The 144,179-nt window shown below is 36.4% G+C and overlaps 1 protein-coding gene across 3 annotated transcripts; it reads right to left on the bottom strand.

The window, feature by feature from the left end:
- Positions 1–48,680: 48,680 nt before the first annotated feature.
- On the bottom strand, positions 48,681–135,543 carry Moxd1 (monooxygenase DBH like 1). Of its 3 annotated transcripts, none has more exons than XM_020164452.2 (12): positions 135,224–135,542; positions 114,813–114,959; positions 113,064–113,231; positions 112,841–112,924; positions 72,973–73,152; positions 72,583–72,685; positions 70,849–71,015; positions 69,719–69,910; positions 67,926–67,985; positions 62,431–62,573; positions 50,523–50,691; positions 48,681–50,045 (listed from the first exon to the last, which is right to left on the bottom strand). In XM_020164452.2, the coding sequence occupies exons 1-12, from the start codon at positions 135,485–135,487 to the stop codon at positions 49,875–49,877; spliced, it is 1,848 nt and encodes a 615-aa protein (XP_020020041.2). In that variant the 5' UTR covers positions 135,488–135,542; the 3' UTR covers positions 48,681–49,874. The 3 variants fall into 3 exon arrangements, with proteins under 3 accessions (XP_020020041.2, XP_073930572.1, XP_073930568.1); XM_074074471.1 differs by lacking the exon at positions 135,224–135,542 and adding an exon at positions 121,834–121,932; XM_074074467.1 differs by lacking the exons at positions 48,681–50,045; positions 50,523–50,691 and adding an exon at positions 61,046–61,454 and having other exon boundaries at positions 135,224–135,543.
- Positions 135,544–144,179: the final 8,636 nt, after the last annotated feature.

The following is a 144,179-nucleotide window of genomic DNA, read 5'->3' as shown; positions in this document are numbered from 1 at the left end:
TCCTAACTGATAGATGATAAGATCTACTAGGCTAGGATGGGGTGAGGAGTGTGGTAGGTTGTTCTTATGTACACAAAAGCTTGATTATGAATGGCACTGAGAATCTGAAGAATCCATAGTTTGCTAAGATTGGAGGACAGTATGCATGCTGGGGACACTGGGAGTGTGATGTAAGTAAGAATTAGGTAGAAGAGTGATTCAGGAAACCTTTGAGACCATCCCATAGAATTTGCAATTTATTCTGATAGCATCACCTCCCTGGGGAAGCCTATGCAAGATTTTTTTTATAAGGGAGAATAGTCTATAGGTTTTGCTTTAGAAATATCATTTTGGCAGCAACATCAAAGACTATTGAGAAGACAATACTTGGGAAGGTTATTAAGTAGCTACAGAAATTGAGTTTCAAAGAAAAAGGAGAACTCTAGAGCTCTGGCATGGAGTCTTGAAAGTTCTGTGCCCAACTGGGAAGACTACCTAAGTGAAGGGCAATATCCACAACTATAGCAGATAGAGACCCTATTTGCAAGTCAGCAATTTTGCTTGTCATTTCATGAATGCTGATAGCAGGTACATGTCTTCTAGGTCAGAGACAAAAGACAGTTTATGGCTCAAAGCAAACACAGTATCTGAATGTCTGCATTCTTGTGCCTCTGTGTCCACAGGGTAACAGAAAGAAGGGCCAGATGACACCTGCAACACACAGTTGATAGCATTGCAGGAAAAGAACTCTGAATTTGGGGAACCCAAAACTCACTACGGATATTAAGCATGCCTACACTTTTTTTCTGGAAAGAGACTCTATCTTTCTCTTCCGGGACTAAAAGCAAATCTGTACTTTGTTCCACAGGGAGACCTATAGTACCAATGCTTTTCACTTACAAACGTCCTTGTAGTGATAATCTAGAACAATTGGTATTCAGTGTCTTGCTTGTAAGACTTGACACACCCATGAAGAAACTGCTTCCAAAGAGGGACCACCTGAGGAAAAGACAGACTGGAATGACTCCCACTTTTGCGGCATGAGCACCTGTGATGCTTCAGTAGGAAGAGGAGGAGAGGGTTTGTTATGATTTGGATTGTACACGTCCCCAAAGGCCATGGTCCTCAGCTGATGGCACCGGTGGGAGGTAATGGAACTTTCAAGAGTGGGGCGTAGTGGAAAGAAGTTAGATTATTGGGGAGGGCAGGGCCTTAAAGGTGATGGTGGGGTCTTGGCCCTTTCCTATCTCTTGTTTTTCTTCCTAGCTGCCATGGGGTGAACTGCTTTGCTCTACCACATGTTCTCTGCCATGATGTTCTGCCTTGACACAGGCTCCAAAACAACGAAGCCAACCAACCAATCCTACCTCTGAAATGATGAGCCAAAATAAATCTTTCTTGCTCTTACATTGTCTGAGATATTTTTCCACAGCGAGACAAGCTGACTGACACAGTATTAAAGATAAAATGTGAAGAACATGAAACAAATGAATCTGCAGCATTACAAGATAGAAATTTTGAATAAGATATGACTGAGATTAACTTCTAATTTCATTCAAAGTTTAGAGTTTTCTATGCTTCTGTGATAAATCTCCTTAACTAGGATAGTCTTTTCTGCAAAAAATCTCATTTGTTGTCAAATTTGAACCAATATCCTGCTTGAATATCCTAACATAACACCTATTCTCTGGCCTTGTAACTATTGGTGAAATTATGAAAAATTCTTGCATGTGTAGAATTAGCGGGAATGCATAATTCAATGTTTGACATACTTTATGGGAATTCTAGGGACTTCTCAAGTTTTCCCAGATCCAGGAAAGGAACATTTACCATTCTGAAGATTGTGATTAGCACATTGCACCATCCAAGTTAGAAGAAAGGACACGGAGTTTAATGTGAACTAGAGTGTGATTTGTGAGACCTCTCACATCCATTCCCAGTCCTGCTATAGCACTGTTTCTTTGAATTATAACTCTTGGTTGCAACTGTTCATCTCTTCCAATAATCCAGATTTTTTCTGATACTAGGACATGTCTAATCCATGTCTAAGTTTTTTTTCTACACCTCATCTTCAGTGATTTGAAAAGTCAATTTATTTTAACTTTTGTATTTTAGGAGTTCTTTTGTCTTTGCTGGCATATATTTTGGATATCATACAATAAATCATATTTTCAGAAAATAAGTAGAATGGCTCATGGAATTTCTGCAAACAAGATTTAGAAAATCTTATTTATGTGCCATTAATATTTTGTTCTTGGATGAACAAAATTCCCCTATCACTCTAATCCAAAATATTGAATCACTCTATCCATATGTTCCACCCTTCTTAAAGTAATTACTGGCTTTGGCTGCTTTAATGGAATAATAAGTTGCTTTGTAAAGAAAATAGTGACATCAGTATATTAATTTACAGATTAAGTATAAAATTTTTGTTGCTCTGAATTTTTATAGCCCAATTAGCATTTGTCTTCCTGTTAACTATTTTAAAAGATATAATCTATTTACATATGTTAATGTTGTGCCATTGCTATAGTTTGCCTGGGCTCCAAGGCTTATGTGACAAAAAGCATTACAACATTATAAAGTCATTTTAATATTATACAGAAAACAGTCAATGGCTTGGTACCACCCCTGACTTATATCTAAAAATCCAAAATCTAGTTTTCCCATAGGATGGTATGGTAACAATAAAGACATTTGGCAGTAAAAAGGAAGACTGTTTTTTAGAGGCCCAATTAAAATGAGTGAAAGTAGTATTTTATTGAGGTTGACATGAGAAAACCCTTCGGGTAACCGGAGGGAGAAAACGTTGGGGAGCTAGGCAGCATATTTTAGTTGAAAAGGTTTACAATTTAGAGTGAGAAGAGCTCAAATTCCTACTCTATAGTTACTTGCTTTTCAACTCATTTTCTGCATTCTTATGAGATTTAGAGACAATTTACAGCAATTGCTTGGTGCATCAAAGTTCTCCACATAGTTGTGACTAGGTTACTGTTTTATTGTTCTTCATTGTTTTACATTTCCAACAAATAATATGTTTGGCACCTAGCTACTGCTCAACCAAACTCAAGTGTATTTTCGCATATAGGACTACCCCTTTTTCTATATTTTTGAATAATATTTTTAAGGGCAACCACTAGCTGGCACAAACTACCATTTTTCTATACATGATCTCATGTAACCCTCAAAACAGCCCAAGGAGGAAGGAGCTGTTATTATCCCCACTTCACACAAAAGGCACAAGGAAGAAACTTGCCCAAGGCTCATTAACTGTTAAGTAATAGGGCTAGGTTTGCAGTCCAAGTCTGTCCATTGATTCTAAAACTAGAGATCTTACTAATAAACCACCCTCCCCAATCATTGTTCTCTCCCTTCCCTTCCCACTCCCTGTCCCATGAGCTCCTTGATTTCCTGTGAACACCTGCACATGGTCCTTCCTGGCACTAATGTACCTGCACAACACTATCTATATTATTTGTTGGTTTTATGTCTGTCTCCATTAGACAATTGAGATCTGTATAACTCAGCTTTCCCTCACTGTAACAAAATACCTGAAAAAAATCAATGTAAAGGAGAAAAGGTTTGTTTGGCTCATAGCTTCAGAGACTTAAGTTCATAATCACTTAGTTCAATTGTTTATGGGCTTGTGATGAGGCAGAGCAGCAGGGTGGGGAGAACATAGTTATGCAAAGCTGCTCTCCTCATGGGAGCCAGGAAACAGAGAGCAAGAGAAGAGGCATTGAACAAGACATCCTTCAAAGGCATAACCCTACTTACTTACTTCCTCCCACTAGGCCCCACCTCCTAAAGTTTCCATCACTTCTCAATAGCTACAAATTATAGATCCACAAATAGTTAATCCACTCATGACTCAGAGTCCTCATGAACCTGTCACCTCCCAAAGGCCTCATGTCTAAACACTGCTGCACTAGGGACTAAGCTTTTAACACATGAGATTTTAGGGGTTATCTAAGATTCAAAAACATAGCAAGACCCTCCACCGTTTCTCCTTTCCTCAATCATACATTCTGTGGACAGGGTATAGCAGTGTAAGTCCTTGGAACTGTGGACATGGATCTCTTCTCCAGAGAAGAAAGGGTTTTTAATGTATTCCAGGCTTACTATTGAACTTTCCTCATATCATAAAAAATATACATTAATAAGATTTCCTTCTAATTTTTGTTTTACCATGTAAGCTTCCAGGGTTATTTATCATGTAGCTGGTGTTTATGTGTGGTTTTTTTTTCAAGCTGGATAAAATTATGGTGGGCAAAAACAGGAGAAACAGATTTTAACTGGTATTTTGATGCCATTAGCAAAGATGTGCCCGTTTTCCAAAATTGAGAGCAAGTATGTGAAATAAAACAGAATTTTAAGAACATGTTTTTCACATTATTTTGTCCATATTCTACAGCAGATGAAATACTGAAATCCTTAGTTCTATCCTAAGAAGTTTATTTTTAAAGCAATGATGGGAAAGGTGACTATATGTGTTTGCTTCTCAGGAAGGAATCTCTGGTCCATCATTAAAAACAGTCTTAATTTAATTAAAATTTCACCAGGGATTGGCAAGACAGAACTGGACTCTGAGTCTTTAACTAAAACATAACAATTTATGCACTGTTGATTACTTACATATGAATCATATGCAATTTTTAAACATCTCTGGATGGAATAGAGTACACTGAAGTTCTATAGAAAGAAACACCAAGTCCTATCAGCCCTCCCTCCTCACTAGGTCTTTTACTCTGAACCTCCTCTCCAACGCCCTTCCTGCTCACAGGCCTACCTTGTCAGATGAGATGATGTGCTCAGCAGGCATCGATGCCACCAGGCTAAGGGCATGGTACTCAGGACCTACTTTAAGAAGACCATGTCATTTTACCAACTCTAATCAATCTCAAGTAACTGCACCTTCCAGAGAATGCTGCTTTTGGATAAGTAAATGTTGGTTCTAGTAGGGTATTTAGTGCTTAGGTATTGCTTTCTAGTTTCACAAATTATTAACTAATTTGGACAGAAATTCAATCACTTTTTCAAATAGGATTTTATGTTTTCGTCTCAAAATAATAGTCAAATACAATTTGATATGCTTATTATTAAGACATGATATTTGTACATTTTTATGGGGTACATTATGGTGATTCTGTTATGTTCTTCATCACTTAGTGTCGGCAGCATAGTCGTTTCTTTATGTGCTGTGTTGCCTGACTATGATGGTTATAGGGTTTATTAATGTTAGTAAGGATTCTAGCTATTGTTGATCCTATATACATTAATACTGTATATTAGTAAAGATATTAATGATTGCAAATCTGAATTGCCATGGTTTTGGAAACCACGTCTACAGTAACAATGGGTAAGTTGTGTGTTGCAGTGATAACAGGTTGTGTACTATACATGTAGTAACAGTAACTATGGCTACACCAAGAGTCAACTATACCTCCCCAAGGACTCAATACTGCTGCTTTGGTGCCTCGATTTAGGGTACACTTTTAGCTACTGTCAAGCTAATTTTTCCTTCCTGGTTTATGTTTGTATTCATAATACATAAGATTATCTTCTTAATAGATTAGGTTCTAAAGTAGTGAGTTTGTTTATTTTACACCTGGATAATTATGTTTGTTTACAACATTTCACCCAGAACTTGTATCATGTACAGGTTAAGAGACTAGGCACTGTAACCTAGCTTTGCTGTTTGCAAATCCTGGGTCACCTCTTAGCAGCTGTATGATGTTTGGCAAGTTGCTTACCTTTTCTTTCTTGTGCCACGGTTGTTTTAACTTTAAAATAGGGGTAGTAATATTATCTAACTCATCATGGGGCTACTATGAAGATTAAAACATACATTCCACAGCCCCAGGCTTAGTAAATACTAAAGACTTAATGCATGCTGGTTTTTATTATCATTGCTATTGCAATAAACCTGGAATAGTGGATCCTATGTGTTAAATTGAGTCATTACAGATGCTCAATATCTATGATACATCTGGACCTTTTCCAAATGCAACATATCAGGAGAATATTGATCTATTTTTCTTTTGGTGGTTATGTGTGGTTGTACTAACAACTGCAATCATAGGGATACTGGCTTATCTTCACAGTAGGAGGACAGCTCTGTAGAGGGCAAAAACTACAGTGTTGGCCACCAGCACCTAAAACTATCGTACTTAATACCAATCAAATTCCAGCTTTGAATTGAGAGAGACATACTTACATACTAGTCAGTGTTTCCACTCCAAAGTTATCTGTGAATTCCTTCTTGAGGAATGTCCTTGCATGATGACAGTCTTACAGAACAGAATTTGTTCTGGGAGGGAATTATGTTTACCAGAAAAATTAAGTTTTCTAAGTGCCTTTTTGCACTTGAAATCTCAGATCTGCAAACCAGTAGAAAACCAACTTCTCCAAAGAATGTGACTCTCAGAACATCAGGGCTCTCCTTTCATGCCCAGACCTTTCTCTGGGAACAGGCAAATCAATATCCTGCAGGGGATTTTCCAGGTTGGTTTCCGCCAATGTTGCCCTGCTCTGGCAGTGTGTGTTGACAGCCCAAATGGAAAATGTTGAAACACAAGGGTGCTCTTCCAAGAAGCTGAAGACTGTGGAATATCCTGTTGATATCACCTCACTTTTCTATACTCTTCCAATTCTCTCAAGTCAAGAAGGAAGGAATGTAGATTATATGTACTGCATGGAGCAATTGCTTATTCAGCTGGATGGATCATGGGGCATAGTTTTTAGCACCTCCACAGTTCATGTTCTAAAATATTCATATATTTTTAATTCAAACATGTTTTATGGCCAAAGGAGAAAAGTTGAACTTTTGGTGTAGTACTCTGGGGTTTCTTCTAAAGACAAAAATTGTCTTTGAGGGCAGTTCCAAATGAAAAAGAAGGATTCATATCAGTTAATGGGGAGAAGAAACACTGCTGTCTTGAAGAGAGGGAGGAGCTCAGGCTCTGAAGAAAGTACAGACATGTCACAAGATTCTTCACCTGCAAACAACCCCCACTCTCCCCACCCCTAGTCTTGCTTTCTACTCCTTTTTCTTGCTTCTCACATCCCCAGGCTGAAGGTTCCTCTTCTTGCTACAACCAAGCTAAACTGGACTCTTCATGCCACCTTGTGGCAACATATGAAAATGTTTTAAAAGGATAGTTTTAGGTTTTTGTTTTGTTTTGGTTTTTGGTTTTTTTTCTGGAAAATTATCCCCTAAAGTCTTCAAGTAGCTCTTTTCTTTTCTAATTAAACAACAAATCAAGCTCTTCCTAGTCTTTTTTTCTCTAACACTAGAAATTGAACCCAGAGCCTCTTATATACTAAGCAAGCTTTTAAAAAAAGAACTATTTGTGATAAATCAAAATTTGTTTCAAACCACTAAATAGTATAACACAGTATTTTGTACATTAGTAGCCTAGATTATTGGTAAAGATACCTTATTATTCTGCATATATGTGCATTCTTAGATTTGTGTTACTGATTAAAAATGAACTTTTATATTATAAACTTCTTTTTCAGTTAAAATAACTTAGAACTATAATTGAATCAATGAAGTGATGATAATATAAAGGATGCAAATTAATAATGCTATAAAATTCTGATTTCAGGAATGATATGGAAAAAGAATTATATATAGTTGTCATCCCTTACCCACATTTTTGCTTTCCAACCATGGTCTAAAATACAGTACAGTATAATAAAATATTTTGAGAGAGGAAAAGATAAATTGCATTCATTATTGTATACTGTTATGTGTTCTATTTTATTATTAGTTATTATTAATCTTTTACCATGCTAATTTATAAATTAAACTGTATCATAAGTATGCATGCTTAGGAAAACAGTATATATATATATATATATATATATATATATATATATATATATATATATATATGATTTAGAACTATTCTTGGTTTGAGCATTAACTGAAGGTCTCAGAACATGTCCTCTGTAGGTGAGGGGGACTACTGTACCTGGCTTGCTAAACACCACTTAGGATCTCAGAACATTAATTGCACCTGTTGTTTCAGAACCTCATTCTCACACATCACCAGGAACCACAAGGAAAGTAGCTATACTTCAGCTTTCCTATGCAAAGATCTTCTCAAATAGTTTATAACAAATCTTGGTTTGTTGTTATCACCTTTCTAATAAAATCTACAAATAATTGATATCTCTCATATTCTACTTTGTTCTCAGAGATTCAGTAACTTGAAAAACAAAAAATATGTCCTAGTTGAAAGATAAAGTCTCTGTAGAGAATGGGTAAATGTGAAGCCTATTACAGCACTTGGATTAGATTTAAGATAGACAGGATGTGAACAAATAGGTAAATCAGGAAGATGCCCATAGATAAATGGAAATGCTGACTTCAAAAAATAATAAAGACAAGAGCAAAAAGTCTCTGATTTCCAGCTCATTAGATTTTCCTATAGATGAGAGAGGAAGAGATTTTTTGGTATGTTGAAATTATGGCAATGAACCAAAATAGGCCAGTGACCATAATGGTCCCATTCTAAATATAGACTTAACTGGATGCATTGCTCCAAGTTGTATGTAATATATAGAGTTCTGTGTAGAAAGAAAAGATCTTAGTGACCCAAGAGTTCTGATCATAACATATCAAACCAAATCACCTTATCCAGCACTTCCAGGTGACCCTGTGAATGAAGCAACAAGGACTACTTTAGAATTCCTTGCTAATCTTATGAGCAGGTCTCAGCAGATTGGTAACCAAATGTTAGATGTACGTGAGTTCTGAACATGTTTTACTCTTGGGCTTACAGCAGCTGCAGACTTGCTCTCCTAGTCTGCACAAGAAACCTCTGGAGAAAGCTTAGAATGAGATGGCTGATGGATAATCTTCCTCTTGGCAGACTTCAGTTCCATCAAAGCAAAGTTCCTCTGTGACTGTTATCTGTTCAAATCTCTCCGTCATGGATGTCAAAGGAAACCCCACTTATTTTGTAAATAGAAAAACATGACATCTGATTTTTATCATATCAAGCTAGGAAGATTTTCCACTTGTTAAGTAAAATTTCTCTCATTTGAAGTCTTACCATATTTTCTACAATGATTGTATCTGTCCTTGAAGGGTAATTGATGAGAAAGGCCTACTATCATCTGGAGTCAGCACACATCCCAAGCACATGGTGTTCCCTGGTCCACATTTCTCTGTTGAGCCCAACAGAGGCAAACATGCTGGGACATCTGCTGCTGTGTGTAATTTCTAAGAAGGGCTTGCAGCAGGCTTAAGCTTGCTATGCTTTGAAATATTTCCCAGATTTTTAGAAGCACGACTATAGTTTGCATGAATAATGGATCCATTTTTATACTGCCAAAACGTGACATATGGGAGAGCTATGGAAAGACACTATGCCTAGAGGATGCTAGTTCCTATAAGTTTTTAATGATGTATATATGTAAATTAGGAGCTAAGCGTAATCAGGAGAGCAGTTACCTCTTACAAACTGTATTACTGACCTACTCATATTTATATATAAGGTATGTGTAGGCACTCAAATAGTAAAAGCTGTGATAATATAAAATAGTGTCTAAGCATTTGACCTCAGTCATGTCACCCTAGTGTCTCAATATGTAAAATGGAAATATCTACCTTTTAGATTTGCTACAAGAATTAAGTTATATAGTACAAGTACACTACAGTTAATTATTGACAGAGGAGTGCTCTAAAAATATCACCTACAAGCAGCATAACCTGATGTCAATAATCTGGGATTGAAAGTAGGAATAAGACAAAAATCCAGATTGTGTTAAAAGGATTAGAGATATTAAAATATTTGAAATAATTTGATTGATTTCCTTTAATTTGGTTGAAGATGGGTTTGTCCTTCCATTGCTTTTTCTAAACACTGTATTTCACAGAGTATCCAGCACAGCTTTGTGTGTAATTAGGTGCTGAAGTATTTATTGAATAAATGACTGAATAATACAATTCTGTCCATCATATAACAAACCTCATGTGAAACTTGCATAGCAGTATATCTTTAGCCTCCATTTTCTTAAGCACATTTGGGAAATGTAGAAATGAATATTATTATTTTCTTGGCTTCATTTATATAAATGTGGTCATTCCTTGTGATAATTCCATTAGTAATAATGATAATATCTTATTGTTATAGTGCATCTCACAGATTTCAAAGTACTTTTACAGGAACACTTAATTTAGATTTCATTTAAGTGATGGTGAACATTGTCATTACTTATAGAAAAGAAAAAATATTCCGGTAGGTTGTGACTTGTCTAAGGTCATACATTTTTTAATTAGTAAATGAAAGAGAGAGAAAAGTGTCAACATATGACTGGTGCTTCATACATGATGAGTGGATGAATGGATGGATGAATGAGTAAATGGATAGATGAATTGATAGATGAATAGATAAATGGCTAGATGGATGGGGAGGGAGGTAAATGAAATAAACCAGCTATACATATTCTAATTCTATTGCTTTTTGTATTTCCTCAAAACAAAGAGATTGAAATATTGTATACTACTCTTACCTACTTCTACTTTTTGCACTTTTCCTATATATTCATGGCAGTGTGTATCATGTTTGATTACCAAATTGTTTTATACACAAATAATTACTGGTACCATACTAGGTACTAGACATTAGTAATACACAGCAGTGAGCAAGAAAGGAATTCATATTGTCTTTGGGGACTGGTGAGCATAGACAAGAAACATTGCATCAGAAAAATAAATCTGACCTTTTCAGTTATTGAGAACTTATGGAGAAGTAAAATATAGGACATTAGGATATTAATGCTTTTTGAAGGGTTATTTGTGGAGGCTTTTCTGAGGAGGTAAGAGGGAGAAAGTAGTTGTAAAGCTGTTGAGACAAAGACTTTTGCTTTCAGTGAATCTTTTAAGTGGATTTAAGGTATCTGTTAAGGTTGTATCTCCTGTGTCACCTGAGTTAGTCAGAGTGTTCATCTCTATGACAAAATATCTGAGAGAAACAATTTATGGAAGAAATTATTTATCTTAGCTGGTGGTTCATAAGTTCAATCCACAGTCCATGGCTCCATTAATTCTGGGCCCATGGTCAGAAAGAACAACATGGTGGAAGCAGTATGTGGAAAAGGCTACTCACCTCATGGTGGATAGGTAATAGAAAGCAAGAGATAGAAGGAAGAGACCATGGACAACATATGGCCTCCAAAGAGAAGCCCTATGACCTACTTTCTCCATCTAGACCCTACCTCCTAAAGTTTCCAGAACCTCCCAAAATAGAGTTACCATCTAGAGACTTACCCTTCAAGCCACAACATTCTGCTCATGGCTTCTAAAACGTTCTCGTAACACAAAATTATTCCAGCCTATCTCCAAGTGTCTCCAAAGTCTTAACAGTTCCAGCATTGTTCAAAAATCCAAGTTTAAAGTCTCTTCTGAGACTCAAGGGAAACTTTTAGTTATGAGTCCCTATAAAATGAAAAACAAGCTATATGCTTCCAAGATACAATGGCATAAAGTAAACATTCCCATTCCAAAAAAAGGGATGGGATAATAGCCATGAAGGATTGGCCAAAGTTAGACTGAAAACGAGAAGGGTAAATGTAAAATCCTATAGCTGGCATTCAGAGCACATGGTGTCATGATATGAACTCCAGTAGGAGAAGCCTAAGGCTTCTTTCTTGGGCTGGCTCAACTTGTGGTTTTCCTAAGGAGATATTCCACATTTCTAGCATCTCCAACATCCTGGGGTCTCCACTGAAGCTTAGGCTGCACACTCACAACTTCACCTATTGCCCTGTAAGGGGATGCCTGCCAGGACTCTAATCTTGCTAACACATTGCCTAGACCCCCAAGGGTTTACTGTGAAATCTGGGTGGAAGCCTCCATTACTCAGCAACTCTTGTATTTAGCATGCCTACAAAACCAACATCACATAGATAATATCAAGGTCTGTAGCCAGCTTGAGCAATAACAAGACACACTTGGACCATATTGGCTTCCAAACACCTGAGGAACTAAACATGATGAAATAAATCCTGGCAAAACAATTTCCCAAGCAGCCCTGTTGGGGAAGAGGGTATTCTCTTCTTAAAGGAAAGTCTTTCAAATCAGTTTACTTTTTCATACCCTTGAGCCTGCCATGGTTGGGGTCTGGCCAGTTCCTCAGATGCTCTCAAGGCATCTTTCCTATTGTCCTGATACACAAATGTTAGCTTCTTTTTAATGGTACTGATCTCCTCAGAAACTATGCCTGTCATCCTTAGGTCCAAATGTACACTGACTTTTCTGAACTTACTGCACAATTTTTGTCTGTCATCTCTGCTTTTTGCTCCCAATTCTTACCATAAACTTGGCTAAAAGCAGCACGTAATAGTCAAGCCACAGTCTGAATGCTGGACTGATTTGAAATTTTCTTCATCAGATTAATTAGTTTTTAATTCACTATGCCACAAAATCTTAAGACACAGACAAAATGTAAACAAATTTTTAGCCAGAAAGGCCTCTAGTCCAAAATCTCAACAGAATCCTTGCTCCCACCTAAAACCTCATGAGCATAGTCTTTACTGTCTGCATTCCTATTAGCATTCTGGTCTCCTAAACTCCCACCAGACTTGCCTATCAAGCTCTGCTTATAGCATCCTAGGCTTTCTGTAGCCCAAATATCCAAACTTTTCCAACTTCCTCCCTCAAACCAGTTCCAGAGGCTTAAGAACGACATGGATAGTTTTAATCACACTAATGACCCCATTTCTCACTACAAAATTTCTGGTAGTCAGCTTTCTCATCTCTGTGACAGAATGCCTGACAAACAACTTAAAGGGAGGAAATAGCTATATTTTATCTTTTGGTTTCACTGACTTTGATCCATCATCCTTGGCTTTGTTAATTCTGGGCCCATGATGATGCAGAGCATCAAGGTTGCAGGAACATGCAGAAGCTACTCATCCCATGGTAGACAGGAAGACTAGAGAGAGAAAACAAGGGTTAGGGACAAGATACAGCCCCAAAGGAGATGCTCCTAGTGACCTACCTTCAGCTAGTCCCTACCTCCTAATGCTTCCAAACCTTCCAAAATAGTGCCACCAGCTGGAGATAAATCCTTCAATGCATGGTGAGGAAGAGGGGGAAGAAACTTCACATCCAAAGTGTAACATCCACCAAAGGTCTGTGTGCTAAAGGCTTGGTTGCCAATCTACGGTATTCCTGAGAGATGATAAAACCTTTAGGAGGTGGGGCCTAGTGGAAGAAAAGTCATTGGGGTGTGCCTTTGAAGGGGACACTGAGAACCTGACCCTTTCCCAGCTCTGTCTTTGCTTCTCGGATGCCATGAAATGAGTGGATTGACTTCACCACGGGCTCCATGTTATGATGTCCTGCTTTCCACAGGCCCCAAAACAATGGGGCCTACTTACCATAGACTAAAACCATGAACCAAAATAAACCTTTCCTCTTTTAAGTTGATCTTTTCAGGTATTTTTTCACAGTGATGAAAACCTGACTAACAATATATTTACATTTATCTACCTACCTATTTATCTGTTTACCTGTATATTTTTAATTTTGTTAATTTTAAGTAATCTGTGTCAATTTATAGTTTTCATATCTTTATTATTATTATTTTATTGTAGGCATTCTACATAAATTTTAAAACTGATTGCTAATTCTTATTACTTTTAATGCTACTTATATTTTACAGTGAGACTATGTTGATATTTGAAAATCTATTATATCTCTTTTTATATTTTTCCAGTAAAATTTTAGAAATTAACACTTTCCTTTTGTTCTTTTAAGAAATTTCATTTGTATCAAAAGAGTCTGATGAAAATATTGGTATCAAAGATTTAAGTTTAGTGGAGTAAGACTAAAAGGTCAAGAGCAAATGAGTATTTCTTTTTTCAGAATTTTAATCAGATACCAGCTATTAGTTTTACCCAGAAAAAGATGCTTAAGAAGACATTTATGATTCAGATAGTGAAAAGCACAAATGTTCTTGAATCTTTCACCACACCGAGAGAAGATGCTGAAATAGAAGCCCAAAAAAAGTCTTGCAAAGAGCTCTGTAGCTGTAATTGTTTCGGAATATTATTACAATAAAACTATACAAGAAAAACAAACTTTAGCACCACATCAGGATCTTCTGACCAGTGCCGCTCCCTACTGATGCATCATGATACCAAGTTGGTGAACCAATTTTGTCAGGTAAGGTAGGGACTAATGAGTGCAAGTTCAACCTAGGCAACAGGTTTTCATGAGAATCTTTAAAAAACCTAGATCAGAGAGAAAATTATCTCTATATCAACCATATCAATATTTTTTAAAATATACAGATAAAAACAAATATTTCTGTCTGCTACACATAACCTTGGGTAGCCTACTGATTTATAATATCTGTACTTGACTCTGCACAGATTTTTAGGTTTTCTTATTGGAAAAAAAAAACAAAACTGTGTACTTACATATCTCTAACACCTGGATTTTCTCTGACATCTCAAAGGCCTTCAATGATTATATTGATCTTTTAGTAAAAATGGAGCAATTGTTTATGTTATCTGCCTCTCAAGAATATGATGAGAGTCAGATACATTTTATCTGGATCATTGCCTTGATTTAGGATGACAAACAGAGGGTATATTTTAATACTTGAGGTATGTTCTAGGAGCAGAGTGTCTCCCACGTATTTTTAAAAATAAGTTTCATCATTGAAACAGAGATTGGTCAAGGAAACAAATTAGCCTTTGATAGTACATGCTCATAGTTTAGATCTTTCCTAAAAGCACTTATGCTGGGAATGATGTCATGCTTTAAATTTCCACAGCTTCTTCAGCTATCACTTTGGATAGTTTATAAGTTGTCTCTTTACTCTACAAGAAGTTGTATTTTTTTTAAGTACATTATTAATCCCTGATACCCCAAGAATCTCTCACCTGGCTCCTTATTGGTGACACGTCTTGCCTGGTATTATATTTAGTACCACTTTGACAGCCTCAATTTAAATGTTATCCACAATTTAAATGTTACATGCTTTCAAAAAGTAAGTTAACTTCCAATTACTGGGCAGGTATCAGGTACTGGAGGTTTAAGAGTAGGAACAATGACTATTGAATTAATGAAAAGTGCTTCAGTCAGTGATATAGGTGAAAGGTCCATCACCAAAAGAACATGCAGTAACTTCTGAACTTCCAGGGCGAATATCATGCTCCATTTCCTTAGAGAATCAGAACCTATTTCTTATCACAGTAAAGAAAATGCAGTCTTGTGCAAACTCAGAAACAATCAACAAAGTTAGAACTGTCAATTTTGCTGCTACCATCAAAGAGAAATGTCATCCAGTGGATTAGCCTGAAGACAAATCTGGCATTTGGTGGTAGAGTTTAATCACAGTGTCAATTAAAGGTTATGAGTTTAAGTGAAAGATTTTTTTTTAAATTCTCTGGGTTCATCATTAGAACAATGATTGCAATATGTTGCTGTCCACAAAACATATAAAATATGTTAATATGTTTAATATCCAAACAGTAAGTTCCAAAGGAGCATGGTACTGGATTTAAGTGGATCATTAGCCATTTTTCAGACGGCAATTGTCACTTCCTCATTTGAAACCTTCAGGGATCTATGAAGAGAATGACATTTATGAAGTAAAAGAAATTTGGATTTTTTTAAAAAATCACAAACATAGTTAATCCATATTTGTAGTATAATGTTATAATTTTATTTTATGATTATAAAACTAGTTTAGCTATTCAACAATAATTTCTAATACTCTAAGTCAATTGAATTGATACTGAATTCTCAGAAAAATTAATGAAATATAATGGATTGTTTTATGGGAAATAAATCTTACAACATGAAAGATAGCTGCTTTTCAAATAACATTAATTAGTTTTTTAATGTAACCTATTAGGTTTTTGTTTTATTCCTTTAGAAGGTATTTTTAGAAAATTATAGGAACCAGAATCTACAGTTTGGCTCTTCTGCCTCTAGGCAGACTTAGGTTCAATTATTACTATTTTTAGTTTTATGCAGTTGTTCCAAATACATACCTTTTTCTCAAAAAGCAGTATTTTTTCTACTTTCAAAGAGAAAATTTAGGAAAAGTTCAGAAAATGCAGACTCCCTATAAATGGACTTGGCCTGTTTCTCAGAACTTAAAAACAACTAGTGTTCTTTAGTTCCGTCTAAATTTCAGACTCTAAAGGACAAAGGCAACCATAGAATTAATCGCTGTAACTACACAATTGAATGTTAAAACATAGACTACAATCCAGCAACTGCTTATGTTCCTGCTATTAATTAGTCTTATTCCATAACCACCACCCCCCTTCTCTCTGTCTCTCTTTTTCTCTCTCTCTCTCAGACAGGGTCTTGCCATGTAGGCCAGATATAGACATGCACTACTATGCCTGGCTTTGCTGTCCTTTGAAGTTGAGATTGGTGTTGATCTAGGAAACATTAGCCCCAGAGACTCAGTTACTTCTTTCATCTTTTCTGTTTAATGAAATTGGGAGCTCGGCAGTGAAACCCTAATTGAGCTGTGTCTCTACTAAGAGGTACTGGCCTGCAATGAACTGGCAGGGAGAGCAGTAATTACACTGATATTCTGTTATGGGGCTATGGTACAATGAGTTACAAGTCAACAAGAACACGTAATTCTAGTATAAAATACCTAGAATAGCATGAGGTCAGGAGTCAAGTAAAATTTGTAAGGATTCTAAATCATGAATATTATTAAAAATGAAAAATGACTGTGATGCTTTCTATAGGTGTTTGGATAATCAATAGTGAAAAAAAGAAATCTCTATTCTGTTGTACAGGGAATAGGCTGAAATTTCAAAAGCCAGTTGTATACCAAGACTCTGAGTAGATGGTTCTTTGTTGAGTGGTACAAGGACAGTTGGAGCTGAAAATCAGTCTCAAAGTTGAATGAGAGTTAACTTATAGGATACCATCAAGTCACCATTCACAAAAGGCTTTCAGAAAATGCAAGGCAGTGCCATATCCTCAACCTTCAAACACTGTGGATTTTACCATAGTGAGCAATGTAGAGTGTTTAGAAAGCAGAATTTGTTCATACTGGGGGAAAGATGTCTCATTCACAAAGTGCTTTCAGAGAACGGAAGCCACATTTTCAGTATCCTAATCCTGAGGGTCACAGAGCTACTTAATGTCATGTTTCCTTGACATTCTGTTCTGTATATAGAGTGAGGTAAGAGAGACCCTGAAAAGGGAACAGAACACTAAGTAACATGACTGAGGTTGTGAGGAAAGACCAATGACCTTAGTACAAGGATGGACAGTAATTAATTTGAGGGTGTTTGTAATCTGTAGCTGTGTTATACCTAAACTTTGGTAAAATCTGAAATAAACACAATGTCACCAGTCAATGGGGTGAACTCTTAATCATTTTCAAATATGAGCTCAAATGTCACTCCACTTTGTGACTTCAACTGACCCACCCATCCTCCGGGAAGTCCATCAGGGAAAACTCGTCTTGCTCTGTGTTCTCATCTTAGTATGTCGTACATAACTTCTAGAACTTTCCACCTGAATTATAGTGTTGCTTTGAAAATCTGTCTCATTCATAAGACCATGAGCTAATTTTAGTCAGTGGTCTTTCCTATGTATTTTTTATAATCCTCAAATCCTAGCATTGTGCCTGGCTGGCACCTAATATGTTATAAAGAGAACTTTATAAGAACAAGCAAACTTTTTGTGTGGTTTTTGTTGGGTGCTTTTTGGTACTGGAGTTTGAACTCTGGGCTAGGTGGTGCTCTACCATTGAACAACTCCTCCAGCCCAAAGAACAAGTAAACTTTTAAAAAACAGAGAAAATCTAAAAACAGTTTCAACAACTTCATTGATTAGATAGATAGATAAATGCGTAGGGAAATTAATTTATTATAATATTGACTAATGTAGGCTTTAATGCTCTGCAGGCCATCAACCACAACACATGCACTTTGTACCTGAGTCTCTTAAGGACATTTATATGATTGTGTTGCTGTTAAGTGTTTTCAGACCTCCACTGAAGACACACCTATACCAAGAGGGTTCAATATTCCTGTTTTTATGCCAAGCAGCTACCTAGTATCTGACATACATAGTAAGGGCCTAGAAAGTTCGAGAAAGAAATTAAGAATGGGAAGGAAGGAAAGAGAAGAGTTTAGAAGAGTGGGAAAAAAAATCAACGGGCAAAAATTTAAGAAATTAAAACTAGTATAAAAAACTTTGTTTTGTTTTGTTTGTGAAGTTGGGATTATCTAGGTCAAATAAGGCACTCAGACATGTGTTTCCAAGTTGACAGTGATTGGGCCAAAAGAGAATCTGAATCTTCCCGGTCTCCTCCTTGTTCTTCAGGTGCCACATATGCATTCACGTCAAAACAGAAAGCTGGAATCCTTGTACAAAAATGTCCTGGCAAGTGATCCCTGTGACCTTTAAGAATCAATCATTGCAAACGGGCATTCAAGCAAGAGGAAATGATCTTCAGCTGGTCTGTTTCTCTTCTGCATGTGCTGGCAGAGAGGCAGACATACAATTACAAGCAGCACAATTTTTGCTTTCAAACTGCCTGCCCAAACCTTCCAGTATTTTCCATAGCTTTACTGGAGAAAATAACACTAGCTTCAAATTTAGCAAGATGTGAAAATTCCCTCCATGTCTTGAGACTATTTCCCTCCTCTGCTGTTGCTCAGTGTGCTGGCTTCTTATTCAGCACAGTGTGATTTGCGTAAATTGTTTTAACAGTCAAATATCAAGAACAAATATTGGCCTTTCTTCTTCCTGTCGCCCTGAGTTGTTCCTTTAGCCAAGTATATCTGGCAGTGCACCAAAGTCCAAAGATATTGCTTAGATCGTATCCATTAGCTCACTGTGGGTAAACAGAGCTGATCAGTAGCCACCAGTGTCTGTCCTTATTCAGTCTTTCTTTCTTTTTTTTTTTTCTACCCTTTCCAAGTTTAGGGTCTAATTGCATCACCTCTAGTGGCTTATTTGGGGATAGCATGTAGAGTAGAGCCTAGATAGAAAAGATGTTTCTAGAATAATACTACTCCTTTGGCATTTCTCAAAGCTCCTACATGGGAAACTCATCAAGCTTTTCCTTCTGAATAGTTAATGAAAATGAACAGTTCCTATTTTAATGTAGACATACACATGTGTGTGCATGCATGACACACACACATGCATACACACCTTTCTTACCACAGGAAACGTATTGTTTGTGCCTGTGTTTAGGGACTAGGAAGAAGGAGGTGGGGGGAAGGAAGTTTCTCTGTTTTTAGTATATATTGTTTCAGGGTTAAAAAAATCTGGTGCGTTGCTTTTAAAAAAGTCAGACTGTCTCAGAATACTGGATATGTTGTTTTTCCTAAAAGATGAATTTCTACCAGTCGTAAAGGAGATCAATCAGAAGTGAAACTGAGCTGCTCCCTAATCAATGTTATAGTGGAATAATCAACTTTGGACATAGCATTTTGTCACGAGTTTATGATATGTAGCTACCTCACTGAAGTTTTCACAATATTCAGTAGCAAATCCAGTGTCACAGATGAAGTAATACTAATAAAAGTATTTTTTTTCCATTTTAAACAAGTCTGTAAACTATAATACTTATAGTAAGCCCACCTTATTCATGGGTTTATTGCTTTCCTTATAACCAAACATAAACAAAAATAAATTCCTGCGAGTATATCGTACAGCTCAGTTAATGGGACAAGTTTTCAGTCAGTCACTTTATTATCGTCAGTTATATTTAACGTCTGCAAATCCTGAGCATTTGTGGTTTTCCCTCAATGGTAGTATCCCATGGATACCAAGGGATTATTGTTTACTAACTACAAAAAATGTATTTATGTAAATGCTTTATGTATTTATGCAAATGCTTTATGTATTTATGCAAATGCTTCAGAATGAAATTCATACAGCACCACTTTCTTAAAAATGTATTGGTATTATCTTTTCTTTCTAATATATCATATGGGAATGAATTCCAAAGTCTCTTAATATTTGTCCTTTTCTCTTAAAATTTGCCATGGATTTGGTACAATTTACTATGTTTGCCAATGGTTCCCAGTATGAACAAGTTGGGAGGTGGTAGAACCTTAAGGAGGCGGGGCTTAAAGCAAGATAGTTATATCAACACTGCTCTCAAGAGGGATTGATGCTGGTCTCAGAGTTATTTATCCTGAAAGTAGGTTGCTATAACTTGCTCCTTCCAGCTCTCTGGAGTCCTGTTTCACCACATGAGCTCTCCTCTCACTCCCACCATGATTCCATTCATTGAGACAGGACACAGCCATGGGGACCTTCACCAGAGGCCAAACTGAGGGGGGCCAATCTTGGACTTGATTCCGACTCAAAAACTGTGAGCTAAATGAGTGCCTTTTCTTTATCTAGTACCCAGCCTTAGGTATTTTGTAATAGCAATGGAAAACACACTAATTATTACAAATTTGCTGTGAATGTCTTCCCCACCATAGAATTATTTAGGCTTTAAGGATCCATGCCCTGACTTTCAAGCTTACTTAAGTAGTGGGAAAAGCATCTTTCTGACATGTTGGTTTAAAACGAGGTTTGCTATACAACACAGTTGCCATCACACCATTGATCCCTACACCTGTACCAGATATTGCAAATTAAGCAGGCTACTCTACCCTAAGGAGTGTTCTGTCAGCAGTCGTCTTCTTGAACCCACATCAAAATTGCCTTTTCAATTCCAAAATCAGCATTCCAGGCTTTTCGAACCTACTCCTTTAGACTCTGAAATTTCTCCCTTAAATAAACCCAAGGTCTCCTTCTCACTGTCAGATATAGAACTATAATCAAAGGCCCTACTTCTTCACACTAGTCTTCTATATTAGTCAATTTTCTATCACTGTAACAAAATGCCTGAGATAATCAATTCATAAGGAGAAAATGTTTATTTGGCTTATGGTTTTAGAGGTTCCATTGAATGAGTGGGTGGACCCATTGCCCTTAGGCTTGTGGAGAGAAGATATATTGTGGGAATACATTCATAGTGGGGCAAAACCACTCATCTCACAGTAAGGAAGCAAAAAAAAGAAGGGGCTGCCCCAGTGACCAAAGACTTCCCACTGGGCCGTACCTCTCAAAGGTTAACACCACGTTCCCAAAGCATTGCCTTGTCTACAGCCATACTTTTCTGAACATGCTGGATCTTGTCTAAAAGCATCACCTTGGGGACCAACTTGGACATTCCAGATTCAAACTATAGCAATGGGACAGCTATTGCTTTTCTATAGTTTTGTATAAAAATGAAAAAAAAAAAGCCTTTACCTCTCCAGTTTTATGAGTCATAGAATTTTCCAGAAAATATACTGGAAATGACCATAGTCCTGGAACAGCTCATGCCATGGCAGGAGGGTCCAGCAGCCACGAAAGAAGCACATTCTGTTCCTGTTCTTAACAGCCAGACAGACCAGAAAAGAGTGAGGACCCCTCATCTCCAGATGCATTCCAGAGTGGACTGGAAGGGTGCCCTAGCCCAGCACAGTAGGTTTCCTACTGGGAAATGTGCTAAAATTACCCTGCAGTTCCTGAAGACCTGGCTGGGTGGACACAAAGTCGGCAAGCTCTCTGTCCCCTCCTCTGTACTCTGCTTCCCGGATGTCTCTGGAGCACACTGTGCTTGGCATTTCAAAGGATATATCATTGCTGTGGCTTAAACTTGCCAGTCGCTAAAAGTGACTGGAGTGGAAATCTCAGTGAACAGAGCTTTTTATATAACCTAATTCCAGGTGTGAGCCACACATAGAAAGATTATTTTTGTAGATTTTTCTTTTACAGGCCATCTGGTGCTTGAAGTGAGTCCTAGGGAGTCTAACGTGGAGACAGCCTCCCAGGACTCAGGTCAGCTCTCTGTTGGGTCTCCTGTCTCACCCAAACCCTCTGGACACAGCTGCATTTCTTTTAATAGACCACTTATGAGGCCAGCAGTGAAGGAGAAGGACTCTCTGAGGCCAGTGAGCAACAGCCCCCATCATTAGCCTCTCGAGGCTGTGGCCAGCAGGCAGAAGCTGTTCCATGTGATAACAGTCGTGCTTCTGCCAGCTCCCCAAGAATGTCACTTGGTCTTGTCAGAGAGGCTGCCAAGGCCACATTAGCTTGCTGAGGCATCCCTTTCACCTACCCCAGGCTGGCTCCAAGCCCACGCAAACCTCTAATTTTGTATCTACTCACCTCCCTGTCTCTCCCTACAGCTCTTTCTTCGGCCTGAAGTGACTTCCTGCCCTCTGCTCAAGGCTGGCCCTGGGCCCTCACCTAGCTTTTATTGGTCTCTCTCTGACCTATGCAAGACCTGCCTATCTGGTAACAAAATGTGCCTGTGCTCTGTGATCCTTTCCCTGTTTCTAGTGTTTTTCTAGAACTTTGAAATCAAGATTCTGCTTCCTAGAAAGCAGGACACTGGGTCAGAGCACAAAGGAATTGTGCCTGGTGGTGGGTGCTGTGGCAGAAAGGCGTGTGACACTGAAATCATACGCACAGCCTGGGGAACGCAGCAACTCGTTTGCTCTCTAATCTTATCTAAGTCTCTCACCTACTTTAAGGCCATGTTTTTTCACCTTGTAAAAGACTGGTCTAATAACTAAGAATTAATTAAATATTCTGTACAAATCATTTAACACTGGGCCACTAACATGACACTTTTCAATATTCATCTTTATGGTTACAATGGCTCTTATCAAAGCACATCCTGAAGAAACTCATCTCATGATTTGCTGTACCGAAAGGCTCAAAGTTTGAATGTGCTTGGGAAATGCTGCTTACTCAAGGTTGCACGAAGATTTTCAGTGTTCATGGGATGTTTACTCTTGGCAAGTTACTTAACTGCTCTGTTTCCATTTTGTCATTCATAAAAGGGTATTAATAATGATTTATTTCTCCAATTATTTTGTGAGTACTAAATAGGTGCCATATACTAAACATTTAGCTCCCAAGACCCCATTTCAACCAATGACTGGGTGCTATGGTATGCACCTGTCATCCCAGCTATGTAAGAAGCACAAATAAGAGGATCTCAGTCTAACCTGGGCATAAAATGAGAACCTATCTCAAAAATAACTAAGATAGAAAGGGCTGGCAGAGTGGCTCAAGTGGTACAACACCTGCTTAGTAAGCATAGGGCCCTGAGTTCAAAATCCCAGTACTGACAAAAAAAAGTAAAATAAAAAATAAAAACAAAATAAAAAGTATTTTTAAAGTTTTAGAACCAGTGCTTCTCAAACTTTTTTTTTTTTTACCATAGATCTTCTTTCTGGGGAACAGAATTAAACCCTTCAGAGATGTGTAGTTTTCAACAGGAAGCTCCTTGAGATAGTGTATCTTAACCCAAGAAATGTTCATGCTATAGAAATCCTCCTGAACTGTCCTTGGAATAGGATCATGCCCTGGGAGAAGAAATTACTGGAGAGGGAGTGTAATAGCAAAATCACAGGCTATTAAAAAGAGCTTAGAGCTAGAACATCCTAGCAGAGAGTCAAGAATATGGTCCTAAAACAGCTGGAACTGAATCTAAGTCCTGACTGTGTATTGTTTATACTTTTGGGGAGGAGGGAAATTACAGTCCTGTTTCACATAGTGTTCCCATACACATAAACAACAGTGGTCCATGAGATTATAACAGAGCTGAAAATTTCCTGTCACCTAGTGATGTCACAGCTAGCATAATGTTCTAGCCCAGCACATCACTCACGTTTGTGTTGGTGCTGGTACAGAAAAACTTACTGTGCTGCTAGTCGTACAAAGTAAGTACATACAATCATGTACAGTACGTGATACTACCAAAGATGATAAACGATGTGTACCTGGTGTATGTATTCACAATGCATTTTATCATTATTTTAAAGTGTACTCCCTCTACTTATAAAAAATGTTTACTATAACAGTCTGCTGTGTGATGCTTCATCTCACATCAAGAAGCCACACCCAGTAATTAACCTAGACTACCTAGGTTTGTGTAAGCACACTCTATAATGTTTACACAATGACAAAGATGGCCTAATGACACATTTCCTAGAACACATCATCATCCTTAAGCAGGACATAATGGTATTTAATCTCCCTAAACTTCAGTTTTCTTGTTTACAAAGTGAGAATGGTTTGCCTACTTCACACCACTGTGAATGACATACCAGTCAAACCTCGAGAAGCTGTATCATCAAGTTACTGTAGTTGTGTTACTAGAATCTTCATTATTATTACTTAAACCCTCTGCCTAACTGACATGTGCTTTTATGGCTGGAATTTTGCACAGACTTTTGCATTAAATGAAAACTGAATGTGCAAAGGTATGACATTGGAGAAGTGCTCAGCGTAACTCTGATCTTTCCCCTGGCTTATGTCCTCCTGTGACATTGATTGTATTTCACTTTCTACTGCTTCTCATTATATCTTATATTGAGACACTTTTGGACCTGACTGTGAATCTTGAAAAGAAAATTTTAGATTTTTTTATTGCTCAGTTGGTTGTTTTCTAAGTACCTAGAATGTGCTGAGCACATAAGAGAGTGTTAGGGATTCCCTCTGGAATATGGAATAATGCGAAGTGAAGCAGAAAAGTGGACTTATGTGAGAGACCATGTCTAAAAGCTTTTAAATCACAATCGAGAAAAAAACACATAAATACTCTTTCTAATTTTGTGCTCCAGAAACAGGCACCACACTCCTGTGCGAAAGAGCAGAAGTGCTGTTGGCATGCCATATTCTTCTGAATTAAAGTGCTATTATAATTGACGTACCTTTAGTTTAGTCTTGCAGATCACAAGTAAAGGAAGCAAAATCCTATGCCTGTATATCTCTGTATGTAGAGTTTAATCATCCCAGAATAAGTCTGCTAATTTCCAGGTCCTAAGTTGTTCCCAGAAGCTGTAGAACAGCCAGCAGCAGCCTCTAGGGTAGAAGCAGTGTCCCTTACTTTGTGCTGAAGACTTTGTCTTAAAGTCTGGACAAAGGAGATAGAAAAGGAAACCTTGCATTTCTGGACCTGTTATGATCTCAAATTTCTGCCTTCCAATAACTATTCAAAAGGCAGGATTGTACCATAGAAAACAGTCACCCTATGCAAGCAATTTTAGATCAAGTTAAAATTTTACTTATACTCCACTTTAGAAGGTTGAGGAAACAGGAAAATTATCCATAACATTTTATTTCCTTTGATGAAAACCTAAATTAAATATGCTTTCTTTTTAGACAAATCCACTCTATGAAAATCAGACTCATTTCACATAAATATATACATATATATTATGGTAGCAACTTCCTTCATTATTTAGTGCAGTCCTTGAAAGCAAGAAGTTTATCTTTTAATATAGTAAAATTCCTTCAAGTGCTTTTAAAACATAAGAATTAATTTATATAACTTTCATTACCTAACCTATCTAGTTCATGAGAAAGGTTTTATCTGAATCCTAGCAGACAGATAATAAAATGTTTTCTGTTCATTAAATAACATCTGGTGAAACCATTAAGTTTTTATTAGGCCAGACATCTGTTAAACAGTTCTCGTTCTCAAGATAGAAAAATTACATTTAGCAGCACTTCTCACAAATGGTTATTGACAATAAATTTGAGGAAGTTTTATTGTTTGCTTTAATTCAAAGTGAAAATACTGGATCATGCTTTTATTTTGAACTGATCCTATTAACCTACAAAGCACACTTGAAGGAAACACTGTTTGGATTCAAAACCAACACTTTATAATATATTTCTTTTAAAAAGGCTTTGGTAAGATGAAATTTCTTGTTTGTTTTAGGTAATACTAATAGAAAATAGAAAGTTCGTTAATATTGCAGTTGAGATTCCTGTACAGATCCTCAATACCCACCCAACCATAATGGCAATATTCAAGTCCTTTTCATAAAATAAATTTGAGTTGATACATAAAAATGGTCCAAAGCACTGTGGCACCATGTGATGTTTCAATATTTGCGATGCATATAGTAAATCAGGTGAAACATTGATCTTAAATATTCTCCTTTAGTGAGAACTTTTAAAATCCTTTCTTCTATCTTGTTAAGATGTACACTAAATCATCACCAGAACTTCTTACTCTTATCTAACTAAGAACCCAGCTAAATAAGTCCTTCCTTAGTCTTTGGATTTCTTCAGGAGTGAAATATGCCACTGCGTATTTCTTGCAGTGACAGACCTACCACAAGAGGACACTGTGCTTGCAGTTCACTCAAAAAGAACCTAAATTCTCACTTGCAGCAACAGGTCTCCCTGAAAGAGCGTTCCAGCAGTTGGAAAAGAAACGTATCTCTTGAATTGGGATGGAGGGGAAATAGAGAACCCATTATGAGTTCAGTAGTTCCAAAGTCAAGAAAACTAATGGGATGACTACTGATCAAAACTTGAAGTCATTTGTCATTTAGGTCACACGAGGGTGCCTCTTTCTCAAGTACAGCCGAGCTGCCAGTCAAGTTTCTTTTTTTAGTACTTGATTGGCAGTCAGCGCTGTCATTTGGAATATAGAATATTTCTTATAAGAAGATACTTTATTAAGAAACGTTGCAACTGTTACTTTAGTTTTCTTTTCCCAACTACCCACAAATGTTTATTACTTTAAGAGAATGTTTTCTTATTAGAGATGGTCAAATGTTAGACCAATGACATAGCCATTTCATTGTGTCTTTGGGATTTCTGCCAGTCTCTGAGCAGTCTCCACTCAGTTATGGACAGTGCTCATTTTCTCAGTGTTGCAAGTTTTCAGTACTAAGTTACAACTCTTAACAACAGTGATAGGAAGTCTTATTTTGAACAATCCATCAATGACAATTCAACCAAAACACATTAAAAGATAAACTAGAAGCATTCCAAGATGGCGGCTAGAGGTAGGAAGTAGAAAGCGACCCTCCTATAGTGAAATCTTGGAGAGATGCTGGAGACACACTTTGCAGGCATAATCACTGAGAAGATGCATAACTTTGACCCCTCCACATCTCCAGCCAGCACAGAGAATCTCCACTTCACGTTAAACGGAGAAATGAGGAGGGCCCCAGGGGCCCCCAGTTGCTGGCGCCCATACGGCTTGGGAAGACGTGGACCAAGTGAGCTTTGTGGTACCGCGGTAGCCCCACAGACAAGCCTGGGCCAGAGCAGCATAGCCCCCTGGACAGACTGACCTCCACCCGGGAAAAAAGAGAAACTGAATACTAAGCAATAAAAAAAGTTAAGACACGCTGGAAAAAGGGTGGGGCACCCTGAGCGCTGAAGATTGGGGGAAGGGAATTCTTCCCGGGACTATAAATAAACAAGCCGGGCGGCCGGAGAACCTCTGGCGGGAGCGGGGCACGCACCCAGCAACCAGGAGTGGGGAAGCTTGTGAGAGTGGAGGAGGGAGGAAAACTCCACAGGAGAGGAGTGAAGACCCACTTCCCAGGTGAACTGTAAACAAACATGGCGGCCTGCAGCAGCAGCACTGCCCAGTAAGCAGGAGCAGGAAAGCTTGTGAAAGTGGCAGTGGGAGGAAAACTTCAGAGGAGAGGGGGGGAAGGCCCACCTCCCACATGAACTGTAAATAAACACGCAGGCCTGACAACGCGGGGGCAGTGTCACCTTTCCCAGTGCTTGGAAAGGGGAAAGCCTGTAGCAGAGGTTCACGCACAGGAGAACTCTGAGCAAACAAAGCCTGTGGGACCAGGTGGGTGCTAAGCTCACCCCAGAGATCTGCATAAATAACGCCGCCAGCTACAGGCTGAGAGCAGGCAGGCAAGCCACAGTTGCAGATACCACTCTCAGAACTGTCTCCAGATGCTTTTTTTTCTTTTTCTCCCTACCTTTGATGAGAGAACAACCGAATTACACCTGCAAGCCAATAAACTTACTGAAACTGTATTGCATTTGAACTGGGGACACTTGGTGGGGCTTGTGTGTGTGTGTGTGTGTGTGTGTGTGTGTGTGTGTGTGTGAGTGTGTAGCTTTGTTCTACTTTATGCATCCCCTCTGATGAGACAACTACAGAACAACATCTGAGGCACCAACTCCAGGACTGGAGATTGAGATGGACACCCAAATTATTAAGACTGAAACTGCACTGCATATAAACTTGGAAGTTTTTTGGTTTTTTTTTTTTTAATTTTCTATTTTCCATTTTATTTTAATTCATTTTTATATATAGATATTTCTTTCATTTACTTATTTTTTATTTTTTTATCTTTGATTTTCAATCCTCTCTCTGTCTCTCTAATGTCTGTTCAGCTTACTGTCGATTAGTCCACTAACACTCCCTCTTTATACCTTTGAAACTCTCTTGTCTGATACCTTGTTCTGTTTTCTCCCTCTTGTCTGTATATTTGTTTTCCCCTTTTCTTTAACTTCTTGCTTTCCATCTCAGCTCACCCTTCCATTCTAAATATCACCATTGTTATTATTACAAGCTAGAAAATACTTAATTGCACACAGTACAGGGACAGTAACAACACCAAGGACAATGACGGGAAGACAGAAAAAACAGGGAAACCAGTTTCCCCACAGCAAAAAATTAGTACAGGAACCAGAGGGGAATGAAGAGAACAGAAACTCAGATCCAGACTCCAACAAAATGAAGATAAACTATGCCAAAGGACCCAATGAAGCCCACAAGAATAATTTAAAAGAAGACATACTACAAGTACTCAATGAGAATTTTATAGAGATGATACTGGATAGGGTCAACCAAAATGTACAGGAGACACTCAAGAAATTCCAAGACAACAAAAATAGAGAGTTTGAAAAAGCAAAAAAAGAAATAAAGGAAACCATAGAAGCACTGTATAAACACCAAAGTGAAAGAGAGAACACAATGAATAAACAGATAAATGAACTCAGGACAAAAATAGACAACATTAAAGAAGAAAACTGCCAGGATATGGAAAACCTCAAAAAAAAGAACGAAACAGAACTGCAAAACAAAATGGAAGGCCAATCCAGCAGAATAGAACAAACAGAAGACAGAATCTCAGAACTTGAAGATGAAATGGTAATTAAAGGAAAAAACAAAGAACTATTAGTTAAACAACTCAAGACCTGTGAAAAGAAAATGCAAGAACTCACTGACTCCATCAAAAGACCAAACTTGAGAATCATGGGCATCGAAGAAGAAGAAGAGGTGCAAGTGAAGGGAATGCATAATATATTCAACAAAATAATAACAGAAAATTTCCCAAATCTAGAGAAAGATTCCTATACAGATGCAAGAGGCCTCCAGGACACCAAACAGACCAGATCAAAATAGAACTACTCCACGACATATCATCATTAAAACAACAAGTTCAGAAACTAAGGAAAGAATAGTGAAGGCTGTAAGAGAGAAAAAACAAGTAACATACAAAGGTAAACCCATCAAAATCACAGCAGACTTCTCAACAGAAACATTAAAAGCAAGAAGAGCGTGGGGTGAGATCTTCCGGGCACTGAATGAAAATAACTTCAACCCCAGGATACTCTACCCAGCAAAGCTATCATTCAAAATAGATGGAGCAATAAAAGTCTTCCATGATAAGCAGAAACTAAAACAATATGTGACCACAAAGCCACCATTACAAAAGATTCTGCAAGGGATCCTGCAACAGAAAGTGACACCCAACTTAACCATGAAAAGGCAGGCAGCACCAAACCACAGGATAAGAAAAAGCAAGACAGTAGAGAGTAACATCAAGTTAGGTACACACAATCAAACCTTCAAACAACTAAGACAACTAAATGGCAGGAATCACCACATACCTATCAGTACTAACGCTTAATGTTAATGGACTTAATTCACCCATCAAAAGACACCGTTTGACAAAATGGATTAAAAAAGAAGATCCAACAATTTGTTGCTTACAGGAGATTCATCTCACCGACAGAAATAAGCATATGCTTAGGATGAAAGGCTGGAAGAAGATTTACCAAGCCAATGGCCCCCGAAAACAGGCAGGAGTAGCAATACTTATCTCTGACAAAGTAGACTTCAAACCTACATTGATCAAACGAGATAAAGAAGGACATTCCATACTAATAAAAGGGGAAATAGACCAAAAGGAAATAATAATCATCAATCTGTATGCACCCAATGTCAACGCACCCAATTTCATCAAACATACCCTGAAAGACCTAAAAGCATATATAAACGCCAACACAGTGGTTGTGGGAGACTTTAACACCCCATTATCATCAATAGATAGGTCATCCAAACAAAAACTCAATAAAGAAATCCAAGATCTAAAATATGCAATAGATCAAATGGACCTAGTAGATGTCTACAGAACATTTCATCCAACCTCTACACAATATACATTCTTCTCAGCAGCCCATGGAACCTTCTCAAAAATAGATCATATCCTAGGGCACAAAGCAAGCCTCAGCAAATATAAGAAAACAGAAATAATACCGTGCATACTATCTGATCACAATGCAGTAAAAGTAGAACTCAACAACAAAAGTAAAGACAAAAAACATGCAAACAGCTGGGAACTAAATAACTCATTACTTAATGAAGAATGGATCATCGATGGAAGAGGAAATTAAAAAGTTCCTGGAAGTCAATGAAAATGAAAACACAACCTACCGGAACCTATGGGACACAGCTAAGGCAGTCTTGAGAGGAAAGTTTATAGCCATGAGTGCATATATTAAAAAGATTGAAAGATCCCAAATCAGTGACCTAATGATACATCTCAAACTCCTAGAAAAACAAGAACAAGCAAATCCCAAAACAAATAGAAGGAGAGAAATAATAAAAATAAGAGCTGAAATCAACGAAATAGAAACCAAAAAAACCATACAAAGAATTAATGAAACAAAAAGTTGGTTCTTTGAAAAAATAAATAAGATCGATAGACTCCTGGCAAACCTGACTAAAATGAGGAGAGAAAAAACCCAAATTAGTAGAATTAGGAATGCAAAAGGGGAGATAACAACAAACACCATGGAAGTCCAGGAAATCATCAGAGACTGCTTTGAGAACATATATTCAAATAAATTTGAAAATCTAAAAGAAATGGACAGATTTCTAGATACATATGATCATCCAAAACTGAACCAAGAGGAAATTAATCACCTGAATAGACCTATAACACAAAATGAAATTGAAGCAGCAATCAAGAGTCTCCCCAAAAAGAAAAGTCCAGGACCTGATGGATTCTCTGCTGAATTCTATCAGACCTTTAAAGAAGAACTGATACCAACCCTCCTTAAACTGTTCCACGAAATAGAAAGGAAAGGAAAACTGCCTAACACATTTTATGAAGCCAGTATTAAACTTACCCGAAAACCAGGTAAAGACACCTCCAAAAAGGAGAACTATAGGCCAATCTCCTTAATGAACATTGATGCAAAAATCCTCAACAAAATAATGGCAAATCGAATTCAGCAACACATCAAAAAGATTATTCACCATAACCAAGTAGACTGTATCCCAGGAATGCAGGGGTGGTTCAACATACGAAAATCAATAAACATAATAAACCACATTAACAGAAGCAAAGACAAAAACCACTTGATCATCTCAATAGATGCAGAAAAAGCCTTTGATAAGATCCAACATCATTTCATGATAAAAGCTCTAAGAAAACTAGGAATAGAAGGAAAGTTCCTCGACATTATAAAAGCTATATATGACAAACCTACAGCCAGCATTATACTTAACGGAGAAAAACTGAAACCATTCCCTCTAAAATCAGGAACCAGACAAGGATGCCCACTATCTCCACTCCTATTCAACATAGTACTGGAATTCCTAGCCAGAGCAATTAGGCAAGAAGAAGGAATAAAAGGAATACAAATAGGTAAAGAAACTGTCAAAATATCCCTATTTCCAGACGACATGATCCTATACCTCAAAGACCCAAAAAACTCTACTCAGAAGCTTCTAGACATCATCAATAGCTATTACAAGGTAGCAGGATATAAAATCAACATTGAAAAATCACTAGCATTTCTATACACTAACAATGAGCAAACGGAAAAAGAATGTATGAAAACAATTCCATTTACAATAGCCTCAAAAAAAAATCAAATACCTAGGTGTAAACCTAACAAAAGATGTGAAAGACCTCTACAAGGAAAACTATACACTTCTGAAGAAAGAGACTGAGGAAGACTATAGAAAGTGAAGAGATCTCCCATGCTCATGGATTGGTAGAATCAACATAGTAAAAATGTCGATACACCCAAAAGTAATCTACATGTTTAATGCAATTCCCATCAAAATTCCAATGACATTCATTAAAGAGATTGAAAAATCTACTGTGAAATTTATATGGAAACACATGAGGCCACGAATAGCCAAGGCAATACTCAGTCAAAAGAACAATGCAGGAGGTATCACAATACCTGACTTCAAACTATATTACAAAGCAATAACAATAAAAACAGCATGGTACTGGCACAAAAACAGTCATGAAGACCAGTGGAACAGAATAGAGGACCCAGATATGAAGCCACACAACTATAAGCAACTTATCTTTGACAAAGGAGCTAAAAATATACGATGGAGAAATAGCAGCCTCTTCAACAAAAACTGCTGGGAAAACTCGTTGCAGTCTGCAAAAAACTGAAACTAGATCCATGTATATCACCCTATACCAAGATTAACTCAAAATGGATCAAGGATCTTAATATCAGACCCCAAACTCTTAAGTTGATACAAGAAAGAGTAGGAAATACTCTGGAGTTAGTAGGTATAGGTAAGAACTTTCTCAATGAAATCCCAGCAGCACAGCAACTAAGAGATAGCATAGATAAATGGGACCTCATAAAGCTAAAAAGCTTCTGTTCATCAAAAGAAATGGTCTCTAAACTGAAGAGAACACCCACAGAGTGGGAGAAAATATTTGCCAACTATACATCAGACAAAGGACTGATAACCAGAATATACAGGGAACTTAAAAAACTAAATTCTCCCAAAACTAATGAACCAATAAAGAAATGGGCACGTGAACTAAACAGAACTTTCTCAAAAGAAGAAATTCAAATGGCCAGAAAACACATGAAAAAATGCTCATCATCTCTAGCAATAAAGGAAATGCAAATTAAAACCACGCTAAGATTCCACCTCACCCCTGTTAGAATACCCATCATCAGCAACACCATCACCAACAGGTGTTGGCGAGGATGCGGGGAAAAAGGAACCCTCTTACACTGTTGGTGGGAATGTACACTTGTACAACCACTCTGGAAAAAAATTTGGAGGCTACTTAAAAAGCTGGACATCGATATGCCATTTGATCAAGCAATACCACTCTTGGGGATATACCCAAAAGACTGTTACTCCAGAGGCACCTGCACACCCATGTTTATTGCGGCACTATTTACAATAGCCAAGTTATGGAAACAGCCAAGATGCCCTACCACTGACGAATGGATTAAGAAAATGTGGTATTTATACACAATGGAATTTTATGCATCCATGAAGAAGAACGAAATGTTATCATTCACTGGTAAATGGTTGGATTTGGAGAACATCATTCTGAGTGAGGTTAGCCTGGCCCAAAAGACCAAAAATCGTATGTTCTCCCTCATATGTGGACATTAGATGAAGGGCAAACACAACAAAGGGATTGGACTATGAGCACATGATAAAAGCGAGAGCACACAAGGAGGGGGTGAGGATAGGTAGGACACCTAAAAAACTAGCTAGCATTTGTTGCCCTTAACTCAGAGAAACTAAAGCAGATACCTTAAAGCAACTGAGGCCAATAGGAAAAGGGGAACAGGTACTAGAGAAAAGGTTAGATCAAAAAGAATTAACCTAGAAGGTAACACCCACGCACAGGAAATCAATGTGAGTCAATGCCCTGTATAGCTATCCTTATCTCAACCAGCAAAAACCCTTGTTCCTTCCTATTATTGCTTATACTCTCTCTACAACAAAATTAGAAATAAAGGCAAAATAGTTTCTGCTGGGTATTGGGGGGGGAGAGAGAGGGGGTGGAGTGGGTGGTAAGGGAGGTGGTGGGGGCAGTGGGGAGAAATGAACCAAGCCTTGTATGCACATATGAATAATAAAAGAAAAATGAAAAAAAAAGATAAACTATTTTTTGAGGAATGTGATTTCTCATTATTTTATGTTTTAATTAATTAGATTTTCAGTTCTGTTGAGTTTAGCTGAGTAATTTTCTAACTCATATTACTTTTATTTTGCAATTTGAGCTTATACATTTTATTGTTAATATATCCTACCTTTAGGACTTCTGGGTTGTGTTAAATCACCATGAACTGCCATCCTCCTTTCTCCCATGAGGAAGGAGCATTCTCTTTTGAAGAAGAAAACAGCACAGGTGTCAGTGGGTTTATGGAGCAATACAGAGTGATACAATGCGACAGTAAAGAATACCAAAGATGCATAGTTTAAAAATTCACCACAGTGTTTTCAATAACCAGTTGTGAGTGCTCTAAGTCCACCCTCTCAGGTTGTGCTTCTGTGGGAATGAGGTGGGAACTAGAGTCTTTTATTTTGACGTGTCGTAGGTGATTCAGACTTATGTCCAGGTTTTGGAGCCACCTACAAGGAAACTGTGGCAAAAGACCAGATGAAAGATATTAAGAACTTGAATTAAACTCATAAACGAGTATGTCATTTCAGACACAGGGACAGACATATTGTGAAGACTGGAAAAATGAATGTAATCTAGGATGATTCCAAATTTCAGTTTAGGTGAATCAGAAAATTGTGATGTTGATTCACTTAAAAGGAAATAGATAATAACAGAATTTTTGGAACAAGATGAGTTCTATAGGGATATAAGAAATTAGAAGTGAGTAGACATCTCTAAGTTGCTGTATCTAGACCAGTTTGGAGATCAGGGATGATATGATACAATATTGAACCTTCAGGAGAAAACAGAACTCTGATACACCGACATTTAAACCTGAAACCTGCTGGATCACATGCACACATGTTGTATGGCCAGCTCAAAAATTCTTTAAACAGAGATATATTTTGAAGCCTTTAGTTAAGGCTTGCATTCTTGAACTTGGCCAAAGATCTCTTCATTCCAAAATTTATCATAATTCAGAAGATGACCATTTTAGCCATGATAGTTCCTGAATTTGGTAGCTCAGATTTAAGTAGTGGGCAGTATTTAAGAAAGGGTGGAAGAGTAAGAAAGAATAAGAGAGAGACACAGCCAAGGGAGAAATATATGCAGTAGAAAGAAGGAGGCACTTATCATTGAGTTAAATGCACAGGGATGTTTGATGAAATTGGTCTCTGAAGCAACCTGACTTTTCATCAAAAAATTCATGGAAGAAATGCATTTATTCAGCACCTTCTCTGCATCTGACAGTATGTTAGAAACAAATGAGATATAATAGATAATACAGTGTTTTTTTCTCATGGAGTTCATAGGCAAAAATCATGTACAAAAATATGTACAAAGAATATAAATTCTCCAAAAATGACCAGTGCATGGTGCTGTTGGGTAACAGATGAGGAGTAAGTAATTCCTTTCTTGAGGAAAGGAAACCTATAGCTGGCTCCTTCTGTTTGGATAGCTGGTCTTTTAGGAATAGACCCAATCTGCTTTGGCCTCTGCCTTTATGTTTTTAGGTTTTCTATTCAGTCCTCACCCTGGTGTTTTCTTTCAAGCTGGGCCCCATAAAATGGATGGAAGCTTTTCATTCCTGTCCAAGCCCCAAGGAGCAGCTAGCTACTAGCTACTCACTTATTAGAAAAAGAAAGATTCAGGCAAGAAGCAGGTAATCTTAGATACCTACCCATAAGAGGTTTGTTAGTTTGCAAATTCATTAATTTCCTAAGTATGTGCCTAGACTTCTGCCCATCAGTTGAGGAAATGAGACTGAAAAGCCACGGCTGCTAGAGTCCACATGAATTGAGACACACACACACACACACACACACAGAGTGGGCAGTCAGGAGTTGGGGGGGTAGAAAGGAAAGAAATGCAGAGACAAAACTCCAGGTACCTGCAGGAGACTCAGCTCATGCTGAAATTAGAGGGACAGCCTGCCAGAAAGGATTAGAAGGAAAAGTGTCTGGAGGTCACATAAGGCTGGGAATAATGCTAGTGCCTATTTCCAACATTTCAAGTGGAAAACCCATAATTAATGAGTGGGACATTGGTTAAAATACTAAAAAAGATCTGGTTTCAGTAGTGGGGAAGAACAAACCCTAGACTAAATGTTGTTCAATTTCCATCAACAAAGTTTAAAAGCAAGATCTTGGGATTAAACTGTTTCCAAATAACAAGAATATTCCAGGACAAAAATCCATGAATGTTTATGATAATACAAAGATATCCAGAAACCAATTAGACACATTTCAAAATGTCTGACATTTATTCAAAATCATTTTAGAAAAGTCCTGCAAGCCCAGCCATGATGGTTCATTACAGTAATCTCAACACTGAGGAGACAGAAGTAGGGGGATAGTTCTAGGCCAGTCAGAGGTATACAGTAAGACACTCTCTTAAAAAAAAATCCTGCAAGGAAGGAAGAAAATATGGTCCATAATGAGTGTGTATGTGTGTGTGTGGGTGTATTTTAGTTGAAAATGACCTAAAGATTTCAAGGTGATATAATTAATACATGAGAATATTATAAGAATTATTTTAACTATATTCTATATGTTCAAGGCAGTAGCAGAAAAATTGAGCATGTTAAATGGAGACACAAAAAATAAAAAGAATATTCACTTCAAATTTCTAAATATGCAAATTATAATATGTTTGGATGGTGATAATAGTCTAACAGAAATTGCTGAAGAAAATATTCAATTTAAAGACAAAGATAAAGCAATAGAAATTCTCCAAAGTGAAATACAGTGAGCAAAAAAAGACTACATTGAAAAAAGTGGAACCCCATGTACTATGAGACAACTTCAAGTGACCAATTATACTGGTAACTGGAGTCCCTGAAACAGGAAGGTGGAGTTAGAAAGCATATCCAAGGAGAAAATAAACAAAAATTTTCCAACTAGGATGAAATACTTTAAACCCCGTATCCAAGATCTTCAATAAATCCCAAGCACAATACCATAAAGAAAATTATACCAGAGCATATTTAATTAAATTTCTTAAAATTAATGATAAATAGAAAGCAGTCAGAGAAAAAGACTTATTATGGACAGAAAAGTGATGTATTTTCATTAGAAACAATGCAAAAGAGTAACATCTTTAAAGCACTAGAAGAAAAAGAACTCAGCCTAGAGTTTGTTACCTGACCAAAATTACTTTTCTTTAAAAGAAGGTGAAATAAAAACTTTCAGAATGCAAAGCTGAAAGAATTTGTTACTAACAGATCTGCACTATAAGAAATGTTAAAGGGAATCTGACAAGCAGATGATACCAGATGGAAACCAGCAAGTACATAGGAAAGGAAGATCACCACTGGATTGCTAATTTCGTGCATAAAATAAAAACTTTGCTTATGATTATACTTATTAGATATTTTATATTCTCCCTTGATAGCATCGAATATAAGCATAGTACAATGTCAAAAACAATAAATAAGCATTGGTTTAATACAATTAACTAAATTCAAGACTTGTATTTTATCATAATTTGCATGTACTATCTGGGGTTATGTAGTTCCATGAGTTATATTCATGTAATCAGTGTCACAGTCAAGATACAGAATTCTTCCACCATCACAAAGAAATCTCATTTTGCCCATTTATAGTGAGATCAATAGCTCAATCCTAATTCCTGGCAACCACTGACACATTGGCCATCATTTTGTATCACTGTGATCAGGTTATAAAAAAAGTGGAATCATGTTATTATGCAAACTTCTTGAGATTGAAGCTGTTGTGTGTATCAATGGTCCGTTCATTTTTATTACTGATTATTTCATTTGTTATGTATACTCCAGTTTCCTTTATTCATTCATCCACTGAAGACATTTGAGATCTTGCCAGTTCTTCCTATTAGTTTTAGATAGGTTGTTATGTGACCATAACATTTCACTTTCCCAGTATATACATCCAAAAGTGTGATGGCTGAGTTGTGCGGTAAATGGATGCTTATCTTTATAAGACACTGCAAAACTTTTCTCAAGGTGATTGAAATATTTTATATTCTCACCAGCAATGCATAAGAAATGTGTGCATTCTTTTTGCCAGAGCAGAAAACTGGGCCCTCCAACAAAGAGTATATTTCTGTGGGTACCTGGGCATCTGCCTGCACAGTGGCACTTCATGTTTTTTAAAATTAAATGAAAACTCCAATGATGTGTAAACCTTTCTGTTCTTTGGTAGGGTTGTGTCCACCACAAAGAGACAGAAGACTATTCTTATCCTTTGACCTACTATCAAATACCTTTGTCCACCTGTAGTTCAAAAGACTGAAAGAAAATGCTTCTGTTGTTTAGGGGGAAGTTAGGAGTAAAGGCATTTTGAATTTTAAATTAGAGTTTCCCCCCCATAAGCAAGCTTCTTGACACTGGAATCAATATTATGCTACTTTTATGGGTAATGGGAGAATGAATTAAGCAAATATTACCTTGAGAACTACTGGTAGTGTAGTCTATGTAGCCTCTAGTGCTGACTAAGGAAATAGGAGAGAAGATTGTCAACTCCCTTTTAATGCCATGATCTTTTGTGGATACTCTTGTTCTTTCATGTCAATACACCAACCAGTTCATCTCCTCCAACTGCATTTCATCTTTCTAAGGAAAGAATAACAAGAGTTAATGTATTGCCTTTCCTATTACCAAATTATAATGCTCTATTTTTGTAATTTGGGGTACCAGTCACCTAGGCAGTGGTTTATCATCCATCCTGTAGGTTTCTGAGTTCATGAAGCCAAATAACATCAATTTTAACAAAGTGAGTCCTGCGAAAAAACATGACCTTAAACTAGTCTTATAATTCTGTTTTCTGAGTTTTTCTTCCAACAATAAATATAGCCTGTGAAATAACTTTATATAAAAAGCTCTATTTATTTAGTTTGGCAAATATGCTCTATTTTTGCATAGGCACAAAACATTCTAAATTAATATTTTAAAGATGTTTTAAAAATGTATTCTTAAACTATTGAGTTTTTGACAATTCTTTTAAAGCATGATTGGTGATAATGTAAAATTATGTATTTCAGAGTGATAACATAACTAACATTAATAATGAAATTACTGGCAAAGCATGGTAACTCTTGCCTGTGATTCCAGCTACTTGAGAGACTGAGAGCAGAAAGATCTTGGTTTGAAGACGGACCAGGCAAAAGTTAGCATGACCCCATGTCAACTAATAGGCTGGGCAGAATAGCATGCACCTGTCATCCCAACTACTTGGAAAATGTAAACAGGAGGATTGCAGTCAAGACCAACCAGGGCAAAATGAGACCCTATTCGAAAAAAAAAAATAACCTAAAGCAACAAGGGCTGTGAGTGTGGTTCAGGTGGTAAAGTGTCTGCCTAGCAAGTGTGAGGTCCTGAGCTCAAATTCCAGTACTGCCTAATTAATTATTACTATATACTACATTAAGTTTTATAGAAATTACAAAGCAAATGCTGAAAACTTTTCATTTAATCTACTTAAGGCAGTCTAATTGACCTGAAGTTTTAAATGAATGTTATAATAGGATTCTTAAACTTTTAATATTTTATCCTGCCTTTTTCATTTTAGTCATGTGTTGCTTTATGATGGGGATACTTTTTGATGATTGCTTCATAGACAGTTTTATTGTTGGGCAAACATCCTAGTTACACAAACTGAGATCAGTAGACATCACTTGGTGATAAAATCTCTTGGAACCACCATCATACACGAACACCACTGCAGTTGGCCAGTCATTGCTATGCAGGATGTGATTGCACTTGGGTCAACTTCAAATCAACTTTCTGTTAACTACAGTGAAAGAAAGGCAAAGATTCATGTCAATTCTTTCAATCAGAATAGGTACTAAAAAGTATGGTTCCTAGAAGACTAAGCACTGTGTAATAATTTCAAGAAAATGTGTTTTCCGACAAAAGAAATGGTCTCTAAACTGAAGAGACAACCCACAGAGTGGGAGAAAATATTTGCTAGCTATACATCAGACAAAGGACTGATAACCAGAGTATACAGGGAACTTTAAAAACTAAACTCTCCCAAAATTAATGAACCAATAAAGAAATGGGCAACTGAACTAAACAGAACTTTCTCAAAAGAAGAAATTCAAATGGCTAAAAAATGCATGAAAAAATGCTCATCTTCTCTAGCCATAAAGAAAATGCAAACCAAAACCACACTAAGATTCCACCCACCTCACCCGTTAGACTAGCCATCATCAAAAACACCACTAACAACAGGCATTGGCGAGGATGTGGGGAAAAAGGAACCCTTGTACTCTGCTGGTATGCAAGCTAGTGCAACCACTCTGGAAAAAAATTTGGAGGCTTCTTAAAAATTTAAACATAGATCTGCCATATGATCCAGCAATCCTACTCCTAGGGATATACCCAAAGGATTGTGACGCAGGTTACTCCAGAGGCAACTGCACACTCATGCTTATTGCAGCACTATTCACAATAGGCAAGTTATGGAAATAGCCAAGATGCTCCACTACTGACGAATGGATTAAGAAAATGTGGTATCTATACACAATGGAATTTTATGCAGCCATGAAGAAGAACGAAATGTTATCATTCGCTGGTAAATGGATGGAATTGGAGAACATCATTCTGAGTGAGGTTAGCCTGGCTCAAAAAACCAAAAATCGTATGTTCTCCCTCATATGTGGACATTAGATCAAGGGCAAACACAACAATGGGATTGGACTATGAGCACATGATAAAAGCGAGAGCACACAAGGGAGGGGTGAGGATAGGTAAGACACCTAAAAAACTAGCTAGCATTTGTTGCCCTTAATGCAGAGAAACTAAAGCAGATACCTTAAAGCAACTGAGGCCAATAGGAAAAGGGGACCAGGTACTAGAGAAAAGGTTAGATCAAAAAGAATTAACCTAGAAGGTAACACCCACGCACAGGAAATCAATGTGAGTCAATGCCCTGTATAGCTATCTTTATCTCAACCAGCAAAACCCCTTGTTCCTTCCTATTATTGCTTATACTCTCTCTACAACAAAATTAGAGATAAGGGCAAAATAGTTTCTGCTGGGTATTGAGGGGGGGAGCGGGAGGGGGTGGAGTGGGTGGTAAGGGAGGGAGTGGGGGCAGGGGGGAGAAATAAACCAAGCCTTGTATGCACATATGAATAATAAAAGAAAAATGAAAGAAAAAAAAAAAGAAAATGTGGTATTTATATACAATGGAATTTTACTCAGCCACAAAGAAAAATGAAATCTTATCATTCGCAAGTAAATGGATGGAACTAGAGAACATCATCTTCAGCAAAGTTAGCCAGGCTCAGAAGACCAAAATTCGTATGTTCTCCCTCATATGTGGACTTTAGAGCTAGGGCAAATACAGCAATGTAGTTGGACTTGGGTCACATGATAAGAGTAGAGTACATTCAGGAGATATGGGGATAGGTAGAAAACCCAAAACAGGAAAGCATTTGATGTCCCCACTCCAGAGGAACTAATACAGAAACCTTAAAGCAACAGAGGTCAACAGGAGAAGGGGATCAGGAACCAGTGTAAAGATCAGAGATGAATCAACTTGGGTTGTAACACATTTGTACATACATGTAATATTAGGAATCTCTCTGTATAGCTATCCTTATCTCAACTAAGAAAAACGCTTTGTCTGTCTTACTATTGCTTATGTTTTCTCTTCAACAAAATTAGAGATAAGGGCAGAACAGGTTCTGCCTGGAAGCGAGGGGGGGGTGGGGAGAAGAGAGAAGGAGTGGGGAGTAGGGGGGAGAAATGGCCCAAACAATGTATGCATATGTGAATAAATGAATAAAAAAAAGAAAATGTGTTTTCCTATAAATGTGTAATATTAATTACAGTATAGAACCAAGACTGGCCTCTCCACAGGCCCTTGCTCACTCATTCCACCTCAGTTTCCTTTTCACACTTGAAGGATGAATACTCAAAAGTATGGTTTATAAATTAGATAATGTTGAGTGGATCTATACCATATAAAAATAATGTTCTTATTGGTGATGTAGACATAGCTTACTTAAAATCTTTTGAACTATTGATTTGAAATAAATTTTTCTGCAGATAAAATAGAAAATATGATGGTTCTAAAAATATCAGTAGCATTGAAAGCAAATACAATATTTACTTGCACACAACATATATGTCTAATATTATAACAATTAAAAATTATATTTTAGGTGAGAAGAAGCTATGTTCTGCAGCCATGAGAAGTAATGCTGTGCTGGCTAAGCAAAAAGAACTAAATAATAAGAGACTTTTTAAAACTCCCTGTAATCACTGTTTTCTTCAGTAGTTTTAGCTTTAATGTTCCCCAGTGTGCTCAAAGTATGTTGAAGTATCTGCTGACTCAAAGGCAAAGGATTGGTGAAAAGTTAAAATTATGAAAAGCCTGCATATGGACTTCCTACAACATTCATATGCACAAACACATACCGATTAAGGAAGGGATAGTTTGTAGGAAATTTCTATTAGCCATAAAAATAGGAGATTTAAAAGAAGGAGAGAGAAAATTTCTCCAGCTAATTAGTGGTCACCAAAATGATAGAAGAAAACTGCTAATCAGAAAACAGGTTTAATAAACCAATATTTGCTCAGTGCTCCAAGTATACTACCCATACGGGCTTCTGATTGGGGGAATGAAATTGACATTTATTACAAATCCTGAGGTTTTATAACTGTTGACCATGACGTTTAAAGAACACAGTTCTTATGTTCCATTAGAGCAACACTAAACTTGAAAATCCAACATGCATCTGAATGATGGGGCTCGTGCCCCTAGCAAGATTGGTAAGTGGCTTCAAGCAAGTGCAGTGGCAAATTATCCTTATCTGGCTTGGGAAGTCCTTCACAGGGAGCCAGTGACAGATGCAAAGAGATCCCAGGAAACAATTCTCCCATTTTTCCTTGCTTATAGAGTGCATTCTCGTCACTGTTCGTAGTCCCATTCAAGTCCTTCCTCGTGCAGTTACTAAAATAAAGAAGCATAACTTTTTAAAATAGAGAACTCATGGGCTAAGTAATAAAGAGATTAGCAAACAATAAATAAGATGGTTAGATCAGAAGTAAGACTGGGAATTAGATTTAAAAACAAACCAAAAAAAGTGAGATCAAGGAAAACAGAAAGCTAGAGATCCAAATAATCTTCAAATACAAAGTGAAGTACAAAATGCAATCTACAGTAAAGTAACAATTGGCAAACTTTAAAAAGAATTTTAGAATCATCACAGTAAAAGGTTGAGAAATTTAAGGTTGATCTTAAGAGTCAAAACTTTGAAAAGAGAATTTAACCTTAACATAATTTGAATTTAAAGTTAGTAAAAAAAAAGGCAATAGGGAATGAAGTAGGCAGAGTCAGAGCTGTGAAGAGTTAGGGCAGATTCTCAGAGGAACCCACCACCTGCAGGTGCTACTGAGGCATTGGCAGAATTTATGCCAGAGGTGCAAATCGCCCTCTAGTGGCCACAGAGGAGAAATGCTTTTTTTGCTTAACAAACACCCTCCCTTCACTCAGTTTGTACCCCATGTTTTTCCTTATTTTTATCTACTAGAATACTATTTTATTTAGATTATTTGGAAAGGCTCATTTTTTAGACATATCCTTAAGTAGAAAGCAACTTATGAAACAGTCAATATGATATAAAGGAACATTAATCAAATTGCAAGAAAAAGTCTATGAAGCCATAAAAACCAGCAAAAATTTTAAAACCGTGCTCATTTTTGAAAAAAAAAAAATCACACAGCGAAAAAAGTTCAGTTTAATGCTTAACTTTTGTTAGTTTTAATGAAAGTAGACTGTTTCCAAGAGAAAAAAGAAGAGCAAATAGAATGTCTTTCCTTTTCAAAAACATGAGATCTATGAAGTAGCCAGTCATTAAAGAATTTTTAAGAGAGATTGCCACATTTATTTGATTATGTGTAATTCACCTAGAAATTTCAATCTAGTTTATTTATATGTAGTTTTTAAAGTGATTGGAACTTAGGTCTCCCATGATCATTGTAATAGAACACAACGAATGTTTAGTTTTCCTGAATATATGTATTCATTTAAAAAGAGCAGGTTTAAGTATTACATGACAAATATTGTGGAGTCCCTTTGCAAATTTTAAAATGTTGTGTAAATGTATGACAATATTTTGATGGCAATATTTAATGAGTTGCCAGGGAAAGTGATTCAGTTCAGACTTATGTAGTACATTTGTATTCACTTCAATAGTCAATATTTTCAAATTACATAAATTTCACCTAAAATATTAAAGAAACTGGGAGTAATGTTTTCATTAAGTAAACCTTAGATTGGGTCATGTAGTACTTGTGCTTTTTTTAATCAAAAGTAATGGATGGGACACTAACAAAACAACTTTCATTAACAGTTGTCCATATGGTAAAATAATTCTAACATGTGATGATGACCAAACAAAGCACTGGGAAATATTTTGCTATTGGTGATGGAAGACCAATAGAAGCTTGAAACATTAAGACTGGTGAAAGAGTCATTTAAACACATCTCATGAGTTTTGTTTCCTAATTTTTTCTCCTTCCAGTTTTGGTAAATACAGTATGATTTTAAGATGCAGCCTTTTCTTGAGGACTAAAATCACTTATTAAATAAAAGTGTCATGTATTTATAAGACTGAAAAATTTCAAAGATATTTAGCCTTATTCTTCAACATTTCTTAACACCTTATTCATGTAATATAATTTAGTTTTAGAATATCCTTTTTAAAATGTAAATTCTTTTCTTTCTGTCTGTAAATTGTACCACTCTAGTTTAATAAATAATAGATTATTTATTTGTTGGCAAAATAGAAAATATCAAATAAACCACTCAACCCAAGAGGAAGTTTGATGTCTGTTGGACTATGATTTGTAGTTGGTCATAAACATCTTGGAAGCTTCCAAAAACTTGTTCCAGAAATATAATCTGCTTAAAAAGTCGTATGCCTCAGAGTTGTTCCTTGACAAACATTGCTCCACTGCAACATGGTACAGTGATCAATGAATCTGGGAAATGCTGCATACTGTGCAAGTTCTCTTGGACTTTCAAATGCACACCCATACACCAGAGACTCTGATAATTTCTGCAGCCAGCCTATTTAACTTTTAACAATTTTTCATGATTTCATATTTTTAATGAAACATCAGGACAGTAAAGGATGCTGTCAGAAGTCTATTCAATAGACCATTTTCTGCTCAGGAAATGCCAGTTTGATGCCATAGGACTTGGAGATAACTGTCATCAAGGTCTTACAGGGCTAAGATGATCAAAAAGATATTAACTAGGTTTACAGTACAAAAGGCTACGGTACAGTAATGACCCCTGAAGATGGCTTTTCAGGAATCTATATTTATTCAACTTAAAATACTGGCATTTGTTCTGAATCCTTCCATTTTTTAAAGATGAAATGTTGATAACAGATTTTAGTTTACTCAGTTTTGAGCTGCATCATGGGACTCTAGTCTCTATCATGGCAGAAACAATATTTGATTTTGCTCACACTCATAAGCCCAACACTAGTTCAGAGCCTGATTCCAAGTAAGCTTTCAATAAAATTCATTAATGAACTAGATAGTATTCTATTTATGTCCTATTTTGAATACTAGTTAAAATAGATAATTTTCTCTAAACCTCAAAAATCTTGAAATCACTGAATGAAATGAAAGTCAATTTTGCTAAAAATATATATCGCAGACAGAGTTGGCTTCCCATCTGCGGCATTGCCTAGGTACCCAACAAAGATTACATTCCAGCTCCTCTTGCATTTTATGAGGCCACGTGACTAATTTTAACCAACAGAGCAAGGGGGTGGGAACGATTTATGTCACTTTTAGGTCCAGCCTTATTCCAGCAGCAGGCTAAATGCAGAGTATCCCTAGACTCTAAGGATGATGGGGCCACAGGATTCTGGGTTCTTGACTTACCAGAAGAAGGAAAGGAAATCATTAAATGAAACACACATATTGAACTACTTACTGAATTCAGAAGTATGGAATTAAACCATGATATCTTGGAATTTGTTTCAGCAGGTAGGATTACCTAACATCTCTGTTCGTGTCTACAAATGGGTACACACAAAATTACATCTTCATATTAGAAGCATGTGCACCAGAAAGTTGAAAGTGGTATTCTCTGGAAAATAAAACTTAATCAGTTTTATTTTTGCCAAATCACCATATATTCTAAATTTTCTTCAGCATATAGGCATCACTGTGCATTTGGTTTATAATCAAATGGAAAACAAAATAAATGTTATATGTATTTTAATGATTACCAGGTTCAAAGCCTCTGTCATTTTTGTTTCGGAGAGTCTTCCTCACTTCCCAGACCCACATGTTTTTTTTTAATTTTTATTTTATTTATGTGCATACAGTGTTTGGGTCATTTCCCCCCTTCCCCTCGCCCCCTCCCTCTCCCTTCTACTCCCTCGCTACCTGGCAGAAACTATTTTGCCCTTATCTCTAATTTTGTTGAAGACAGAGTATAAGCAAATAGGAAGGAACAAGGGGTTTTGCTAGTTGAGATAAGGATAGCTATACAGGGAGTTGACTCACATTAATTTCCTGTGCATGTGTGTTCCTTCTAGGTTAATTCTTCTTGATCTAACCTTTTCTCTAGTTTCTGGTCCCCTTCTCCTATTGGCCTCAGTTGCTTTAAAGTATCTGCTTTAGTTTCTCTGCATTGAGGGCAACAAATGCTAGCTAATTTTTTAGGTGTCTTACCTATCCTCACCCCTCCCTTGTGTGCTCTTGCTTTATCATGTGATCAAAGTCCAATCCCCTTGTTGTGTTTGCCCTTGATCTAATGTCCGCATATGAGGGAGAACATATGATTTTTGGTCTTTTGGGCAAGCTAACCTCACTCAGAATGTTCTCCAATTCCATCCATTTACCTGCAAATGATGCATAAAATTCTTCATGGCTGCATAAAATTCCATTGTGTATAAATACCACATTTTCTTAATCCATTCATCAGTGGGACCCACCTGTTTTTGACCTTGCATTTAATTACTACAGCAAACTGCCGGTCATTGCTCTCCTCGCCCACAAGCATTGGAGGAGTAACCGATCCAATTCATGCTTTGCCTACTCAAATAGAGGAGTGCAGGATAAGGGAAAAGAGACCCCTGGATCAATTTATTTCATATAACTGGGTTCCTCACTCTATTGTTTCATATTTGTAACTTTTTATTCTGAAATAATTTTATTATTTTTTTATTGTTGTACTGGGGATACACTGTGACATTTACAAAAGTTCTCACAACATATCATAGTTGAATTCACCCCATCATTCTCTTTTATCCTCCTCCTCCTATTCCTGGAATAGTTTCAACAGGTCTAATTTTTCCATTTACATACATGAGTACATAATATTCACCCTCCTACATCTTAAACTTACAAAAATTGCAAAAATATACAATGAACTCCTTTGAATGTAAACCTTCCATCTAAACTCCTCACTTGAAGTTTTTACCACTCTCTCTATAGATAGAAGATAGATAAACAGATAGATGTCTGAACCACTGGAGGATAAGTTAAAGAGGAGCATTCAATAATTTGTTAAAATTATTGAAAACATACATTATTTCTGGAATTCCTCTTGTAGTAACTTAGCTGTAAGGAAATGCTTAGAGATATGAGAAGGTTTTCATCATAAGACTGTTAATCAGTGGTACTTATCATATGGAAAAACGAGAAATGGCCTTGATGCACAATAATAAGTTTGAGCACAGGATGCAGTGCAATTATATTCTTTCCAAATGTTCCTTTGTTTGCCTCTATAGCCATTTGAATAAAGGCCAATGCTCTTATTCTGCCTGGCCCTGTGGTCTGCATCACTCGTACCATTGCTAGCACCCCTTCAGAAAAAATCATCATCCAAGGTATCCTCAACTTTGATAAATATTGATTCTATCTGACATGTCTGCCTCACCCTCCCTGCCTCTCATGATCAAACCAGGGACCATGAGACATGGAGGCTCCATTCTCTTTCAGGTCTCAGGATTTTCTGCCTGATAACCTTATAAAGCAGGTAAGGTTATCTTAATCTAAGTCAGCAACACAAAGCTTCTATGAAAAAGGATCTATAAGAAGCCTGGGCTATTTAAGAAGGTCTATGCAGCATAAGGGCAAAGAGCTTAGAATTATATTCTTATATTATATTCTTAGCTTAGAATATAATCAGAATTCCACAGAATTCTTAGAATTAGGGTTCTAGTCTATCTTAATTTCAAATAAAGAGTTAATTCCTCAAAATCAGATCTATTCATGAGAATTCCTAGGAGAATACAATGCCAACTTTCTTCTTAGTGACATCAATGGAAAAAGATTACTTTGGCTGCTTCCACAAATGCAAGCTTCCAAAGCTTTTAATTTTCTGGTCAGTGCATTCACCTTCCTTACCAAGAACAATGGAAACAAATATAATGTTATTCAATTTCCAATGGAAATCATTTGACTTTCATACCTCAGATTCAGATTTTTTTGGAAGTACTAGGGTTTGAACTCAGGGCTTCATGCTTATTAGGCAGGCACTCTACCACTTGAGCCACATCTCTAGACCCAGACATTTTGAAATAAAAATAAATATGAACTTTCAAACAGGTAATGGCTGAGAAAATCACAGAATCTGATACAGCATTCATGAAATAAAAAAGAATATAACTATAAAACACATCTATAAATATTTCAAGCATTTCATCAAATAGATGAATTCTAATAATCAAGAAGAAAGCACTCCAAAACATAATATTTATTTAAAAGATAATGTAGTTTATCTTGAAATCATTGTTTCAGGGACAGAAAGGATTTAAACATAGAATAGAAAAATGAAACATTCTTAACTGATTTTTATTGACAACAATAGAATCTTCACTCAAGGAATGTATAAGATACTACACCAATTTTAATTTCATTTAGTTCATTAATATGATACAAGCATATGAAGATAGGACATAAAACAAGATTTAGCTAGCCTAACTACACAAAGAGAACAGAAAGAATGACCAGTTTTCAGTTGGTAACAATTTTATATTGAAAGTTAGTTTATTAACTAATATAAAAATAACTCTGCAGTAGCAACCGTGACTCAAATTGAGTCAGTGTGCAGCACGTGTGAAACACAAATGCAGCTGGTGAGGTACAACACAGGCCTCAAACCCGGCAGCACCAGGTCACATTGTCCAATTGAGCTGGAATCTTAAGGACTCCTCACAGCACAGGGTGTGTAGCCAGTGACATTTCTCCTCAGACTCCAACCAGCTACTACTATTTTTCAAAATCTCCTTCTTTTGAGATAGTGACATGGCTTAAGAAAAAACTCAACTGCCACTACTGAGCAAAGAAGGGGAAATATACCTTGGAATGGGTTTGGAATGCTAACAGACTCAGAAACGTGAGAAGACTAGAGCAGACGTCATCAGAAAGCATGGAAATAAGGGGCCCTTGGGCAATTTAATGCTAAGGACAGATGGACTGTTGTTACACTCGGAAGGTGACACCAAAGAACACTAAAAAGAAAACTGGAATGAAGAGTCTTTCCTTTTATATGGTTATGGTAAAAGCATTTTTTAGAAGAAATACGGATGCCAAGTTGAACAATGAGTATTTAAATAAAATAGAATGTAGAAGGAATTAATTCTTTTCTGTCAGGCTGACTGCCCAATTTTTAAAAGTGGTTCTGTTAAGTCAGGCCAGTTTTATTTTATTAGCCAACTGTACAGAGCATTAGACATTTCTGAGGAAAAGCAGGGAAGCAGTGATATCTGTCAGGTAGACTGGGGAGGAGGGAGAGGTGAGAGAGTGTATGCAGTTAAGCTCTTCATGCTTGTCACACCCATCTCTTCATGCCCAAAGTGGACAGTCTTTAACCTGTACCTTAAACGTCAGGTTCAGATCACAGATGCTATGGTCATCAAGTGCAACAGAATTAGGATCCCAAGTACCCAGTGCTCAGCGTGCTGCCAAGCATCATAAACCACATGAGCAACTTGAGAGAGAAGTTTCTGTGCAGAGGAGAGGAAGATGATACTCCACACAGCAAAGGTTCTGCTTTATACGGTCTTTCTATATCCGGAGGTAATGCTGTCATTCCCTGAATCTGAAAAAGGAAAGAGCAGACAATGAAAAGATAGCATATGGTTTAAGAGCAGGATCGTGGCCAAGCTTGCCCAGTCACCTACATTTTTGCAGAGAATAAAGGGGACAAACCATGGTGGTCAAAGGAACAAAACATCAGGTAATCAGAAACTTAGGGTTTAAGAAGGAGGCGGAAAAGAGGACCAGACACTCCTCTGGAAAAGAAGAGCCAGAAAGCAAGCTCCCATTCTTTTCGAGTCTCTCATCCCATCCTATTTTCACTTTCTTTCAACTTTAGTTTTAGGTGACTTGTCCTCTTCAAAGGGACCTTTAAGGAATCAGGTACTTTCAGTCAACCCAAATAATCATTGAACAAATAAACTCAGACATGTCAAAGGGCAATCTGACCATTTGATTTATGGATGTGTCTCAACCTTAATTTTTTTCAGGTCAAATGTAACATCAAAGTTCTCAGAGAATAAAACAAAGCAGGGCTTACCGACCACTCTGCATTGTCTGTCTTGGAGCATCTCACGTTCACTGGCAGACTGAGGACAAGCTTGTTGAAGGACAGACCTTCCTTCTTAGTCCATTTAAACTTATTCATTGCATCCATGAAAGAAAGGTTTTTATACTGCTTGGGGCTTTTGATAATGAAAGGCCATGTCCTAAAATTAAATAATCACCAATTACATTCAGAAAAAATGTACATATTTCCCACAATTTTCAATATCCTAAACATAGACTTCATACTTGTTCCTTACATGCCCTCTCTATAGCATTTATGAACTTATTACCAGTTATTAAATTAAATAAGGAATATTTTTAAAGAATGATATTTCTTGTTTTAATAGTAAATGTGTATTACTTTTAGAAAGATAGTTTTGCTCCAAAACTGAGAGCTTCCTCATAGTCTTACAATTCTAGTTAACAATACAATATAGCTGGTAAGTATTCATTTTGGAAGAGTGAGATGCTAATGATCAAGAAACCCCAGGTTCTTGAAAGATACTGTAACAGGGACAAAATTCATATAGTGGAAAAGCCTGACCCCTGCTGGTTGTTCTGTTTTGGCTAGTTAGAGTGAGAAGATAAATATAACTGATTTGAATTTGAATCAGTGGTTTAAAAATTTGACTGAGAAAAAATACACTGTGCTCAATATACTCAGCTTTCATTTGCCACTCTAAAAAATGCTAAATATCCAAGAAAGGAAGAAGAAATCATAGTAAAATGACACAACAAGCTTGAAATGATACCCTTCACATTATGTCTTTCATTAAATATTTTATAGATTGACTTCTGGTAAAAGGAAGTGTTAAATGTTGGCACACCAAAAAAATTTACATGAACTAATGTATGGATGTTACAGATTATCATGGGTGACCAACAGGTATTTGGCTCCAAGATAGCCCAAGAAGATGTCCCAGGGATTTCTAGTAATTATCAAATAATTAGCCACCCATCAGTTAAGGTGGCTTAAAATATTAGATCATCACATTACTTTCACTTTTACATACATAACCTACTCAGGCACACTGAATATTATCTTTTTAAATAAGTTAGACAATCTTTAATAATTGTTTGGAGTTATGAAAATAAAATTTGAATGTTAAAAATGGAAATTATTTCTACACTCTTACAAGTGAGAAAATGAGAAAGACAATGGGTAATAAATGAAGACCTCTATATTCTTCAGGCCTAATTTTCTTTTCCCTCAATATGTATTTGTTGAGTTTTAAATGCATTATTTTAAACAAAGATCTTAGTTAAGTGCCATAAGTTAGGAACTACAAGGTCACATGACATCAAATACAAATAGCAATTACCTAAAATCTATGGCATTTTCTAATTACATTGTGGTGAAACATAGAGATATAATCTAGAATTAGAATAAAACAAATATTTGACTTGAAAGGAGCTATTAAATTTGCACACAATGTCCTTTTAAATATACTGCTAGATTTTATTAAATATAAAGTCAAACACTAAGATAAAATTTATTTTTCAAAAAGATAAGGTGCCTATTTTGAAAAGCAGAAATCAACTTTATAACTAGAGAAATGACAAGAGTCTGAAGGAGAAAATCATCAGTCTGCAACAACCTAAAACACCACAAGGTGGCACTGATTTTTACTAAGGTACTAAAATATAGATTGGAATTTTTGGCAGCCCTGATGATAAGAGTGAACACTGCAACCATATATGGAAATGAAATAAGTTTAAAAAAAAAACAAGAAATAAAAAAGCAGCGTTTATTGAAATTGAACATCATGAAGTGACATATGTAACCACATTTGCTAATTAGTGTATAGACAGGCAGAAAAAGGGCAAAACTCAATGGTTCATTGGAGACAATGCATGAGGATGGAGAACCTCTCAGAGATGGCCTCCTTGTCTCATATTTTTGTCCCTTTTCCACCCCTACTAATAAATTTCACATTTTCCATCTCTAACTTTCCAAGCTACTCTAACACCACACTTCAGATTAACTCCTGAAGAACAGGAGACAGAAATAGGAGATAGCTCAAATGAATATACTAATTAAAAAGCTCAAAAATACTGAGCTTTAAACAGAAACAGGAAGCCTTAATGTAGCAATTACTTCTGCTATTAGAAATATCAGGAATGTTATAGAAATGAAAGCAGTACATTTCTGCACATTCTGGGTACTGTGCAAATACCAACCTAGACACACCTATAAATAAAAAAGTATTATTTACACATAATGGTAGTTGATAAAAATTCTGTTAATGTTATGATTTAATATTGACAGGCAATTTTCCTTTGTAAATCCAGTCTAAATTCTCAGATGTTTTTCTTAGAAGGTAGCAACATTTATTGCAACACATAGCAGTACAGAGTAAGTTTTCATTTTGAGGCAAAACCAAAGCTTATTTATATTTGTAAATTCAAACCAATCAAGGAAAATTTTAATGGTTTTTACACCTTACTGTCCTGCTCTGAGTAAATTAAAAGCAAATGAAAATAATTTGAGACGAATTTCTCAAATTCCATTTCTGTTTTAAAATTTTTATTGCTAGAATCTTTCTTGAGAGTAGAGAGGCAGGAGGAAGGGAGAGCAAGATGGCAAATCTTACCAAGAAGCAGTGTCCACGTGCATGTAGTTGAATGAATAGCCTCATAAGTCTCCCTCCATCAAGCAAATATGATTAAAAATTAGTAAAATATACAAAAACTTATTAACAGACTTCTACTTCTGGCCATTTGTAGTAACTATCACCAACTTACTGTAAAAAACAACAACAAAAACCCTCAAAACTGATAAAACTACAGAATAGCTGGTGTTGGAGACTGGCAAACAGGCAGCAGAAAACTATGACCCCAAAAGGAAGGAAATAAATAAGATGTTCAAACATTATTTTCATTCTAGCTTTCTGCTTGGAAGCACTTTCTGGACCATTATGCAAGAAAGGGTATTTCCAAGAAATAAAATGACAATTTTAATAAATTAAGGAGATAAAAGTCAGAATTAAGAGAGTTTAAAGCACTAGAATTTTCAAAGTAGAGTACTGAGAGGAAAAAAACAAACCACACTGATAGCACCTTAAAAACCTGAGTAAGGGGCCAGAGGTGTGGCTTAAGTGGTAGAGAGCATGCCTAGCAAGCACAAGACCGTGAGTTCACATCCAGTAGCACAAAATAATGAATAAATAAAAATAATGTGACACCTATATTTAGGATAATATTCCACAAGGCTGGGGAAGGAATACCAATTTCCCAGAGCTCACAGATAGCTGGCAGACATTCAAGCTCCAGCTAGTCAGAGTGAAGCATCTTTGCAATTGACACAGTACAGACCTGAGAATGCGTCAGGCCCTAGTTGTAAAGCTAAGTAAGCCCTAAACATTTATTCTAACAAGGCTTTCAAAGAAGTAAAATAATCTAGTGCTAGTCAACATAAAATTCATTTTCTATATCTAATAAAAAATACTAAAAACATAAGGACACAATTGTGGGCCATAACCAAAAGGATTCTTCAAGATACAGAAACGACAGAGGCTACAGAATTAACAGACAAGAATATTAAAACATAAAAATATTGAAAAAATATGCAAAATGTCTACACTGAAAAATATAAAACAGTGCTGAGAGGAATGAAAGAGGACTGAGCGGGGAATCACACCATGTTCAAAGGAGAATATTTAATATTGCTAAGATGTCATTTCTTTACAGTTGATCTAGAGACTCAACATTATCTCATTCAAATCCCAGAAGTTTAAAAAAAAGAAAAGAAAGGAATTGGCAATGAAATGAACCTAGACTATCAAAATAACTTTGGTAAAAGAAAACAAATGACAAAAATTTAGAGACTTACATTCTCTTATTTCAAGACATCCTTGAAAACTGCAATAATCACATTATAACCGTAAGGCTACTCGTATATACAATCATGAAACAGAACAGAGTCCACAAAGAGTCAACAGATGGTCAACAGATTATCCAACAAATATCTAAAGTAATTCAATAGCAAAAAGAGAATTTTCTTTCTTCAAATAGTTCTTGGACAACTTGATATTCATATGAAAAATAACAAACTGAATTTACACACCACACAAAAAAATTTATTCAAAATGAATCATTCACCTAAAGGTAAAAGTTAAAAGGGGGAAAACACAAAGAAAATATTCACAATGTTGTGCAAAGATTTCTTAGAAAGGATATCAACAGCACAAAACAAAACAAACAATGATAGAATGAACTTTAATAAATACAGTTAAAATGAACACCAAGCTATAGATTGGGAGAAATCATCTATAAACCAATATCTGATAAAAGACTAATAGCCAAAGTAAAAATGAACTCTTACAATTCAATAATAAGGGAACAAACAATATTTAAAATTACAAAAACAATTTGACAAAAAATGTAAACACACATACACACAAACACAAACGCATGACTGCCGTAGAGTTTTACAGATAACCAAGTTCTCTCTCTTGCTGTGGTTGTGAAGAATAACTGTAGGATGTGCTGGGAATGCAAGATCCTGAGATAGAATGCGATTGGTTGGAACAGTACGGCCTCTGTCCCAGTAACTCCATTATGATCTGAATGTCTGCATGGCTTCAGAAGTCAAGGTGAAACCTAATCCCCACAGTGGTGGTATTAGGAGGTAGTTAGGTCATCAGAGCTCCACCTACATGAATGGCTCCATCCTGAGGAATGGGACTAGTTCCCTTATAAATGTTGCTTGAGTGAAACTTCCACCCCTTTCACAATCTTGGAAGCAGAGAACAGTCCTCATCAGCCACTAAGTCTGCTCGCTCCTTAACTTTGGACTTTCCATCCTCCACTATGATAAGCAAACACATTTCTGCTGTTTGTAAATTGTCAATCTAAATGTATCTTCTTGTAGTAGTTCATAAGGACTAAGACAGTGTTCTAGTAACAGGATATCCTTCAATGCTTTAGCCCAGAAAACCACATTTCTCTGGAGTAAAAAAATCCAGAACTGGCTTGTTTTTCAGGGTCCCTCAACTGCAGTGCAACTGAGGCATGTGTGGTCAACACTCCATCCACAAGCCATGCTCCTGAGCCTCAGGACACTGGCTTCCGTGAGTCCCAGGCTTCTGTTGTCCCTTGCTTGTCTGTAAGCAATAGTTGATTTCATGTAGCTTTTTGATTATGAGTCTATTATGTGTAACCAGATTTTGACAAGTTGGTCGCCAGTGAACCTGTGTTACAATGACCAATAAGCTTGTGAAAAGAGGCTCTATGTCATTAGTCATAAGGGAAATGGAAAGCAAAACCACAATAGGTTATGACTACAAATACATTAAAGTGGGCAAAAATTAAGCCAAGCACGGCGGCACATGCCTGCATTTAGGGAGGCTGAGGCAGGAGGATCATGAGTTAGAAGTCAGCCTAGGTTACATAGTGAGACCAAGCCTCAAGAAAAGGAAGGGGTAAAAATTAAAAGATTGAAAATTTAAAATCAGCAATAATATTTAGCAATAGGATTTCTTAGACATTACTGGTGCCAATATGAAAAGGTGTAATTTTGGAGAACATTTTGAGAATCTTATGAAGTAAGTGTAAACTTAGTTTGTAGCCCAGTGACTCCATGCTAGATAGTAACTCAGAAAAGTGAAAATGCATATCTATGAAAAAACTAACATAATCATGTTAATAACAGCTTTCTCATAACAACTGGAAACTCCAAACGATCCATATGAGGTATATCCACATGAGGGAACATTATTCAGCAATAAAATGAATTAACTGCATCCACCAGTATAGATGAATTTCAGAAGCATTCTAAGTAAAAAAGTCAGACAGACACAAAAGATTGCATAATATACAGTGACATAAGAAGATTTGCAGCTTCCTGCACCATTGTGAGAGAGGTAGGACTGACTCCACTTAGGTATGACCGAACTTTTGAGGGTGAAAGAAATGCTTTACATCCAGTTTGTATGGGATCAAATAGATGTGCACTGGTTGGAGGGGGGAGGTGGAGGGGAAAGGCATAGGAGGATGAATGTGGTGCAAATAATGTATAAACATGTATGTAAATGCAAAAATGATACCTGTTGAAACTGTTTCAGGAATCAGAGAAGGGAGGGATGAAAGAGAGCAGTGGAGGGGGTGAATTCAAGTGTTATATATTTGACACATTGTAAGGACTTTGTAAAGACTACACTGTACCTCCAGCCAGCACAACAATAATAAAAAAAATAAAAACTTTATAACAATATATTTAAAATAGATATGTTTTATTATCTATGTTATACCTCAAGCAGTTTAACTATATAACATAATTTGAAAACATAAAACCTTATCATCAACATGCAGACAAAAAAAACTAGACACACATAATGCCATAAACTTTACAATCTAATTGTTAAAGAAGGAAACTGAGAAATCTAACTCAACAAGGCAAAAAAAACTCCTAACCCTCCTTCACTAGTGAATGTTGGAAAGAACACAGCAAAATGGGAGTCTTCATGATAGAGGAGAACCTAAGGGCTGCAACAGACTGGACAGCCTGATACAAAGTCTGGCTCATCTCTCCATGGAATGTGATTCAACCTTAACCAGCTAGAAAAATTCAATGAACAGATTTTTAATAAAGTCTGAGGATGAAACAATTCATGCATTCTTTTTTATTTTTAAATTTTACTTTATTATTTTTACATTTACTTACATGTATGTACATTATTTGGGCCACCTCTCCCTGCCCACCCCAACAGAACCTGTTCCACCCTCTTGTTCTCCGATTTTGTTGAAGAAAAAAACATAGGGTTTTTGCTAGTTTGAAATAAAGATAGCTATATAGGGAGATTCCTTGTGTTGTTTCCATGTGTTTGCATACAATAAATCACCCAGATCTCACCTTTCTCCTGGTCTGGAAAGAAAGAAAACTAGGCTAAGGTATGTCTGAAGAAGTTTTGGACAGAAGTGTCTCAGCATAAGCAAGAAATGAGACAACAATACAAACACGGGGTGAAAAGAAAATTATATAATATTGCTTGTAATGAATGATACAGGAAAAACTAAATCTAGAAGAAAATATAAACAAATTATAGTGGAAATAATTCTAAAAATTATTTCATGTGTTCAGCTTATTTAATAACATGAATTTAATGGAATAGAAGCTCAAATACAAGATAATAAAACAACAGAATGAGATGAAAAAGGAGATTGTGAAGGAAATACATTTAAGACAAAATAAATATTGCTTCAAATATATTAGAAAAAATAAGATACAGAAGAGAACCCCTTGGAAAATTTTTATATTCTAGAAAAATGCAAAAATGTTAGAAAAAATTGTAAATATAATACAAGAAATTTTTTCTGAAATGAAAAAAACCAAATGAATATATGCTTTGAATGAACACTCATGTTTCAGAAAAATTTGATTCAGGTGCTCAACACTTATATATATATATTCAATGAGTAGTAGTTCATGAGTCCTATGGGTAAAGGAAGAATTCCCCCATTCATACAAAGAGATGTCCCAAGGGAAAGAAAGTACGTATCCAGACAAAACAATATCTAAATAAAAGTGCAGAAATTCTCAAGCATGAAAGAACTGGGAGCATACCACACCCAGAAGCCCTTCCTGATTCAACAACTTGAGAATAAAACACTGACAAATTACACTAAAAACTTAGAAATTTAGGAATTGTATAAAGATTAAAGAGCATCACTGACTCTATTTAAATATGTATATTACATTAAATATTATGGGAATTACAGCTTCAAAGTTAGATGTAAAAGTTAAAAATCATGAAAATGCAAAAATTTGTAATATAAGTAGTAAGTATTTGGTGTTGTGGAAAAGAAATGTGGGAAGAATATGAAAGTGTTAATGTTCTCATCTTTCATAATCTAAAACTGAAAGTTGTAAAAAAAAGCAGTAAGTACAATATCTTAATGTCTCTTATGATCTATTTCCTCATCATTTGAGATCCCCTTTATAAAATATTATCTCTTGTGCTTGAAACAACAGCAAAATTTATTTGAAATTCCACAAATGTTTAGTTGTACTTCAGTTTCTCTTTCTTCAGATAAATGAAAAGCAAAATTAAAGTTGATTGATTTTGCTTAAATTTGTGTACAAGGTATAATCTTTCTGATGACATTCAATTTATTCATCTTCATATCAATGTGTACATCTAAAGATGTCTGTAGTAAACATTCTACTTATGTCAGCAATGTTTATTTCCTACAGAACTTGTGGTGAATGTTTTTGCATGGTTTTAAAAGATTTGCTCTGTACTACCTAGACTCTATATAATATGCTAGTGTGATTTTTAAATTATAAAGCATAAAGCAATTTTCCTGGAAACTCAAAGAGAAATGACTCCTGACCTTGTTTTAAAATGAGAAGCAATTACATAGGAATTTTCCATCACATAAACCTCACTGGAGTGGCATATTCAGTGCTGATGTGTCACACAACAGAAAATACAGAACTTCCCTAAACTCATCATCCACTCTTTTACCTCTTTGTAAGTTTTTTTGTTTGTTTTTACTTATACCTTGCTAGATCTGCGGGAGGCAGAATAAAATTGCATCCCCCAGAACAGACAATAAAAATGAGACAAGATGTCATTATCTGTATTTTTCTATCAACTCCCTATCTAAATACTAAGATCGCTACAGAACGCTTAAAATAAAATGCAACATCTAATTAACTATTAAAAGTACAGAACAGAGTCTTTGGAATCAAATGTTATATGATGTTCCTTTCAGACCTGTACAATAGTAATACTATTTTAAGCAAAGTAGAAAGAAGAACACCTCACCATTTCTCTTTCTGGTCTTTAGACATACCTGATTGGTTTGGCCTCTACTATCATTCATGTCACTGTGATGATGAACTAGATTTGAAAGTCTAATTTAAAACCTAAACATGCTATTTTAAAATAGAGGCTCTTTATTTCTCATGTCTTTGAAGAATAAATTTAACCACAAAGTTAAATGTTTTGGGCAATGACCGCTCAAAACTGGCCTTGTTCTATGAAGCAGTTCTCCTTGCTTTTCCAGGTGATGAAAACCCAACTTCAGTGTCTCCTGAATGAGGTCAGAGTTAGGGACACTAGCAAAGCCTGCCAGGAAAGGGGAGCTGAGTATTTTTAGAGGAATCCTACAAGTTGAACAGAAAATGGGTGGTAGAATATTCATCTTGTAAGCACACAGCTTTGAATGAGCATTTGTTTTTAACATTCTCTCCCAAAAATATGATTAGGAAATTTTCCTACTTAATATATAAAAAACAGTATTCAAGGGAACAAAAGTGAGTTAAATCTAGGGAAGGAACAATATGAGATCAGAATGTTGGAGGCTGGAGGTACATCTCAGTAGCACTGCAATGCCAGGCTCTGGGTCTGATCCCTAGCACTAGAACACAAACAGCAAACAAATCAAAATAACCCCAAATTTTTAAAAACAAGATTATATACTAGTAGTTTTTAAATGGCATTTTATTTGCTGTTTTAATTTCTATTAATATTTGGTTTATAATATGTGTATATTTTCATATACTTACATAAGTGCCTTTCATGTTGAAAACTTCTAATTATTAGAAACGTCTTCCATAGGAGAGAAAATTATACAAATCCTAACTTTCCCAATTGTTATATACTATGCAATGTTGAACAGTTTCTTAGTCTCTTAACTTCAATTTTCTCTGCTATAAATCTGGGATTGCATGTCCTGCTTGCATGTCTATCTTGGAATTACGTTGAAGCAGATTAAATGAAATTTGCATGTGAAAACACTTAGTAACTACAAGCCAATTTACCCAAACATTTTCTTATTTGTATTTTACTAGCTACAGATTTCCATTCTGTTAGTCACAGGGTTGCTTAGAAATGAACTCAGTAAAATATATCTAATAAGGATTAATTTAAATTTTAAAAAACAGTCCTTAGCTCATAAATTATAATCCCTGTAATACACAGGAACAAAACGGAGACCCTCTTTATAGTCTCCTTGACTATCTGCATTTTACCATGTCCTCCATTCTTAAAAGCAGCCTCTCATAACCTATGTGTGTATGTTTGTATAATTTATATCAGTCCCTTTAATTTTGAAAAGCTCTAATTGTTAGAAAGTTCTGTATATTAAAACAGATTATAACATCCCAAATTTTCCACCAGTCTAATTCTTCTTGCTGATATTGATAAGAACAGATGAAATCCTTTCTCAACATCTACTTTAATGTGTGTACAACATAATTCTCTATGTGTTCTTTCTTTAACATCTCTCATTGAGCTTTTTTTTTTTTTTTTGTTTTGCTTTCTTTCTCTCACTGCCTCCCTAATAGCAATCAGCCAACAAGTCCCTGGGTGCTATCTTTCAAAGGGTGACCTTAATGTAAGCACCTCTCATCAACTCTAGTGTCACCATCTTGGCCCAAGGCATCCTCGCCTCTCACCTGGACATTCACAGTAGTTCTCTGATTGGTAGCAGTATTTCCTATGTTGCCCTCCTACAGTCCTTTCCCAACACAGTGGCCAATTTGACTTTTTTCATATCCTTGAGAGCTTGTTTGGAGGTTCTAGCAGGGGAGCGCAGCTACTCGTATACCCTTGACCGAAGAACGGTCCTCCTCTATCGGGGATGGTCGTCCTCTTCGACCGAGCGCGCAGCTTCGGGAGGGACGCACATGGAGCGGTGAGGGAGGAAGGGGACACCCGCCTAGCCAGCCAGATCAGCCGAATCAACCCTGGCGATCAATGGGGTGACAGATGTCGCAGCCAGATCGCCCTCACATCCAACTTTTTTCATATCCTATGATACTTTCTCTTCACGTTTCCCATAAAATCCTCCATGATCTGGTTTCACTTGCTCTGGCCCCACCTCACTTATTCTCTTCTGCACTTCACTCTGCTCCGGTCAAATGGACCCACTTGATCCTCGAACATGGTAGGTTCACAGCCACTGACTCTTCTTTCTGTGTAGAATACATTGTGTAACTTGCTATTGCTGGCTCCTCAGCACGTATATTTCTGCTCAAGTATCACTCCCTAGAAAAGCTTTCCTCATCCTATTGACAACAGGTCAATTCTTTTACTCCTTTGATTATTCTATAACATCTACTATTTATAATTTCATATTCATTTATTTATTACTTCTTCCCCACTCTATAATATAATATCAAGAGGAAAAAACAATGTATATCTTATTTATTATTTTATTTTAAGTAGTTTCTACGATATACAATTGTGTAGAGTTTACACAGCAGGCCTAAGACTACTGTCTTGAGAAAGGCCTGCTTCTTTTAAGGTTGACCCATGGCTGGTGTCTTGGAATTAAGAGTCAACAATTTCCTGTATTGATACAAAACTTCCTCTAAATGATCGCAGTGGCTCAGTATGACTAGTTTCCTTACACAATCAATGTGATTTTGCTGAGCACCTGCTTTCTTTTTAGGAATTTGGAATTTTGGCACACATTAGTCAAAAAGCATCTATATGACCAGTTCCCAATTAAGACTTTGGGCATGGAGATGCTGATGAGCTCCCCAGTAGACGATACTTCATCTAATCACAATTCCATGCTGGAGGGATTAAGCATATTCTGTGTGACTCTACTTGGAGATGCTTGTGGAAGCTTGAACCTGGTTTACTCTAGATAGGCCTTTTTCTTTGTTCATTTTGCTTTATATCCTTTTCCTGCAATAAATATTATCCAAGAGTAAAACTAAATGTTGAGTCTTTTAGGTTCTCCTAGCAAATCACTGATCCTGTAGGTAGTTTGGGGGGACCCTGAGTGTAGCAATCAAGAACCTTACTTGCTCTTGCCAGTTACAAGTAATCAAATAGAACAGCATGTAAAATAATTGCAAAACATGACATTGACCTCACTATGAAATAAGGCCCACCCTTGTTTCAAGTGTGAGCTCCCTAAAAAATCCATTTGCCACTTACGTGACTGGCCTGTAGATCTCCTTGACACCAATGAATTGCAGTTGTTCCATGATGTCTGGAATACTGGCACATCGGGTAAGGTTAATTCTTGGGTAATAAAGAAGGTATGAGAGACACATTTCGTTCCTGGTGCTTAGTCCTCCCTAAAAACAGAGATATTTTACTTAGCAAAATGCATGTTCCACCAGTTCTGGCACATAAAACACAAAAGATACCAATGCTTTTCAATTTGGAAATGTTCTAAGGCTGAAAAGTAATCATTTAAATGATCTTTAGCTTTCAAAAACCTGGGTATACATTCAAAACTTAATACTTAATACAATTATTTCTATCTCTTCAAATGTTGCCTGTCTTAAATATCACTAACAATCTCCTTAAAGACCTCCTAGTGATAGAATGCAAACTTCTCATCACAGTGAACATTTCGGAGGATTATCAGCATAATTTGTTAGTGTTATGCCAGTCTGTCAGTTTGATGAAAAAATTTCCTGACTGAACTTAATTTTCTATAATCTTGTCTTCATGTTTAGAAATATCAATAGCTGCGTATCACACAGGAGACAGATACTACCTTTGTAACTAAATAGTTAAGAATATATTAACTTCAAAAATCAAAGATCCTCACACAAAATCCAGAGTTGCTACAATATATTATCTTCTATATACAGTTTGCAAGCAAAAATTATTAGACATGAAACAAGAAATTATGATCTGTGCTAAAGGGGGAAAAGTCAGTAGAAACTGAATGTGAGATGATATAGCTGCTAGATTTAGCAAAGTTTTAAAGACAGATGTAGGGTTGGAGGCATGGCCCAAGTGGTAGAATGCCTGCTTAGCAAGCAGGAAGCCCTTAGTTCAAACCTCAGTACTGCCCAAGAAAAGATATAAATATGTTTAAAGTGTTAAACAAAAATATATTCAAATAACTAAATGGAAATAAGATAAAAAAGAGTAAGCAAATAGAGAATGAAACCAGAGACAGGACATATTAAAAAAAAGAAAGTAAAAACCCAAACAAATAGAAGCTCTAGAGCTGGCAGTTACCAAAACTGAGTAAAAAACCCACAAGATGATCTCAATAGCAGAGTTGAGATGATCAAGGAAAGAATCAGTGAATGTGAAAATTAATAAATAGAAATTGTCTCATCCAAAGCACAGATAGGAGGAAAAGAGACTAAAGAAAAGTAAAAACACCTCAGAGATCTGTATGGCAATATTTATTGTTACAACATACATGTAATTAGAGTTCCAAAATGAAAGGGAAGAAGCTGGGTGCCAGTGGTTCATGCCTATAATCCTAGTTTCTTGAGAGGCTAAGATTAAGAGGATCATAGTTCGAGTCCAGATTAACAGAAAAAAGCTGGGTGTGGTGGTGCATTGAGAAGGAAGCATAAAAAGAAGGGTCATGGTCCAAGCCAGCCTGGGCAAAAAGTAAGACCCTATCTCAAAAATAACCACAGCAAAAAGGGTTGGAGGCATGGCTCAAGTGCAAAACCCTCAGTTCAAAACAGAGTACTACCCAAAAGGGTGTGTGGGGGGGTAAGAATATGGTAGAAAACTTTCTGAAGAAATAATGGCTGAAATCATCTCAAATTTAGTGAAAAACATGAACTTACAAACCTAAAAACTGGACAAATGCCAAAGATAAAGAGCCATACCTAGACACATCATGGTCCTACTTCTCAAAGCCAAAGACAAGAGAAAATCTTGAAAGCAACAATAGAAGAATGACACACAGGCAGCCTAACTGATACACATTTCATCAGAAATGATGGAAGTAACACAAAGATAATGGAATTATATATTAACCTGTTATAGGGAAAAACTCTCAACCATCTGTACTCACAAACCTATCCTTCAAAAATGAACGTGAGAAATATTTAGTAGTATAGTTCATGGTTATAAATTAATGTAGAAGTTAATCTGCTTTGATTTTGTTAATTGCAGACACATGGTATCTCACAATGGATGAGTGAGGCAGGACTGGGCCATAGAAAGAGCTGATCTACAAGTGAAATTATAGCTGATGCTACAATCATGGCATGTTTCAGCAATCCTGGAGCTGAGGTGGCCATGGGATGACTGTTGGCTGCCTCACTGGAGAGAGTATAGCTTTAAGTGAGTTGCTCCCTGATACCAAGGGCAATTTCCAATAAAGGACAAAACTGAGTTATCACCCTATCATCTGACAATTCCAGTAGGTGGGGTTTGGCTGTGTTGGCCTTGAGCAAGGTATCAAGGCTTGCACCAAGCTCCCACTGCGATAAATCAATTGCTATATGTCATCAGCAAAATGTTTCATATAAACAGAATTATATACAAGGCATGAGAAGAAATAAAACCAATAGCAGTATATGGACTACCCTGCATGCCCAGCTTCAATCCCTCTTCTTTCTATACCAACCAAAGATGACCATTAGCTCATCATTTTCCTTATCTTTCTTGGCTTTTCACTACATTTTGCATTTGGTTTATTGAAGTGTGTATCTCTAAATGATACATGTTCATGAACTTTACAAATATACCACACTAGATATGCTCTGTTGCAAACTTGCATTTTCAATCAACACTGTGCTCTTCAGATGGATTCACATTAATATATGAGGTTTTATCTTCATGACTATATGCTATTAAGTATATTGTATTTATTTATTCTCCTTTCATGGATATTCAAGGTGTTCCTTGTTTTTTGTTCCTGGGTTATTTAACTACATATATTTACATATTACATTCCTGGATCACACCCAGAAAGTGTAATTCCAAAGTTAAATGTACGTAGGAGCATTGTGAAACTCCAGTGTTATGTTTTTCCCCATAGTGGTTTTTCAAACTTACATTTCTATTAAGGTATATGAATATTTCAATCTTAGTACATTGAAAATGCAACTTTAAATATTGCCAAAATGGTACATATAAAATATCTCATTCTTGTTTAGATTTGTATAACCCTAGTTTTAAGCAAAATTTTCATGTTTATTAGTTTTTTGGGATTATATTTCTATTAAATTTTTTCCTTTATTGAATATTTGTCTTCTGCTATTGATTTATGGAATTTCTTTTATATTGTGAATATTTTTCAGTTTTAAAATTTGTCTTTTCATTTTCTTAATAGTATGTTTGGGTAAAGAAAACCTTAAAGAAGTCAAAATCACTAATCTCCTATTTATAGTTTATGCCTATTTTTCTTTTGTTAAAAAATTCTTAACTATTCAATACTCAAACATCACGAAAATATAGTCAAGCAATTTTCTTCCAATGGTTTTAAATTTTTACTTTTTAGATTTAAATATTTAATCTATCTGGAACTGATTTTTATGTATTGTGCGAGAAGAAGACCCAATTTTATTTTCTCATATGTATACCCAATTGTGCCAGCATCCTTCAATGAGAAGCCCATACTTTCCCATTTATCTGAATTCTCTGCCCATCATAAGCTACAATTCCAGACACAAGATTTGTGAGTGTGTTTCTAAGATCCCAAGTATGTCCTGCTAGTTGAAATCTAAACCTCAACTGCATTGTACTATTCAACCCAGACTTAAAATATGCCTTCACACTTTGTAGTGTATTTCCCGTCTTGTTTTGTTTTATCTTCTTGCCTATTCTTAACCCTTTGCCCTTCCAAGTAGACTTTACAATCAACTTTTCCTGTGTAAAAGCTAAACTGTAAACAAAGAATAGGAGAAAATCGTTGCAATTATTACTAGGTAAAGATTTCTTAGAGTACCAAAACTGTCAATCATAAAATTGCTGTAAATTTCTTTGGATGGAATTATATTACATTTATGGATCAACTTGAGGAAATGTTTATTTTACTGAGCTTTTTTCTTCACGAACACAGGATCGCTTAATTCCTTTAGCTGTTCTTTAATGTCTCACAATAAGGATTTATATTTTTCAACAGAGATTAAAACATCTGGTGTTAGATTTTATTTTTGTATCACTTAAAACTTTAAATTACATTTTTCAAGATAGTTTATTAAAAATTAAAATACAATTAATTTAAAATGTCGTTTTGGAGTTTGTTTGATGTACAAAATACAATACCTGTGAACAATTGTTTCACTTGTTTACTTTTTCCTTTCTGATCCTTACATCAAATTAATTTTTCTTATCTAATAGAGTACAATGCAATTCCAGGACAATGTTGAATAGAAGCAATGATCACAAATACCCTTGTACTCGTCATAATTTTAAAGAAAAATTTTTACTAGTATTTAATTTAATTTAGTATCAGTTATAGATTTTTATCATAGCTAACTTTTATTTAGTTAAAGCAATTCCCTCCTATTCCTTGTTTGCTAAGTGTCTTCCTCTCCATCTCTCCTCCATGATGGATTTAAATTTTGTAATTGTTTCTGTTTCTGTTGGGGTGATTATAAATTTTTCCTTCAATAATTTCTCTGTCTCTCTCTGTCTCTGTTTCTCTCTCTCTGTTTCTCTCTCTCTGTCTCTCAGCAGTACTGGAGTTGGAACTCAGGCCTTCACTCTTGCTAGGCAGGCACTCTAGCCCTTGAGCCACTCCACCAGTGTTTTTTGTGTTGGCTGTTTTTGAGATAGGGTCTCGTAAACTATTTGCCAGGGCTGGCTTCAAACCATGATCCTCCTGATTTCTGCTTCCCGAGTAGCTAGGATTACAGGTGTGAGCCACTGGTGCCTGGCTCCTTCAAATCTCTTAATGTGGAATGCTATTGAATATTTTCTAATTGAAGTGAACCACACATTTCTTACTAAACCTAAATAGGTTATAACATTAGATTTGTAGATAATAATAGGATTTGGTTTATCAATATTTTGTCAAAGACATTTCATTTTTGTTGTTTCTTATTTTTTGTTTGTTTGACTGTTCTGGGGTTTTTTAGCTCAGGGCCTTGCACTGCTAGATGGGTACTCTCCCCCTTGAACCACACCCCTGGCCCTCAAAGATAGGTACATCTTATTGGCCTCTTTCATGCTGCCCTTATGAAGTTTTAGTACTAAGATTGTGTTAACTTCATAAAATGAGTTAGCAGGAGGTATTCTGTCTTTTGTGTTCTCTAGAAGGCATGAATAAGGCATGAATTTTCTATTGCTTGAATGTTTAGCAGAACTCTCCAATAAATGTGTTGAGACCAGACTTCTCTTTGGGTCAGAGGTTCTGAGAACATGTAGTTCATTCTTCTTTTGAAGTCTAAATTTACCAAAATTCAGATTTAAGTAGGCAGCCAGCTAATGACCACATGTCTTATTACATTTGGTAAGAAAAAACTAAAAGATAAAGATAGATTTCATGAAAGTCAATAAATTACATGGTAATTATTGACATAGTACCATTAATTATTTTGAAGTCTGATAAAATGCCAAAACAACTCTGATTTTACCTTTATGATGTTTCATGCTGAAGACTTTCAGGAATTTTTCCAAATGTCAATGGGTTTTGCCTTTTTTCCCTTCAAAATCAAAGGTTCTTTCTTTCTCTCCATAAATTAACTTTATTAAATATAAAATTTTCTTACCCAAGTCATCCCGACTCTATCCTTTGTGTTGTAGCGACACTCAGTAATTAAGTTATCTCCCTAAAACATAAAAGTAAAAACTATTAGGTTGAATTTTTGTGCTGTATTATTTATATAACCCATTTATAGATCAACAAGTAATATTTGCCATGGGAATGTAGGCATCAAGTAACTTGATCCAGGAGAAGACCTTTGATCTGTTTAACTCTAGTTTTGCTATGTAATCAGTAAGCAAGCTAACGAATGTTGCTCTCCATGTTTAGTCCAGACTCCATAACATTCCAGCTGGATAACCTAGTTATGGAACTGAATAGCCTAGATGAAATTTGTTCATCTAAAATATGATAACACTTATTTTACATAGCTAATATAAGGAGGTTGAATGACACAATGCATATTCAGTCACTAATGGACATTAAATCTTAATGAAATGTTAGTCATGGATGCTAGTTAGTATAGTGATTACTCATTCATTTACATATTTTCTTTAAAGTTCTTTAGTCATGTCGCCATTTCCTTAAGACAGAGTTATGAGGTCAATTAACAGTAACTCATTGTTCTAGCGCTTTCCAGCCTTCTGATCATTATAATGTTCATGAAGAATGAGGGTATGTTTATGGCTCCCCATGCATGCAGCAATTGTTCATGGACCCATGCAGCCATCTCTGGACACCAGCCTCTAGATTTTCCTTCTCTGCCCTGCTTCTCAGAGTACACAGAGATCTCACACTTATGTCTTAATGGCATACCAGCTAGGAAGTGCTGAGACAATATAGTAAAACTGGCTGGAAAGCCCTAAGACCAACATAATAAAAGAAAGTACAACCCTTAAGAACCTTAATAAATTACTGTTTCTCAAACTTCATCTTTCTGCTCTTAGGAGGTATCAAAGAACTTCTAGAAGGAATGTAGATTCAGAAATGTGAATCGAAGGGATAATCACTGGGGAAAAGTAGGTTCTTCTCTTCAGAGTTTTCTTCTGATTTTTCACATATTTCCTTACATCCTCTTGTACTCTCTTCTTGACAGTCCACTCCATTTAAAAACCCTGCCTCAACTTCATGTAGAGAAAATATTGTTATTGCCCTTTCATAAACTAACTTTTGTTATTGTCATTTCATCTGACTTTTAAGAACTGATTAAGGGTAAGAAATTGCATGACTATTGAGCTCAATGGCCATGGAATAAAATATTTGAGAACAGAAGGCATCATAAAATTAAAGGGAAAAAAAAGCTTTCCTATTGTTAAGACATAAGATCCTCTTCTTCCACCATAACCCCAAGTATTCTGGCAAACTAGATCACACAGCCGAGAGAAATTAAATATATCTGAATGGCTTTTTTTAATGAAAACAAAACTGTCTTTACGTCCTTTTGTACTGAATGAAACTGCTAGTGTATATCCTCTTTTCAAGATGGCATGAAGAAACCTCTGATTTTACCATTATCACAACTGCAAGCCAAATGATTGCTTCCCGGTGAAGAGGTTTTTTAAAAAGTGTAATACAGAAACATTTTGTGATTAGAACCTGAGGTTTGTTTTGTTTTGTTTTTCTTTTTTTCTTTTGATCAAGAACTTGCATTGCCCCTGGGAATAGTAAGAAAGGTGAGTTTCAATTTTGGAAACAGATCAAGCACATTCCCTTTGAGTTGTGCAACACCCATGGTGGGTGGCTTTAAGAATATGGATACAAGGAGCAATTTATTGCTCTGGTAAAAACTGGGCTACATCTTGGCAGATATGCCTCCTGACTTTCATAACTTTTGGTGAAAAAGAATAAATGCACACATACTGGTAAGATTGCCTGCTCTTCCTTTAGATACTGAAACTCCTGGAAATTAAAGTCAAAGTCATCATCATAAGCAAGTGATTCCATTTCCTCCCCCTTGCGAAAATGTCGCAGCCTGATGCCTCTGCCAGCCAGGTGAGCATGGAGAAGAACAGCAAAGACATGAATTCCACTTGGCTTTTCGGCTTCCAGAGCCTGCGGGGACAGTGAGGAAGACCCAGTCAGCCCAAACCAGTGCGTGTTCAGACAGTTCACCTTCAAACAAACTTGGAGGGACAACTTAAAAGAAAAGTTAAAGTGGTTCAAGTAAACGGTTGAACTGAGCTGCCAAACACATGGAATTTGGACTGTTCAATGTTCTCTTTGCAAAGCAACATTTGCCAGGAGACAGGAAAGGGAACTTACCAGACCACTCCTAAATTTGTTTTTCTTTTGACTTCTTTTAGGAGGGAAAGAGGCAGTCAACATTCTAGCATGTTAGTTAACTGAAAATGCAAACTTTAGAAAGCTTTTTTTCCTACTTTTTCAGATAAAAAAGCCAGACAATTTGAACTATGATCTAAATAACTCAGCAGACCACAGTCTTTCCACTTCATATCTTATAAATCACAAAGAATATGATCCATGTTGAAATATTTGATTCAAAATAAAAACTAACAATAGTTAGTTTTAAATACTTATTATTAAATGCTTACACATGGTTTTCTCTTATGAAAAATATACTTTACATTAGTTATTCTTGCTCTTTGGTGAAGGGAAAAAAACTATAATGCATTGGAAAAGAGAAAAATGAAAAAATAGAAGTGGTTAAATGTAAAACAGAGAAAGGAGAGACTACAAAAACAAAGATAGAAGTTGTAAAAGATGAAATAAAGTGTCCAGCATGAAACAAAGGAGGCAGGAGATAGAAGGAAAGCACCCTTCAGTTATTCTTGCCCCCAGAGTTCTATGCCTGTAGACTTCAAGACTTAAAAAAAGCAGTCATAGGTCTTGATGAAATTGTAATAATGGCTTTGTAAGGTGCCAACAAGCAAAGGACACATAATAAACATACAAGTAAAATTTTACATCATATTTTCTAAGTGCATGGGTTCATCTGTAGACAGCAGCTCATACACTTGGATGCTGCCTACCTCCTCTAGGCATTCCAGAGTGCAGTGACCCTCAGAGCGGAACTCAGGCATCCCTGGAGGGATGGTATGGAAGAGGCTCACCCAGAGGCCAGCCTCAATCACCCCAGCATCGTACTTCCTTATATCCATCGTATGAAATAACCTCAGTCCAGAACTATCTATTAAGCCTGGAATAGGAGCACATAGTTAAAAAGAGTTAGAGTTCTTAGGGAAAAAATTCTCATAGTCAGCTGAAATGGATTCATTCATTTCACTTAAAATCTCACATGGAAAGGGAGACAAACAGAGATTGGTAGAAGACAACAATCTGCTTTATGAACATAAAGTAAAACAACTTTCCATACTGTCTACAACCATTGCAGACTCCCAGGGCATGCTCTGGGAGAATATTCAAGTTATCTAGCTGATATATTTCACTGTTAGAACACCAAAGGTATCAATAGAATACAGTGTAACCCCCAAAAGTTTTATTTGATATTTTTTAGGTGAAGTTCACAAACATTCACTTAAAAGTACAAATTCTTCAGCCTAGAAACCATTTACTGATAGAGAAAACTACCAAAGGTTAACTTTCTTTATAGTCTATTCTATGTTCTTATTCATTCAAAAACAGTCATGTAATCAACAAACAGTTATTAAGAATCTATTATTTGTACAGTTCTGCATTTGGCATTGTGGGGACAAAAGATGCACAAAACAGCAAGACAGACTCCTTGCTATGGCATAGATATTATAGGGAGGGAGAATATGTGACCAAAACACTTTACAGATCTATTGCACCAGCATTGCAATGAATTAATTGCTTCCCAGTGGGAACTGAAAGTAAGTGTGTGCCATGGCCTTGAAGAGTTTACTTTTTCAAGGAAGACTTTCTAGGCCACCTGCCACATACCGGTTACCATAGGTCACAATGAAATACTCTCTCGGTTTCAGGTATCTCCCTTTTGCATCAATTGACTAATATAATATCATTTAATGTAATTTAATATAATACTATTATAGTTTGTATATTATAATCTTATGTCACATATTAATTTTTTATTTTTGGTATTATTATTTGACTATTTTACTGTCCCACTGCATTGTAACTTCCACAGACGGAGGACCAGTGTGTTCTTTACTCACATTAATTCTTCAAGCACTCAGCCAGAACATAGTGAGTGCTCAGTATTTGCTGAATAATTACACAAACCAAAGTAAAAATAATTACTTGGAATTGCTTCTGTTGAAATTTCATATCAAATCTACTGATTTTTGGTTTGGGAATATTACATAAGTAAATTCAGAAATTAAATGCATATCTTTACACCTACCTTTTCACCTCAATATCATCTTACGTAGTTTCACTGCATAAATATTTTCAGTATTCATGGCTTGCTAAAACAAAATGCTTAATAGTTTTTTGGGTGATAAATGGTAGCTTTTTCACAGTGCAGTTAGAAAGAAAATGTTTTTTTTAACAACCATCTATTTGGAACTAATTTATATCACAAAGGGAAAAAGTCTATTATTGTGCTTCCTGGTAGGTAGCATGGACATGGTTTTTAAAACAGTGATGCATGTGACCATGTGCTGGTTAATGCCCACTCTCTTTTGCTCTGAAATGTATCCTGCTTTGGATGGCAGATGTAAGCGTTACCTCTTTCTATTTTTGGTTGCTGTTTTATTTCAACTCTTACAGACAAGTTACACTTTCTATAAATTACAGGTGAAATTTATAAAGAATGAACTCACCTTTCTTATGCGTTGGATTATCATAATGGACTTCTAGAAGCACGTAATGAGGATCTAATGGAGTGCCAAGGGATAACCCAACATGAGGTGGATAAGAAAATCCCTAAATACGGAAAATTCCATGAGACAGTGTCCTATGAAAATCCCTGAAGGCCCTACTCCATTCAAACTGCAAACATTCCCCAAAATATTTCAACCTTCTGGAACACCACTAATCAACCATTTATCAAATACAACCACTTAAGGGAAGAATCCTTTCAAATGAAAACAGAAACATACCTCTCTCATATCAAAAACATGTAGATCTTTATTTATTAAGTGTTAGAACCAAAGTTTTTTGGGGACACACGATCAATTAATTATTCTATATCTCAGTAATCATTAACCCACCTCTCCTCCAATGGCCCAGGCAAATATCACCGTCTCACAGGTAAGGAAGGCATCAGGCATGTTTGGGTGGTAGCACTCGTGGCCATAGTCCAGAACACTGTCATTAAAGTTGCTACTGCACTGATAGAGGAGGATGTGGTGGACCATGTTCTCATGGCCTCTTTGTATCACTGGCTCAACCTACAAAACACAAATGAGAGTCAGGATGCCAAAAAAGAGAACATCCTACAATGAGCATGAAACTAGTATCAATGCTAACCTATTCTTCAATGGAATATTCTTAATTAGAAGTAAAATATGATTTAGAGACCATGATGGTGCTCATGGTGATGACGATTGAATAACAGAGATGAAATGACCATTTACTCCGAGACTTATACGACTGCTCTCTCTGTTTTTAGCTTACCTCTGTTTTCCTTCCCATTCTGCATAGCAACTATTTAAAAACTTGCTTGCTTTCTTCCAGGCTTCATCTTGCATTGTTCCTCCTCTCTTGTAGTTAATTTACAACATAGAAAAGGAAAACAAGTCTACAGGTACAAACACTCTCAGTTTCCCTCTCTACCACAAAGTTTATCTCCACCCTTCTCCACAGAGGTTACAGACGATGTCTTACCCATCTTTTCATATACTTGGGTTAGTATGAAGTAGGGCTCAATAATGGATATTTTTATTTTAGTAATAAAGGTCCCATATTAATAGAAATTTTATTATAAGAATTTTGGAGAGAAAACAGTGTTAGTTATATACTCCTAAAATACTGCTGGAATTAGGAGAAGGGAACAAGAAACCAGTTAGTATAGAATAGGAAATGCAGTTGCACCCACGTTCAAAGCAAGATCCCTGTGCATATGCTCTTTTTTGATGCCCCCTCCGTAATTTTCTTTCATAGTACTTGTCTACTTCTATCAGAATGAGCTAAGCAAGCCAAAGTGCCAAAGCTAACACCAAAGGGTCTGTGCTAGGCAGAGGTCTGATATAGGCAGCCAAGGAATTCGAGATTTTAAATTCAGTTTTGCTTGGTGTCAAATAGTAAATCTTATCTAACCCACAAGGAAATGTGTGACAACACATTCATAAAAATGACATTGTGCATGACTCTGTGTCTCTAAAATATCATGATCTCTGAAGAAAGAAACTATTTTTTATTTTGTTTGAAAATGACAAACATTAGTGCAAAATAAGCAATGATTGCACAGAAGTGTAATGTGGAATTTACTTTCCACATTATTGTGAGGTGCCCTGTGAGATTAGACTTATTTAGGTGCCACAATACTCCAAAGGGGGACAGAACACAGCTCATATGTCAATAGTCAAATATTCAGACCTATATGAGATTTCTACCTAGCGCCTTAGAAGTTTAGGCAGAACCTGAAGATTGTAGAAAGTTCCACGTTGTGTCCTGGGGAGGTGTTATGGGTGCAAATGAGAGTTGACTTCTGCCTCAGAAGTCAGAAGTAAATAAGTCCTCATGAAGGCTCAGCAAGCTCTGGAGCTAAAAGTGTGGCTAGGGAGTGTACGATGCTGGGTTTTGTCTACATTTAGGAAGCTTCAAATAAACTTTTAAAAATGCTGAAGGACAAGTGCTTTTTTGTTATAGAAGTGCTGAAACTAACTCCAAGCTGCTAGGCTATAGGTGTATCTTGTAATAAGAACAAAATCTGTCCTTTATCTAGCACCTACTATCTGCCAGCCACCATACATGCCTTCTGCATATTTCATTTAATATTTACTCTGTATAAATATATACACTAAATGTCACTGGTGACTGTCTCCATCTTACAGATGAGAAAACTGAGACTGAAAAATCAGGCAGCAATCCCAAGTTACCACAGCTAAGAAGCAGTAGGTGGGAATTTGAAACCATGTTGGCCTGACTCCAAAGTCCCTTCTAACTGCAATACATTATGGCAGGAAAGACCTTGGCAATCACTGCCAGGAGAAGGGAAGATGAAAGGCTTCAATAGGACAAGGAGCTGCCATCACAGAGGCACAGTCCCAACTGGAGCTTGTGCTAGGGATTGCTGGTCTCCTTGCCCCCACTGCTATTCCAGTCCCTTGGACTGTTAATGTGCTCTTTTCTAAAGAAATCAGAAGACAGGTCTCTCCTTGATACCTGGCAAAAGTTTCAAGAATTAAATTGTAATCTGACATTCAGATTACACTTTGAGGATAAAACAAAAAAATGAGGATTTCCTGAGGGGAAAAAATACTACTCAGAAAGCAACAAGGAAATTTTCTGCAAACCTGGTTGCTGATTGCAGGAGAAGATAAAAAGTCTTGGAAGAAGCAAAGTCCTTGGTAATGTAGTAAGGATGTGAGAGATGAGACAGAGAAAGAAAAAGAAGTGCTCCCCTGCTATGCAGCAGAGGGTAGGCAAGGATACTCTGCACCTCTGGGTTATCTGTTAGGCACGGTTCATGGTAAAGGGACAGAACAGTCCAGGATCTACAACAAAGATGCAAAGGAGGGGAAGACATCAACTTGAGGATTCTTCTAAAAAGTTAACTTAGTTTGATAAAGTAACCAGAGCTTTGGGACATACTGGAGAAGTATCAGCAATTAAAAATAAAAAAAAAGAGAATGTGCACGGGAGGAATAGGGAAAAGGAAGGAAACCTAAAACTTGAATGTGGTTGATGTGCTCACTGTAGAGGAGCAAATATAATAATCTTACACTGGCTGAGACCACAATGGGAAGAGGACTAGGAAGTAGTGAAGAGGTCTGGTAGAGACGAACCAATGTGGGTTACAATACACAAGTGTATGGAAGCAATGCTAGGAATCTCTCTGTATAGTTATATTTATCTCAAACTAGCAAAAAATACTATGTCTTTCTTATTATCTCTTATGTTTTCAACAAAATCAGAGAACAAGAGGGTGGGTTGGGTACTGGGGGGAGGGAGGGGGTGGGTACTGGGGGGAGGGAGGGGGTGGTCACAGGAGGAGTGGGGAGGTGGCCCAAATAATGTATACACATATAAGTAAATGTAAAAATGATAAAATAAAAGAAAGAAAAAACAAGAATTCCACCTGGAAAAAAAAAAAGGTCCTAAAAAATGGCCAAGTCCAAGATGGAAATTAGCATTAAGCAAAAACCTGAACCTATAAAGCTCCAAATATTTGCACTGTCTTTCCTGACCTCATCACATTCTCTTCATCCAGCTGAGATATGCCTAATACCACCCCTGCAGTGTACAGAGTGTTTAATAACTATTTATTGAAATGAAGCAAAATGAAGCCAACATCAACAAAATGAAACATTTCAGTTTCCTAATGACCTCTACTTCAGTACCTTCCTTGCCTCCCACCTCAGCCACAAAATCCTACAGTCACATCATTGTGCCTGCCCAGGACTGACCTGCCATGACCTGACCTTCCTGATCTTCGGCTTTTTTACACCTTTGCAGTCACTCACTCACCCCTCATCTTCTCCTAGGAGGACACATACATGGCTCACTCACCAGCCATCTCACAATTGACCCAGATACTCACAGCTTGTGGATCAATCCTATATTCTGCCTCCCTCACCCTCTACCTAGGTACTGAAGAGACACTTGCACAACCATTCGTGCAACACCTCAAATTCTATAACTCATTCTATAACTCGTAATTCCTCTGGATTCTATTCCTTTCCCTGAAGTGGCTATCCCAAACTGGAAATCCACACAGTCTTCCTAATCTGCTCTCAGCAAATGACTCCATTATTTTGGTGAGACAGAAAAGTTTCCATACACTCTGCAGCTACATGAGGGCAGATCTGCAAGTAAAATTTGATGCAAAGGACACAATATGGTTAAAAATCTTAAATGTCAGCAACCCATCCTAAAAATTTGTTTTTATATGTATAAAGTAATAAAATGACTCAAAGAATATACACTAAGAACCAAGTGACTGAGTAGTGGGTTAAGACAAAAGGAATTCTAAATGTTTCAGAATTCACAGAACTTAAACCAAAGGATGACTTCAGAGCAGGAGGTAGGAAAATCTTAGGGGAAATGTGTTACCTTTCTGTCTTTGAAGGAAGGAGGTCTATGAAAAGCTGTGTCCGTTTGCTGGTCTCTTTGTACCAGCACCTACCGTGAAAACAGTTCAGAGAAGACTTCTTTTAAAAGACACAGAGCATCAGCTAACCATTTTTTTAAAACTTAATTCCCTATATTAGTGAACAGTGTCTCTTCAGAATTTATATCCATTTAGAATCTAAGAATATGGTCTCATTTGGAAATAAGTGTTCTGCAGATGTAATTAGTTAAGATGAGGTCATACCAGATAAGGGTATGACCAAGGACAGGTGTCTTTACAAAAGAAAGAAGAGGGAAATTTGGCCATGGGCCAATGGAAGCAAAGGTCACAATCATGCTACCACAAGACAAAAAATGTCAGGAGCCACCAGAAGCTGAAAAAGGCAAGAAGGAATCTCCTCTGGAGCTTTGGGAAGGAGCCTGGCCCTGCCCTTACTCAGCCTGATTTCTGACCTCTAGGCTCCAGAACTGGGAGAGAAGAAATTTCTGCTGTTTCAAAATGTCTAGCTTGTAGCCATTTATTATAGCAGTCCTAGGAGGCTGATATATTCCCCATCCTCAATTTTATACCATAAACTATTTTCAGATCTGTACATTTACCCTTAGGTCATGATTGTCCCTGTGATTGCTTGTAACACAGACTTATCACAAATATACATATGTCCCCTAAAGACACAAGCATTAGCTATAGCTAAATATCTGTGTATCTTGTTTTAGTTTTTAATTGGGGAAGAGGGGGAAAAAAATCTAATCCAAGTACTCTAAGCTCTATGTGAGAACCACAGGAGGTGACTAGAGCTCTTTTCCTATCTTCATTCTTCCAAGTCTATCCATTTAAAATGTGGTTCCTTGCTTGTTGAAACACGATGGAGGAGTGGAACATAGCTCTCCAAAAACAACTTGCAATTCAATAGATTAAAAATTAAAACACGAGGGGAGAGGTAATGGGAGGAATTTGTAATGAGCTGGAAATTGTGTAAATCCTTATCACTTTTCTTCTTGCCTTTTCTTGTTCCTGGCACCCTGCTTTACATACCCCCTTGAGGCCCAGGTTGTTGTCCACATAAAAGGCCATAAACTCTCTCCCTGACAAAGGGCATCCAGAGGTTAGCTGGCTCATGAACTGGTGCTGCCTATGAGAAAACTCCATATGATCCTGCCCACATGCTCGTGTGAAGAGAGTTAAGCAGAAATATCTGCCCTCACGCCTGTGTTATTCTCATCCAAACAGAGAAAGATCTTAGTACAGTAATATTTCCAAGTTCTGAAAGTCAATAAAATTAAGCAAGGGAATGGAATCTTCATCCCACAGGTATTCCACCCTGAAAAAAAATCAGAGAGCAAAGCAAAGCCCGACTTGCTAGTGTGGTGTGAAGGGTCCCAGCATGAATGGACTTGGTAGCTGAAGCCCAGGAGGTGACAGCCAGTAGAGGTCAAACTGGGGTAGAAACAAAGAAAATGAAGCAGCAAGGAAGAACAGGGAAAGGGGGCTTCTGGAAAATAATTCACATCCTACTTCAGTCCTGTAGCTGACACTGGCTGCATGTTGTCTACACAGTCATAGCCACGTGAATTCCCAAAGGGATCTCTCCCCTGTACACACCACATTCATTCTTACCACCCTGATCTCATTCATGCTGGTGCACCAGCCAATAATTTCTCTTTTTTCAACTTTGCTTAATCCAATTCAGTACCGTAGCCTAGGTTTTGTTTTCCCTGGATGCCTGCTCTGATTATTTTGGATCACGTTTCTCTTGTTTGAGTTTCTTTCATGAGGCAGTGCTGTGCGGTGGCCTGATGACAAAAACTTGATTTGGAATCCAAAATCTGCCACTTGCTAGCATTGTGGCCTAAGGCAAATTGCTTAACATTACTAAAACTCAGTTTCCTTATTTATGAAATGGAAATACAAACCAGTGTTTAATCCATTATAAAAATTAGAGATATGTTTCTACCACAGAATTTATAGCAAACATTTGAAAACTGTATGAATTTTGTACAGCATAGTACATTTATAATATTTTAATCTTAAATGCAATTATTTCATACACACACAATTTTCCCTTCAGTAGCAACTCAGTGTTTTACCATTTGCTGCTAATTCATCATGTGAAACAGACATTTGCAAAGCCTTTATTATTTGTGTGTGTGTGTATGATTAAGAAAATATAATAAGACAAGATTTTGATATTTTTTGACATGCTATTTTTATATCTTTAGGAGTGTGAGCTGTTTTAGTTAAATTGTATTTCAAATTCTGTCAATTCATAGACAAAAGTTCATATAGTTCATATGAAGCAGACATATATAATTTTTTGTTTCATACTGCAGAAAAATGGTTCAGAGGACTTTTCTAACAGACGCCCTAGAGGTGTGCTTTATAAATCTCTTAGACAGCTTTCAATCCAATCAAGTTGACTAACAAGATTAATTAGGGTCTAAAAATAAAAACAAATGTATATGTATGTATATTTATATATGCATGTAAATACACACATACACATATATACACAGAGAGAGAAAAAGATGGATAAAAATGTAAACAGACAAGTGTGTGGTTTCATATGTATAGAAAATTTCAGAAAAAATATACGAAATTATTAAGGGCTTTTGCTTTTCACTTTACAAGTTTCTATGTTTGAATTTTTATAGTGAAAAATATAGTTTTATGGCATATACATTTTATTGTTTTTACATTTATTTATATGTGTATACATTGTTTGGGCCACCTCTCCCTCCTGACCCCTACCCCAATTCCCCCCTGCTTCCAGGCAGAACCTGTTCCCACCCTCTTGTTCTCTGATTTTGTTGATGAGAAAACATGAGAGACAATAAGAAAGAAATAGCATTTTTGCTAGCTTGAGATATATAGCTATACAGAGAGATTCCTAGCATTGCCTCCATGCACGTGTGCATTACAACCTACATTGGTTCATCTCTACCAGACCTCTGCACTACTTCTTGGTCACCTTCCCTTAGTGGCCTCTGTCGGTTTAAGATTACTATATTCACTCCTATATTTTTTTAATTCTGGTTTTGTGGCTTATTAACCGAATGGCTGATGACAAGCTAACAGTACGAGTCTCCGTTTTCTCCCTCACAAGATAATCCTGGCAATTAGTGGGAAATTAGAAACACCATACAGTACAAGGTGTGCACAAAGCATTAGTCAAATGGTAGTTCTCACATTCCCATCGGTAATTTACCTTTGTTATTTCCTTGAAAATTACATTTGTACTATATTTATTTTCAGCTATCATATTTAGTTATGTAACAGTCTCCAAAAACCTTCAAGAGTTTTATTTCCTGTGGCTCAACCTCCCTAGCAAAGTTATAGTTAGATAAGAACAAGAAGTCCTGGTGTGCTATTGTACATCTGGTATACTACTGTACAACAGGATATCAATAGATAATGATAATGTACTATTTATTTCAAAAAGCTAGAAGAATTTTCAATGTTTTCACCCTAAAAAGATGATAAATGTTTAACTTGACTTAAACACTACACAATGCATGCAAGCACTGAATCATCACACAGTATCCACTAATATAATTTAAAATTAAAAATATTTATTTCCCTAATATTGAGTCAACACAGCATAATTTATGTCATTTTATAATTTTTTTGGTTTAAAATTTACATTTAGACTAATAATTAGCTAGGATGGATTTGGAGACAGGTTTGTTGAGCAACGTATGTTCGCTCTGCAAATCCAAATATATCCTCTGAGATTTTTAGGCCCTTAAAATAACAAAGTTTTCTTTCCCAAACTCACTATCAAGATTTCCCAGCCCAAATGGTAGATGGTGGTCCAAATGATTTTCCCCTGACCAGTCACTTTCTCCAGGGAAGATCACAGCAAACACACCAAAATCTCTCCTTGATTCTGTACTAAACATTTCCCGTTTCTCTGGATTGTTTTTCTGCTTGTTGGGTCTCCTTTGAAGATGTAGTTGTTGGGCTGTTTCTTGTGTTGTTATTGAGGAGTGTATTTATTTAATTTTATGACTTCAAGGCCTAATAATCCTATTCATGAAAGGATGGAACTTAATTACCAACAGCTGATTCTCATGATAAAATGTTACAGCCCCAAATTAAGAGAAAGAAAAAAATTAGTTTTTCATTTATTCCAATACAGCTTACTTACAAAAACAAGTTAAACATGCCAATTTAATTCTGCATGTTTTAAAACTAACTTCCTTTGTTAAAAACTGTTTTCACATCCTGAAACTCCTAGTACCTATGTTTATATATAATTTGTCATGATAATGTTGGCAGTTTTAAATAAAGTATATTATTTTAGCACTCATCATAATTTAAGGGTTTAATTTCCTGGAGAAATTTAATAAATGAGGCATCTTTTCTTTCTTCGAGGAGCAGGAAAATAAAATGATGACATTTTTTATTCCTTTGGGCACAGTCTAAAGATGAGATCAGAGTGATGGCAACACGAATCAATAACATTGCGTCATTAAGAATTCTCAGTTGGCTTTTATTCAAAGGCTCAGAGTTCATTGCTCTTTTCCATGCCTGCAAGGTAAATTTCATTCAGTAATAAAAGTAAGAGAAACTTATGTTAAGTGTTTTCCTCCAAGGTAGAAAACAAAGCTGTGCTGTTAAAACTGATAAGTGTACAATCTTTGAATTATAAAATTCAAAATTTACTCCATTTAATTTTAGCCTCTTCTATGACGTTTTCTTCTTTCTTTTTTTAACTTTTTGATGCTAGGTGTTGAATTCAGGGCCTCATGCTCGCTAGGCATGCACTCTATCATTTAAGTCACACCCCAGCCCTTTTCACATTGGTTGTTTTTGAAATAGGGTCTGGGCTGCGATCCTCCTGTTTGTGCTTCCCTCAATAGCTGGGATGGCAGGTGTGCACAGCAGCAACCAGTCATTGGTTGAGATGGAGTATCATGAACTTTTTGCCAAGCCTGGCCTCGAACCATGATCCTCCTGATCTCTCCCTCCCAAGTAGCTAGGATTATAGGCATGAGCCACTGGCTCCAGGCTAAGTAGCACAGCAGAACTGCTTAGCTCAGCCCTTAAATTAGATGCATAATCTACAGTGTCACTGACTCAAAGTTCATTTGTCTTGGAGATAAAATAAGTTTTTTGCACATTATTGTAATTCCTCATCACTGACTGGAATCTAGGTTTGAATCATTCATTCACAAACACTGAGGAAATGATATATATTATCACGTTTCATTTCATTTATTTTTTTCTTTATTTATTTATTCATATGTACGTACATTATTGGGGCCATTTCTCCCCCGGCCCCCTTGAGGTGGGTAGTACTGCCTTCAGTACTATAGTATAAACAAAGACACGGAGGCTAGGTTAAGTAACTTGAACAAATTCACACAGCTTCTGAGTAGCCTGCCTGAATTCACAGTCAGAGCATACTGGCTTAAGTCCCATTCTCAAAGTGACTATGCTTGTTACCTTTTTTATCTGTTCTGGCGTGCAAGGGAGAAAGCTATCATCAGAAAAGGAATTCAAATTAATTTTATACTTTAGTATTGTAATACTGTTTCGAGAAGTCATTTGACTCATTTTATGGAGTATTGCCCTCTTGTTGGGAAAGGAATAATTTTTAAAACAGAAAAGTGGAAGTGCTGTCTCAATGTGTTTTGTGGATTTGTGATTAACCATTACTGCAATTAAGACATGCAGTCTTTTATAGTTCATGAGGTTAAACTAGTAAATGAATAGGATGACTTCTGTTGTTCTAACTCTTTATTTTGTTTTTCTCTTATTTTTTGTGTGTTTAAACATAAGGCCTCCCTCTGCCCAAAAAAACCAAAACACCAAAAACAAACGAAAAACAACCGCAGTACTTGTTTATAGAACAATTCCTTGAAAAAGATAAAATAACAAACTGAACTACCTCTCAGGGTATGGCTGAGCTAAATAAACACTGGTCATCAAGTCTGAGGGAGAATCTCCACTCTCACTACTCCTACTCTGCCGAATCTGTTTTTCTTAGTAAACAAGTCCACACTGAATTTACCCTTTCAAAGTCTTTAAGGCTCCGCTGCCTTCCAGCTATCTGAATACATAATTCATCTCCCATAGATGTCAGTTTTCTTTGGGATTATTTGGTTGTTTGCATTTGAATTTCTAAGTTAGTGCATAGAGAAAGTAATATAATATTGTTCATATTATGACTACCCAGGATTAATTAACATTTTGTCATGTTTACCTTGCTATTCATCTTTGCTCTCACTTAATCTTGCGCATTTTGGTGTTCCCACCAGGTACTCAAATGATAAACTGAATCATCAAACTCATGCATTGAGGTGAGCCTCAAGGACAACTCAGGTCATCAGTCTTAACAGACCATCTCCTTCCAATTAAGAATAAAGTAACGTGCAATGTTTTGTGAATTTAAATATTCTTAGGTATTCATCATACAAATTACACTTAAAATGGATCTATTTATGAAAGAAACATAAGAAACATGGGTAATTTATTCCTTATTTTGTCAATCACATGAAAGCCACAGTCCATCTACTCTTCATAATATGCAATCTGCATAGGCACTGACAGAAAAGGTGTACAGTGTCAGAGATGTGGCTAATCTCTTTTCCTGGCAGATGAAAGATGAGGTCTAAAGAAGATCTGATAAATCAAGTTGTGATCATGGTTCTAAAATAGAGCTCATTATCTCCTTTCTCGCATGAATCATCATTTCTTTTTGAATTTTTGTTAAAAGTCCTAACTCTTAGCATCAAACGAGTAAGAAGTCTCTCAGCTTCTCTCTCTACAACACCCTTCAGGGCATTCTCTCTGTATTCCCAAGGCCACTTTTCCAGCTGAGACAGTCTTTACTCTTACCTAACCCATCCCCATATGTAAAACTAAACTCCTGACTCTAATGATTTGCAAACTGAAATCTCCACAACCCATCAATCCATTCCCCTAGTCAAAAACTCAGTAGCTCTACTTCACATGTACTAAAGAAAAATTCATTTCTTGGCCCACTACTCATGCTCTTTGTGATCTCTCCCCAAGACCTTCAAACATTACCAGAACTATCTTTTCTCTGTACCTTTGGTCATGGCACGCCAGCCTTGCTAAAAATGATGTTGTACCCATTAGAATTTGAGCTACTAGCAGAATGATAATTATATGTTCTGAACACTTCTCACTTTGAAAACACACAGATTCTCAGAAAGCACAGCAAACACAGTTTTAAAATATTGCTAAGCCAGATGTGGTAAGACACACCTGTAATCACAGCATGTGGGAGGCTAAGGAAGGAAGATCATCCATTCAAGAATAGTCTGGGCTACATAGTGAGATCCTGTCTCAAAAAGCAAACAAACAAAAAAACACATATTGCTAAGGTTAGCAAGAAATTAAGAGAAACTGCCCAGAGGTAAAAGAAAAAGGAATATAATGTTGAAATGATATGCAAAACTGAAGTTAAGACTTCTGTGAGAACATTTGCCCTCTTACGATCCTATAGTCTCTAGAAATAATGATCACAGGGATAGGTTAATTGTACAATAGGAGAAGACTGGACTTATACATCTTTTCCCTCTTATGTTCTTCATTTAAACATAAAAACTGAACCCTTCAAGTTGATACACCTCCAGTTGAAATGGTAGACTAGAAAAGTCTGACAGTAAAAGGAGCCAATGAAAGCACCAGTCTTTTTTGTAACAATTCTGGTTGTTATGAGCTCAATGTTTGTGTCTCCCAAAATTTATTTATGTCCCCAGTATAATGGCATGATGGGGCTTTGGACAGGTAATTAGGGTTAGATGGGATAATGAATAGGAGTCCTCAAAATGTGATTAGTGTGTGTCTTATTCAATTTGTCATGCTATAAGCAAATACCTGAGACTGGAAAATTTATCATGAACTATATTTTCTCTAAGTTGAGAGACTGGGAAATCTAAGATCAAAGTAATGACCATCTGGTGATGGCCCTCTTGCTCCATCATTACATGGCATAAGGCAGAAAGACAAGGGAGAGCAACATTAAGCCCTCTGTAGCATCATTAGTTCATTCATGAGGACAAAGTCCTATGACCTAAATACCTCCCAACAGGGCCCACCTTTCAGTACTTTAAAATTGAGGAATATTAATGTATCCCCCTGTACAACTATTATATGCTAATAAAATCATTTAAAAAAGAATTCATCATGGTTTGTATCCTGGATTCTGAGGAAAGCAAATACAATGCTGGGAAAACTAGATATCCACCTGCAGAAGACTGAAACTACATTCCAGTTCCACACCTGTATAAGCATCAATTCAAAATTGATTAAAGGTCTTAATGTAGAAACTAAAATAGTGAAATTAATCCATGAAAAAATAGGGAACACATTGAACTACAGAGACATAGGTAATAACTCTATGAACGGAACTCTAATAGGTCAGCAGTTAAGAGAAAGTATTGACAAATGGCACTTCATGAAACTAAAACACTTGTGCACAGCAGTCACTAGACTGAAGAGGCAGCCTACAGAATGGGAGAAAATCTTTGCCAGCTATACATATGATAAGGGATTAATAACAAGAATATACAGGAAATTCAAAACACTAACCTCTCAAAGAATCAACAGCCCACTGAATAAATGGGCAAATGAACTGAATAGACAGTTCTCAAAAGAAGTACAAATGGCCAATAAATACATGAAGAAATGCTCAACAATCTTGGCTATATAGGAAATGCAAATCAAAATGACATTGAGATTCCACCTGACCACCAGAATGGCTATCATCAATAACACAAACAACAACAAATGCTGGTGAGGATAAGGGAAAGAACACTTCTACCCTGTTGGTAGAAATGTAAATTGGTGCAACCACTATGGAAAGCAATATGGAGGTCCCTCAAAAACCTAAAAATGGAACTACCATATGATCCAGTGATACCACTCCTGGTCATATACCCAAAACAATGTACTCCAGGATATGATAGGGCAACTTGCACATCCATGTTTATTGTAGCACTATTTACATTAGCCAAGCTTTGGAAGCAGCCCAGATACCACACAGTTGATGAATGAATGAAGAAAATGTGATATATACACACAATGGAATTTTATTCAGCCAGAAAGAAGAGTGAAGTGATGTTGTTTTTAGGTAAATGGATGGAACCGAAGAACTTCATGTTAAGCAAACTAAGCCAAGCTCAAAAAAAAAAAAAAAGGTCACATGTTTTCTGTCATATATGGAAGCTAGACCTATAAGTTAAATATACATGTAGAAACATATATATACATAGTGACAAAGAGAACAAAATTGTATTAGTGAGTATGTCTTGTGGGAGCTATGGGAGGTTGGAGAGAGAAAGAAAAAGTTAGAGAATGAAAAATATTGAAATAACTCATGTATATATGAATATAATATAATGCACAGTATAACAAGCTGTGAATATTAGGGGAGTATGGTGATAGAGAATGAGTAGGTAATGGAAGGGAGGGGGGTAATTTGATAAATGTGTGATACATACAGACCTGAAGTGCCAAGGCAAAACCCCCTTGGACTATCAATATACACTTAATTTTAATAAGTGAAGGACAGGAGAGAAAAATAAATCTTTTCCCAGGGGTGAGTACCAGTGGGAGGGGAGTGGGCACAGGAAAGGGGAAATGAGGGTGTATATGGTGGATGTGTTTTGTATCCATATGCGAAAACAGAAGAATGAAAACTGATGAAATTGTTCAAAGAAGAGGGGGAAAAGGAGGAAGAGGGAGAATGACGGAGGGAGTAAATGTAATTAAGATATATTGCAAGAACATATGTAAATATCACAATGTATCCCCCTGTACAACCACTATATGCTAATAAAATCATTTTTTTAAAAAAGAATTCATCATGGTTTGTATCCCTGGATTCTGAGGAAAGCAAATACAATGCAATACTTGCTGGAAGAAAGTATCCCCAGTACAGCATTTTGGAATTCTCCTCAGTTAAGTTCACTTGGCAAATTTAACAAGTAGTTACTGAAACAAGAGAGTATACACAGCATGCTTAGATCCCCAAGGATTTGGATTATAGGGATTATAATACATAAAAACAAAAATGGTGTTAATATTTTCTCTATTATATATTATTCTTAGTTAAAAGATAAAAAAGATAGGTTTTTAAAAGATGACCAAGAAATACCAATGTTAACTTATAGATCAAAAAAAATTCTAGAGTGGCTCAACTGGTAGAGCATCTGCCTAGCAAGTGTGAGGCATTGAGTTCAAACCCTAGTACCAACTCCCAAAAAATTCTAGAAATAAAAATAATGTAATTGAAATTTAAAACTCAGTGGATAAGTCAAATGATCCAATAAAGAAAATTTATGGAAGACTTACTGAATGTGACAATATTCTGACCACAAACGTCCCCAAGACAGCATTTTTACACACTAATTAAGGTACAATTGACACACAATAAATTGCACATATTTAAAACTAATTTTAAATTTTGATGATTTTTGACATATGTAAACACTCCTAAAACCATCACGACATCAAGATAATGAACACATCCATCATCCTCAAAAGATTCCTTATGCCCCTTAGCAATCTCTCATTGTCTTCTCTTCCTGCTCTATCCTCCTCTCCAGAAACCTGCTGAAAGGCTTTGTGTCTCCATAGATAACTTATACTTTCTAGAATTTCATTTAAGAAAGGAATTGTATTATAAGTTTTATCTGACTTATATCCATTTTATCTGATTTATTTCATCCAGCATAACTGTTTTCAGTTTAATGCATAGTGGTTGTGCAAATTAACTGTTCATTCTTTTAAGTCACTAGGTAATATTCCACTGTATGATTATTACAAGATTTGTTTATCTGTTCAGTTATATATGGATATTTGTATTGTTTCCATTTCTTGACTGTGAACACTCTTGTACAAATCTTTGTATGCACACAAACTTTCATTACCTTTGGATAAATATCTACTAGTGGAATAGCTAGAATACATGGTAAGTGTATATATAATTATTTACCAAACTGCCAAAGAGTTTTTCCTAGTGCTTTATCATTTTATATGTCTACCAGTAGTGTTTCAGGTATCTATTATTCCACTTCTTGTCAATTCTTTACTTCCTGGAGTTTCCAGGCTGTTGCATAAGAGAGAAAACCCAGGCAGAACTTGAATTTGGGAGATAGATCCGGGAGTCAGGGAGATCTAGTAAGCTACAGTTCACAGAGTGAGATACGGGAGAGGAGACTGATGCACAGAGAGGACACCAAGCATCTTCGGAGATACTTTTAAAGTACACTATTGAGTATTAATCCTCCGATGCACAGAAGGGAACCACTCAAGTCCAGGTACAATCACTAAAAGATTAAAGATAACTGCCACAAAACTATCACTGCACAGAGGATGGAGTCTTTCCCAATGGTCATAGTGGGAAACATCACAAATCACAGAGCGTTAGACAGATAAGGAGAAGGTCTGCCTCATAGTGAGTAAATTAGAACCCAATACAAAACAGAATAAAACCCAAAAAGTTTGTTTGTAATAACCACATCTCAGAACAAAGCTCACAAATATTTATAGGAACACAAACTCCAGCATCCAGCAAGGTAAAGTAAAAAATGTTTTCCAATTCAACAATGCATTAGAAAAATAAAGCCCATAATAGAAAACTTAGTTAAATCAAACTAACACCAAAATCATGCAAATGATTATTAGAAAATATATTATAATTAATTCACTATGCTACAGAAGATAGAGAAAAGATTAAACAAGCTAAGAAGAGACATGGAAGATGTTAAAATACTCAGATTTAATTTTTAGAGATTAAAACTATGGTGTCCAAAATGAGAAATGCAATGCATGGCATGAGAATCTGATCAGACAGTCAGGAAAGAAAAACTGGTGAACTTAACATGGAGCAATAAAAAAACTCAAAATGAGGACTGAAAAACACAGATTTTCAATGAGTTATGAGACAAGCAGGCAAGTAAAACAATTAGACTAATATATAAATAATTAGAATCACCATATGAGTGAAGTGATGGAAAACCAACAACAGCATATATCTAATAGTAAGATTACTACATATTTTTTTCCTCAGATAGGGAGCAAGCAAAAATCCACTTTTATCATTCCTATGCAGTATTATTCTGGAGGTTCTGCACAACAGAACAATAAGGAAAAGAGAAAAAGAAAGGAAGGAGGGAGGGAGAGAGGGAGGATGGAAGGAGAAGGAAAGGAGCAAGAGAGGGAGGGGGAAGGAAGAAAGAGAGAGAGTGGGAGTAATAAAAAGGGAGGGAGGAAGGAAAAGGAAGGGAGAGAGGGAGGAAGGCAAAGGAAGGGACAGAGGGAAAGAGAGAAGGAGGGAAGGAGGAAGGAAGGTAGGAGGGAAATAGAAGGTAGAAAGGGAGGAAGGCAAAGGAAAGGGAGGAAGAAAGGAAAGCAGAAAGGAAGGTGGGAGGGAGGGAGAGAGGGAAGGAAGGGAGCGAGGGAGGGAGGAGAGACAGGAGAAGGGAAGAAAAAAGGGAGGGAGGGAAGGAGGAAAGAAGAGAGGAAAAGGAAAGAAGGAAAGAAAAGAGGAAAAGGAAGGAAGGAAAGAAAAGAGGAAAAAGAAGGAAGGAAAGAAGAGAGAAAAGGCAGGAGGGAGGGAAAGAAGAAAGGAAGAGAGGAGAGAGAGGAGACAGGAGGAAGGAAGGAAGGAAGAGTGGGAGGGAGGGAGGAAAGAGGGAAGAAGGAAGGAGATAAGAGGAAGGAAGGAAGGGAGGAAGAAAGGAGAAGGGAGGAAGGAAGGGAGGAAGGGAGGGAGGGAGGAGATGGGAGGAAGAAGGAAGGAAGGAAGGAAAGGAAAGGAAAGAAGGAAGAGAGGGCTAGGGAGGGAAGGAATAAGGAAGAGATGCATATGGCCTACTAAAATTGAGCCAAGAAGATATAAGCCACTTAAACAGATCTATAGCATGCAATGAGATTGAAGCACTGACAGATTCTTCCAACAAAGAAAAGTTCAGGACTATTAGAGCTTCGAAGAAGAATTAACACATCAAATGCTCCTTAAACTATTCCATAAAATATAAAAGGAAGGAACACTATCAAACTTGTTCTATGAAGCCAGTACTACCTTGATACCAAAACTGGGTAAGGACACACAAAAAAAGAACATTATAGGCCAATTTTCCTAATGAACATAGATGCAAAAATTCTTTTTTTTTTTTATTATTCATATGTGCATACAAGGCTTTGGTCATTTCTCCCCCCTGCCCCCACCCCCTCCCTTACCACCCACTCCATCCCCTCCCTCTCCCCCCCACCCCCTCAATACCCAGCAGAAACTATTTTGCCCTTATTTCTAATTTTGTTGTAGAGAGAGTATAAGCAATAATAGGAAGGAACAAGGGTTTTTGCTGGTTGAGATAAGGATAGCTATACAGGGCATTGACTCACATTGATTTCCTGTGTGTGTGTGTGTTACCTTCTAGGTTAATTCTTTTTGATCTAACCTTTTCTCTAGTTCCTGGTCCCCTTTTCCTATTGGCCTCAGTTACTTTTAAGGTATCTGCTTTAGTTTCTCTGAGTTAAGGGCAACAAATGCTAGCTAATTTCTTAATAAAATACTTACAAACTGAATTCCACAACACATTAAAAAGAACATACACCATGACCAAGCTGAATTCAGAGATACAAGGATGGTTCAAAATACACAAGTCAATAATCTTAATACAGCATAGGACAAAACCCACATGATCATCTCAATAGATGCAAAAAAGTCATAAGAAAATTCAACAGCCTCTCATGATAAAAAGCTCTGAAGAAACTAGGAATAGAAGGAATATACCTCATATATATAAAGGCCGTATATGGAAAGCCTAAAGCCAACATCATACTAAATGGGGAGAGGAATTGGAACCATTTCCTTTCATGTCAGGGATAGACAAAGGTGTCCCTTCTTCCTACTCCTATACAATATAATGCTTTAAATCCTAGTAGGATCAAAAAAGTAAGAGAAAGAAATGAAAAGGATACAAATGGGAAAGGAAAAAGTCAAATTATTCCTGTTTGCAGATGATATGATCCTATACCTAAAAGACTCTAAAGACTACATCAAAAAACTTACAGATCTGAAAAACACATTCAGCAACATAGCAGGATACAAAATCAGTAACTTTCCTATATACCAACAATAAACAGGTTAACAAAGAAATCAGGAAGGTTATTCCAATCAAACAGCCTCAAAAAATGTCTACATATAAACTTAGTCAAGAAGGTGAAAGAAGTTTACAATGAACACTTATGAAACCTTGGAGGAAGAAATTGAGGAAGACACCAGAAGATGGAAGCTGTTCATAGATTGGAATAATTAATATCGTGAAAATGGCTCTGTTAAAGAAAGCAATCTACAGATTCAACTTAATTCCCATCAAAATTTCATTCTTCACAGAAATAGAAAAGTCAGTCGTAAAATTCATAGGGAAACATGTAAGACCCCAAATAGCAAAAATGAGCCTGAGCAAAAACAGCAATGCTGGAGGTATCACAATATCTGACTTCAATTTGTACTACAAAAAAAAAAATGCACAGTACTGGCACAAAAACAGACACAGAGACAAAATGAATAGAAGATCTAAAAATAAATCCACATAGCTAAAACTATCTGATTTATGATGAAAGAACCAAAAAACATATAATGGGAAAAAGACTGCCTCATCAACAAATGGTGCTAGGAAAACTGAGTATTTACATGTAGAAGACTAAAACTAGACTCTCCTATCTCACTCTATACAAAATCAATTCAAGATAGTTATACAGGGAATTTCCTTCCGAATGGGGAAGGAGGAATAAAGGAGAATGATGGAAGGGGTCAATTCAACTATGATATATTTGATATATTGAAAGAACTTTTGTAAATGCCACAATGTAACCCCAGCACAACAATAAAAAAATCAATTCAAAATGGATCAAAGATCTTAATAAAATACCTGGAACTCTGAAACTACAAGAGAAAACACATGAATATACAGGTATAGACAACTATTTTCTGAATAGGACCCCAATTGCTTAGGAAATAAGATTAAGAATTGACAAATTGGACTGCATCAAATTTAAAAGCTTCCATACAGCAGAGGATTAATTATGAAAATGAAGAGATAATCCACAGAATAAAACATGTTTGCAAGCTATTCATCAGACAAAGGATTAGTACCCAGAATATACAAAGAGCTAAAAAATGAAACCTTCAAATAACAAATATTCCAACTAATAAATGGGCAAATGAACTGAACAGACAATTCTCAGAAGAATAAATGGCTAATAAAAACATGAAGAAATGTTCAACATCCTTAGTCATAAAAGATATGCAAATCAAAACAACACTGAGATTATATCTCACCCTAGTGAGAATGGGTTATCATCAATAAAACAAACAACAAATCCTGGGTAGGTAAGATGGCGGGGGGAAGGAACAACATACACTGTGGTGGGAATGTAAATTACTGCAACCACTATGGAAATCAGTATGGAGTTTTCTCAAAAAACTTAACTAGAAAACTAAAACCACTCTACTCTTGGGCATAAGTCTGAAGACCTATGAATCAACATGCAAGAAAGAAACCTGCATTCCGTATTTATTAGAACACTATTCAGTATATGGAATAGCCAAACTATGGAATCGCCAGGGTGTTCATGAGTTGAAGAATGTTTTTTAACTCATTCTTCAACTCATGAACACACACACACACACACACACACACACACACACACACACGTTCCATGGTATATATAAAGAATGAAATTATGTGATTTGCAGAAAATGGAGTTGAAAATCATGATGTTGAGATAGATAAGTCAAGTTCAAAAAGCCAAATATTTCCAGAAAATCATTAAGGAGTACTTTGAAATCTTATACTCAAATAAACTGGAAAAACTAGAAGAAATGGACAAAGTTCTAGATGCATTTGACCAAAATTGAATGAAGAGGATATATACCACCTAAATAGACCTATAACAAATAATAAAATTGTAGCAGCAATAAAGCTTCTCCCAAAAAGAAAAAGTTTAGGACACAATGTATTTACAACTGAATTTTACCAGACTTTTAAAGAACTAATACCAATACTCCTCAAACTTTTCATGAAATAGAAAGGAAAGGAATACTACCATATTCATTCTATAAAATCAGTATTATACACTTCCCAAAATCAGACAAGGACACAACAACAACAAAGTTGTGTCTCTTTAGCACACATAGGTACAAAAAATTCTAAATAAAATACTGGCAAGCCAAATTCAACAGCATATAAAAAAGATTATGTATCATGATCAACTAAGTTTCATTCCAAAGATGCAGGAATGGTCTGACATATCCAAATCAGTAAATGTAATACAGCATATAAACAGAAGCAAGAACAAAAATCAAATGATCATCTCAATAGATGCAAAGAAAGCCTTTGATAAAATTCAACAGCTTTTCTTGATAAAAGTTTCTCTGATGAAACTAAAAGCTTCTGATGAAATAATAAAGACTATATTATGACAAACCTATAGCCAATATCATACTTAATGGGGAAAAACTGAAACCATTTCTTCTAAAGTTAGGAATGAGACTAGGGTGTTCACTTTCCCCACTATTGTTCAATATAGTTCTGGAATTCCTAGCCAGAGCAATAAGAAAGGAAGAAGAGATAAAAGGAATTCAAATAGAAAAGGAAGAAGTCAAATAGTCTCTATCTGCAGATTACATGATCTCATATGTTAAAAAAAAAAAACCCTAAAAAAACTCCTAGTCACCATAAGCATCTTCAGCAAAGTAGCAGGATATAAATCAATATAAAGAAATCAGTAGCTTTTCTATATGCCAACAATGATCAGTTTGAGAAAGAATTTAGGAAAACAGCTCCATTTACAACAGCCTCAAAAAATTAAAACACTTAGGAATAAATTTAATAAAGAAAGTGAGAGACCTTCTACAATGAAAACTGTAAATCACTAAGAAATTGAAGAAGACATTAGAAGATGGAAAGACTTCCCATGTTCGTGGGTTGGCAGAATTAGAATTGTGAAAACGGCTACACTACCAAAAACAATCTACATGTTCAATGCAATTCCCATCAAAATTCCAATGACATTCCTCACAGAGATTGAAAAATCAACCTAAAGTTCAGATGGAAGCACAAAAGACTGCGAATCACCAAGGTAATGCAGAGCAGAAATGAGCAATGCTGGAGGTATCACAATACCTGACTTCAAACTATACTACACAGCCACAGCAATACAAACAGCATAGTAGTGGCACGAAAACAGACACAAAGATCAAAGGAACAGACTAGAAGACTCAGAAATAAATTCACCCAGCTACAGCCACCTGGTTTGTGACAAAGGAGCCCAAACCATAGGATGGAGAAAAGACAGTCTCTTCAACAAATATTGCAAGGAATACTGGATATCTACATGCAGAAGACTCAAACTAGATCCCTGTCTTTCACTCTGTACAAATATCAATTAGAGGTAGATCAAAGACTTTATTGTAAAGCCTGAAATTGTGAAATAACTGTGGGAAAGAATAGGGAATCCACTGGAACATGTAGACATAGGTAACAATTACCCAAATAGAACTCCAGTAACTCCGAAATTAAGAGAAAGGATTGACAAACAGGGCTACATCAAACTAAAAAAGTTACTGCACAGCAAATGTTCACCAGACAGAAGAGGTAGGCCACAGAATGGGTGAAAAGTCTTTGCCAGTTATATATCTGACAAGGGATTAATTAGCCAGAATTTATAGGGAGTTCATCAAACTCCCCGTAAGTTGATGACTCAATGAAGAAATAGGCAAATGAACTGAACATGAATTTTTCAAAGGAAGAAGTATAATGGCCAAGAAAAACATAACATAAAGAAATACTCAACATGCTGTCCATAAGGCAAATGCAAATCAAAACCACGTTAAGATTTCACCTCATTCACATCAGAGTGGTTATCAGCAAGAACACAACAACAAATGTTGGCAAAGATGCAGGAAAAGAGGAACCCTTACACACTGTTGGTAGTACAACCACTATGAAAAGCAATATGGAGGTTCCTCAAAAAACTAAAAACAGAATTACCATATGATCCAATATTTCCATTTCTGGGTGTATGTCTAAAGGAATGTACATCAGGATACAATAAAGATACTTGCAAATCCATGTTTATTGCAGCATTATTCACCATAGCTAAGCTATAGAAACAGCCAAGATGCCATACAACAGATGACTGGATTAAGAAAATGTGATATATATAAATAATAGAATATTATTCAGCCATAAAGAAGAAAGAAATTATGTTGTTTGCAGGTAAGTGGATGGAATTGGAAAACATCATGTTAAATGAAGTGAATCAGGTTCAGAAAGACAAAACTCACATGTTTTCTCTCATATGTGGATGGTAGATCCAAACACAAATGTAAGCATTACCATATATACAGATATATAAATATATATATGTACATATATATATATATATATATATATATATATATATATATATACAGAACATGTTTCTAATAGTGGGACTGTTAGAGCAGGCTAGGAGAGGAGGGAAAGAAGAGAATGATAGAGAGTGAATAATACTGAAATACATCTCAACAGTAAGGGACAAGACCCAGTGAAATCCACTGAAAACTTAAACAATACAGAGTAGGGCAAAAGAGTAAAGAAGAGTAACAGAGAGGGTTAGACTGATTAAAGTACAATATACTTAAAGGAAAAATGCCAAGTCAAAATCCCACTACCAATAAACAGACACTTAAACAATGAAAGACAGGAATTTAAATCTGGGCATGTTAGGGTGAGGGTGGTCGTGGAGGGGAGGTAAATGAAGAGGTTAAAGGAGGGTAAATATGGCCAAGGCACTTACTATACAAGTAGGAATATGGAAAGCTGAAACAGTTGAAGTCATTTTAAAAAGGGAGAGAGGGAAGTGGGAGAACAACGCAGCAGTGAACCAAACTGGAGTACATTGCATGCATGCATGGAAATGTCACGATGAAGGTCCCGACACAATTATTACATATAAAAAACAGTTAAAAATTTTGAAAAAGGCAAATATTGTACTTTTTGCTTGTATGCTGATGTTCTATTATAAATATAATAGCATGGCATTTTTATTATATTATAATGGGTAAAATGGGTACTGTCCAGCAGGGAGTACCAGAGGTGGGGTGAAGGGAAAGGAAAGGGTGCTGGGAGTTAACATGACAGAAGTCCATTATGTGTAAGCTATCTTCAAACATACATAAAGCCAGCACTAAAAAACTCACTAAATACTGTTTGAAAAGGTTTCTAGGCTCTAATAAAGGGGGGCATGAAGCAAATGTGTGCATCTATGGAAAAATCACAATGAAATCTCTTTGAATAATTGATTCATGTAATAAAAAACAAACCATAGTGAGGCAGGAAGTGAGCAGGAGAGGCTGAAGAACACACCTCCCTTATGTGTTCACACAGCATTAATCAGTTTGTACATCTCGGGAGATGGTACTGGAATCTGAGCCAATCCTCTAATGCAGATGCTGTCAACTGCCAGGTCAGCTCTAGTTCGTAACGCTTCTTCACACAGCTTGATAAAATGCAAAACTTAGAAGAGAGACTTCAAGAAAGACTTCATATACTACAGGACACAAATATTTTGGAGGATGATCTTTATGCAAGTTTGGGTTTTACACAGTGAAGTAACTCTGATTTTTCTTGAGGCCTTGGATGATGTATTTAATAAATTTTATCTCTCAATTTAAAATAGGAACTTCTGAACCCTGTGTCCTCTCACTGTTAAGTAAATGAAAGTCCAGACCACAGATTAAGACAAAGTACTTGCCAACTACCTTTGTGAACTTGTACTCGAAATATTAAAGAACACTCAAGAGTCAACAAGAAAAATCCAATTTAACAAATGGACAAAGATTTAAAGAGATGCTTCACTAAAGATATATGAATGGCAAATAAGATCTTCAATCTCATTTGTCACAAGGGAAATGAAAATTAAAGCCACAGTAGATACAACTGTTAGGATGGCTAAGATATTTTAAAAAATTATTAGCATAAATTCATTTTAAAATGGGTTCTCATTGTGATATTTACATATGTGATATTTACATACAAAGTACATCTAATATACTTTGATCAAATTCACTACCTGCATTACTCTTTTTCAATCCTCTCCCCTTCCCTTTTTAAGTTTTAGTGGGTTTCATCACGTTATTTTCATATATATATACTGTACTTCTATCACATTCACCCTTCCCATCAGCTTCTCCTTTCCCCCTCGACCTTCCTGTTGGTTCTCTCCCCAAACAGTCCTTCTTTCACAATCATGCCGTATTACTAGTGAAAACATGCAACATTTATCTTTCTAAGCTTGGCTTATTTCACTTAACATGATGATCTCCATTTTCTTGCAAATGGAATAATTTCATTCTTTATTGTTCAATAATACTCCATTGTATGTATGTACCACATTTTCTTTATTCAATCATAGGCTAGCTAAAGTGACTGATTATTTCAAATGTTGGTAAGAGTGTGGAGCACCTGTAACACAAATACATTGCTACTGGGAGTGTAAAGCGGCATCACTACTTTGGAAAACAGTTTAGCAGTAGCTTTCTAAAATGTTAAATATACTACCTACCATATGACCCAGGCATTGTCCACCCGTAGGTATATATCCAAGAGAAAAGCAACATGTCACTGCAACTTCCTTTACAATAGTCCCTCACTAGAGACAACGCAAATACCACTGACAAGGACAAACAAATGGTGCTGTGTCTGTACAATGGAATACTATCAACAATTTAAAATGAGCTATTTGAACATGTTACAATGTGAATAAATCTTGAAAAATTATGGTAAGTTTTAAAAAGGGCCCCAAAGTGTGCATGTGTGTATGGATACGTGTAGGATTCCAGTATATAAAATTGCAAAACATGTAATCTACAGTTTCATAATCTAAACTAAACTAATGTAAACTGTAGTGATAGAAAGCAGATATTCAGTTGCCAGGGAAATGGGAGGAGGAAAAGAATGGGAGAGACAGGAAAGGGAAGTTTATAAAAGCCAGGATGAAATTTGGATGATGTGCTCATTATCTTTATTGGGCTGATGATTTCAGTTATACCCTTAGATAAAAACCTGCCAAATTGTAGAATTTAAATACATGCAATTTACAATCAACTATACCTCAAACAAGCTATTTAAAACAAAACAAAAACAAGCAAAAGAAACACTAACAGGGCATGGTGGCATCTGCCTGTGACCCCAGCACTTGGGAGACTGAGGCAGGGAGACCACAATTCAGGGCCAGTCCTGGCTACACAGTGAGACCCTGTCTCAAAAGCAAACACACCCATCATGGAATTCCATACTCCATCTAGAATGGCCACAATGAAAAATACTGGTAAGAGCTAATATTAAGGAGGTAGAGCCACTAGAACCGAAAAGATACTTGGTATCTGCAAAGCTTAATATCTAGCTTTATGACCCAGGGACTCCACAAAAATACATACATGTGTTCACAAAAGACACAAGCATGTTCATAGTAACATGCAGTAATTGAAAGAGTCAAAAAATGGAAATGGTCCAAATATCCATCAACAGTAGAATGAGGTGTAGACTGATTGAGTGTAAAAATTTCCCTTCCTACATTTTTACCCATTTCATTGTGATCTGCAGTTTCTCTATCAAGCGGTAGAGCCTATTCACTCAGCTCTTACATGGGGTTCTACCTGTTTCTTGTGGCAACAGGTAGAACCCCATGTAAGAGCTACATGGGGCTCTTAAGTATCTTTACAGTTTCTACTCTTTTTGCCACCACTGTTTAAACAAGCCTGGTATAGATTTCTAGAGAACAAGACACTATAGAAATGAAACATAAGAAGCATTGCTTATATAGTAGCAAAAAACTTAAGTCATTTTGAATGTGCACCAATAGTAAATGGCTAGAGAAGGCACGGTTTATACAAAATAGAGGATTAAGTTATATAAATTTGAAAATAAATATGCTACTATATCTTTACCTGCAATAATAAGGATGGTAATTTGAAAAAAACAAATTTCAAAGCAACATACATAATGGCCCTAAATCTGTTTTTATAAAAGAAGGGAGATTAATCCAATCAAACCCTTTGTAGGACTGTCAATATTTTCTAGAGCATACAGAAGGGTACAAGTAAATATGCTAACATTGGTTACCTCAGTGAAGTGCAATTTGGAGGAAGGAAGCCATCAGTAATTTTTTTAAAATATTTTTCCCTCTGGTACTTATTTTCACATGTCTGTGTTACATGGAAAATGAAACAAGCACACACAGAAAGTATTTTCACGTTAGAAAATAAAGTGTTCTCTTGAAAAACAGAGTTCCAAACAATGAGGGGTAAAAATGCAACAATTGTGATCTTTTCTCATGATTGTTAAAGGCAAGTCCAAGTGTGACATCATATCACATATGAATTTAATAGGATTATTAAGTCAGACTGATGAAGAAATAAATTATTACTTAAGATAACTTTTGGAATAAATACAGTTTGAGATAATGTGAAAGAACCAGCAATCTGATGGAAATTTTTAATTGCAAGCTGAGTGGACAATGTTACTCAGAGTACTGACATTTCCTGTTTATCATGAAGAATGAGAACTTAGTTCTCTAACCTTGTGATTTTAATTTGTAAATTTTAGAGAGCTTGCCTTACATAACAAATAAACTGCACTTGGCAATCTAGTTCTTCAAAGAGCTAAGCTTTACCTTAAAACTGAATACAGAAATGAAAATCAAAGATGGTGGAAGTAGTGAATTCCAAGATATAAATGAATTGATATACTGTATAAAATCCAATTATATATAAACAAATATATTTCAATTTTCTCCCTCTTAAATGTCAATGAACTCAAAGTGAACTTCCAACTGCTCTAAATTACATCCAAATAATTTAGAGCTTTTACAAAAGCTCCTAAAAGTTTTCCATTCATAGATCATTAAAGGATGACAGTATAAAAGTATATAAATCTTCAGGTGCATTTCTAGTTTCATATTTCATATGTGAAAAGAGAAACACAGATAAGAAACAGTAATTTATGACCTAAATTTAAATCTGAGCTTCAATTAATTAAAGGTTTTCTCCCCCCACTGAACTTCATTTTCAGCAACTATGAAATAAAATATTGACAAGAGCTAATAGGCACTTCAGACTCAGGGGAATAATGGTCACAATAAAATGACAGTGTTATATCATACCTTGGGTGCTTTCTACACATTTTCAAATAATTTTCACAGTAATCTTTGAAGAGGTAGTGTCTCTATTTTGCCAAGAGGAAACTAAGATTCAGACAAGTTCTATAAGCTACTTAACACAAGTATTTGAAACCAGGTCTATGTAATCTGAGACAGAGCCCTCTGAACCTAAGCTCCTACAAATTAACTGTTCAAGTTCATAACACCTATGTGTGCGCAGTGATGAAGAGCCCCAGCACTGGAGTCTGACAAGACTAGATTCCTGTCCCACATTTGCCATCTTCTACCTCTGTGACATTAGAGGAGGCATCTGATTCTTTCTGAACCTCAGCTTACACATCTGAAAAATGTTATAAATCATAAGTAAAGTACAGTGTCTGGTACACAATGAGCAGTCAGTAAATATTGGTTTTCTAAAACCTAACATTTTAAAGCAGTTTCAGAGTAATCTTAAGACAAGTATCATTTCTATTTTACATATAAGTATGTAGCAACACCAAGATCTTTAACAGTTTAAGGGAAAAAGAAAAGGGGGAAGATTCACTAATGGGCTGTGATAGGATGATTGTGACAAAAACCCTGTGCTTGGTTTCCATCCAAAAAGACTAATTTTACGCTGAAGTCATGAGGTAAGAATCAACTATTATGGAGAAAATACTCCATTTCATTAATAAAAGTGATTTTAGAAAACCTATGGAAGAATTTAGAGATTAAGAGAAGCAAATGTACATCTTGGAGGATGACTTTAAGGCAGGATTTTTTGGGGGGCAAATGTTGGGTAATAAATTAAATAAATAAATAAATGTAAGGGTATTTTTTAGGCCTATTTTTCAACAAAATAAGAGCTATGACTGGAGGGGCATGCCTCAAGTGTTAGAGTACCTGCCTAGCAAGCATGAGGCCCTGAGTTCAAACATCTATTAAAAAAATAAAAGCCAACACACATCACATACATGTACACATACATTTAAACTACTACGAAAGTATGACTGACTTTGACAGTGAGAATGGACATTATTGCAACAAACTCAAGTCACCAGCTCTAGGTAAGATCCCTTCAGATCCCTTCATTTCCACAAGAACAGAAAGTCTGTCGCCCTCTTCTTAGGCACTGCCTGCAGCTTTGCTGTGAAGGACTAAGTGGTTTCATTCATGTGTGTGCAGTTAGGAGGGAGTCTTGATTTCTGTTTGGAGAGTATGATGCAATTTGCCAGAATTTTAACACTAAGCAAAACTTGATAAAGCCACACACACAATGATATCATTCAAGACAAAGTCAGTGACCCCATTTAGGTATTAAAAGCCACAGTCTACAGTCCCGTTCAATATTTCACACTAGAGGCTTTGGTGTGGTTAAGGCACTCTCTGATCAAAAAAAATGCAGTTACCCTGACAACAAATACCTGCAAGGATTCTGCATTCTAATTTGATATTAGACTATGGATTTCAAGTTGAGCCAGCAGCTGCTCGTTGGCTCTCGTACAAGCAGATGCAGGTTGAAGCATCAAGTATCCTGGCCACATGTGGAACCAAATGGAGCTTCCTCCAGACTGATGTGTAATGCTTCAGAATGCTAAAGATGAAGCAAGGGCCCTAGTTTTTAGTCAATAAGTGCTGTTTGCCACAAATCTAAAAGTCATACTTTGAGGCTAAAATATCAAAAGAGCTATAAATGTTCATTTTTTAAATAGACTGTCTTTCTTAGGGAATAGAATGCCAACAAGAGAATTGTCCTCAGTGGACAAGTTACATAGTCTTACTGGGCTACAGTTTCCCCATGTATAAAATGAAGAAACTAACATTGCCTCCTTCATAGGTTTTGTTTTATTGTGTTTTTGAATTAGTGCATATTAATAATATGAGGGGATTTCGTGTAATAATTCCATACATGCATGCAGTGTACTTAGAGTGGACAGTGTTCTTGATAAATGCTGGTTCTTGTCTAATTTTATTTTGATGTTTAAATCCACTAACACAGAGGCTGCCTCCTAGCAGTCCTTACTAAACCACCACTTTCTGTTACCTACAATCCCTCTACTTTGCACTTTCACCAAATAATACTTTGCATAAGGCATGGAACTGTGCACACTCAGACTATTACTATTCTCCCATTTCTCCTAGTTATTTCTGTCTCTATCACGTAATTTGGCACAAATGTTCACTCTTCTTTGGGGATTCCCTGTTACTTGCATGGGCATCCTTTTCTCACCGTGCAGTTTGTGGGTCCTTGAGGTGAAAGACTGTTTTATACTGCCTTTCTGTGACAAGACATCGCGAGTGCTGTCTAAAACAGACACTCACTAGACATTTGTTGGTTCATGGTGATTTAGAGGTGTAGGGGGAAAGGGCATTTCCACTAATTAAGATAGATAGTGAGCACATTAAGTACATTTTTAAATCACATCATAAATTAAAGTGCTTCTTCTGTATTTTCAGGACTTCTTCAGGCCACCTTAAAGGCTGAGATGCTATGGGTAGCAGGTAAACACTAACAAAAGGTTATTTACTTGGCCTTGTCTTTACATACTATTTATAATTCTAGACACAGAAATTCAGTGAGATTTCAGTGATGGGAAGAGTTCTCTTTATTGATAATAAAATTTACTATAAAGACAAGGTTGCCTGTAGAGCACATTTTCTAAAGTGAGTCCACCCCATTGGAAACATCACTGTATAGACTTAACTTCAATTCATGTATTTCACTAGAACATAATTCTTTCCCTTCATAGGAGAAAATATCCCTTATATCTGACTTGGTTCAAATTTTTTAATGAAAGTCAGCTGTGGTTTCAGGAAACAGCTGGTGTTTGGCCTCTCTACTTCTGCAGAGAAATATGGAGTGTACCAAAGAATAAATGTTGTCAAAAACCATAAACTGCTTAATTCTTCATGTGCAGACAATAACCTAGTACTTTTGACATATATTCAATAAATATTTAATCTTTCCAATTTTGGTTGACTAAAATAATTTGTGAGTATAAAAATATGGTATTAATGCTACCTAATGTGATAGGCACTTTACTGAGTGCTATAAAATATAACTTAACAAATGTAGTCTCCTGGACATTTTTAATAAATAGAAAACAGTGGTTCTCAAACAAGGGACTTATATCAGTGTCACTTGGAAACTGTTTCAAATGACAGCTATGACCACCTCTATCACAAAAACCTTGACTTCAAGATTACATGGTAGCATATGAATCAAGAAAAATACCATGATTCAACAAAGCAAGATTCAACCACAATACTTTTAATATATTAGTGCAATTTTTTCTTTATAACATAGATGTATTATTAAACTTTTACATATAATCTGTATTTTTGATGCAGAAATATCTTCATAGTAAATCTATAAAGGGAGTCTGTAAGTTTAAAGATACAGCTTTCTATAAATTGACGAATTGTGAAAAACTGTCCTTTGATTTGAGTTTTAGAAACTGAATTTCAAGTGATTTATTTATTGAAGGTGAGTTTCCACTGCATATATAGTTTTTCCTACTGATTACTAAAAGCTCCATCCATAAAAACTACAACAATTCATTGTTACAGCCATGGGATAATGAATGTCATCCTGTTTTGATTTACACTAAAATATTATAACCCACGGGAACACCCAAGAATTACCTGTATTCTTTTTACAATTTTAAGACTACTTTGCATTACAGTTTATTTTATAAATTTGTAAGTATATAAGCATTTATATATTTATGTTATAAATTTCCAGCTTTGTCAGTTCCCATATTTAGTGATAGAAGTCACAGAGTTTTAAAGATTATCACTTGGAACAAGCTCTCGGTTATAGCAAGGCACAGTCTTTGAATGGTGTTGCTAACATGAATTTAATCTCCAGAGAGTTGCCATGATATAATCACATTCATTTTCAGGCAACTAATAGTTGAAGTAAGATTAGAACCTGGGCTCTCAATCTGGTTATTGGCAACTTCAAGATGCCAACACCTTCAGTCTTCTCCACGACAACATGTCTCTTCTTGTTTTAGGGAATGTTAGTCACTTCAGCACCAAATGAAAATGTTAGTATTGCTTCTCAGGAGTAGTTTTTTATAGACCATTACAGTGAAGGGGAATAAAACAGTTCATTACCACTGTTTTCATTTCCAGGAGGATTTTAACTCAGCTTAACCAGAAGTCTGTTGGCTTTTTCCAATGATCCTTATGCCACAAGAAGTGCCCAATAAAATTAACAGACTCATTACCTTCTTTCCACTGAAATTATCGCTAATTCCTTTCTCCCTAACATCAGCTCAGAGAGTTCACATTCTGCCCCTTTTTGTAGCCATATGTATAATCTTTAGCCTAATCATCTTAACTCTAATCTTAATTTAAGTGATTTCCTAAGTCACAAATGAAACTGCATATGTGTCATCCATTAATAAGTGAAATAGCTTTCAACTCCTAGAGCTAAAAACACCAGACCTCTGGGTACTCTGTTAGATCCTAAATTTGTCAATTCCCAGGACCTTGAAACTGATACCTTTGATGGTTCTAGTGGGATATGCTAATGTAGCCCAAAGAATATGCACAGATCCTATAGGACTCAAAAAACAGCCTTGCACAATATGGTGTTATGCACATCAGTACTTTGTTAAGAAGGTGGAACTTCTCTTAAGTGTTCTGACAAAACAAAAGGAAAAAAATGGACACAAGGAAACTCTGGGAAGTGATGAATATGCCCATTACCTTGGTTTTGGTGTTTGGATGTGTCCAAATTCATCAAATTGTACAAATCAAATGTGTGCAGTTTGATAAATAACAATTATGTCTCCATAAAGCTGTTCAAAAATAAGAAGTAGCATGGACTCAGTTTACTTGAAAAGACTCAAGGCTGGATATAAGATTTCTCAAACAAATTATTTTTCATTGCAACATACACATTTTCAGAAAATCATAAGGCTTGAGTTAGTAAAGGTATACAGAGAAAGGTCCACTACTTTTGCTAGGAAGATTAGTGTTCAAGTCTGGGTACAACTTCATACAATTTACACAATGTTGAGCAAGTTACTTAAGCTTGCTGTGCCCCAGTATATGGTAGGAACTCACCTTGAAAGAGACTGAAATTCTAATGATATATTTAAAGTAGCAAAACAGTAAATGTTTTACCTGACTACTTCCCTATGTGTCAGTAAAAGTCATCCATATCTTAATGTTCCATACCTCTTAATCCTACTAAGCCATCACCATCTACAACTTAATATAAACATTTTAGCATTTATTCAATAAATGCTAATTTATTGCTAAATTAAATGCTAATTTAATTAATTGTTAATTAAATTAACAATTTTATAGCAAATAATTCCCATTAAATATGCTAGTGCTTTTTGCTTTGTGACCTAACCTTTTGCACCACTTGAAAAAAATATACTAGATTGAGGGAAGAGTTGATAGAAAAAAAACTAAGGAAAATAAATATCTTTTACCATTGAAAATGGCATTATTTAAGGTCACAGAATGGAAGACTAATGGGTGACCTAAGAATGTGAAAGAATATTTCCCAGAGGATAGTTGCCAGTTGGTTTTTATCCTTACTTAGACAAGAACAGGAGGAAATTAGCTTAAATTTCATTTGGTTTAGAGTAATGGAAGCAAGCTATGAAATCTAATTCCCAAGGAATCTTTTCTTCAAAATAAAACCGACTCGCTGCCTGCCATGGGTTCACTGCAGACCTGCCTCTAAGTATGAGAAAATACTAGATGAAGTTTTAATCATTCATCTCTATAACCCCCTTCCAGGGAAGAAAACAAGCAATTACCGGATGATTGTGCAACAGGTGTTTTCACTTGTATTCATTTAATCTTCACTGAAAATTATTTTTCCTACTTTGTAAGTGAAGATACAAGCTCCGAGAGTTTGTTTGCCCATGGGCATTACGCTAATGAAAAGCAGAGTTAAAAGACATCACTGAGAACTGTACCAACCTATTTCAGTAAAGTCTTAATTGCCTAGTACTCCTTTATCTTAATTTTTAGATAACATTATCTTCAAGATTTAAGAGGTTGGAAAGCAAAAGTAAATTGATAATATGGCTAGCACTTACTGAGCTAATAAATGCCAAACATACAAGCATTCTACCATATCTTATTTGGTAATGATAGATAATATTTCAGATAAGTACTTTTATTAGCCCTATTTACACATGGAAACCTAAGATTCAAGGAAGCTAAATCGCTCTCCAGGGATCACAGACTGATAGGTTGTGGAGCCAAGATTTAAACCATGTGGTCTGACCCTATAGACCATGCCACAGCCACTAGATAATATGGATATTGTAAAGATTTGTGGTTTTATACTTTGATTTGATTTGGATTCTTTTTATATTTGTATTATCTTCATGTGTCTACAAGCAGTTGTTACAGAAACTTAATAGTCATAAAATAATGTCAGTAACAAGTTCAGTTAAGTGCATGGGTATTTAAAGATTAACAATGAGTTGTTTCTAGTCCAGAAATAAGAAAGTCTCTGAGCCTCTTTCAGAAGGAAAAAAAAAAGTCAAGTATGTTTTGTGAATAGACCAAACAACCACAGATTCTTCTGGGGTTCTGAACATTTTTGGCATGCTCTGGAAATATTGGGATGCATCATAATATATGCTAAGAGAGCCCATGCCCAAGGGGCTAAGAAAAGCCTTTTAACTTCAAGGGAGGCATTTTTAACCCTGGCCTGACGAGGGACCATGAGAAGCAAGCACATCAGAAACTCAGACCACATGGCATCCAATCCCCACCACAAACTTCATTTTGTGTTTTCATCAAGTCATAGATATTTAGAAACAGAAAGAGCCAATTGAGATCATCTGGTCCAATCCCCTTATCTGACAGGCAAGGAATTTGAAGAGCAAGTGAGGTTAAGTACTTTCTCTAGGGTCAGAAAGCTAATTAGTGACAGAGTTAGCAATAAATCACTTCCATGAACAGACATGCTTTCAAAGTGAATTCAATTACCTTGTACTCTATGCAACTGTTAAGAACACCCAGGTAGCTAGCCAATGTCTGATGTTTCTGTGAAATAAAGGTAACCCAAGAGGATCTTGAATGAACTTTTCAACACTGGGCACCCTAAGTCAGCAACCTTTAAAAATAGGCTACATTCAGTCAAATCATGACAATTAGGACTAGTATTCCAACTTTTGTTCTTTTTGAAGTTACAGTTTCAGCCACAGTAAATGCCCAAGCATTTCACCCCTTGTTTAGTAAACAAAAGATATGTAAAATTTCAGATATCCTTGGATATAAGGGGTAAAATTATTTAACATTTGTAAACTTTGCAGCACAAATTCCCAAAATGCAAATTTTTTGATTTTATAGTATAATTTTATTCTAGAACCCAGATCAAGGATCATCCCTGTCTTCAACTGATGAAAAAGTTCATAGGCTATAAAGGTAATCCATTGGTATTAAGAATTTAATAGCTAAATACAGTGTTGCAAAGTATTTAAAAGACAAGAGAATTTTCACATGAGGCATACTGTGAAAGTTAATTTGTCTCAACATGTTAAACAGCTCTATCTAGAGAGCCAAAGTTTTGCCTTTAGGGAATATGGTTAAATTAGTAAAGGATAAAAGGGAAACATCAGTTAGCAGCTATATATATACATATACATGTACATATACATATACATATACATATACAAGGTTGGAATGGATTTGGGGAAAACACAAGCAATCACTAAGTCTACAGTTAATAGTGAACACCTACTAGTCTCCCAAGTGATAAAATGAGGCAAAAGGTGAACATGTGATAAAAGAATGAAAAGTAACTTATGGAGTCTATATAAATGCATCCTGAGAACAAACCAAAATGCTGTCTCCATCAGAAGGAGACATCAATTAAACATATTTTGAAATATCATTTTAGGGGAAAGAAAGGAAGGAGCTATAACTGTTAGAGAACAGTTAATTTTGATAGTTGTAAAATCATGTAGTTTGACACAGAGAATGCTCAAATTCCCACAATTTACTAAAATTAACCCAGGAGGCTAACACATTTTCAGAAATAGAAACTCTCAAACACACTTGACATTTATGAAATATGCTAATGATAAAGTTCTCCATTCAGCAGTCTTTTTGTTTTTATAAAGGAGCCAACACAATAAGGAAGGTGGTCTTCAGTATCTATTTAACACAGCATATAAAGTCAAATGTTCATGCTATGCGTCTACTGTAGGAAATCAATATTCCAGTAACTATTTCATGGCTATGCAGCATTCAGGCTTCAAGGAAAATCTATGGTTATTTAATGCTAATTATTCTTAGATTTTCTTGTCCAAGGAAACATTTCCCAAAGTAAATCATTGAGATTTATGAGTGCCACCAATAGAAGCACACTGCAGTGTGTCTAATTTCATGGAAAGAAAGATGCTCTGTTCAGTAGCAAGTAGTAAAGCATCTGTTGATGCTAGTGTCTGGTTTTACCTCCAACTTCATAGTCTTTAAAAAAGAAATTTTAAGGTGATCTCCCTAAATGAAATGATTGACAATCTAGGTTTTATTTAATACTCTGTCTAGAAAAGATTCCAACATGGAATCCTTCAGCAACCCAGAAATTTAACAAAATGATCAACAGATCAGCAATTGTATTATGGAAATTACCTATGAATTTTATTTACTTTATTTGATAGACACTGTTGCCAGACACAGTTCAAAATACTTTACAAATATTAAACTCATTTTGATTCACTTAGAACTTTGTTAGGTAAGAACTATTATTCCCCAATTTCCAGATGAGGAAACTAAAGCACACACAGGTAAATATTTATTGCTAGTGAAAGTTATCCTACCTTAGAAGTCAGCAATAGTCAACCTTTTAGAACCTCTTTAACATAGTAGGACATCAGCAAGTACTTACTAAATTGAAAGACACATCATGTTTAAACTCATAAGCTAGGGATGTGACTTGTCTATGAAGAGGACTCCTTGTGACTAAAAGCCTCTAGAAGAAATTGTGTAAAACCAATTAATAACTCCAACTTCTGGCAGTGCATATTCAGGTATTATTATTAGTCATGATAATGATGCTACTGTAGATCTAAGAGAATAGAAAGAACCAGCACTTATTAAAAATCCACAATTGAGGGCAAAGTCACATCTATGACAAAGCTAAACAGGATCAGGATGAAATAAGGAGAGACAGACTAGAAAGTGAGTCTCAACGTGTGACCTCAGGTGAGAAGAGTGGTTTTAATAAAAATTATCAAGAATTTTCTAAAATGTCCATATCTACCTATAAGTATGACATGACTTCATCTGATGATACACACACCTTCAAGTCACAATTTTAAACACTTTTCTCAAGAATCGAAACACAAATCAATAAATTGGAACCACAGGTAAATTTGAAACACAACAACTTTTATTATAATCCCATCTTCCCCACAGATAAATTATTTTATTTTGTAATTTTAATAATTTTTAAATGATATACTTTATTTCATAATTTTCCAGGTAACTAATCTTGACATGATTAAAACTAAATTAAAAATGTAATTAGTATTTTTAGATTTAGTTATTCCCATTAAATACATTCATGATTTGAACCACTGATATATTTTGTCTGCTTAGTTTTATAGTTATTACAGCTACAAAATGTAGGAGTATCAACATTTAAGCTGAAAATAGGAATTATATATAATTTCTTTGAATTATAGTCCAGACGGTGAATCCAGTTTCTCACAAAAATCAATTTGTAATCAATATTCTTAAAACTCACTGCAAATGATGCAGCACATGAAACAATACAAATGAAATATTCTGTAAAAGTACTTTTCTTTGTATCAAAGAAAGACCAAGAGTCTGATATAGCAATTTGGGGGACATAAAAAAAGTGAATAAGGTGAAGCACTCACTGGTTAGCTTGTTAAAACATAGGCGTCTTTGATTCTTGGAAAAGAATACATATTTTCTTAAGTCATTAGAAAGCACTTCTGCTAGAAAAAAGAGACTAGAAATTAGACTATTTCTTAAGGCAAGTTGTAGGCCTGTAAATTCCACTGGAAATTTTTTCAAAAATTTTATGTAACCTGGCATAAGCTGCAAATCAAAACACTCTTGAGAGACTGCCCCAAAACAATTTATAAACCATAAATATTTTGAATATTTTCTCGGTAGAACTTTCTCCTTTTTTATGTTATTTGAATTCATTTTTGAGGACAATGTTTCATAATACTCAATGGATTTTAAAATATTTTAGGGCTTAAAATATTGCAAGCAGTATTTTAAAGTAATAATCCAATATTTAAATTCTAGCCACCAAAACCTCTCTGCAATGACAAAAGTTGATACCAGTACTCCTCTTGACCTGTTGACCTCTCTTAAATTCCTGCTTGTTCAAAGTGAAAATTTCTTGGGGTTTTGATAGACCTACAAACACTGCAAAAAAAAAAAAAATGCTCCAACACCACTAAGATTTCTCTTGATATAAAAGTCTAGGGAAGACAGAAATGTGATTCCCAATGTGCTTACTGGTAGTCCACTTAATGGATCATTATTGTTATATGCTTGTGATAGAAAAGCTAGCTAAGAATTCTTAGACAAGAAAATACACTACATATAAGGCTGAAATTGATACTGATGATACATAAATGTAGAAAATTATTTCAATTTCATTCAACTCATTCATTAGCATTAATAGTAAAAATAAAACTCATGAATGTAAGTGGTCAATGAATGTTAAATTAAAAAAGAATAAAAGAGCCAGGAGATGGTGGCTGACACCTGTAATCCTAGCTACCCAGGAGGCAGAGATCAGAAAGATCGTGATTCAAAGCCAGCCTAGGCAAATAGTTCATGAGACCCTATCTCAAAAAATCCATCACAAAAATGGTCTGGCAGAGTGACTCAAGATGTAAAAGCGCATATATAGCAAGTGTGAGGCCCTGGGTTCGAATCCCAGTGCCATAAAAAAATGAATAAAAGACCTATTTAGTGAAACATTTGTTTTTATTTATGAAGCTACAAGTTTACATTTGTCCCTATGCCAAGAACCAATTAAATTGACTATGAATGACACATGATCTACGTATATACAATATTATCTTTTCTGAGAGACTTCACCTATGTAAGAAAAGGACTTTGGCACTGTATTAAGTACATGAGATTGCTATATGCATTCCCCTTTAACATGCACGAAATACAAAATAACTTCTTACACAGAGGTAAATGACTCATCTGCAGTCACATTGTTGCTAAGTCTTCTGCTGGCAAAAATATCCTATGAATAGCTAGGGCCACACGTTAACTCAAACATTCCCTCAACTCTTGCCTTTTGCCTCTCTGTGTAGTTGTGAGTCATTCTGTGAACAAAGGCAGATCTGTGCAACTGGGTAGATTAGAAATTAACAAATTTAAGTCACTTACAACTGCCCACCTTTTACAGAGGAGGAAAACAAGGCCTTACGCAAGGTGACTTACCTGAGAGAACATAATTAATGAAAAGGTGGACCAGCGATCCTAAGCCACATGTCCTCTACATTCCAGAATCTAGACATTTGCTTCTTTCTCACATGCACACGGCTTCATTACATAGTGTGGGGGCCTGACAAGATGGTGGAAGTGTCTGGCTTTCCCAGTGTTAACAGTATTCTGTATGCTTATTTAATTCTATCTTCTTTCTTGTGCCTTGGCCATTTCTCCCATAATCTTTGAGAGCAGACCCAATAATCTCCAGCTTCTATGGAAATGCCAATAATTACAAATACAAAGCCAAGAGGCCTCTAACTTTTTAAAAAAATACTTGTTCCTTCAGTAACCAGATGCAAAAATTTTGGGAGACCCATTCCAGGGGTCTGGCAGGGAATAGTGTGGTACAGGCAAATTGAGTTTATTTATTATCCAATTCTGTGATTTAAAAAAAAAAATTCTATAGAAATTCACTGACTTTTTTCCTATTTGCATAGATATACTATGACAAAAATTTTTTAAGACAATATCAAATATTTTCAATGAAGTAGATATTCTCAAAAATGTTGATAGGAAATGTAATTTTCTTGTATATAATTTATCAGTATGTAATCTATTAAATAATAGGATTCTTGGCTGGGCACAGTGGTCATGCCTATAATCCTAGCTACTCAGGAAGCAGACAGAGATTGGGAGGGTCAAGGTTTGAGGCCAATCTGACAAAAAGTTAGAGACCACATCTCAATCTATGATCTTGGAATGGTGGTACATTCCCAGCTATGCGAGAGGTCGGGAGGGGGGCATAAATAAGAGAATTGATGTCCAGGCCAGCCCTGGAAAATATACAAGGCCCTATCTGAAAAATAACTAAAGCAAATATGCTGGGGGTATGACTCTAGCGACACAGCACATGTCTAGGAAGTTCGAGCCTTGAGTTCAAACCCCAATGCCACCACCACCGTCACCAACAACAATAATAATAGTGCAAAGAAGACGCTTAAGATGGTGTGTAAATCAGGCAAGACAGCTATTTCTTATATGTCTTTTATTGGGTTTTTTTGGTGGAACTCAGGGCTTCATGCTTACAAACCAAATACTCTACTTCTTGAGACACAACTCCAGTCCTTATTTCTTCTCTAAATAACTTCCATATAATTAAAAATCATTTCTATATATTTTTACTATTTTCATTTAAGAACAGCAATTTCTTTTTCATTCCTACCTGTGAATGAGTCACATACCTTTATTACGTGATGCTTTTCCTGGAACACAGGAATCTTAAACATTTGGCACCAATATGTTGTACCTTTGTTTGGGATGGGGACCTGTCTTAATAAAAAAGGGGAGGAGGATACAAAGTCACATTCTGTTGACCCAGTATTAAATACAATAACATAATCAAAAACTCTCTTATACACTTTCAGTGAACAGATCCTTATAATCACAAAACCAAAAGAAACTTACGTCCTGGTTTACCAGGTCAAAGTATGGTAAGGCTGTGGACAACACACTGGTTTTCTCAGGATTCAATAACCGCAGACTCTTGGTGCCCCGGTTGGAGTCGTGGTACTTGGGACCAGCCTCTCCAGCATCTTCCTGGTGGTAGGCCCAGATCACTCTCACAGTGCTGTCCTGGTGAGCAAACATGGACACATTACACCCCATCTGAGCACTTTCCTTACCTCTCAGATGGGTTTAAGAACTCTAATTAAAGCAGAATGTAAAAATGAACAAAAGAGAGTAACACTTAAAGTTCTCAACATGGTCTCTAATTTTAAAAATCTGACTAAGTCATTAAGGATCCAAATAGAGGAGTTGCTTTCTGAAAGGAACTCTCTCAGCATGCAATAAATGTGTTTCAAAATAGAGTGAGGTAAAAATTGACTCAGAAATTATGCTTTCATAAATAAGACAACAGTAAATCATTGTCACACCAAAATTCAAAATTAGCAAAGTAGTTACCAAGCAAGTATTATTGTTAAGTAGCAGCAACTTTGAGACATTAAAACTTCCTCTGATATGATGGAACATTTTAGGGAAAATAGCAAACAAAAAGAAAATTAGAATCACCATAACATTCTTTCATAACAGAATTCCTTCTGAGGCAGTAGCTCAGTCACATATATGAATTTACAGAGAGTGCTAATTCTAGAAGGAATTTTTAATTCTAGGTTTATTATGCTAGAGTCAATCTCAAGTCATTTTATGAATCCTGGGAATTTCCAAGAGATTCGGGTACCCCAAATAGGGAAAGTACTGCCAGGTGAAACTGGTTTCCACTGAGCCATCAACAGAGATTGCCCCAAGGGTTGTGGGGTGAGAAAGGTTTGCTCAGTGTAGAGAAACTATTCATTTCTCCCACAGATGAAGATGTTTTGTCAGATCGTTGGAACAAGAACTTTGAAAAAACAACAAAGGAAAAGCTACTGATTTTAAGTGTTCTCTTCACTATATTCTTTCTTAATAAGTCAGAGGACTATAATTATTATTCCAATTAAAGTATAATTGCACTGTAGATTACATAAAAAGTGATCCATGTCTTGGTATTTTTTTTTCTTCCTCTTTTACACCTTACTAAATGTTAATTAAAATTGCTTCATATTTTTTATATTCCCCTTTTTAAAGCTTTAATGTATTGAATAAAAAAAGATAATTTTATTAGTATATACAAATGAAATTGAGGCTAGCAATTTGTGGAAAGTGCTGCATGAATTATATATCTTCCAAATATTTAATTGGTATATGCATGAAGATATTAATTTTGGTGAGAAATCTGGAAATAATAAATCTCATATGATATGCCAATAAATGATTCTAGTCAGCTGACTAATCATCATGATTTCTGAAATTTAAAAGAAGAGTTATAAATCAGATAAATTATATCCTAGTATTCAGAGTATATCATGATTCTCTTTGTGTAATACATTTCATTAAACTTTTACCTATTATCTATTTTCAAATTTTATAGAGAAACTAAAGCACCTTTTAAAATACAAACTTTAAAGAGCTCTACAAAATCTTAAATTCACATTAAAAAATATCTGTTTTGAATTTTATAATCTTAGGGTTTTTAGCTTCTAGAGAGATTGCAAAGATTATATGACTTTGTTATCACAGATTATTTTTCAACATTTATTCCTTTCACTGGGTAAAGTATTTCACAAGTATAAATACACAGTTCGTTTGTGTATGCATTCACTCGACATGCCTTACCGTTATTTGCTTGTCATTTATGTCACATGTATGCAATTCTCTGGTAAATTCAATTATTGTGTGTGTGCTATTTTCCATGGCATATTCTAGGTGGTAATCTTGCTGTGTATCTTTTTTCAACTCTTTATTTGCATTGGTAAAAAAGTCCTGTGGAAAATATGAAAAAGAAAAATAGAGGTAGTCTAAACACAGAGTGAAAGAATTAAAAAGAATTTATAGAACTTTAAAAACCCAATTCTGGGTTTGCTTACTGTAAAATCCGTTATCTAGACCCATTGTACAAATCCTGGGAATTTCCAAGGGATTGGAGTCATCCAACTGCAGAATCAGTTATTTAGAAAGCTACATTCTAGAATCAATTATCTAGAAATCTACATTTCTGGTTCTTCAGGAAACGTAGTATGGATTTATAATCTTCACAGAACATCCACAACAAGAAATTCATGAGGCAACTGTTGGTGGTTCATGCCTATAATCTTAGCTACTTGGGAAGCTGAGATTGGGAGGATCCTGGTTCCAGGTCAGCCCTGGAAGGGAATTCACAAGTCCCCATCTCAACAGAAAAAAGCTGAACATGGTGGCACAAGCCTGTCATGGTGGGAAGCCTAAAATAGGATGACTGTGGTCCAATCTGGCCTGTGCAAAAAGTGAAACCCTATTTTCAAAACAACCAAAGCAAAAATAGGAAAAGTGAAGCTTAAGCAGTAGAACGCCTGCCTTGCAAGTGTGAAGCCCTGGGTTCAAACCCCAAAATACCACTGAGGGGAAAAAAAATAAATGAATGAGTATTCAAGGTCATTGAATGCTCTTCCTTTACTGTACAAATAAGAAGACAGGGCATCAGCACTGTGAAATGTATTACCCCCAAAGGAGGAAAGTGATTAACAGCAAAGCCAGAACCAGCCCCAAGGTCGGCACTCTTTTCCACTATTATCATAAAAGAAAGAGACCCAGGAGCAGGTCTACAGGTTGTTTCAATGTAAGCGCTACTATCACGACCTTATTACGATGAAATGCAATGAAAAACATGGAAAGAAATGAAACTAGTTGAAATACATGACACTGAGAAACTGGGAAACTTTTGTTTTTGTGATTCAGCCATAATCTTTGTACAAAGCACTTTTGACGATGTACTGATGCCACAGAAAGAGCCTGGGCTTTGAAATCGGGTGATTAGGATCTGACCGGTGGCCGTCCCTCCAAACAGCCTTGTAGAACTACTCTGAGAGCTTTTGTTTAGCATTGATAAAATGGGGATAATATACATCTATTTTATAAACTTAAAAGATAAATAAATGAAATAGTTGAGAGCACACTTGCTACAGTTAGTGCTCACTCAAGCTAATTTCCTTCCTACTTTTGCAATACTGTTTGGGTTCTCGAAAACAAAAACAAACTACCGTTAGTTTACTATGCTGAGAATTATCAAAATCATGACCTTCGTTTTCCTCATTTATAAAAAAAAATACAAAATGTGCCTCATTTATACTGTATTATTCAGTGCTGTATTATATCTTATTCTTGAAAACAATTACAGAGTTGTTTTATAATCCTCATGCTGGAACATAATTACTTTTACTAAAATTAAAATTAAATTAGAAGAATTGATTTCTATACTTAATTAAGAAAATAAAATACACAAGAAAAACCTTAAACAATCTATGAATGTCACATTCAGATGGATGGTATTTTTATTCCTACTACCTTTTATAGATAATTATCAAGAGTGTATACATCCAAGTTCTAGATTTTTTAGTATGTTGAAACCCCAAATAATTGTCAATGCACAGAGTCTAACTAACCTTTCTTCACTCTGGCAACAATAACTGTAATGTACAAGTACATTGCGTACAGTGCCCTGGTTCATGTATCATGTTTCAGCACGTTCTGCGTATTAACTCATTTAATCTGCACATCAACTCTATTCTCAGATGAAGACACTGAAGAAATTTGTCCAGGATTAAGCAGCAGGTAAATCTTAAAGGCAATATTCAAACCGTAGCAGTCAGACCCCAGTGCCTACATCCTTCCTCACTATTTTACGCTACAGTGGCCATTGCTAGAATGGGATGGAGGTTTATTTCTGTTTATTTTTTCTGTCTATAGAAACTAGTCATACCATTTTTTACATGAAATTTTCTTGTATACGCTAAAGTTGGGACTTGACAAACACTTGGTTCTGAGAACCAGGTTGCAATTATGACAGCAATTCAAATGGCATACCCCTATGATGATGTGATCTTTCCATTTTTATTGCATATATTTTCAATATGTAGATGAAATAACAATGCTTATGGACAAAAAGAACTTAGATCAACTGACTATGTCTTTACACTGAACTCATTACATTTCATTACATTATTCATGCAATCAGTTTTTGCAAACAAAATAGTACAATACAAATTGTAATCAGTTTGAAGAGTAAAATAATTATCCTAGTCATGCAAATACATTTTCAAAACCATGTACCACAAAATATCCAGCTTGCTTGCCAATTTTCCATTCATCCTGTTCCACTCAGCAATATCAATTCCTTCCAGCTATTCCACCTTTTTCTAGCTTTCCACATAATTTAGTTATAAAAAAATGGGAGAAACTTCATTCAGCTATTGCTGAAGTTTCCTTGAGCTTGTCTGCCCTGTGTAAACCAATGGGCCCTTAGTATTTAGAAAAGACAGAATCAGGTATGGGCATACACCTGTAGCCCCTGCACTTGGGAGGCTGAAGCAGGAGGATCCCTTGAGTTCAGGACCAACCTAAAGGCATTTTTTTTGTTTTGTGGATGATTTTTTTTTTTTTTTTTTTTAGAAAAGACATCTGCCAATTATGTCAAAGCTCTTGACTACAAGGAAAATGTGATAAAAAAGAACCTAATGGTATCCTCAACCTTAGTGAAGGAAAATATGGTTGGAGCTTATTGAAGTTAAACTGAAATATGAATTAACCAAGCCATTATACTTTTTCACATCTTCCCATTTCTGGGGCCTGTTTTGAAGGCCTAGCTTCATCTTCAGTTTTGATCATAGTATACCTTAGCTATCCAAATAGTATTATTATTTACACATTCCTCCAGCTGGACCTTCATAATAGTTGGAAACCCACATGCATATCTCTGTTTTCCTAGGAACATCCAAAATAGTCTAACCCATAAAAGATGTCAACGTTTCTTGACATTAAGCTCACTTTATTGAAAGAATTTCAGCTATGATTCATGATAGAGAACCATCCTGCCTTATTTCTGTCCTTGAAAATACCTACTCTATGGATTCATAAAATATACTCAATCTTAAAAGAATCAGAAAAAGAAGAAATAGAACACAGGAGGTACACAGAAAATAGATATAAGTAAAATGAAGGAAAAAATCATATTAGATCATGCAGATATTAAAAGGTTAATAATATCCACACCATGGTGACAAAACAAATGGACAATCCAGATGAGAAATAAAGTCCTCAAAAGACACAAACCATTGTCTTTTTCTCATTCAGGGAAGCAAAGATACTCTGAGTAGCCTTAAACCTACTCATATGTATAAAACACCCCACAAAGAAAATCCTAGACCAAGATAATTTCATTTGTAATTTTACCAAATGTTTAAGGAAAAGGCAATACCAATCCTTCACAAACTTTCTAGAAAAGGGAAGGAACATGTTTTTTGACTCCACCATTACTCTGATACCAAAGTCAAGGACATTACAAAAAATTATAAACTAGTATCTTTCATGGACCTAGATACAGATTTTTCTTAAAAACAGAAATAAAGGCATTTCTATGTTAGGAAAGAGAACAGCAATATAAAAAGGATAAAATATCAGGAAATGAATTGTGCAAATTCATCATATCAAAAATCTAAAAACTAAAATCATGATAATATTGATGAATGCAGAAAAAAACATTTGAAAACATTTCTTCATGGCAAATACTTTCACTAACCTAGTAATAGAAAGCTACTTCTTCAATCACATAAAGGACACCTACAAAAGATTACAGATAGCATCACACTTAATGATGAAACACTGATTTCCACCCCCCTAAGTTCAGGAACATGCCTTGGGAACAAAGAGAGGATAGTCACCATTTTTTAAGATTCCACAGTTGCTTGTCCATCTCTCATGGTTCATCTCTGTTGTTCTCTGGCACTATTTTCTCCTCCCATCCTCTAAGATTTCAAAGTTCTGTCCTTGACATTGTACTATTTTTGTCTTCACATTTCATCCTTTGGGAATCTCACCTACTCTAAATTTCAAATCACCTTTATTCAGTATCATATATCCAAAAGTCTATTTCACTTGGAAGTCTCATTGTCATTTCAAATGTAATAAATCCAAAATTGTATTCACCCTTTGCCTGTTAAGACTTGCTTTCCAGATTATTTTCTTTAATTATACTGCTACTTTCCCTGCCATTCAAATTCAAAACTCCCTGTATAGCTATCCTTATCTCAACTAGCAAAAACCCTTGGTCCTTCCTATTATTGCTTATGCTCTCTCTTCAACAAAATCAGAGATAAGGGCAAAATAGTTTCTGCCTGGTAGTGAAGGGGTAGGGAGAGAGAGGGAGGGGGCAGAGGAAAGGGAGGGGGTAGGGGGTAAGGGGGATAAATGACCCAAACATTGTATGCACATATGAATAAAAGAAATTTTAAAAAATTCAAAACTCTATTCTTTAACTTCTTCCCTATTATTCTTCCTATCTTCACAGATAGCCCCTACTCTTATCAAGTCCTTTGAAAGAAAAACACACTTGTTCTTCTTTCAACTTCTTAGTTCAGACTCTATCGTTTTCATACTTCTATTAAGGTCTTCATTGAAAAATCCCTCTTGCTATGTTGCTTCATTTTATCGAACAGTATACAGTACAATTTCTTAAAATCTAGATTCCAAGTTCCCTAAAATTTAGCCTAATCTGGATTTCTAGTTTAGAACTATTATTAATCTTGCCATGTAACCTCTATTTTCTCTATATTGTTCCTTTCACATACTTAGCCTTTTATCCAGCTCTTTGCTTTCTTTTACATTGTCCCTCTCCATCTCCCCTACTCTCTTAAGTAACTCTTTCCATTAACCTCAGCTATTAGATCTCTTCCTTTCCTTCAGGGTTCATGATTCTATTTCCTCTGTGGAATGTCCTTTGATCATTCCAACTGCAAGTTATCATTCTCTCTCTGGGTCCTTATTCCTCTGTTTATAGTTCTATATGCCATGTGATATATTCTAGACATTGCATTATCTTTCCAGCTGCACGGTAATTGCCTAGAAATGACCAAACTCCTCAATCATGTTTTAAATCTCTATTTTTACAGTTCCATTGTAAATGAAACCCCCACAAAGTGCGACAATAGATTATTTCCACACTTGCTCTCAATTATATTTACATATGGTTAAGAGCTGGTGTGGAATGTGTTTAACCAGATGCTAGAATGAGTTTGGGTCTGTGTGAATAGCCATGAAGACACATCTGGCACCAAAACCTGGAAATACTGCTATGACCTTTTAGCCTCTACATGGACATGAATCTTAGGAGCCTGACATTACTATTTAGAAGAAAGAATTTATGCATATAACAACTCTGAAATCTTTTTCTACAAGGAAGGGATTCCCTACCTATTTTAAATAAATAAGAAAAAAACTGATCTGAGAGAAATCATGTTTTAGAATGTATTGTAATGTTAATTTGTATCATCAGTGCCTGAGAGACAGACTTGCATTTTGAAGATTCTCATTAAACATGTGCACTTTAAAAAGGAACACACTATCTTTCCTAAATAAGGAAACACTTTTTTTCATTTTTATTAGTATATATTCATTGTACAGGCGAATTCATTGTGACAGTACCAAATAGACTTACATTATATATTGGTTAATTCACCCCCACCAACTCCCACCCTTAACCCCCTCCCTGCCCCAATAAAGCAATTACACCAGGTTTCATTCTTCTATTTCATATATGTATATGAGGCCCATCTACCAGATTCCCTCACCTTCATCTCCTCCATTCACCCTCCCCATCACCACCACACTTTACCATTTTACAGTCCTGTCTTTCATTATTAATTCCAAAGTCAATGTCCAAAGGAGTTTCTTGATGTATCCCTGCTGTGAGTCTACTTTACTTTAGTTAGTTCAACCCCTTCAGTTTCTCTCCCTTACCCCTTCATCCCCTCATTATTTAACAGCTTCAATACATATCGTTAATCTTCTACCTACACAGACGTTATGTACATATTTCAATGTTATTGACTCTCTGTCATTCTCTTTGTCTTTCCCTCTCCCCCAGTTCCATAGAGTGGTTCCACTATTAAAAACATGTTTTACATATAAGCTTGTGTATCATCATGTTTGCTTTTGTGTATATGTTTATCATTTGGATCGATCTCTAAATATGGAAACAATTTTGAAAATAACAAAAGAACTTTCATCAGATATTTATGTCTTTGTGGTAGAGGAATAATTTAACTTTGTGGGATATAAGTATTCTGTGGTGGTACTTTTATGGGAAACACAGCCTCAATGGTGTTAATATAGCAAAAATGACATATTGGCAAATGTTAAAAAGCACAGTTACATGAGATAAAAAGAAAGGAAAGGACAAATATATCTGGGTCCCAAATTTAATATTATTCAACAATTCTTGCTGGGAAGAAGAAAGGAAGAAGAAAAGAAAGCCACTCAAAGAACATTCAGTCTTGAAAGATCACTGTTGAGATTTAGACTGGCTAAACCTAAAAAAAAAAATGTTCAATGAGTTTATGAATTTCCTGACAGCTTGATAAATTGCTATTCAAGTGGATAAAATCAAAGAAGTAGTTACTGTATTATTATCATACTCTAGGGAAAAAAATTGAAGAATGAAATTGTCAAAGCAAAACACTGACCAAGAGTTCAAATGCTGATAAAGCCTGACAGATGTTGACATTCACAAAATGATAGTATCTAGTACTTATGAGATATTAGAGAAAATTCCCCAGTTCATTTTTACTATAGCTGATTTCTTCTTTTAGAATTAGAACCCAAATTTTACCTGTTCTACCTAGGAAATGGAATCAAAATCCAGTATCATCCATGGTGAAGGCCATTCCTCAGCAATTGTCCTACAGTGCTTGATATTCTAGGGCTTTTAAAATAAAAATAGGAATATTGATTACAGTGGACACTCATTATCATGGTCTAATATCACAGCTTCTGCAAAAATATAATTATATCATATCGTATTGAATATAATATAACATAGGATACTGGTAAATAAAAGTTCCAACTAAGAATCATTTTTAAAAAGACACTATAGGTATAAGAGGGGTGGAGAAGACTTAGAGAATCACAACTCCATAGAAACTTTGTTACACAGAGTTTAAGAATAAAAATACGTAGATGTTTTCAACAGTAGAAATGGAAAAGCTGGCATACAGGAGTCAAACTTGTGTTTAATCTGTTTTAATGTTCTGCAAAGTGAAATATGAAGTACCGTTAGCCTTCATGAATGTCTCACTGTGGATCACAATCAACTCTAACTGAAATACCTAACTCAGGTTCAATATGGGTTGCCACTGAGGTATTATTTTTGTTTTTATTTCAGACTATTATATTGAGCATGCATTTGAGTTGTATATATTTTTCTTTTTTATATAAATTTTTATTAGGATATATTCATTATATAGGGGGGATTCATAGTGACAATTCCGATTAGACTTATATTGTATGTTATATATTTTTCTTGATAAACTATTACCCTTGAAAATTTTTGAGTTAATGAGCTCTGATAATAAAGTTAATCTTTAGCTACATAACAAAAATACTTCTCCTGAAACATGTGCTGATGAGATATTATTTTCTTTGGAATACATTATGCCTTGAAAAACTTTAATTGAGGTTTCAAAATGTTGTGTGGTTAACAATAAAGTAAGTTACCATCAGCAGAAGTGGGCAGGAAGTTGACATTAATCATTAGCATGGAAGCATGGGTACTAACTGTCACTTTTAAACTAAGACAACATACCAAATTTCTAGCTTTGATAAATGGACAAGATTACTATGACCTCTTGTTCAAAACATGATTACACAGATGTTAAACTGGTTCTCGCTCATTGTCACTCTTTTTTCCTTCTCTCTAAAAAAAAATCTCCACTACAGAATAGAGCTTTGACGAACGCTGTGTTAACAAGATGAAGCGAAAACTATTGTGGGTGTAATAAAAGATATGAATAGACTTTGGAGAAGTGCATTTAAGCACAGCTGCAGGGAGATTTTGAGAAAAATGTTACAATCTGTCATTATTTTCTCCAACAGGTGCCTGTAGTTGTCTTCTTTTTTTACTTCACAAAAGCCTTGCTACTTCAAACATTTCTGTTCGCAATATCAATTTCTATCATAAGTGTTATGGTGGCTTAATAATACTGATAGTGCAGTAATAAAAAATTTTGTGTTAGGAGAAAAAAATCATCAAACTATAAAAACACAATCTTCAGTTTTCAGTAACTTAAAAAATTTAGTTCACAAATTTTATATATCTACATGGAAATTCAAAATAGAAGGGGAGCACTTTTGAAACCACTTCAGATAAAACTGAACTTTTGAGAGTCTAATTAGGAATCTGTTAAAATATTAACCTGTAGCTTGTGCTCCAGTAAGAATTTGGCCACCCAACCAATCTGTTTGTTCTTTCAGTGCCACCTCCCGATACACACATTCTAAATTTTCTCCCGTAGTGCAGATCTCATTTTACCGACCATGCAGAATTATTTAATATTTTGCGATAATTATAGAATTATTAGAGGTAATTAAATTAAATTTTTGATTCTTCATCTCTAGCATTATGCTTCAGCAGAGAAAATAATTTCAGGTTTCACTCTTCGAATATTATTTTATCTTCATCCTATCCTATCATGTAAGTTTTGTAAAAAGTTAGATAATGTCTCAACTGTTCACGACCGTTTTATGCAAGGAAAAAGCTGGCTTCTTCTTCCTTTCCTATCAGCCTTCCTCCCTGCTTTTTCCTCTCTCCCTCCCTCGCTTCCTTCCTTCTCTCATCCTAGTGTATGTGCATATATAATGTATATTATATGCACATAATAATATATACATATTATACACAGTATATCATATACATATCATACATATGTATAATACACATACTACTGTGGCTACTTGCAGAGAATGAATGGTGTCCAGGAGACAGGAATCTTGCAGCAGTCCCACCAGTTTGAGCTTCACAGGTAGTGAGTAATACAACTGGAGAGAAGTGGGCAGATTTAGTTAGGAGGGAGTCAACAGAACCTGAAGATGGGTTTTAGATTTAGGGTGAAGGAAGGAAAAGAAAAAAGAATGACCACTAACTTTAACTTGAGCTAAGAGTAAGTGACATTTACTGCGATAGGGAAGGCTGGGAAGTAGGGAAATTTGAGGTAAAGTAGATTAAGTTTGAAAAGCCTATCTAAATACTCTTCTACGCAGATCAGGAGGCAAAGAATATGCTCCAAGATAGATCAAAGTAATGCACCAATGGGAGAAAGACAGAGGGTTCAGAAACTCAGCAAGTTTATACATTGTTGTTGAAGTTATTCAAATTCGAGTGTATACAAGTGGTATTGTTTTCTTCATTTTCCTTTATTTTTTCAGATTTGAAAATGAATGCACATTCATTACACATAATTTAAATATATGCAAATCTATGACAGAGAAAAAGTTGAAATATTGTCATGACATTGTACTAGCTCAATGCACACTTTTCTAGGTGAATGTCTTGAAGCAAGTTTTAAATGCAATATAGACAGGGCTTTTTTGTAGATAATATTTTCCCTTCTATTCATTTCTTGAATAACCTAAAGGCAAGAATGAGGAGTATAATTATTTCTAGCACCACACTCTACTTGGAAGCTAAAGGACACCTAATTGCAATTCCCACCAAGGAAGATTCTCTCAAAAACATATTTAAGAGAACATGTATTTAACATTTACAAAGCCAAAACTCACAACCTTACAATCTCACAATGGAACTCATTCAATTTTAATGTCTCTGGTTGTCAGACATGTATTTCTTATAATAAGCTAAAATCTTCCCTTTTAATGTATACGGATTGTGTCTCTTTTTTTCTTTTTCTTTTTCTTTTCTTTTTTTTTTTTTTGGAGCCTAGTAATAGATAGTATCTAATCCATACTTCTTGAGGAAGACTACCCTATTTTAAAGACAATGATCAGGTCTTTCCAATTGCTCATTCTCCAGACAAAACATTGCCAGATATTTCTCAGTCCTCAGGTACTAGGATTTCCAGAGGTTTCAACCATCCTTCCAATCTTCCTTTGAAATGCTCTTGTTTACCAACATGTCCTTTACAAATGCTATTCCTAGAACCCTCTTACACTGTTGGTGGAAATGTAGACTAGTACAACCACTCTGGAAAAAAATTTGGAGGCTACTTAAAAAGCTGGACATCGATCTACCATTTGATCCAGCAATACCACTCTTGGGGATATACCCAAAAGACTGTTACTCCAGAGGCACCTGCACATCCATGTTTATTGCGGCACTACTCACAATAGCCAAGTTATGGAAACAGCCAAGATGCCCCACCACTGACGAATGGATTAAGAAAATGTGGTATCTATACACAATGGAATTTTATGCAGCCATGAAGAAGAACGAAATGTTATCATTTGCTGGTAAATGGATGGAATTGGAGAACATCATTCTGAGTGAGGTTAGCCTGGCCCAAAAGACCAAAAATCGTATGTTCTCCCTCATATGTGGACATTAGATCAAGGGCAAACACAACAAGGGGATTGGACTATGAGCACATGATAAAAGCAAGAGCACACAAGGGAGGGGTGAGGATAGGTAAGACACCTAAAAAACTAGCTAGCATTTGTTGCCCTTAACGCAGAGAAACTAAAGCAGATACCTTAAAGCAACTGAGGCCAATAGGAAAAGGGGACCAGGTACTAGAGAAAAGGTTAGATCAAAAAGAATTAACCTAGAAGGTAACACACACTCACAGGAAATCAATGTGAGTCAATGCCCTGTATAGCTATCCTTATCTCAACCAGCAAAACCCCTTGTTCCTTCCTATTATTGCTTATACTCTCTCTACAACAAAATTAGAGATAAGGGCAAAATAGTTTCTGCTGGGTATTGAGGGGGGGAGCGGGAGGGGGTGGAGTGGGTGGTAGGGGAGGGGGTGGGGGCAGGGGGGAGAAATGAACCAAGCCTTGTATGCACATATGAATAATAAAAGAAAAATGAAAAAAAAAAAAAAACAAATGCTATTCCTAGAAGGAATCCTCTGGTTTAATCCTCTTAGGGCAGAGGGTTAAGTCATTGCTATATCCCTTGATGGGAACAGGAAAGATTATCGGTTAGTATTACTCTTGTGTGTTTAGTAGCTACATCACAGTGAACTGAAAATTAATTGAACTAACAAATACTTTCTCACATAAATTCTGGTTTAATACAATTTTACACATTTTGTACCTATACAGATTATTTTCAACCAAGTTGTTGAACTGCACTTGTGTCCCCATTGAATTTTAACTTTATGTCTCCAATTATTTTAGTCTATCATTATCTTTCAAGTCCTCATTCTTTAACTTAATGTAGCCAGTCTTTTAACATGTTTACAGTATGGGTGTTAAGTATTTATAACGATAACTAATCCAATTTATTAATCCATCTTACACTAGGACATCATGAGAAGACCTGAAATATACATTGCTATCATTCAGATGAACCACTTATTTAATAGCCTACTATGCAGGTACAGCAAGTCAAATGCAAAAGAAAATAAAGTCTTGTTCTCTAAGCTAACTTCACTAAAATCAAGCTGGCCAGTCATGAGTAATTGTGAAGTGTTCACAAACCAACTGCTTAAAGTTTGTCTTCAGATTGTCTCAAAATTTGCTATATGTCTCCCCCATCTATAATTGTAGTACACATCTTTTCCCCAAGTTGGAAAGCTGGGAAATTTGTCTTCATGTTGTCTTCTGATCATTCTCACAGTTCCCAATTGGTTCATTACACTAATGTTTCCTATTTACTGAGTACTTTCAGCACATTACATATTCACATAAGAGCTTTAATGCCTATTCCATTTAATCCTCACTAAAACCTATGAGTTAAAGATCAGGATAACCATTCTGCAGAAGAAACTATCACTCGAGTTGAGGAGTTTGCCACACAGGGATAAGTAACAAGCAGCACTAGGATCCCCACCCAGTCTAGAAGACTTCCTGCTCCTAACTGTGTAGCAGTTACTCAGCAAGTCTTTCTTGATGATCTGACAAGCACATGGAATTTTTCCTAGTACCTCTGAAGATTTGGAAGCCTTGACACAAGTCATCAATTTGCAAATGTTCCATCCATGCCCTAATAGGATACTAATTATCTACCACTCCTGTTCTTCTCCCTTCTTACTTCAGCAACTATAGCTTAAGGGTGTTTTCATTGCTTATTGGCAGTGAGAATCAGAAGGGAAGGAAAAGGATATCTAGTTATGCAATGAAAAACACTTGAGAATTTTTTTCCAAATACAAAAGGAGTCCATTTTGTTACTGCTAATTCTAATAAACGACTTTCAACCAGAATACTTCCCTTGGCTTAAATACAGACTGAGGATTACCTGGGATGTTCATTTATTGATGAAATGAAATGACTCTGCTAACCTTTGACAATGCATGACTGATAAATTTGGGGTAGATATTCCTATTGTATAGAAATACAGTGTTTGCACCAACCAGAGAAAGGTGTGTAGTCATGGCAGAGAGCTACAGGGAGAAGAGAGATTCCCTGCTGGCATATTTTGAAACACAACTCTGCTCTCATGTTAGAAGTGGCTGCTCTTGTTTCAGCCTGTAAATTTGAGAAAATACTTAGAACTATCAAAAAACTCCTTAAATTCATCTAAGAAGTGTTTCCATGACAGGAAAACCCACCTTATTTTTCTATTAAAAAACAATGCTAAATGTCCAAACATATGCTACTCTTTGCTTCAAATATCAAATTGTCACTCTAATGGCTCTGTATGAAATCCTGCTTTGTATTCCATGCCCTGTCTCTGGAATCTTCAAAGCTGCTACATGTTGAGTCACATGACTCCCCGCAAAGAGCTGGCCATGTAAAGTCACTAGTTACCAAACTTGACTCCACATCAGAATCACCTGAAAAACATGAACTGTGGTAGTGCTTGTGTCCAATAGTGAGACTGCACTTTCACTAGACCGGAGGAGGGAAGGAAGCATTGACATTTTTTAAGGATCCCCAATCCTACTGTGCAGATGACTCTGGGAACTTCTGCAAGGGAATAGGAGTATCACTTCTCAATTCTCTATTAACTGCCTGCTTATCACTGGACTGCAATCTGCCATAACATGAATTCACCTTGGCTCAGGAGGTTGATCCAAAGAGACCTGAGTGTCCAAGGTAGATGTCCTACTGGCGTCTACTAGGAGTTTCCTTGTGTAAATAAGGTGTCAGCACATGAACTTTGCAGGGAAATAGTTTTTGAAATGCAGTGATTCTGATTTTTTTTCTGAGAAATGGATCTCAACATTTTCATTTAAAAATTGCATGAAAGATGGAACTCTTCCCCAGGCACATGTTATTTTGTTGATCTAACTTCTCAAAAGCCTTTAGTGCTCTAATATTATTGGTGATAAAAAAAGCATGCAAAACAAAACGTAAGAGGAAACATCCATACCTAGTACTAAGAATTGTCTACAAAAATCACACTCTAGGTCTTGAAAGACTGTGGTTGGGCTTTACTAACCATCTGCATAACAATGTCACAGAAACAGAAGAGAGCTCAAGTGGTTCAGACACTTCTGAAAAGCCATTAATTATATTTTCACCAGGTAGACAGTTTCCTATATTCAAGATCTCCTGAGTTCTTTGATGATGTCCATGAGAAATTATCTTCTTCATAGTATATAATATTTTAAATTGTAAACACTATGGTTAACTTCCAAAGACAGCCTTCAAAACTCAGGACACTTGTTTTCCTCCATGTTTTAATGAATTAGCATCCTAATGTAAAATACTTACACAGCTACTCCTTATTATATCATTGTACCTTCATTATCTGCTCAGTATTGATCACTTTCTGTTACTTCTCCTGTATATTTATTTGTTTACTGCTACCCCCATCAAAATATGAGCTCCAAAAGACCCCTGATTTCAACTCATTCAATGATGTGTCCTCTACATCTAGAACTGCCAATAAATATCCAGTGACCATGTTCTGGATGAATGAATGAGTATCCCAGCATTTCCTGAACATCTACAAAATGAGCAAACTAAGATACTGACCTCAAAGGGCTATTTTGAGAATCACATGAGACAGCACATCTTAGGGACTTATCACAATGTAGGACATATGTTAAGAACTCAATGAATGAAACATTGTAAGAAGTCATATCATAGAAATGTATATCTATGGCATTTATGCTGGAACAAAAATAGCAAAAGAAATAGTACGATTTTATTTTATCAGTCTAATATATACTTTATTATACATGTTCTTTCATTATTTAGGAAGAAAACTGGAATATTTCTCTTGTAGGAGAAGAAAGGGCACCAGACCAGGATTCACAGGAAATAACTCCAGGCTGTAGATATGTATGGCTTCCTACAAGCTACTTAATAGTTAATCAAGGCATTGATTCCTTGCCTATAAATTGAAGGATAGGGTGGAGAACAGGAGGTTTTAGGGAAATCCAGCTCTTAAGAAGCAACAAGTAAATATATAAAACACTTACATATTTACAAATATTTTATATTTAAATGTACAATTTAATCTATCTGTTTTTAGTAAAAACAGTGCTAAGATTTTTTCCATAATTTGGATACATTAGATGAACAAGAAGAGACCTTCCTAGTAAATTATGTATTTATATAACATTCAGTACAAAATCATAGGCCTACAGTTAACAATAATTATGCATTTGAAATTATTTTTACAGAAATCATTGCTTATATGCTGCATGTATTTTTTTTGTCTACCCTGTAATTTAACAAGTTAAAAAGATACAGATTTGAAAGAAGCTCCCTAAACAAATTTTGTTGGCTTAAAAGTTCTTTACTAGTTATTTGTTTCAAATTACAATAAGGAGCATTGTGAGGCATCCGTGTGTGTGTGTGTGTGTGTGTGTGTGTGTGTGTTTTCTTGTTACATATGGGTCAAAAATTTCCAGAAACATGATGTATTCATCCCTGCTGCCAGCAACCGTATTTTAATAGGGCCTATTACAGACAATGAACCAATAAACCACCGTTCAGTTTCTTTGAAGTGGACTCTTGCCTCTCTTTCCAAGACTTCAGAAGTAAGCCGTAGGTTGCCTGAAGCCTTGAACTCTGTTTGTCATTCAGGTGCATTGTTTCCTTGGCTGTGAGGTCGGCTTCTTTCCTTAGGCTAATTACAAAATCCTGTGCAGCTGAAGAGCATCCTCTCCTATTCAAACACTGGAGCATGTGTCCCCGTTACTAATGCACCAAGCATGAGCTTGGAAAGGTCCCTTCCTCATCTGGAAATTGAGGGGGAGGGGGAACATCATGCAAAGACATAAATATCTCTTAACGAGGCTCCAGCTGAGCTGTGTCAGGGCTGTGCACTTTGTTCATCTTTCCCTTAGCTTTCAATTTGCTTTCCAAACATTTCTTTGTTGCAGTTGGCTGGGTTGTGCTTAAAAGAATGCTCACTGTTTTCTGTGATTTCACAGCAGTTCCAAGCACTTCCTCGGAGTGGCCCGGCAGCAATTACCCTGCTGCTGAAGACACTTGTGGACACAGAAAGGCTTCAGTTTTTGAGACAGCCAACAAGCAAGGTTACAACAAATGATGACATATGTGTCAGCCCCATTCACTAGTGATGTATACCCCCAAAGGAAGGGTGAATCCATTTTTGTGCAAATTCAATGCTGCTCTCTTCTCTCACTCACACAAACTGGGCATTCATCAACCGGATTACTTGCCTCAAATGGGCACTCACAGTTACTAAATGGTTTGGGTGGGGGTGGAATTGCTGTGTGTCAAAAAGGGGCAAAGAACAAGGAAAGGACAGGAATCCATCAGGGAAATGAGAGTGGAGCTGATTCACTGAGACAAAATGTGAGGTTCTCAAAAGCCAATGCAAAAGGACAGGGGTTTCCCGCCCCCAGCCCTGGTCCTTCTGTGAATGACAGTATAGAAGCTGACCTGTGCAGCACCCCAGAGGGGACATTTCCACAAGTGTAAGCTACCACAGAACAATGTATCCAGTAGATACACAGAAGGGCTTCATTTCACAACGTATTCATTTCAACATCTTCTTTTCGTCCCCATTTTGAGAGTACCTGGTCATATGCCCTTTAAGGAAATAGCTGCCGGCAGGGTCAAAAAGATCAAAAAATTAGCAGGACAAATTTTCATAACTGTGACATGTCTCCAGGTAGAGGTTTTGCTTCTTTGTTTGTTTCGAGACAGGGTCTCACTATGTAGCCTAGGCTGGCCAACTGGAACTCACGATCTTCCTGCCTCAGCCTTGGGAGTGCTAGGATTACAGGCATGTCCTAATCCCAGTTGTAGTTCTAAGCCTGCTTCCTTGACTCAAGGAAATTCAAAATCTGATTTTTTTTTTTTAACTCTATAAGCCTTCAGGCAAATATCATTCAGCCCTTTGGAGGTAGTCTCATTGGATCTAACTCTGAATTAGTGATTGGCAATCACTGAAAAATATGAGGTTGACATATTTTTCAAAGTTCAGAGATCTTTTACTGTGGGGAATCAAAAAGAGAGGTAGCAGAGAGAGTATGCAATAGAACAGAGGAAAAATTACCAACTGTCACTAATAGTGAGTGGTAGTATCAAAGGGGGTGGGAAGGAATGGTGAAGTAAACACTGCCTCCTGATTCAATAGTGTTGAGAGAGTGAATACATGTAGACAGTGGTGAGAAGGAGACTGTGAAGATGAGTGTGATATAATATATTTTCCAAAGATGGGCACGCTAATCAATCTCCTTCCCACCATGTTAAAGGTGGGAGCTATGTTACATCTTGTATCACTGAGTCAGTGGTGACAGCAAAAGACACACAGTATGACCAACTCAAAGACTATGTTATAAAAGGCTATACAGTTTCCACCTAGGCCTCTTGGGATGTTCACTTGGCACCAGCCAATATGCTGTGAGGAAGCAAAGCCGCCATGTGGAGAGGCCACAATCCCACCACAGAAATGGCTGAGGGCCCAGCCAATAGCCAGCATCAACCACCAGGCAGACATTCAGGTGAGCAAGCCTTGGGACACTTCCCAACCACCCACCTTGGAGTTGACACAAAGTGAAGCACAGCAGAGCTGTTCCTATCCAGCTCTGCTCAAATGACAGACTTATGAGCAAAGTAAGGGTCATTGTGTTAAACTACTATGTTTTACAGTGGTTTGCTAGATAAGAATCAACAGGTAAAACAATGGACAAAGCCCTCTGACACTGGAGTTATTTCTTGACACAGAATAAACCAAACCCAGTCTAAAAAGAAATGGGACTTGCCTATCTTTCTTGGATTTTCATAATTTGGGTTGATTCTTTATTAATTTTAGTCTTCTTTCTTGATCTCAGATTAGTTTAGCTATGGATATTTTCCAACTGAAATGGTATGTGTGTATCCAGGTAAATAGTGCTTGGTACAAACTTGGTTTCCAATATTTAGTAATCAGAAGGTTCTTGCACATACATACATACAACTTAAATTCTGTCTTCTCTCTAAAATGAAACATACAGAAGATCTGGCAATACTGGATTTGCATTCCTCTATAACAGTAACTCACTCACAAAAACTCTCCTTTCCCCAAGGCCGTCTACTCTCTGTTGCATCCTGCCTGTTTCACTCAAGCTCATCCACTCATACTTCCTTCCTAACCTCTATAGATATTTGGGTTTGTGGCATGTAATTAGCCAACAATTAGGATTTACTCATACAGTCAAACAAAAGTTAATACCCTTTTGAAAAGAAAAGTTTAAGATAATTAGAAAAACAAAGTCAGAATAATAGAAAATCTAAAGTTCAAGTCTGAAATTAAGTAAGAAAAGATGAAACAAAATATAGAGGGAAAAGCCCCAGGAGGAAGTGATGGGGATGTCAACTTAGGTTATATCAAACAGTCTGATGCTATTGTCCCTTGATCCTTATGCCCAGGAGCGAAGGCTTCCTGTTTCATTGTTCCATGGAAATTATGCTCTCACTGGAAGCAAATTACATGCAATCTAAAGTCTACTAATAAAATCACGTGCACTCTATGTAAGAATCCTACTTATTTTTGGTATACTTGCTTAAGATACCTTTGTCATGCTAGTATATGAAAAACCTCAAATAGTTTCTAGGAAGAGGATTCAATTTGAAGTATTGGAAAATGGAATCATCTAGCCTGGATGATCTTTCTATAATTGAAACACTTGTTTTTATTTATATTATTTGAGATCTTTCATTTTATTAATGAGGTTTTAAATAAGCTTTCTTTCTACTTAACATATTGGTATAATTTTATGTGTCCTAAAATCAGTAGAATATTTAAGAAAATGGAACAGGAAAGTATGTCAGTCAAATAAGAAAATGATTATCCTTTAAAAATGAAAATAAGGATTATATTTCTGGAGGAACAGAAAACGGAGGAGAAATCCTATTTCTTATGCATGGAGAACTATCCATCTTCAATTTATCTCATAGTGGTATTATTCACTACTTTGAGAAAAACTCCATTTTTCAAAATAAATTTAAAGAGCATTTAACAAGTGTTAAGCAATCTTGATGAAGAACCGACAGCAATGTGAAAATATTCTGCAGTTTAAAAAAATCTGTTTGTGGTGGGTCCATTATGACAAGTTAAATCAGGATTCTGCTTTTAGCCATTCCTTTGATATCAAATTGGGTGGGCTTCTAGAAATTCTACTATTTTGACAAAAATAATATCAAGTTCACTTTTAATGTGCACCTTTTACTTCACCACAGTACGATTTCTCATGTTCTATAGAACATTCAAGGATAGTTGACAGGCATAAAACACTCCTCACTTTACAAAAATGAACAGATTTTTAAAAATGGGCAGAAATGGGTATTTAAATAAGGCATTGTCAACTTTATGCCACAGGAGAGTAATTCATTCTGCTTGTAAGGCCTGTGTTTGGGATCAAAGCCTTGGTTAACAAATTTAATGTCCAAGACACTGCAGGAGAAAATTTATATACATCAGTGACGTCAGCAAAGTGCAATCCTCATAAAATTTTATTTTATTGAAGTTCCAGAGTACTTCTTTGGGGAGCAAAGGATTAATTTGTGCAAAAGCAGACAATTGGGCTGTTTCAAGTTTTGTTGTTTTTTTTTTTTAATTACTGTCGCTTTATTTCTAGCAAAGTCATTAGCTCAGTACCAGAATCGGGGTTCAAAATGCATCTGAGCTAGAACACTGTGGAAGTTGAACTGAGAAGGCAGGGATAAAATTCTGAGAAATGCACTCTGAAATCCATGAAGAGCATTTAAATTCTACTCAAACCATAAAACAAGGCCAGAACAAGGAGAGTTTTGATCTGGACTTTTCTGAAAGGGCAGTAATGTTGGACGAATTGATATGTAACAAAGAGTGTATATTCATCACAGTCTAAACGTTGGTCAGGATCGAAGACGTCCAGGAAACCTAACCACCTTCATTCTGGTGGTTTCACAGGTTTTTTTTCCTCTGATAAAGACACCTATAAACAGGCGCCATCGCTATTCCAGCTCCCCATAAGCACACCGGTAGCAAGCAAAACAAATTAACTCTGCTGCACATTAAAATAAGTGAATAATTTTCACCACTGAATAGGGGATTCAGCCTGGAGCCCTTAGGCTTGGAAGGTCTCTAAATGCGGCTTCCTAAACTGCTCTCAGAATAACAAAGTTCTTAAGTTACTCTTAAGATTCCCTCATTCATCTAATGTAGCTGACATCAGCCCGGCGCCTGGGGGCTCCAAAATAGCCAAGGACTGGGGACATTGTGAGAGATTCCCAGCCCTAGACTGCCAGAGCGCCAAGTGCAAAAGCTTTCTGTCCCCCACCCTCGCTGTCCTATTAGCTCTCCAAAATCCGGTCCTCTCCTTTCCCACCAGGGATGAAGGGATGAAGGGTCAATTAAGCGAGGCGCTGAGGACAGGAAAGCGCTCTGGGATGGAAAACTTCTTGGGCTCACCGGTGCTCTGGCTCCGCGTGGCGCGGTAGAGGCGGGGACCCCAGTGCGGGCGCCCTGGACTCCGGGGTGCAGAAGCCGACCTGCACCCTGCGAAGGTGAGGGTGCACAGGCTGCGGGCGCGGGGTGGCCAACCTCTCCCAACGAGTGGCAGCTGGTGGCCCTGAGGCGCCCCGCACGCGCGCCCTTGTCGGGGTTAGCAGGACGCCCGCGGCCGGGGGAGCTCTGGCCAGGGCCGCTTACCTGGAGGTAGGGCCGCCCGTGGGCCACCCCGGCCACGACGATGTCTGCGGCGGCCATGGTCCCGGTGGGCGAGAAGCCGAAACCCACGTAGCCGGCGGTGCGCACCTCAAGGCGCACGGCGAGCCTGCTGCCCCGCTGGCCCCAGCCCAGCCAGTACTTGCCCTCCGCGTCGAGGAGCGCGCGGTGCGGGTAGGAGCGGCCCGAGCCCCCCGTTGCCGCCCCGGGGAGCAGCGCCCACAGCAACAGCAGCAGCCAGCCGTGCATCCTTGGCGCCTCCTGCCCGCCGCCACCTGGCTCAGCCTTTGCGGAGCGAGGACAGGAGCGGGGCGGCTGCAACGAGCGAGGCCAGGGACCGCCCCTGGGACCGCCCGGGAGGGGCAGGACCTGCGCTCCCCGCCCCGGGCCGCGGCGCGCCTCGTCTAGCCTCGTCCGGTCCGGTCCGGTTCGGTCCTCTGGACCGTCTCTGCGCTGCCTAACCACGATCCACCTGCTGACTTGGTCCTGGAGTTCGGTGGGCAGGAAAAACGAGGGGCTTTCCAAAGCACAGAGGAAAAGGCAGAAGCCCAGAAAAGGGGCCAGGAGCAGTGGGAAAAAGGAGCAGGGACAGAAGGTAGTGCTGGAGGGTTGGCACTTGGAGAAAGGGAGCATTCCTAGGGGAAAATAAATGGAAAATTGATGGGAGAAAGCACATGTAACCCCAGAGGTGGGGCAGTGAATAATCAAAGGGGATAGTCCTGGGATATAAAGGATGGAAAGTGAAAGTCCCCTATAGTGTAACCTCGAAAGTCTCTTGCCATGGATTTTTCCAGAGCCATTGCACCCAGAGATGCTTGTTCCCCAACCTTCCAGCGCACTTCCATCAGTCTCTTGCCCAGGGGACACCAAATGTTGCTCCTCACAGCAGGAGCCAGCAGAACCCTAGCCTTCCACCCTAGTTTGGTTTGGTTTGATGGTGACAAATTTGGTTTGGCTTGTTTTAGTTTCATGGTGACCGAAAAAAATTCCGCCTAATTACTTTGCCATCAGCAGAGTAGGTCAGGGTTGATTTTCATTTGAAACCCTCTTTTCCTGATCAAGTTCTGGCCATAGGCATTTTAATCAAAAGTTTGTTTTGTTTTTCCTCTACCTTTGAACACAGCTGCTGTCTTCAGAATGCTCAATACTCCACATAGCTACTACAAATTACACCCTGTATTCGTTAATGCATACTCTGTCATGGTTTGGAAAAAAAGCTCTATGGTGGTTTATGAAAATACAAAATAGAAAAACAAACGAGGATATTAATACGGATAAGAAGAATGCTACATATGTATTCTGTTTACTAGATCTGGAAGTTCCACACAAGTCACCTGTACTTCTTATTCTGTCTTGTCCGTCATATTTCAGCCTTTTTTTTTCTTGTGCTTATTTTCTCTTTCCATTTCTTTTCCATAACTGTGCTAACTTTATACATCTAACCCTGTTTTTCTAAGGACTAAGTACATTTGACCATGTCTGAAAGGCAACCTTGGCATTGGCCTGCTTACCAGAAGCTTTCGGAAGTTACTTAGGAAAGGATTTGTTCCAAGGAGAGACACAATCAAGGTCCACAGTGTTGGCCAGTGGAGATCAGTACTGGAGAAGAGTGATGTTGAAACCTTGGGACAAGGTCAGAAATAACGGAATATGTGACACCTTAAAAGAACTGAACCAGTTAGAGGCCACCAGGTTCCTTTGCTCCAGTAGGACTGGATGGGCAGATATCAGGGGCAGCAGTGTCAATGTAGCAATGTAAGAAATTAGGTTTCTACAAGCACCAACGAATTGGCTGCTACTACTGGCTTCAGCCATGAATAAAAGGGAGCTGTGGAAAGGGAACAAAATGGTGGAAACCATGACCAAGAGAAGCAGACTGAGGCACCATGAGAGGCATGCTTACAAGACTGAGCAGCTTCTCATACCCCTGGACAAGGATTTCAGGGCATTTAAACTACTGCAGAGTGATCACAAGTAGACTTCCTATTTTGTGACCCTTTTATTCCTAGCATGGAGGAACATGGAAACCAACACATCATTACTGTCTACCTCTTGAGGTTCCTTATATAGATCCCAAATTCACATTTGCCAGGACATTTTCTGTCTCCTTAATGAAGATGAAATGATGTCATGCTTCTGGAATCTATCACCACTTACTGTTCTGTCTTCATCTCCCATCACTCTCTTTTCCTCACCCATTGGCCTCTGGACACTCCATTATTGCCAACACATACTGTCTCTTTTCAGATTGCTTGCTCTGCCAGGTTTGTCCCTTCTCCCCTCCTGCCTTTGAATTGTTGACATATTTTCTGATCCCCCTTCCACACTTCACAATCAGATGGCATCTTCTCCTCCACAGTGGTGTGATAGTGTTGGGAATATTCTGTCCAGATGCCAAATGGCACTCAGGTTGCTTGGGTGCACTTCTTGTCTTGTGCATGTTTTCCTCCAGGAGCTTCTTTAGACCAGGACTCACATCTGGTTCCTAGTTTTAATCCATTGCCTAGAACACAGACAGGCACACAATAGGTGCTTATTTGTATTTGTTGGAAGAGTGAATAGATCCACGTCTTGATCCTACTTCCACCTCCTCTTAATAAAGCTACACTACAGAGGAAAAGTTTGGGCCCCAGATGTGACTGAATGTTCTGCCCTGCATTGGTATTGAGGCAAAAATAGAAAAGACCATACATGTCTACACAAAAGAGAAAGTTTTAAATTGTTTTTATTATTTCATTAAGATCATTAAGTATGAAGTTATTGCCTTTAGTTGTGACTGGAATTGCATCTAAATCACTAAATATTCAAGAAACATTAAACCTAATGTATTCATCTCCAGATTAGATCAACAAACAGAATATTATTAGCGTAATTCATACTCAAGAGACCCACTGAACTTTGGCATGAATTAACCCAGTAACTTAAGAGGAAATAGAAAATTTATCTATGTGTTCTTTGTAAGCCGCCTGAGTTCCTTCGTTTAAAACTCTATACTTCAATTGCACACAGGACTTGCATTCGCTTTCCCCATTTGGAAATCAATTACTGTATTACTTGTTGTCTTAAATTTGTATGGAAAGCAGGAAGAAGGCTGGGGATGTGGCTCAAAGGAACAGTGACTGCTTAGCATGCATAAAACCCTGGGTTTAATCTCTAGCACTTCCATAAAAAAGAAAAAAGGGGGACTGGATTCTGATGGGGGTTGGGGAAATGGGAGGAATGAGGAGGAGAAGTAGGAAGAAAGCAAAGACCCATTAAAAACTCAGAGTATATGGCAAAGAGGAAAATGAAATCAGTGGTAAGGGGTCTCAATTTTATTTTTTAAGCTATAGTTTTTGTAAAAATGAAGCACACTTATTTAAAGAAAAACATCAGGAAAAGAAAGTATGAATAAGAAAATAAACTAAAACAACACACACACACACACACACACACACACACACACACACAAATGCCTACATATCTACCACTCCAAAATTATTTTCGTTTGCATTCCTGGAACAGCATTCCAGAATCCAGTTCCATTAAAGCATTTGAGGAACAGCCTGTTGGGTAAGAATTTGCAAAGAAACAAGTGAATTAATTTTGTAAGACTCTACTTAAAATAAACAGAATGACTAAAAACATCCTAGCTACAATCACATTTGGGTGTGCGGTGGGGGGAAGCTTGTTTCCTCCCCGTGCAGCCTTGGGACACATGAAAAAACAAAAGAAACAGAATAAACAAAACTAGAAACTCAGTGAGTACCTACTTAAGTTCAGGACATTCAAAGAAATTATTCATTCTTAAAATGAATCATTGTCTCACACTTTTCAATCAGGGATTTAAAATATATTTATTTTGATTCCACTCCCGTTCTGATACACAGCTTGCAATCAGACTGTGTGACTGAGTTTCCTCACCTCCAAACCCTCTGTTCTTAAGGTTTATTTATATTTCTATATTAGTCAACTACAAGGGGTTGGGACTTTAAAAAGGGGGAGATGGTGAGGAAAAAAAATGAAGCCCTACAGACAGCTGGGAGTGAGCCAATGAAAATTGCCATTATGAGCTAGGATGGTCTGCAATAGGGTTTTTTCTTCTTGGGAATATCACACTTTTCCTGTCTACTTCTACCTAAGGTGTAATGATAATACTAAATATTTATATAAAGTTTCTGTGTTCTAGGGGGCACAGAGAAAAATATTTATATAAGTAATCTCAACAGTTCTCTGACTTTCAACTAGGGAATCCAAAGCATTTTCTCACTTTAGTCTATAAACTCAGCCACTTGTGTGGATAGGTGACTGGTTCAAGTTCATAATATGAGTCAGTGGCACAAAAGACAAAAATAGAACTTTGGTTTCTCACTCCTTTTTTTAAAACTACATACTTTCTCTTAGTTCCCACCTCATCTCCAATAAAATGATAATTTTAAAGCTACCAGTTCATCACTGTGAAACAGTCTTTTAGCAGTGTTGATATTTTTCACATAAGCAAGATGCTGTGATCTACTATCAGCTGAGATTATACTCCTCATTTTAATAAAGGATGCTATTGTTAATGACAGGGGTGAGGATGGAGAAAGTAAAGCTATAGTACATTTGTGCCTGAACTGAAACTTGTTTAACTGAGTTTTTTAAGTTTCAAATTGAGTGCCAGTTGGCACTGCAAAGCACACTTAGGCTCCTTTTTCAGAAAATCACAGATAGCAAACCAATTGGTACAAAACCTACACTTTAGTATTATCAATAAACTATGTCCTGAAATAAAACTTTCCAATGTAAAAAGTCTGTGAAAGCAAAAAGGAAGGCTCCTTTTTAAAAAACCAGAAATGCTATCTGTTAGAATTCCCTTTTACAGAGAAGCGTGATGTGTATCAACAACGTGTTAGGGAAGAACTGACTAAGTACTCAACAGGCATTACTCAACTAAGTACTCAACAGGCATTACTGAAAAGCCATGTGTTAAAAGTTGTCTGGGGGCTTGATGAGAGCAATATGCCTTGGGATTGTGCTTGTTATCAGAGTGATCTTTAGGAATCACTAAGAAAAATATCCAGAGCCTCATATTTTGGCAAATCTCACTTCTGAAGGGACCAGGCAACTAAAGCTGTCAGTGACTATGAGGAAGAGGAAAGAGGGCTAATGAAAAACACTGAGTTACTCAATGTAACTCAATTGGACTGTCAGCATTTCAAAGACCTTCAGAGACTTTTTTCCATGCTCTTATCTTGCAGTAAAGAACTAAGTCCTAGAGAAAAGTAAATTGTTCAGGGCTGCAATCTTTTACATTAATACCAACAGAAAGGTTGACTGCCTGACAAAATTACCAACAATGTCTGCCCCCTCCCTGTCGTTCCCTTAATGGACACTCTTTTTGGGTGTCTCAAGTCCACCACTGGTATTGGTTTTACCAAGTTTGAGTAGACATGTTGGGGAAAAGAGTAGAAATAAAAAGGACATTGAGAAAGCAGCACTTTTCTCCTCAAGCCTAGTACTCCCAAGAAATCACCTTTTTGTTTTGCAGTAGGTCTGTCACTTAAATACTTTGGCACTTTTATACTTCTATGGCCATTAATGTAAAGAAAAGCCTAGGCTTAATCAAAATGAGCAACTGGCATTCAAAACTGAAGTTGTTTTCAATATTCAAAACTGAATACAAATTTAACACTATATATAATGAGAGGACTCAGTATGATTCAAGTGATTACAAAATTCCATATGTGATTTTAGAAATGAAAATAAAAAAATGAAAGAGCATAAGACTAGAAATATAAATATAAAATTTTAATTATCCAAAAAGAACTGAAGTCATTAAGAATAATAAACAGTGAATATAGTTTAGAATAATAAATAATTATTTTGACATGGAGACTGACAAGAATAAGGCACATTCTGGGAATGAGTCTTTGGAACTCTCTAATTAATAGATGATAAAGAAGAAAAATATGTGTGTATACTTATTTCTAATGCTGCAAGATTTCATTTCTTCTCATCTGAAATCTAAGCTCTAGTGTCAATTCTTTGGAAATCTCCATATTTAAAGTTCAAATTAGATAATTAGAGTCACAAAAATGCAATTTGGTTTTCAAAACAGAATCTATTCCTTTACTTAGGTAATTAAATAAAAGACTATAAAATTTAAACCAAGTAATCAGATTGAGTAGCACTGTTGTAATGGGCCAATCACTGTCACTTACAGTAGTGTTTGTCCAGACAGGGTCTATCCAAATCCTGAGATATTACAAAATTTGCATTGAGAATAAAAACCTTCAATGATAAGTGTAACATAGGAGCAGAACCAATAGGGCAATTTCTCAACAGGCCTAGGCTTGGGGAGACTATTGCTACTTTTACAATGCCCTCTTCCTCTCTTTCTCTTCTTAACATATTTATGAAAGTTAATACTTAGTTTAAAAAAAAAATCCAACAGTTAATTTTAGACACCCGAAGAATAAAGAATAGTGTTCAGAGGAGGACATGAAAGGAGTCAGGCATTGTTAACATTAGTAGTTAAACTAATAAAGAGTAGTAATAATACTGACTTCTCAATTATGGTACATGAATTATTTCATTTAAACTTCACGGAAACTTTATGAGGTCAGTGTTGTTCTTCTCTCCATTTAGAAGAAACTAAGGAAGAAAATTGTTTTTTCAAATTCTATAAAGGCAAAAACTGCTATTATTTCTTAATCATGAGAGAAGAATTTTCCTAGAATATTATTTATTAGTATCATAAACTAATATTAATTTTAGCAAGTGACTATATCTCTTATCAAATAATTCTACTGGTGGTATTTTTGTTGGATACAAATAAATAAACAACAGAAGACCAATTTGCTACAGATGTTTGGAGCTTTACTTGACACAGTTTCTTAAATTTATGTGGTTACAGAGTTCCCAGTGGAGTGGCTATATACTGAACTTCATTATAGGACAATGTAACATAGAAAATTTTAAGTGAAGAAGGTCATGAAAGTGAACATGGTGTGGAGAAGGGAAATGATTCTGAGCGAGATTGAGGAAAATCAGTCATTTATTTTTCTGTCTGTCTCTGTCTGAGAGAGATTAAAGTAGCAAGTAGTTCTGTTATTCTTGTTTGGGGGAATGATAATTACCAATCCATTTTTCTCCTCTTTTTAGATGTCAGGGAAAGGAGAACTAGACATTTTGGAATTTTAAACTTTGTGTAACATAAAACGAGAGAGGGTATTTTGTAAGGAATAACTTTAAAAACCAAGTTAGCCAGCTCTTTTTTTCAAGTATATAATCAGGGCTTAGAATTCTCAGCACCAAAAAGTTATAGAGAAAATTGCCATGATCACATATTTTTAAATTGTGGGTTTCTCTTGTGACCTTTAGTGACATTAGAGTGAAGGTATTTAGATAATTCAGACCAAAACTACAAACAGAGCATTAACCCATCAGTGGGTACAAAATATTTTGAAAGCCCATTTTTATTAGAACTATAAGATCATATTAATTTTAGAAATAAATGGGTTTCACCGTGGCATTCCCACACATGCATATATTGTTCTTTAATCATATCCACACTTTCTACTATCCTTTCTCCTCACTCTCCCCTCACCTTTCCTTTCATAAATGTCCATCCTCTATTTGAAAAAGTAACTTAAAAAGGAAAATTTGTCTTCTTTTTAAAAAACTAAATAATGTCTTATTATTGGTATTTATATGGCAGGACTATTAAATCAGAGTAAGTCAAACCCAAGCAGTCAAAAAATATTCACAGTTGGGATTCATCAAGAAAGCCCTTTGGACATTGATTTTGGAATTAAAAATGAAAGACAGGACTTTAAAACAGGTACAGTGTCTACTTGTGGGTGGAGGGGGTGAATGAAGGAGATGAAGGTGAGGGAATATGGTTGACGGTCTTCATATACATACATGAAATACAATGATGAAGCCTCTTGTAATTACTTTAAGTAGGGTGACGTAGGGTTGTGGGGGAGGGAAAGTGGGGACAATCTAACCAATGTACAATGTAAGACTATTGGGAATTGGCACAATGAATTCCCCATGTACAATGAATATATGCTAATAAAAATGGGAAAATATCATTTGCAATATAAACCAGAGAAATCTAACACTGTTAAAAAGCTTTTTTTTTCTGACTAGCAGAAGCAGTGCTTTGATATGAAAAATATCTACTTCAAAAAAAATTTACTTTTTCAGTAGGTTTATCCATGTAAGAATATTTAGGAACCCTAAATATTCAAGGAAAGGAGCTTTCAGCTGACCTGTGGGAATTGCTTTGATCTGCCTCTCAGAAAAAGGAAGCCAAATGACTAGCCCAAACAGACCACCTTCTGCCCATTCTTCCTTCTTCTAACAGTAACTTCTTAATTCAGTCTTGCAGAAATTTCTGCATCAGTCTAGTACCTAGAAATAGTAAGTGCTATGGGGTAAAGAACATTCAATTCTTTAACTCATGGTGAGCAAGAGAAAATGGCATGTGATAAGTGGTGAGTTACTGGAAGAAGACAAAGTTAGATAAACTGATTAACCCTAGGCTAATCATTCTTAAAGTACATTTGTTGTCAATTTTGCATGACCTAATGAAACAAATACCCCTCTAGTATGAAGAAGTTACCTGAGACAAATATCAGGAATAATTCTGCATGTTTCTTTGGTGGCTGAGACCAGTAAAAGAGAACTAGAAAAAGCAGCAGATTTAATGCCTCTGAATGAGTCAAAGGAGTGGGACATGTACAAATGGAAGGGACAGGGTGATAGTGGAGTTCCAGAGACCCACCAACATGAATCTGATGTCCTCAGCCCACATGAACTCTACCTCCCCCTGGTATCTCATTTCAAGTTAACTCTCCAGCAACTATGGTAATAGTTTGGGTCAGTTCACCATCGAGTTTGGGAACCAGGAGAGCAAGGGCTGGTGTTGGCCCTTCTGACTGGATCTCAATCGTAGCCAGGTTTCCCAAGA

Source organism: Castor canadensis, chromosome 1 (genome assembly GCF_047511655.1).
Source record: "Castor canadensis chromosome 1, mCasCan1.hap1v2, whole genome shotgun sequence".
NCBI classification, from domain to species: Eukaryota; Metazoa; Chordata; class Mammalia; order Rodentia; family Castoridae; genus Castor; species Castor canadensis.
Note: the sequence above shows the minus strand (reverse complement) of the source record. Positions and strands in the feature narration are given on the sequence as shown.

What these genes read in the sequence shown, in the direction of transcription:
- Moxd1 (XM_020164452.2), bottom strand. Translation starts at nt 135,487, where the DNA reads ATGCACGGCTGGCTGCTGCTGTTGCTGTGGGCGCTGCTCCCCGGGGCG. An exon ending in ACGGGCGGCCCTACCTCCAG is followed by an intron (nt 114,960 to 135,223) that starts GTAAGCGGCCCT and finishes TATTTTCCACAG; the next exon opens with GACTTTTTTACCAATGCAAA. An exon ending in AAGAGCAGGCAATCTTACCA is followed by an intron (nt 67,986 to 69,718) that starts GTATGTGTGCAT and finishes TTTATGTTTTAG; the next exon opens with GGAGATAACTTAATTACTGA.